At 31.4% G+C, this 144179-nt stretch overlaps 9 protein-coding genes, 2 long non-coding RNA genes and 1 other non-coding gene across 18 annotated transcripts; 7 read left to right on the top strand and 5 right to left on the bottom strand.

Annotated features, from left to right (window-relative positions):
• Nucleotides 1–7684: 7684 nt before the first annotated feature.
• LOC110635637 (transcription factor MYB82) lies at nucleotides 7685–9255 on the top strand. 2 transcript variants are annotated; one of them, XM_021785053.2, is made up of 3 exons: nucleotides 7685–8246; nucleotides 8380–8509; nucleotides 8602–9255. In XM_021785053.2, the coding sequence occupies exons 1-3, from the start codon at nucleotides 8120–8122 to the stop codon at nucleotides 9083–9085; spliced, it is 741 nt and encodes a 246-aa protein (XP_021640745.2). In that variant the 5' UTR covers nucleotides 7685–8119; the 3' UTR covers nucleotides 9086–9255. The 2 variants fall into 2 exon arrangements, with proteins under 2 accessions (XP_021640745.2, XP_021640746.2); XM_021785054.2 differs by having other exon boundaries at nucleotides 7697–8246; nucleotides 8638–9255.
• Nucleotides 9256–9736: 481 nt separating this feature from the next.
• Nucleotides 9737–28591, bottom strand: LOC110635636 (uncharacterized). Its single transcript, XM_021785052.2, has 15 exons — nucleotides 28424–28591; nucleotides 28063–28239; nucleotides 27729–27780; nucleotides 27533–27640; nucleotides 26450–26534; nucleotides 25069–25123; nucleotides 24169–24570; nucleotides 22241–22300; nucleotides 14352–14450; nucleotides 14149–14259; nucleotides 13359–13430; nucleotides 13127–13243; nucleotides 12322–12471; nucleotides 11429–11529; nucleotides 9737–10188 (listed from the first exon to the last, which is right to left on the bottom strand). The coding sequence occupies exons 1-15, from the start codon at nucleotides 28484–28486 to the stop codon at nucleotides 9858–9860; spliced, it is 1983 nt and encodes a 660-aa protein (XP_021640744.2). The 5' UTR covers nucleotides 28487–28591; the 3' UTR covers nucleotides 9737–9857.
• An 8513-nt stretch (nucleotides 28592–37104) lies between these two features.
• On the top strand, nucleotides 37105–44014 carry LOC110635634 (UDP-N-acetylglucosamine transporter UGNT1). Of its 3 annotated transcripts, none has more exons than XM_021785050.2 (11): nucleotides 37105–37340; nucleotides 38854–38930; nucleotides 39284–39445; nucleotides 39542–39675; nucleotides 41203–41333; nucleotides 41422–41466; nucleotides 41579–41676; nucleotides 42400–42507; nucleotides 43261–43317; nucleotides 43425–43534; nucleotides 43635–44014. In XM_021785050.2, exons 1-10 carry the CDS (start codon nucleotides 37214–37216, stop codon nucleotides 43497–43499), a joined length of 1014 nt encoding a protein of 337 aa, XP_021640742.2. In that variant the 5' UTR covers nucleotides 37105–37213; the 3' UTR covers nucleotides 43500–43534; nucleotides 43635–44014. The 3 variants fall into 3 exon arrangements, with proteins under 3 accessions (XP_021640742.2, XP_021640740.2, XP_057988127.1); XM_021785048.2 differs by having other exon boundaries at nucleotides 43603–44014; XM_058132144.1 differs by having other exon boundaries at nucleotides 43575–44014.
• A 10051-nt stretch (nucleotides 44015–54065) lies between these two features.
• LOC110635651 (uncharacterized) lies at nucleotides 54066–56460 on the top strand. The gene is made up of 5 exons (XM_021785073.2): nucleotides 54066–54445; nucleotides 54570–54675; nucleotides 54751–54850; nucleotides 55480–55591; nucleotides 55802–56460. Exons 1-4 carry the CDS (start codon nucleotides 54340–54342, stop codon nucleotides 55576–55578), a joined length of 411 nt encoding a protein of 136 aa, XP_021640765.2. The 5' UTR covers nucleotides 54066–54339; the 3' UTR covers nucleotides 55579–55591; nucleotides 55802–56460.
• An 878-nt stretch (nucleotides 56461–57338) lies between these two features.
• Nucleotides 57339–61582, bottom strand: LOC110635650 (serine/threonine-protein kinase PBL34). Of its 2 annotated transcripts, none has more exons than XM_058132143.1 (6): nucleotides 61133–61582; nucleotides 60160–60479; nucleotides 59912–60047; nucleotides 59171–59304; nucleotides 58963–59086; nucleotides 57339–58050 (listed from the first exon to the last, which is right to left on the bottom strand). In XM_058132143.1, the coding sequence occupies exons 1-6, from the start codon at nucleotides 61251–61253 to the stop codon at nucleotides 57659–57661; spliced, it is 1227 nt and encodes a 408-aa protein (XP_057988126.1). In that variant the 5' UTR covers nucleotides 61254–61582; the 3' UTR covers nucleotides 57339–57658. The 2 variants fall into 2 exon arrangements, with proteins under 2 accessions (XP_057988126.1, XP_021640763.1); XM_021785071.2 differs by having other exon boundaries at nucleotides 57339–58113; nucleotides 61133–61580.
• Nucleotides 61583–66415: 4833 nt separating this feature from the next.
• LOC131172184 (uncharacterized) lies at nucleotides 66416–68182 on the bottom strand. Its single transcript, XM_058133127.1, has 3 exons — nucleotides 68177–68182; nucleotides 66868–66942; nucleotides 66416–66733 (listed from the first exon to the last, which is right to left on the bottom strand). Exons 1-3 carry the CDS (start codon nucleotides 68180–68182, stop codon nucleotides 66416–66418), a joined length of 399 nt encoding a protein of 132 aa, XP_057989110.1.
• Nucleotides 68183–78858: 10676 nt separating this feature from the next.
• On the bottom strand, nucleotides 78859–81944 carry LOC110635652 (pentatricopeptide repeat-containing protein At4g14190, chloroplastic). 2 transcript variants are annotated; one of them, XM_058132142.1, is made up of 3 exons: nucleotides 81276–81944; nucleotides 80130–80790; nucleotides 78859–79988 (listed from the first exon to the last, which is right to left on the bottom strand). In XM_058132142.1, exons 1-3 carry the CDS (start codon nucleotides 81729–81731, stop codon nucleotides 79627–79629), a joined length of 1479 nt encoding a protein of 492 aa, XP_057988125.1. In that variant the 5' UTR covers nucleotides 81732–81944; the 3' UTR covers nucleotides 78859–79626. The 2 variants fall into 2 exon arrangements, with proteins under 2 accessions (XP_057988125.1, XP_021640766.2); XM_021785074.2 differs by having other exon boundaries at nucleotides 78859–80790.
• A 661-nt stretch (nucleotides 81945–82605) lies between these two features.
• Nucleotides 82606–84478, top strand: LOC131171904 (uncharacterized). Its single transcript, XR_009142564.1, has 2 exons — nucleotides 82606–82948; nucleotides 83887–84478. It is a non-coding gene; the product is annotated as an uncharacterized LOC131171904 (long non-coding RNA).
• Nucleotides 84479–88251: 3773 nt separating this feature from the next.
• On the top strand, nucleotides 88252–91460 carry LOC110635647 (uncharacterized). The gene is made up of 5 exons (XM_021785066.2): nucleotides 88252–88873; nucleotides 89353–89503; nucleotides 90329–90549; nucleotides 90706–90879; nucleotides 91051–91460. The coding sequence occupies exons 1-5, from the start codon at nucleotides 88655–88657 to the stop codon at nucleotides 91135–91137; spliced, it is 852 nt and encodes a 283-aa protein (XP_021640758.1). The 5' UTR covers nucleotides 88252–88654; the 3' UTR covers nucleotides 91138–91460.
• Nucleotides 91461–96960: 5500 nt separating this feature from the next.
• LOC110671729 (calmodulin-like protein 3) lies at nucleotides 96961–98818 on the bottom strand. Of its 2 annotated transcripts, none has more exons than XM_021834281.2 (2): nucleotides 97947–98818; nucleotides 96961–97110 (listed from the first exon to the last, which is right to left on the bottom strand). In XM_021834281.2, exon 1 carries the CDS (start codon nucleotides 98774–98776, stop codon nucleotides 97976–97978), a length of 801 nt encoding a protein of 266 aa, XP_021689973.2. In that variant the 5' UTR covers nucleotides 98777–98818; the 3' UTR covers nucleotides 96961–97110; nucleotides 97947–97975. The 2 variants fall into 2 exon arrangements, with proteins under 2 accessions (XP_021689973.2, XP_021689974.2); XM_021834282.2 differs by lacking the exon at nucleotides 96961–97110 and adding an exon at nucleotides 97134–97310.
• A 14045-nt stretch (nucleotides 98819–112863) lies between these two features.
• LOC131172250 (small nucleolar RNA R71) lies at nucleotides 112864–112970 on the top strand. Its single transcript, XR_009142733.1, has one exon. It is a non-coding gene; the product is annotated as a small nucleolar RNA R71 (small nucleolar RNA).
• A 24468-nt stretch (nucleotides 112971–137438) lies between these two features.
• Nucleotides 137439–139240, top strand: LOC110671720 (uncharacterized). Its single transcript, XR_002498150.2, has 2 exons — nucleotides 137439–138122; nucleotides 138206–139240. It is a non-coding gene; the product is annotated as an uncharacterized LOC110671720 (long non-coding RNA).
• Nucleotides 139241–144179: the final 4939 nt, after the last annotated feature.

Here is a 144179-nt window from a genome sequence, read left to right as displayed (position 1 = left end):
CTGCTTGCTATCAACAAACTTCATCCCAACTACAAATTCAAGCTGTGCATGATCACACTCTGGGTCATACAGAATATCCCCTCTCTTCTCCCTCATGTGCTCTTGTGACACCCCTTACCCGTGTACAATATACCCGAGTAAGTAATGCCACACGGTGTACCGGCACACTCTAATATTCCTCAATTTATCAAACTTCATCCCAACTACAAATTCAAGCTGTGCATGATCACACTCTGGGTCATACAGAATATCCCCTCTCTTCTCCCTCATGTGCTCTTGTGACACCCCTTACCCGTGTACAATATACCCGAGTAAGTAATGCCACACGGTGTACCGGCACACTCTAATATTCCTCAATTTATTTATATCATGCTTTTGCATATAATTTATGAAATACAATTTATTTAAGCCATTTATCAAAAGTATTATTCATTTAAGGTTCCGAAAATTTTAAAGAAAATCCGTCGGAGTACCGGCTAAAAATGGAGAAAACCGTTCTTCGGAACCTGTTAAAAACACTTCCAATATTTTTAATCCATCATCTCAAACTCCAATATCCAAAATCTCAACAATATTTCTCAATTTCAATTCTCAATAATCTTTTCATTTCTCAAACATCCATTCCTCATATGCAAGCGATAAACACATGCTCAAATTTTGCATTCATAGTCATAACTTTCATTATTTACATGAACATCAAAATATATTACATGAGTTCAAATACATATGAGAAAGTAAAAATCTGCTACAAAATATCAAAATGACAAAATGACACCTAGTGCCCTACCAATGCACTGCAGGTAGTGAGGTGACACGGACACTGTGCAGATCTACAGGATGAACTCACCCAGTCTGTGGTCTACTGGGCTCACGATCGGGATCTCCAGTACCTACGCGTGGCAAAAGCAACGCGCTAAGCAATAATGCTTAGTGGTGCAATACTATAATAAAAGAAAATAGCAAGAAAACGAATATATAGTGAATGTGTATGATTCATTTGTTTAGTATGGTTATATGTACATTAATTCAGTAACTTTGTTCACTTTCGTTCATTTGGTTGCTCAAGTAACCTACACTAGACGATTGGACTGGATAACGGGTAAACTGGCACTGGGTACCTAGTACCTCGGGCCGTCACACCATCGGTCACATATGCATCTCCCGGTGTGCAACAGAACAGCTAACAAGCTGTAAATAATATCAGGCACAAGGCCAAGTCTCAATACAAAGTCAGAATGGCTAAAAGCCATAAAATCACGGAATGGCATATTGCCATGTGCAGTACTGCTAACTGAACCCTATTGGCATGCCAAACTATCCAAACCAATCTTGTTAGGTATACTAGGGCATTTGAAACTTTTAAATTCTTCAATCTTTGAATTTCAAGTTTTGGTGTTACTATTCACCTCTATGGTCAACTAAAATGTTGACTTTTTGATAGCAAATATGTACATTGACTTTGGCATTCCCAATATACCACATTTAGTGTTTAAAACTTGTTGGCATTAAGTGTTAATACCATTTCAAAGTGTAACTCAACACAAGCAGAATTTTCAGTTTTGGTGAGTCAACTTCACTGTTCCATTGGACACTGTTACTGTGGGAATTTGAAGAAATGTAAAACATGAAAGTTGTTCCTTATTTTGTCTAGTTGAATTTCCTTTTTTGAATCACTCCATTTGGAGTTTTGTAGCTCCAGATATGGCCCAAAGACCCAAGCTGGCCGAATGTGCATTCTGTAGAAAATTACCATATCTACAGTGCATGAACAGTAACTAGAGTCACTTGGTTGGATGGGTTCTGGCCATAATTTGGGGTAGGTTTCTTCATGAAAGTTGTTTGTCTATGTCTTAACTTGTTGCTGTAAAAATTTCAGGTCAATTGACCAAATCTACAGTGAGTTATGGCCAAATGAACAGTTACTGTTCATTTGGCCAATTCTGCAGAATCAGTTTCAGGGTTCCGGATTGGGGCCAAGTTTTGGTCCTCTTGCTTTGGTCCTTTGGGCATGGTTTCTCCAGAAAAAATGTGCCATTATAAACCTAGTTTCATGTCCAATTGGCCAAACTTCAATTGGACTAACACAGCCCAAGTTATGGCAGTGCAAAGGGACTGAATTTTCAGTCCCTATGCTGCTGTCCTAGGGCAGTTTATACCTTGACTTTGCCATACCATTTTTCAGTCCAAATTGTATTCAACATACCTCAAATGGTCACTTATTGACCATTAAATTGTTCTTTAACAGTTTAGTAAGTCAAGTCAATTTTTCATGCCTCAAAACCCTAATATCCAATGCAATTTACCCATAAACCTCAACTAGCACCCTAGTTCAACATCTATATAGGTATATAGCTTAAACATAACCTCCAATTCATGCTAAGTCCATTAAAAACATCCAAAACCATTCCTCTATTAGGGCTGCCGAATTCTTTGGTGGAGATATACATTGAATTTGTTTCATTATTTCACAATTTCTAATTTATTACAAGCCTAAATCATGGAATTAATGAACTTTAATTACATATATGCACTAACCTTGTTTGGGCAGAATTTCCAAAGCCCTAAACTCCAATTTCTTTCTCCTTCTTGGCTGCCAAGAGCTTCTCCAAGTGATATGGTCAAGGTTTAATGAAAGGGGTTAGGGTTTAGTGGTGGAAACAAAGGAGAAATGGAGCTTTTGATGGCACATCAATGGAGGGAGAAGAAGAAGAATTTTCGGCTGGTGAAAGGGGAGAGGGATGGCTGCTGCATTTTGTGTTATTTTGGTCTTTATTTGCCTTTTTATTTGTTAGTCAATGGATGGTTAAATTTTGATTGGTCAAACTTTTCTTAATGACATCACCTTGATGTCATAATTAAGCTTTTTCTTCATTTTCTTTCCTTTCCTCCACTACTCATTTTCAATTTGATTTCTAGTAATGTTTATTCATATTTTATGTCATATTAATTATTTACTCAACTGGACAAGTCGGCCAAAAATCACCTCGGAAGGCGAAATGACCAAAATGCCCTCCGTTTGGCTTAACGGGTTAAAATCGTCTGTACCGATTGAAAAATTTTTCTAGGTATTTTCTTGGCATTCTAAGGCCATGGGAACCTCAATTACCCTTCTCTGGAGTCCCAAAAATTATTTTATAATTTTTCCCACGGGTCTAGGGCTCCTCGTTGCGAGAACCGCAACTTCCCTCCGGTTACCCATCGCTTGGGCACCGGCTCGTTTTGCTTGGTTGTATTTTATTTCTAAAATTTTTACTAAGTGTTTCTTATTAATATTTGAGTTAATTATGGTTCTTGACTTTAGTTTAAATATTTTTCCGGACGTTCTAGCTGTCCGGACCGACACCGGTCACCGGAACAGTAGGATGTACGGAGTGGTTACCGGGAGGGTGTTACAGCTCTTCAAAGTCATCTTTATCACTTAGGGCTGGGGTGTGGGACAAATCATCTGAGTCTAATTCAGATGGCAAAGTAAGGTTACTTGGAATATCTTCATTGACCATGTCATCAAAAACTAGTCTAGGGATTTCATGCATATCAGTGACACTAACTACATTATCACTAGCAGTTTTCTTCTTCCTACCCTTCCTAACAGACTGAAACTCACTATCATCAGTTACATAGCGATCAAAAGCTTCATTCTCCAATTCATCATTACCAGTTAACACACTATCTACATCAGGATCATAATTTGAATCCTCATTGTTTTCATCATCAGCCATAGGACATTTTTCAGCAGGGTCAACAAAAGTGCCTTTTTCAACATTATTTTCATTATCACCCAATACACTATCATCTGAATCAAGCATTTTATCATTAAGACTAATGCCATCATTTTCATTTAGCTTTGATTGTGGTGTACCCTGTATACCATCAATATCAATGCCAGACTGGTTTTCACCCTCTGAATCTTGCCTTTCCAAAGCCTTAACATACAAATAGATATCCCCGCTATCATCCCATTTATCCATCTCTAAAACATCACTATCACTATAATTCCTAACATAACCAACCCCTATTTTCTTATCTACCCTAAGCATAAAATATGCCATTTTTGTTACCTACCCATATCCCAGTTTTTTTAACTCCTCCTCTATATCAAGATAGCTAATCATATCTATGTCAATGTCCTCCCAATAATGCACCTCACCACTCTCGTATTCAAAGCTGCCATCCCCATCTCGCAAAGTTCCACCAAGGTGACACATACACCATCTTATGTCATGCACAAACAGAAACAAAACGAAACCATATTTAGTATACAAAGATCACTATTTCCATGCATGCATATGCAAAGATATTAGTGTTATAGGGAACAGTAAACATACCTCAAATAACCATACAAAACCCTCGAATCTGCTATGGTTACCACTCGAGTTTATCAATGGCGTCAGAATTTGGATTGAATATTTTATTCTCCTTTCGGCAATTGAAGGCAACAACCCAAGGGACAACTTTCTTTTCTCCGACATAATGTGATTCTCAGCTGGCTTAATTGGGGATTTTAAATATCAATGAGGATATAAACGAGAAAGAAAGTCTCACGTAGGTTGCTATTAAGGGACTATTTTAGTGCTTATTCAGAGATTCATTTTAGGGATATTTTAGAAATTTCTCATTTGGCTTAGCAGATGGGCTGACGTGGCGTGATATGGTAGCCATGTAGCATTTTTGTTACTCGGTGCCTAGTGGCAAGACATAAATTTCATAATTTTTAAAATATAAGATTTAACTAGTAATTTTAAAAGTATAATATACAATTGAAAAATTTTGAAAAGTAAAAGATTTTTTTAAAAATTTCTCCGTATATATATTAATTAGCAAAATAATTTATTCTCCTTCAGTTCAGTTGGCAGAAGTGATAAGATAACCATTGTAAAAATGCATTCAGAAGAGAAGGTGGGGTTTGATATGAGAGGGTGACTGAAGACGTGCAGTGGAGGGCTGCTTTCACTTTCAAGTGGGAAGATTCGCGTGTGATCTTCCTAGAAAAACAAAACAAAGATGAGAAAAGCGGGAACATCATCGTGGAAATAATACAGAAACGATGAATAATGCTCTCATTAAAAAATGAAACAACTATTAAAAGCAATAATGCGGGTGATAGGTCTTCGTGTTGTGTGCAAAGATTTTTAATTATATGATGGATGACATTATTTAATAATATATATATATATAAATACAAAATAAATTTAGATTAAGAAGATAATCCCAATGATGATTTAAAAAAAAAAATTAAACATTCTATGGATATCCCAACTCAAGATAATTTTATACATAATTAGTTAATTACATTTAATATCTTAAAATTTGGATGATTTTATGAATTTAACTCTATAATTTATTACGTTAATACTACTCTTTAATTGAGATTTTAATCTCCATTTTCATTAAATTTTTATTTCGAAATCTTTTTAATTATTGTATTATTCATTTGACAAAGTCAATATAATATTATATTATATTATATTATTTTGAAGAATGGGTTTAATTTTTGATATTATTTTTAGATTTATTGTTAAGAAAAATATTTTTAAAAATATATTAATTAAAAATTATTAAAAATAATTTAAAATTAAAATTAATAAATTTAGTAATTAAAATACTAAAATAACTACATTTTTTGAACTACCTTTTTCTAGGGACGAAATCAGGAAATTAAGATTAAAATAATTTTATTTTTGCTAAAAAAGTATTTTATATAATAATATATTATTTATTGAAAAAAATAATAAGTCTAAATTTATTAAAAAATAATAATATTTTAAAAGTTTTAGTAGACTAAAAATTATTTTAGTGAAGTAAGGTCACATAAAAAATTAACTATAATGTATATGTAATTTTTTTAAAAAGGAAAATGGAGTTAGGATAGATTCGATTTTTTTTTGCAACATTTAAAATGAAGTTTTTTTTTCTTTAAAAAGCAAATAAGTACATAATTTAGATTACATGGCATATATATATATATATATATATATATATATATATATATATATATATATATATATAGATGCAAGAAATTAATTAATAAAAACAAGGCCTCATTATATACAAATTCATTACATATATGAGGCATTATTTAAATATACAGCTTGTATGCATAGACAGAAAGAGGAAGGGGAAGAGATTTTTGTGCAGCTTTAATGCATGGTAGAATTTCCATAAAAGCAAAGAAAATCCCACTAAAAATGAGGAGGGATTAAGGGAAATGTATGGATTGTAGTCCACCAAAATTTGTCTTTTTCTTCCCAGAAACACAAGGACTTATACATAGAGATGTTGAACAACTTTACATAGTGATAATGGCTGCAAAAGCTAACCCAATTGTACAACATCTGACCTGCAACAGAATATGCACCAACTCTACAAATCTTTAGCTCTTATTAGTGCTCATCCTTTGCTTCTTGTTTATATGATTAGGTGTGCTTTTTTGAACTTTGAACCTCAAGATTATCCTTTTCTATAATTATATATGAGTTCTGGTTTATTGGATTAAAAAAAAAAAAATCATATCTTCATATTGATACAAAGGAAACATGCAAGAGAAACATTATTGGATTTGGATTGGATCATTTCTTCAATTGCATGTCAATTTGGATTTTTAATTTACTTGCCTAATTTGGATTTTAGTATGGAAAAGAAACATGTGGGACAGCAAAACGATCTCAATAGTTAGGCTATAGATTGCTAATTGAAGACAAACTATATATATGCATATGCTTCTAAACATTTGTTTTATGTATGTTTGCTGTTTTAGGTACTCAAATGAATGCAACTTACTAATGTGAGGCAACAGTAAGATGTTTTTGTTGAAACAATGATACTAACATGATTGGATTTGGCTTGGACAATTTGCTGAATAGAGAGGACAAGAAAAGAAGGGTAAAAATTAAAAGAGCAAATTCAATCATCTCTCTCTATATCTAACTCTGTTTTCAATGGGACACCAGTACATGTTTGATTATAGTGAAAGGATTAAGGCACTGAGTGCTAGATACTAGATTAGATCCATGTGGTAGGACTCAGCAAGAAAGCTGCATATTTTTGAGCTAGTGTTGTCGTTAGTCCTTTCAATATCTTTCACCATACTTGGTAAGTGCTCATAAGTTCATACTTCTATGTTTTGAAGCAACAATAAAATCTCTAATTTTTTTTTTTTATTAAAGGTTGGTACGCATGCACACATGGATTCAGGGATAAGTTTCTTAGTAAAATCATGACAATTTTAATAAGACGTGTTAATTCTTCTAAACCACATGTATATCTATCCATAATTGATATGAGATTCTGGATAATCAACTGATAAATGGACTCACTTTAAATTTTTTGCCATTGACACATGCACACCAACTCACCCCTAACATTTTGCCTTTTATTGAATATGATTTCTACTGAATTCACTAAAATTCAATATTTGAATTAAGATTTTTATTTTTTTTATAGAAAATACATAAAATAAAAATAACATACATTTCTTAACAAAATCATAGTAATTTTATCAAGACATATTAAATTATAATCTTATTCACTCTCTAAAAAGAGATTTATGGTTAATTGAATAGTTTTAGAGACTAATTCATGTATTACATATTTATGTAAGCTAATAAGGATAATGATCAGAACATCAAAAGTTACCAATCAAAACCATAGTTCAAAGTTCAAACTCCTAGAAATAGCAGAGCAAACGTTGAAACTGGTAAAAAAATTCATCTTTGAGCAATTTGTTGGTGGGGTAAGTGGTGAGGTTGAGGTTTAACTGGAAATGAACACGTCACATAGCTTGAATGGGTCCTCCTAATCCCTACTGGCCTATCCCCATCATGAATCTAATCAAGCTGAGAGTAATGGAAGTGGAACTGAGATATCATTTCCCCTTTTTTACAGCTTGGTAATGCCATGAAAAGCTAAAGTGAAGCAGAAGAGGGCCCTCGGTTGCAGCCCCCTTTGGATTATAATGGCATAACAGTGAATCCCATACAGAGTTATTGCTATTTACAGAGAGATGTGTAATACCCACACATGGAAACTCTCCTTTCTATAAAGTCTTTCAAATGAACAATTGTTCGTCACACCCATCTTTTTGAAAGTTCATACAGAGAACAAGAAAAAGTAAAGGAAAGAGATGGAAAATAAACAAGTGAAGCCACCGATCAAGAAAGGTTTATGGAAACCAGAGGAGGACTTGATCCTCAAGACTTACGTAGAGACTCATGGAGAAGGCAACTGGGCTACAGTGTCTGAAAAATCAGGTATTAGAAGTCTGTTTCTCATTAGAATCTTCATGCATATTCGTATGGTTCTCATTGCATGATTGCACCAAGGACTTTTTTCAACTCGTGGCTTGAAGAATGTCGATGTTTGTATTTCTAATGGTTATTGCAGGTTTGATGAGAGGTGGGAAGAGTTGCAGATTGCGATGGAAGAATTACTTGAGACCCAATATCAAACGCGGTGGGATGTCTCAAGAGGAAGAAGACCTTATCATTAGGATGCATAAACTTCTTGGCAACCGGTAAGTGCTTCCCTTACTCTCACTATTAACATAGATTTTGGAATATTTTCAACTAGTATCACACCTGCATATCCACTTTTTCTTACATGTAGATGGTCACTTGCATATCCACTTTTTCTTACATGTAGATGGTCACTTATTGCCGGTCGACTGCCCGGTCGGACGGACAATGAGGTGAAAAACTACTGGAATACCCATTTGAACAAGAGATGCCATACTGGCGAAAGAAAGACCACCGATCCCGGCAACCATAAGAATGGCAACGATGACAAGTACAAGAACAAGAGGCAACGAAATTCTCATCCTACTAGCAACACTAGTCCAAAAAGCAACCCAGAAGAATTGGATGGAAAGAAGAAAGAGAAAGAGGAGAGCACTGTTAGCGATACTTGGATACAGAATGCACAAAGCATGAACTATTACATGGAATCTCCAACAGTTCCGGCCAGCAGTGATGCATTTGTCTTCAACAACGATCCATTTATTGCTTGCTGGGATTCCTTTGTTTTGCTTGAATTATTCGGCTATAATGATAAGATGTATTCACAGGTGGACCTGGAAACATTCATGCCATAGTTTCTGATACTCATACATTACCTTCTTCAATGTCTTGTAGTCAGAATTGAGTTTTTCAAGGCTTTCCTACAAAATATGCTTGTCCTTCCTGCACTGTTGAGGATTGTACTATGATAAAACTTCTAGTGCTGTGTACTAAACAGGAATAGAATGTGCAATAGCTACCGTAATGCTTCTCTTCCTTTCTCTTTCACAGAAAGAATAAGAGTGCTTAATGAGTTAAAAAACAAAAAAATAAAAAGGAAAAAAAATGCATATTGAAACTGAAAGTGTCTCAGTTTGAAGCAGTTTTCATCACAAAGTAAAAAGAAAAAAAAATGTATACAGGTACTTTCCTAGTGAATAACACTGCAATAGAGTATATTTTCGCTTGTCAAGTCCCCTAGAAATGGATTAAAGTCTGAAATTAAATGGTAATCATGGCCAAAGAATTGGATACATGCATCAAAAATTAAATAAGGCTCCACTGACACAATCTTGCCACTCATCCCCACCCCCTTCTCTCTTTTTCTCAGTGAAATACAAAAGAATATTGAAAATAAATCAATGATTTGCAACAGAAACCATTGCATCGCTGCAACTAGGAGAAATCCCACATCCAATAAACATATACAGATTCCATTTAATGGCAAGACCGGGTAACATGAGCCATTTAATGAAGTATGATTACCAACATTTGTATTCAATGATCAACAATCATACAAAGCTTGAATGTACTTACGGAAAATTCAGAAAATAAGCATGATAAATCATGTCAATAGATGGCATTGCATTACAATACTTCATCCTGTTGAGGATATAATAAACCATTCTCGTTCCCAAGAGGCAATGAAGGTGGAGTTCCAGGTGGGATAGAAGCAGCACCATTCTCACCAGCACATATGCACAAAGCCTCTGCATCCCTGAGGATTGCATCAAGGTCAATATGGCCACTCAGCTCATTGATGAACTTCAAGAGCGTGTCAAAGTCCATCTGCTCTCCCATTATCTTGTTGCGATATCGCTTCAAGATTGCAACACATGCATACAGATGCAGGTGTTCAGACAAATAGTGTGTCCACAATACCTCCCACAGACGCATAGTTTTCTCATATTCAAATTCTCTGGAAAAAACAATAAAATTTATACTATCAAATATAACTACAGGAACATGGTCATTTTTGCTTTTCTGTTAACATTAAATGAAAAGGTGTAAGAAATTTGACAGAAAAGAAATAAAATGGAATTTAGATGATTATGATGGGCAGTATGGGTAACACTTGTCAGAATCTAGCCTATATTAAATGGCATTTTTGGCATCAAAATGACTTCTGAAATATTTTGCCTAAAATAACGATATAATAAAAGGTATTTGTCATAACTTTCTTCTCCATTTTATAAATGAAATGAAGAAAAACAGACAATTAGGATTTTATATTGTGCTTCAACCAAGAAATCCAAAATTCTCAAGAGCATGTTTGGTGAAGAGTAATGGAATAAATTTCTTATTTATCATTCTAGCGCATTTTAATTCCACTAGATTCCATTATGCATCATTACCATTGACCAAACATGTTCATTCTCTTTCTTTCTTACTTTGCATCTCACTGATCAATGAGAGCAGAAGAAAAACCATATTTCAATTCTGGGTGTAGCATAATAGAATTTCAAATATGGACATGTAGCGACACATATATTTAACAAAGTATAACTTAATCCTTGAAAAAGTTACTCCCTTTACAACCTTTCCCAGCATGTGCCTCTAAAAACTTGACTTCCTACTAGTGTAAAAAAAAAAAATTAAAATATATATATATAAGAAGAAAATCCAAAAGATGTCCAGTTATTCCATCCTATTAACAGCATGCATCATAAAGATGCAACAAAACCATATTAAAATTGTACCATCTTATAAGTAAATTCAAGGAGTTAAAGCCTTCTTGTCCAACTTTTTTCCAAGTATCAAGCCCATCAATAGATTAGACATTTGAGATGATGTGCTGGATTTTAATTAGTCCCTTCATTATTTGAAGAAAAATACATTGTTGCAAATGGGGAACTTATTTTACCATTCACCACCTAAGTTCTCAGGCCCTCATCCGCACCTTTTTAATTTTTCTAAGTCATCCAGTCAACAATAGGAAGAACATCTGTATCTGATTTATAATTGTCTAAGATTAAGCTAATTAAACTTATGGTACTTCCAGCCCCAATACTTCAAATATCAAATCTTGTGATTGCAAAATATTATAATTTCACATGCATCATAACATATTTTAAACTGGAAACAGAAAGCATAACAAAAGATACTTCAGCAACATCAACAAAGACTGTAAAGTGACATGAATAAACCAGCAATCTGACCTTTTAAATTGTATTAGAATCCAGCGGAAACAAAAGAAGTAATTCAAGCAATCATTCTGCTTGAAATAGTTATGCAATGGACTGTCTAGTAACTCTACCAGCTGCCAGAACAAAAAAGAAAATTTTAACTCAGACTTGCCTCTCAATTAAAAAAAAAATAATAAACAAATATCTGAGACCCCAACCTCTTACAGGCATAAATACTCGGATAAGACAATCAATTACCATCCATAACCACGGTACATAATTTTTTTTTTTTTTTTGTAGTGGTGGTGCAAAATCATAATCAGTTAAGCTAAATGGTAAAAAGAAAACCCTACCCTTTGGCACATTTCAATTTTACCCAATCCATTTATTCTTGTCAATTTTACCCTCAAAACTTTCACATTGAAAACAATTTTAGCAATATCACACAAATTGACCAACAGTGAACCTACCAATCCATTCCTTCATCTCTCTCCCTCTTTCCAAATTCTTTATTCAAAATAAATAAATAAATAAATAAAAGAGAGAGAGAAATACTTGTCAGCTAAACCCAGAAAAAGAAATCAGCTCTTAGTTTGATATTTGTAAAGTAGTTTGAAACTAATAATATCAACGTTTCAACAAGTGAAAAACATCAAAATCAGCAACCAGATAGGCAATGCAGGCAAGTAGATAAAATTAACAATTAAAACCAAATTAATTGATAAATACCAAACAGTTCACTGATACAACTAAAAAAAGGGGACATTGTAGTCTTATACATAATTCAATGGGTAAAACAACAAAAAAAATACCCTTAGAAATCAAACCTTAAATATCATTTGCCAATAGTATGCAATTCCCAGATTCAACAATGCCATGCATACCAAAATTGCAAATCACCCATAAGATTCTAAAAGTGACACTACCTTAGATAACGCAAAAAGTTGAGAGTGCATGCCACTTTGATCACGATTGAAGTTGGGTCCAAGACGTTCCATCAGTGCCACAAAACACCAAAATGATTCTGATTCATCCTCCATCACAAAGAAAATTGGAGACAGTAAATCACTCATACCCTGTGAGACAAGGCCAAAAACAAGTAAACAAACGAAGGAACAGAGCATCCAGACTATCTATCAAACAGGTAGGGAATAAAAAAAAAAAACCATATATGCATTCAGCATACAACATGACAATATTTAAACTGCTAAAAATTGTTTACTACCCTCAGAGATAATATGGGACAGCACTACGATCATCTACAACTAAGACCAAATTAACTTCAACCATGCTACCAAAAAAATATATATATATATATTGTTTCCAACATGAAATAAGGAAACAAACGGTGCTACTGTGAAAAGGAATCTATAAAGTATGGCAGACAGATTGAAGGTAAAGGACTGAAAAGCTCTAACAGTTACTATTGCACCAAAATTTTCTAAATTCCATTAAGATATGGACAATATGGCCTCCGTTGAATGTACCAATTGACATTGATCACACTTCATATGATACTTCTAAGTTTAAATTTGACATTGATCACACTTCATATGATACTTCTAAGTTTAAATTTGACATTGATCACACTTCATATGATACTTCTAAGTTTAAATTAACGAAAAATTCTAGAAAACAACTAAAGCCAAAAATGATGAGAATCTTGAAATTTTAAAAAGTAAAACCAACAATATCTCCAGTGAAAACACAGTAGATGTGAGAAGTAATTACCTGACAGTAGCCAAGATCAAAGTTATAGAATGAGTATGTCAATAGTATATCACCTAAAACATTCACATTTGGATTGTCATCTCCATCATAGAAAGAAAGTGATCTATCAGTCCTCACCTTGAGAGACAGATAAGAAAATTAACAAAATTAACTTAAAATTGTATTCACAAGTAAAATCAACTAGAATAAATATTTGGAAGTTTCATTTTAACTGTGCTAGCTTTATGCATACCACATCTTTGTCTATAAGGCCCTTCCTTTCCCTAAATTTTGTAAATCTCTTTGCCTGTTCAGGAGAGATACTCTGCAAAAGGGGAAAAAGAGAGAAATAAGCTCCTTCATTAGAGAAACAGTAATAACACAATGATCATATTTGCAGAAAAGTAAGAGGACAATAGTACATGCTGTCCTGACATACAATGTTATACCAAAACCCATTTGTCATGCCTAAACAGGATAATGCTACTCATACGCGCTCATATAAAGTGATTCTTTATCAGATTATATCAACATGTTAAATCAGCCTAACAAACAAAAGAAGGATATTATATTGTATATAAAATGTCAATTGGCCTTAATTTTTAGTCTTAATTTTCAGTACTGTAAGAAGTAATTTAGTTGAGAAGTACATCATGAAACAAAAAAAATTTAATCCAACTAGTAGTTTTCTGCTCTTACCTATCAAGTTTCCATTTTGGTTCGCAAACATTTGTATAGGGTTCCAATTATCCTGGATCAGTAATCTTTAACTAAATCTATGGCTCTGTGTATACAGTCCATTTAACATATTTACATTTGTAGAGGGATCATAGTGAAGACAAATAATGACTATCAACGCAAAGGAGAAAAGAAAATTCATAGCATAGGTGAATTCAAAAAACACATGAGATGGCGTCTGAAATCCCCCCCATCCCAGCAAGGAAAAGAAGAAAAAGAAACCCTTTAAACCTTCACAGACACATTACACAGTAATGTATGAATGCAGTGGTCTATGATTAAATAAACCAAAAATTCAACCAAACCTGCCATTGTCTTTTTATGGTTTCATACTCCAACTTTTTATTGTACCGAAGGCATTCCCTTTCTGCATATGTTGAATCATATGTATGATATCCCAACAGAAGCGCCCAGACCTACAATCATTATCAAGAGTTTTAAGAATGAGAATGATATTAAATCAAGAATAGGATATGTTCTTATGCCCCATACACTGCAAAGAACAAACCTCTCTCCTTAACGCGTGCTCAACTCCTCCATAGAATATTCTCTTTCTTAAAGCTTTAGAATCCATAACTCGTCCTTCAGAATCCAAGAAAGAAGCCCACTGCAGATAAGATTAGAAAGAATGAAGAGAACAACTTATAATACTCCTGACAAACCAGAGTTAAGATCCGTTACTTAGAAGAAAAAAATAATCCTCTTGTACTTTACACATACCATAGAATAAAATCTATTGTGGAATGGGATATATAAGCAGTTTCTCAGGGTGAGTTCTGTCTATGAACTCACAAAAGTTTGGCCTATTGATCTTAAAAAAGAAGACTCAATAATGGTAATAACAGATCATAACAGAGTTGAGAGCAACCACTTCAAATCATACACAACATCATAGTTACACGGTGCATATTCCTGATAAAGTTTTACAATTTTAATTGCCCATTATGTGAAAGCATATCTGATCAAAGAGTGTTTGTGGACGGAGGACTTTAGTTGCAAAGCAAAAAATTAAAGTCAGAGACCAAGAATAAAACATAAGTAAACCTCTTTGTTAATCACAACTTAGAAGAAACTTGTGACTGTAGTTAAGACATCTCAAAGAACAATGTTGAAAAGGACATGCTAAAAGCATAAGGATCAAGTGCATATAATAGATACATGCACACCTATTACACATACCATAGAATAAAATCTATTGTGGAATGGGATATATAAGCAGTTTCTCAGGGTGAGTTCTGTCTATGAACTCACAAAAGTTTGGCCTATTGATCTTAAAAAAGAAGACTCAATAATGGTAATAACAGATCATAACAGAGTTGAGAGCAACCACTTCAAATCATACACAACATCATAGTTACACGGTGCATATTCCTGATAAAGTTTTACAATTTTAATTGCCCATTATGTGAAAGCATATCTGATCAAAGAGTGTTTGTGGACGGAGGACTTTAGTTGCAAAGCAAAAAATTAAAGTCAGAGACCAAGAATAAAACATAAGTAAACCTCTTTGTTAATCACAACTTAGAAGAAACTTGTGACTGTAGTTAAGACATCTCAAAGAACAATGTTGAAAAGGACATGCTAAAAGCATAAGGATCAAGTGCATATAATAGATACATGCACACCTATGTAGGGCTGAGCAGATTACAGTCTTAACCCCAAAAAAAAAAATCTAATTCAGTTTTTGGGCCCATCAGTTCAGCTTCAGTTAATTTTTTAGTGGAATTTCAGTTTTTTGATTCAGTTATTAAGGTGAAAAAACTGTAATAACTAAAATGATGACTCATGCACTGTTGTTTTGGCTAGTTATATAAAACCTCCTTCCTTTGCCTCTATCTCTTAGCTTGCTGCCCTAACTCTAGTCTCTCCTCTCATTTTTCTTCTGAATTTTCCTCCCGGAGTCCAGATATATTGATTTCTTTATCTGCTTCATCTGTTGATTTCCTAACTCAGTCGTTCCTGATTTGTTAATCCTCGATGTTGTGCGAGATCTGTCCTTTTCTTGTCCTTTTCCTTCTCTCAAATATTTGTCATATTCGGCCTCCATAGATTTCTTCATCTGTTGATTTTTCAATGGAGATGAAAGGGGACCCTACCGAGTTATGTGGTGTTCCTTTTGGAAATACATGAATCAAGTTTACAATGGCTGCAGCATGCTGCGTTGAGCCTCTGGTTTCTCTCCTCTTTATTGAGTTCAGTCCTGCTCAGCATTTAGTTGTCTGTGCACTTGACCAACTAGTGTCCAAGCAAGGAAATGGACAGGAAAAGGACATGCAGTTGTGGAGAAGATGATTACATGGGCTTGTTTAAAGATGAGGTTACATGGGCTTCCAAAAATGAAAAAAACAACAATTACTTGTAAGTTTAAAAAAGTGATTTTGCTCGCATCCATCCCTTGATTGCTGGACTTGTTTGATTGTTGGATAAATTAATGGCGTTTGTTTCCAGAAGTTGATTTATAATTTTGTTTATTTCTTGAAATTGGAAGAACTACACCAAACTAAACCAATTTATTTCGGTATGGTTCGATTCGGTTAGCTCTTCAGTTCAGTTCAATCTCTCATAAAATACATTTCGGTTTTTCAAGTTTGATTTGATTTGAAACTAAATCGACTGTTTGCACACTATTGACTCTAAGGCTCAAACAAAATTAAAATCAATAGGGTCAATGGGAAACATGATCTCAATAACCTAAATTTTTTTTTACCTTATTGTTTAGTGTGTTGGATTAGGGCTGTGCACAACTCTTGAGGGTCCCGAACCGTACTTAACCGACAAGAACCGTACCGAACTAAAGTTATTTTGATTCTTTTGTTCAGTTCTAGTTCTCCACTAAGAAACAAACTGAAATCGAATTGAAACCAAACCGGAAACAAAACTGAATTGAGAATTGAATTTATACATATATTTTTTTATATTTTATTTAGATATATTATATACTTTCAATATAATTATATGTGTTTATATATGTATATATAATTATAAACTATATACAACCTAATATTATATTTTATTTCTCTATATTTTTTAATAATTTTAGTTATAAATACATTAAATTACCTTATAGTTCTGAATTATAAATGTACTACATATATATATATATATATATATATATATATATATATATAATCCTTAATTGTATTGTATTTTATAGTTAAATATTACATAATTAAAAAATTATTAGAATGTATATTATATGATATACTATTATATTATATAATGTATGTAATCCTAAATTATACATGCACCTTATGGTTAGAGATTACATTATTTAGAAATAGCTAAAAAATATATTATATGATATATTATGTATTAACAACTTAATTCAAAACTTAAATACCAATTCAAGTATGATTTTTTAAGAAAATAATTATATAAAATTGTTTCAAAAATCGAAAATTGAATCAAACCAAAACCGAAACAATGAAGAACCAATCCAGAATCGAAACAATGAAGAACTAAACCAGAACCGCATACCACTGTTGGTTTTTCAACTTTTTAATGGAATTTTTTGCACATTTATTTGTGATCTTTGAATTTTATTTTATTTTACATGTAAATTAATTCCAATCGACAATTTTATTTATTTATCAGGTCTTAAAATATCTTGGCTCAATCCTTCAAGTAGATAGGGGATGTAAGGAGGATGTTAGTCATTGAATTAAAGCAGGATGATTGAAGTGGAGATATACCACTAGAGTTTTACGTGATCGCAAAATTCCCAATAAATTGAAAGGAAAATTTTACCGTACAGCCATACGACCGGCCATACTAGACTAGATAAAGTCTAAGATAAAGAGTTGCGGAGATGAGAATGTTAAGGTGGATGAGTGGCCATACTAGACTAAATAAAATCTGTAATTAGAGCATTAAAGAAAAGGTAGGAATGGTGCCAATTGAGGATAAGTTAAAAGAAGGGAGATTGAGGTAGTTTGGTCATGTGAAGCGTAAACATACGGAGGCTACAGTTAGACAAATAGAACACATTAGGTTAGAGAATAGAAAGGAAAGAAGGGGTAGACCTAAACTGACTTGGAGGAGAGTAGTACAACATGACCTAGAAGTATTACACATTTCTGAGGATTTGACCCAAAATCGTTTAGAGTGGAGAAAGAGAATCCATATAGCCCACCCAAATTAAATTTTTGAGATAAAGGTTTAGTTAAGTTTAGTTGAAAAATATTTTATAGGTGTTCTATAATTTTTTTGGATTTTATTTAAAATATTTTATTGGGTAAAATTTAATTTCTCTTTGATGAGGGGAGGAGAGAGAAGCGTAGAGAGAGTAAATGGGAACGAGAGTGAAGGACCAGGAGTGAAAAAACCCCTCCACCCTTCCCTAGTGACTCCTATCGCTGATCGACCCCATCCAATAGCTCCAGTGTCAATAGGAGAAGCCATTTTGGCGAAAATGGCCAAACTGCGAATGAAAAGAAAATGGCATAGCAAGCTTTTGAAGCTGATTCCAACAAGCAAATTGAGCAAGACTAGTGGTGCTCAAACCATCGTCCCAAAAGCTTTCTTTCTAGACAAAAGACGTTGCCTAACTCTACCGAAAAAAGGATATTGTCGTTGGCCCCTCAACCGTCTTTGGAGGCATTTTCTGACCAAACCAACTATTGAATGAACTATTTGAGGCCACCATCATGATCCTCACATTAGGGCTGAGCAGAATTCGGTTCAAACCGAAAAACTGAATCGATCCGAATCAATTCGGTTCAATCGGTTCGGTTTTAAAATTTAATCGGTTCGGTTCGGTTCGGTTTTAATTTATAAAAATTTCGGTTATTTCGGTTCGGTTATTTCGGTTTTAAAGAGAAAAAATCGGTTAAACCAAACCGAACTGAATAATGATTTATATAGTCAAATCAAACCGAATCGATTTTTGAATTAATTTATTTTTATGAAAAATTTATGAATTATATTTAATTTTATATATATTAATTGTTTAATTTCATTGATTAATGGTCATTAGGTTCAAATCAAAGTTAAAATTAGACCAAATAACTTGAAAATCAAGTCTAAATTAAAAAATAATCAAAAATCAAACCGATCGGTTTAAACCGAACCGAACCGAACCGAAATAAAGCGATTCGGTTCGATTCGATTCGATTTTTAACCAATTTCAGTTAGGTTTGGTTTCTAAAATTGACGGTTCGATTTTTATAATTTAATTCGGTTCTGTACGGTTTGAACCGATTGCTCACCCCTACTTCACATCGTCAACTTCCATTTGGCACTGAACTTGAGCATGTCTGACATCAAACATTCGAGATACCCCATCAACTACTGAAATTTAATTGTTTCTAACAAATTGCAAAGAAATTAGAGAAATGGACTTAAGAATCTTCATCAGTGACTCCTAGGCATTCAGGAGGTACCTTCGGACTAGTAAAACTCCATTGGCAACTGAACAGTAAATTAATCAGAAGTGTAGGTACCAAGAAATCAAAAGGGCCGTTACGAAAGGAGTGTCATTTCCTACATTTTTGGATGTGTCAATCCAATGAAGTTGGAATTCACATTGGTAAACCCTAACTCATTTCTTTCTGTTGGCATGATAGGGTTAGTTAGAATTGGTGTTTTAAAATGTTGTGTCTGGATTGTGTAATTGCGTGAATATTAATTGTATATGTTGATGGTTATTGATTGTTTAGGATAATTTTGTGTTGAATTCACCATTGTTTGTAGATAATTGAACATTAAAGACAATTAGATTGTAAAGGTATTGTGCTTCCTTATTTAGGAGGGCTGTGCACGATTCCTGGGAGATCCGAACCGAACTGAAGGACTGAACTAAACCGAACCGAAACCGAAAAAGAACCATTACTGAATGAACCAAACCCAATTGAAATTATTTTACTGTTTTGGATCAGTTTTGATTCTTCATCAAGAACCGAACCAAAACCGGACGAAACCAAACCGAACTGAAAAATGGATTTTATACATATGTATTTTTTATATATTTTAGATATATTACATAATTTCAATAAAATTATATATATTATATGCAATTAAGATGGTTATATTTATAACTTAATTTATTATTAATTATAAGTATATTAACTTTTATTATTCTTAATTATAAATATATTAAATCACTTTATAGTCATTAATTATCTTATTAAATCCCTTTCTCATCATGTAGTATGCTTTCTTGTTAAGAATTATATAATTGAAAAATACGTATAAGAGACTTAATTTATGTATGTAGTGTTCCATTGGATTGAATTATGACCCACTCAAAATATCAGTGGTGTAATCCGAATAAAATATTTTGTAAGTTATGCAGTCATAGTAGAAAGTATGAGCTAAAACAATATTTAAGAGTCAGTATTAATAATTGAATTCACTAAGTTAAGATTACATTAGTTATTTTATTCTTAATTTGAAAAAGTTCTAATTATAATTTACAAAAAAAAAAATAAATAACATTTAATATATTAAAATAAAATTTATTTTTAATACTTATTATTCTGAATTAAAATTTAAATTAGTAAAAATTGTATATCATCCAACAAAATTTTAACTTTATATAGTTAAATGAAAATATAATAAAGAATTTCTTAAAGCCAAAATAATGTAGTTTTGTGCTATTGGTGTAGGTTACGTTAATTCTAACTCATATTATACTCGTTGATTTACTGTTATTTTATAATTAGGATGAAAATATTATGACTTATTATGTGTAGGATCAAACGCTTACCACCATACCAAAAGTTTAAACTTTTGACAAAGGTGCAACTCTAACCCCTTATATTGTAGCAAACCAAGCACCATGGGTTGAAGACATCATGGCAGAATGCTAGCTCAATGAGCTATCTCCATTCAATGCCAACAATCCACCCAATACCTACTAGGGATTCAAATCCATTACTTTGGCTGTGATACCAATTTTAGGATCGAGTGCTTACTATCGTGTCAAAAGTTTAAACTTTCAGCAGAGGTACAATTCTAACATCTTATAACGTAACAGCCTAAGCACCATGGGTCAAAGGGCATAACAGTCTAAGCGCCATGCGTCGAAGGGCGTAACAACCTAAGTGCCATGGGTTGAAGGGCGTAGCAGCCTAAGCACCATGGGTCAAAGGGACCTGAGTAGGGTGCTGACCCGCTCAGCTGCCAACATTATGGATATTTAGTATTATTTTGTATTTTTATATGAGAACTGTTAGTTTAATTTAAGTATTTCTCTTGAGTAAATTATTATGTTTATATTACTTTATTAATATTTTATTTTGATATTAGTATTGTTATTTTAATATTACTGCTATTATTTTTATTGATATTTTGATGTTAGAAATATATAATTGTTTTTATTCTTTTAAAAGGAATACAATAAGACTACAATTTTAAGTGTAGGAACTGATAACTGAATCGAATCATAACCAAAACTGGAATCGAAAATAGAACCAAAAGCACTTAAAAATAAACCAGAACCGAAATTTGGTTCCTCTTTTGGTTCCAAAAAATAAAAGAACCGAAATTCGATTCTGATTCTGGTTCTTACAAAGAACCGAACGAGAACCGAAACCGCACAACCCTATTGTTTAGTGACATAGAATTCGATTATATCATATGAGCAAGATAAGACCAAATTGAGTTAAGCTCGTTGGCACTTGATGAGTTATATATGGATAAGACTAGCTCGAATTAAGTTCATTGGCAACTGACAAGTTGGAATTACAAGAAAAGTTCATATTAAGTTGAACTAACTGGCAGTGTTCAATTCCAGTGGTTGATATTATTATGGATTGTATTGACTATGTAAGCATTTCTATTTCATGCCCATCTGCAATGCATGCTTATTTAACGTGTTGTGATGTTTGTGCATTTCCATTAATAGGAGATTCAAGCTAGCTATAGATGTTGTGTGGGATATTTAATATCATACTCTCTAGCTTGAACACTCACCCTGTATGAACACTATTGGATATTAAGTTTGGATAAATGGTTGATTTGAGTTTCCCTTCATAAATGTTTTATATGCGAGACAAGTTGGGGTTGAATTTAACTCCCCATTACAAATGAGTGTGCTGTAATTATTGATTTATGTGAAATGTGGATTGGTTATTTATGTGATATATCAGGTATAGGCTTACATGAGCTTTGGAGGCCTTATGTCAATCTAAATCCTAGCTCTGATCATGGGTCTCAAGTTTAGGTTGTGACATAGAACAAAATGAATGAGCATAAAGACCCGTACTAAAGCTTGGGTTAGTTCTAGGATATGATTGATAAGTAAATTAAAGATTACAATAGATTGACAATGAAGTACAAGAAATAATATTCTTTCAAGAGAACTGACACTAAATGGCCTGATTAACCATTCATAAATGTGAGACCTATCATTGACTAGTCGATAAAGAATTTGTAGTTAGGAAAGAGAGCCCTTACCTCTTTAGAACCCAAGGGTGGTTGTCGTGGTTTTCCCCATACAAGTGTCAGCTTGTCAAACTGCCAAAGGATCATGGGAAGAATTAAATTCCATACCCAAAAAGAAGGAATAATTTATTTATCAACAAAGAAAAGGGGGAAATTACAAAACATATGCAATTATTCAAGAAACATGATTTAAATTAGATCTTTATGGCTGTTATATCAAAAATTTTCCAACTAGAAAATATTTAGACTAGGTCAACTCACATGCTCGCGCTCATACAAGCCCCCTTGCTGTATTTCAACTTGATGTCAGAAAGGTCAAGAATACATAATACGTTACTGTTAAATGAAAAACTTAGTTGATGATGCAAATTTAATAAACAAGTCCAAATCGAGTTACACGAAATCACATGCCACCAATGAGCAACAAAACACATACCACCAAATATTAGTTGCTAACTGATTACTAATAATCACAATGGCAAAAGAATAGAACAAGAATTGAACCTGGAACTAAACTACAGGACTCCTTATACCATCTTAAAATTGATTAGCTTAAAAGGTCCCACAATAGTGGAAGCTTCTTCATCATGATTGTGCCCTGGCATAAAAGGTTTTTTTCCTCAACTAAAATAATTCAAGTAGCCCACATTGGACTAAATAAATTTTTTGACTATACCTCTACTAGTAACAAAACATTGATATCCTTAAGTTATGTGAAAAGAAATTGAAGCAATTTCAACCATCCCCATCAACGTTCTGAAAATAGATCGTGTTTTCTAATAATCCAAAAACTTGTTTGTTACACTTCATGTCATTACAAGACATAAAAATGACCACCAGCCCCATAAGGGTGGCATGACAAAATGTATGGTCACTCATCAAACAAAATGTAAGCTAAAAATGAATATCTTGATTCTAAGATGCTAAAGATTTCCACCAGTACCAACTCGATCCTAATTGCTTCAAAAGTCAAAAGTAACAAGGTAAAATACTAATACCCTTATTTTTGTGCTTTCAAATTTTACACAAAAACAAATTAGTCTCCCTATATCACCCCTGCTAACTTAATAATGAAATCACCATTGCCCTTAAAGAAATTTTATAAACCCTAAAAGAATCTAAATGAGGTGAAAATATCAATATCGAAAATTCTTGAAAGATGGAGGTAAGTATTGTGCGTGTGTGTGTGTGTGTGTGTGTGTGTGTGTGATTTTAACAGTTTTTTCAGCCTCGTAATTTTTTTTGGCATTCATATTATTGCAAGTTCACGGTTGGATTTACTATTCTAGTCATGCATGCCGAATTTCAAGTCAATTGAATGATTAAATCTCTGTCATCTAAAATAGCTCTTAAAATTGAACATTTTAGTAAATACAATTCAAAGCTAAATTGCCGTATAATTAACACTTATTTCAATTCTTGGAAAAAATTGACATCCATGATAGAATAGTAAATCCAACAATCAATCTATGAAATGAATCACAGAAAAAATTATCGGACTATGTAACAAACTGCTAAAGTTACACACATATACATAGTGTGGGTCAATGGCTTGTGAAATACAAAAGTAGCAACAGCAATTGTTGAAAACCCTATACATAATTGCCTTATGACATGCAATGCAAATAGACTACAATTTGCAAAATATCATACCAAATATCTAGATAAGTGCCAAAGCTTCATGTAAATAGTTGGACAAATGCATAAACATTCATGTTGTCCTAGATATGCAAATGTGTATGTACATTATAGTCATATGCATTCTGTGGGATACGCATTAGTTGAAAAGTAATTGCACCTACATGACAAAACCCATATACTCTAAATAAGAATACATTCACTTTCAGGGAAAATGCACCAAAAAAGATAATTTAACTAAATACCAAGATAATTTCCCTGAAATACTAGAATGAAAAATTTCAGAAGGATGCAAAGGTTACCTCTAGAGGATCTGAGGGTACAGGACTTTGATTAGGCACTTCCTCTGGGTCCTTCGGTACCCTTTGAGGGATATCGAGGGAAGAATGGCTATAGTTTTTCCTTTCAACTGCACCAAATCCATTGTTTTGATTTTCACGGAACAGTTGTGAAGTTGTTTCTCGAGCAAATCTGGTTACAAGAGAGAATTTTTCCAATACTTGGATTGAGAGATCTCGAGCAGGATCATTGCTCTTTTGCCTCTGCCTCCTGACATTTTGAGAAATGCTAGAACTTTCATTGTTGGCATCCCAATCAGCGCTCTCCTGGTTTTCATAAGGTGGAGATCCACCAACTGAAGCAAATGCAGATGCCCCACTTGCCATAGGAATGGCCCTGGGAAGCTCCAAAGATGACAAAGTTCTCTATAGAAAGCAATTAAAGCATGAACCATGTAAGAACCAAAGCAAGCAAGGCTTTTAAAAAAAAAAAAAAAAAAAAAAAATCTTGACTGAAAATGATAAATTGGATTATATCTAGGCCAATTGTAAGCATCAGCCCGCCACCACCCCCTCTCCTCCTCCTTCACCCCCCCCCCCCCAACCAAACAAAAAACCCTCCCCACCAAAACACACACACACACACTACAAGCCAGTAGAAACCATTATCTAGAGCAAAACACACTAGGCCAATTGCAAGCATCAGCCGGCCACCACACAGCCTCACCCAAAACCCTCCCCACCAAAACACACACACACATACACTGCAAGACAGTAGAAACCAATATCTAGAGCAAAACTAGTTTTAAAAGCAATATTTTGCAATTAAAGAGTGCCTCAGAGAAATATAATAGAACAATTGTCATGTAATCGTGTTTATTAGTTATCCAAAGAAAACAAATAAAATCAATCAGTTCCACACACCTGCAGAGGATTTTGGAAATCATTGACCAGAAATACATTTGCATCTTCCAATGACCTGTAAATTGATAAACAATTATAAGAAAAGGCGTCCATAATAATAAATAAGCACAAGCTGGATGTAAAAATTAGCAAATTTATGAACCTCACCTATAATTAATGTAAGAAAAATATTTCAAAAAATACAAAATTGACAAATGAATGAAGCAAAGAAAATAAAAGAAGGGGCATCACAAACGATTTAGCATCATAGTTGATAGATAAATTATGATATCATGCCACAACCTTGTGAAACACAATTCTTCCTTTTCTAATTAATTAATAAAATTAATATGAAACACTGTGAAAATACGCAACAAGCTTACAAGAGATGTCAATAGGACATGTGACAAAGGAACAACCACAAACAGAAATTAAAATGAATTTGACTTCTAAGATTCGGAGTATCTAAACGCCCAAGGAGAAAGAGAGAAAAGGAAATTTAACCAACCATTCAGGAGAAAAGTGAGTGCAAAAACAGTAGTTTCATCAATCAGAAAGATCTACAGTACACCGTTAAATATGTGAATATTTTTGTTTGACCAAATACTCCACACAAGACAAAGTTCAACCATACTTCATATTGCCCCTTCGTGCTTCCAACTAAAATCTCACTTTCCAATAAGCATGCATTTGAGCCACAATTGTGCCAAATACCATAGATGAAAACTTCTGTAGTTTGGCATAGGGAAACGTCTATACCCTTGTGCTAATCCCAGTTCTAGTTGGGTAATTTTTCATAAGAGAATGTCATAACAAAGCCCCCATCCCCACCAAAAAAAGGAAAAAGAAGGCCATCAAGCAAATGCAATGTTAAATCACACACCCAAGCATGAAAAAACCGCCAGCCTCAACTCTGATCCATACCGATGGGGGGAGTATATGTAACTAGGTTAAAGGCCATAGGCCAAATGAGAAGAGGCTTTCCATAGCCTAAGCAAGACCATGGTTTGTTCCTTGACTCCTCATATTCCACAAAAAATGCCCTATTTTTAGTTCCCATAAAATTTCACATACAACCTCAAAGCATTTAGTCCCCACTCCCTAAAAACAAAACAAAGCCAAAAAACCAAATAACAATCAGTGGATAAACCAAGGCGCCCAAAAAAGATAACAACAATCAATGTGAAAATCAAGATTCTCTTCAACGCATACAAAATTCTCCATACATAGCATATGTCAGGTGGAAGCTCAATGTACTAGAGATGCTCTTACAATATATAAATATCAGCCCATTTGTCATCTATCTTTTGAGAGAGAGAGAGAGAGAGAGAGAGAGAGAGAGTTAACATAAGGAAAAAAAAAAAAAAAAAAAAAAAAGCATGCTATTATAACAGTAACCAACCTGACAATAAAAACATGTTGCTTTATTGTAGCAAGGAACTCTTTGACTCCTCCATTGTAGAAGTAAAGAGGAGGAAATGCAAGTCCTGCAAAATTCCTCCTTTTTTTAAAATGTCGAGAAGTATTCAAGAATTAATAGATTAGTTATCAAAACCTAAAACATCTAACTAGAAATAAAAGCACAGATAACCAATGATAAAATTAAGATGAAACTGGAGATAAAAATTATATTGCATCATTAATTCAAAAGTTGCAGTATTTTTAACTACTTAAAAATGCGTGAAAGAAATACACAATTGGCTTTAGAAAAAAGTATGAGGGCATTAATCCTTAAGTGGTCATTTCTACCCAAAATCATTTTGCATGAACAAACAAGATAGTCCTTCTAAAAAGAAGGCATGGTGATGCACACATCAGATCTCTAAAATTGATTTCCCTAGCAGCATTTTTAGTATCCAGCTACACATGGCATAAACTATGTGTTATTATAAATTCCTAGAAGATTTTGTATTTGGCCAGAAAAAGTAATTACACGTAAGAGCTGAAAGCTGGGTGTTAATTCCTGGATCATACAACTGATTGCCTGAACAAAAACAAGAAATCTCATTTCTTTCACGTCAAAGATTTAGTTACGAGAGGTCCACAATTTTCAGTAATTTCAGTCTTCAGATCAAATATCAATAAGTGAGAAAATCAGCAAAAACATAAATTTCAGAATGATTTTCCCTTATCAGACACAGTTAAGTTAGCATATAACTGCTGTTGTCTTTTTTTTTTTTTTTGGTCATATCAACCAAACAACGGGACAGAAATTGATCAACTAACTGAGAATCATTCAAAACCTAAATAAGTGGGCTAAAGAATTGGTGTTACAGCTTCTGATATTATTAAAACAATTGCTAAACTAATATTGCCTTAGCTAAAAAGAACTAATGCTAAATTTGGAAGATTATAATACAATGTAATGCAATCAAATTTTCTATTGAATTTCTATAGAAAATATGATTGCATTACATTATAATACACCATACCAATGTAGCATAAGAGTATGTGCTGCCACCCAGGTTATAAAAGCATGTTATACCTGATGACAAAACGACAATTATGTACTGCCACCCAAGAGTTGGAGTGTGTCGACGAATGGAACGGACGTCTGTAAAAGGCACAGCCCTTATGGTGTAAAGATTCCTATCTACATAACAAAACCACAAGAGAATAAATTCAGCTACCATGTAAGTGACATAAATTCGTTGACAAAGCAGAAGTTCAGGGCTACCAACCTTTCTCAGACAATCTCGCGTTCGAGGTTTGTCCTTTGTATGGAATCCATGTCTAGAATCGCCATTAAAAAAATAATACCAATAATAAGAGTTCGAAAATCAAACATGCATAAGCAAAAAATAATATATATACCCCTGTTTCAAAACTAGAATTTCACAAGAATTCAATTCAATTGATTTGGTTAATTCACATACTGGGAATGAAAGAATTCAATTCTTTTTTACTTTAAAAATACTCATTTTAAAAGAAACAGATTATGTTAGAAATCAATTGAATTCTTTTCTTGATTTATTTCAAAGAAAGCCATAAACCTAAAATTCGAGGAGGGATTACCATAAAGAGAGAGGAACCTTGCTTTATAAGTTTCAATCTTCCACTAATTCTCTCAGATGCGAACTGAGTTGGATGAATCGCCACGTTATCCTTCAAATACACAACTTCGGCGCCTTCTGGTTCGCTGGACGAGCTTCGCTTACTGCTATTGCTCCTCATCATGACACTCGCCGATCCCTACCAAAAGGAGCCAGAGTCAAAAAAATCTAAACTCAAATACACGAGATCAGTATAGGAAATTTCGAGTTGCACAGTTGCGCAAAAAAAAATGTAATTCGAATTTCAAGATTGAAGAAGATTAGGTAGTTGTGTGTGATCGATCAATGGATTTGATTGAATGAATGAATGATTGATTACTTACTTGCTGTATAGAAGCAGCGTAATCTGCGTCGTCAGATAAATCGTGGAGCTCTGTTTCTTGCATGGCTAGGGAAATTGTTTGCAGAGCAGAGCGAGACGAGTGATTTTGCTTAGCGAAGAAGGAAGGAAATGGGGTTGCGGTACTTTTTGGGGGAAAAGAAGGGCCTACGGAGGGAACTTTACCGGCCACGGTTGGGTTTGTAACCGAAATCAGACGGCTTCGATTTAAACTTTAAACCATATTAACACCATTAAAATTATTTCAAAAAAAAAACTGATAAAAATTAAATTAATTAACTCATTCATTCATTACAAAAAAAATTAAAATAAATTAAAATAAGGTCAGTTTAATCTCTATACTCGTTGAAGAGATTCAATCTATTTTTAATTTTTTATTTAATTTAATTCATAAATTTTAATTTATGTTTAAATTAATTTAATTAATTAATATGTATTATTTTTAATATTTAATTATTTTTTAATATTAAAATATTAATAAAAAAATTATTTTTATTATTCAATATTATTAATTAAACTGAAAATATAAAAAAATTATATTTTCATACAATTAATTAAAATAAAAATTATTGCTATAATTAATTTTAATTATTTAAAAAAATATAAATTTTTGTATTTTATGCTTTTAATTTAAAATTAAAAAATTATAATTAAATAAAATTAAATATATGAAAATATTATTTTCTTCATATTATTAAATTATTTATTTTTTACATATTATTAAAATTAAATTAATTATAGCAATAATTTTTAATTTTAATTAATTGTATGAAAATATAAAAATATTTTTTTATATTTTCAGTTTAATTAATAATATTGGATAATAAAACAATATTTTTATTTTTTATTTAAATAATTATATAATACAAAAATAATATTTTAATATTAAAAATATTTAAATATTAAAAAATAGCATATATTAATCAATTGAGTTAATTTGAACATAAATTTAAATTTATGAATTAAATTAGATTAAAAAAAACTAAATTGAATCTCTCAATAAATATAAGACAAATTAACCTTTATTCTAAATAAAATTAGCCGATTCAATTTGACCTTATTTTAAATTTAAATTTTCTTTAAAAAATTTAAAAAAATTACTAAATTTAATTAAAATAAATCAAAACTAAATTAAAGTTAAGATTAAAATCAAAATAATAGGTCTTTACCAGTGACCAACGCCTAGAGAGAAGGAAACCGGAGCCCCGCGTAAATGGAGTGGGGTTATGCTATGGGCAATTTCAAGGTCCTGCCAGCTAATGGTCTCCTCCGGGTATCGGCTGTTTAGTACCCCATTATAATTTTTGGGAGTTTTATAGGAATTTTTTTTTCCATATAAAGTAAAATTTGGTTTATCACTAACTATTCTTACGTGAATTGATAAAGTCTAATTTAATAATTAAAAAAATAAAATATTTATTATAAAAGTAATTTAATTGATTCATAGTTTGAGATTTATAAACGTGTCAGATATTGAGTATATCAACTAAAATGTGCTTTGTGCTTTTAACTTTTTGGATCGAATGATTATAAGAGTCTACTATATTAAATGTAGTTTTGTTTTAATTGCAAAATAAATTGAAGAATAAGAGATTATTTCACTGAATTTGAAATTAGAAAAAGAAAATTATATTGCTCGATTAAAAAGTAAATATAATGACTCAAAATTGAAATTATAATAGAAATTAAAATGGATAATGTTTGAAAATTAAAAATAAGTGTTGGACTCTTTGATTGGATAAATTTTAATAACTATTCCTAAATTTATATAGTTGTAATACTACAGTCCTTTAATTTTAAAATGAAACATAAAATCCCTTAAATTTTTAAATTTTACACGGTAAAATTCTTCTGACTTTCAATTACTGATTTTTCAATTAAAAACTGATGTGAATAACTCCCGCATGACGCTTAATCAATATTTCTTTCTCATCTCTTATGTAAAGTGTAAAATTATTCTCTTTACGCATGAAAAATTATTGTGTCTATAGAAAGAAAAATGATTCAATTTACACATGACTTAAGAGAGAAAAGAGAAATACTGACTAAGCTCCATGTTGGAACTATTTAGGTCAACGTCTAAATGAAAAATTGGTACTTGGAGGTTAGAGGGATTTTATTGTATAAAATTTAAAAATTAATAGAATTTTATATTATATTTTTAAGTTGAGGGACCATAATATTATAATTAGATAAATTCAAAAATAATTATCAAAATTTATCGCCTTTGATTGATTAAATTGTTAAGAGTCATTGAATTATTATTGATTGCTTAATTAAGTTGATTGATTGAATTGTTAGAGTCATTAAATTGTTATCGATTGTTTTATTGAGTTGATTGATTGAATTTTTAGAGTCATTAAATTGTTATTGATTGCTTAATTGAATTGATTGATTTGTTGGTTTAGTTAGCTGAGGTGTTCCCTATAGCATAGCACCAACTATTTATATATGCACCTGGAAGATTCCGGAACCCGCACATTTTCACTTGCTCATGTCTTGACAATTCACACAATTACTATCCGCCACCTACACTTTCTCCTAACTTCTTCCACAACTAATAATTTCCCAACTGGTAGCTTGATAACTTTCCCACTGATTAATAACTTCCACATATAATCACCCAAAAATAACTAATTAATCAGGCTTCATAATTAAATTAGTGAAATAAAATTAATTATATTAATTCTAAAAAAGATTCACTTAATTAATCATAGGTCTACAAATAATTAACGAGTTAGAATAATTATTTTTTGTGGAAACACAAAGCATAAGTAGCAATCAATTAAAAATAAAGTAAACATAAAAAATACCAAAATTTATATTAAATTTAAGTTAGACGAAATTTAAATTTTTATGACTAAATAAAATATTAAAAATTTTAAAATTATTAAAAAGGAGATTCAAAAGATTTGAATTAAATTAAATTAATAAAAATATCTAAAATTCTCATTAATACCGACTAAAATATGCACCTCACAAAATGATGATAGGTGACACCACTACTTTCCACATAAGATACTGATATTTAACTTAGAGAGTTTTACAACAAAATTATGGGAAGGACTCTGACCTGATTTAATATCGCCTCTCTAATTCCTAAATTTGAATTACCATTATTGACTCCAACTCCTGGATTCTCAAAGGGTAATAGCCTAATTCGAATAGATTAAACATCAAGTTCATAAAAACCTACTTCAAGTTTGTATCTAAAATGTGATCGACCACAAAAATCGACTCAAACCAAGGTAAGACATTGGTAAACTGCTGAAATGATGTATGTACCAAATGTCTAGATACAGGCAAAATTGATTGAAACTTTAGCATGGGCTCATGAGCATACACCTTTGGCTAATTTGATTCGACGGAGATATAAACTAGTAGCTCTTTCCATTGTGCAAGTAAGATTGGATGGACTAACCCCTTGTGAAAGGACAACTCAACTCAACTCAACTCAACTAAGCCTTTATTCAAAAAATTTAGAGTCGGCTATATGGATTCTCTTTCTTTATTCTAAACGATTTTGGGTTAAATCCTTGGAAATGTGTAATGCTTATAGGTCATATTGTACTACTCTCAAAGTCAGTTTAGGTCTACTCCTTTTCTTTCTATCCTCTAGCCTAATGTGTTTTTCTTGTCTAATTGGAACCTCCATATGTTTATGCTTCACATGATCAAGCCACCTTAATCTCCCTTCTCTCAATTTATCCTCAATTGGCACCACTCTTACCTTTTCTCTAATACTCTCATTACGGACTTTATCTAGTCTAGTATGGCCACTCATCCACCTTAACATTCTCATCTCTGCAACTTTTAGCTTAAACACATACAAACTCCTTCAGTACCCAACACTCACTACCATATAACATGGCCAGTCGTATGGCTGTACGATAAAATTTTCCTTTCAACTTATTGAGAATCTTGCGATCACATAAAACTCTCATAGCACGTCTCTACTTCAGCCATCTGACTTTAATATTTGTGAAATGACAAAAGTGTTAATAATGATGAAATTCATAAATAAAATAATAGTTTAATTAAAATTTTATCTCTAATATGCATTGCGAAATATGTTATAGTAAACATGGAAAAGTAGTAGAATGACTCAAACTCAAATATTTGATTGAATCAAACTTTAGCGATGCTTTAATTAGTTTTTCAAAGCAGATGGACGAAAGTGTTAACAATAGTAAAATCTAAAAATTGAAATAATAATTTATCCTAAGAAGAAGAATAAGTTATTTTAAGGAGGCGAAGAAGTTATAGAAGAAATAAAAAGTTCTAGAAGAAATAAGAAGTTCAAAAAGAAAAAAGAAGAAAATTGAAGAGATAGGAGATTTTGAAAAAACTACGAAGAAAATAATGTTGTTTAGATATGAGAATGAGTTAGAGAGAAGATATTGTTGAAGTCGTAAAGATATGAGTTTTATACGTTTATAATGCTAGAATTCAAAATGCAGAATTCATTTGTTAGTGAATTCCAAGTAGAATTCATTTGCAAATAATTTTTTCATATTTGGTATATTGAAATTAAAACATGTAATTGAATTAAATTTCACAAAATTATGTTTGAAATAAATGCTAAATAGAAAATTCATTTACATTTATCTCCAAAAATGTCATTGACATACTAATCTTATAAAATAAACAATAATTCACAATTATATTTATTTTACTTAACATAATAATAATGTATTTTTTTATTAAGATACATAATGTATTTATATTTTGTATATTATTATCCTTAGAATAATATCTATCACTTTATAAATTAAATGTGAAAATGATAGAGAGTTTTGAAACAAAGATATGAAAATGATAGATGAGGGTGAAAAATGGATTTTATGAGAGGAGAAGATGAAAGTGAGAAAAAAAAAAAGAGTTTTGTGGGGAATAGAAATAAAAGGAGAAAGTATGGGTAATTTTGTTTGAAAATTTTTTGTGGTAAATTTTATGAAATTCATTCAGAAGTTCCACTTATTTTGATGGAATTTTCTACTAGTTGTGTTTAATCATGCAGAAATCAAATCATAGATTTGAATTTTTTTTTTTGGTGAAATACCTATTTTGACCCTTAAAATATGGGCTCATAGTTATACAAATCTTTAAAGTGTTTGTCCAAATAAGCCCTTCAATATTTTTTTTTGAAAAAATAAATAAGTTCTTCAAATTTTAAAAATATATTAAATAAGATCTTTTACTATTTTTAGATAAATATACCTTTTAACTTTTAAAAATATATAAAAAAGACTGAACTATAATTTGCCTCCAATATAAATTCGACCAAAGCCATACACAAAGTCCTAATTAGCAATTATACTTATCTGATTTGCAACATCCCTATCTATTGCATCCTGAAATAAATTAATAAATTATTCTTTGCCGAATGATTCAATAAATTTTTCTACGAGTTCATCATATTTATCATAGCCTATGTAGAGAAACTTTTTGTACCATTTGGTAAATAAAAACTTATTAACTCCATAATACAACAGATATCTACTAGGAAATTGCAAATCGATATGTAGAATTGCTAATGAGAACCTCGTATACAAGAAAATCTCTATGCATGGCCTTGACTGAATTTATATTAGAGCCAAATTATATTTTTTTCTATCTATTTTTAAAGTCAAAGGATTTATTTGTTTTAAAGACTTATTTGATATATTTTAAAAATTTAAAAGAATTATTTGATTTTTTTTAAAAGTTTAATGATTTAATTGAATCCCAAAAACATGAAGGACTTACGTGGCTATTTGACATACTTCCAAACACAAATTTTTTGATTTGAAAATGATTTCCACAAAATTTCGTGGAATTCAATCATTCCAAATGGCTATACGAAGAAGAAGAAGTTGTTTTAGGAGAAGAAGTTTTAGAAGAAGAAAATTGAAAAGAGAGAAGAGAGTTTGAAAAGATTGTGAAGAAAATAATGTCATTTGAATATTTTTAATTTTTCTGATATTTAAATATAATTTTCCATGACTTTAGAAGTAAAACACAATAAAATAATATTTTTAATATCCAATTTATTTCTATATTAAAAATAAAAATTTTTACCTTAGAAAAATTAAGAATACTATAAAGAGTTTAAAGGAAAAAAAATTTTATTTAAATCGAGTCTACATAAAATTTAACTATGTAAAATTTATATATTTAATAAATAAAATTTTAAATTTCAATAAGAAAAATCCTTCGGGAAATATAAAAGTCATGATCATTATTATCCACTTTTAGTTGCATCTAATAGCCTGATTTGAAAAATTATAGTGGCGAGCTATCCTATCATTCACCTATTGTCCGTCACTGTAACAAGTGGTGTAACGAAATTCATGAAATTTTTTTATTACGGTGAACAATAAGTTTCAAATGATTTCAAATTACATTAAGTTTGTAAAATTTTGTTTTCAATTCCCTGATTTGAAAAATTGTAGTGGGAACTATATCTGAATAATAAATTGAAAACCTGATTTTGAAATTACTTTTCTCGTCACTTGATTTTATAAAATTGTTTTTTCAATACCTGATTTGAAAATTTCTCCAAAATTTTTGGGTGGAATTCAATCCGGTTGTGGGTTTTAGGATACGAGAGCAGGATTTGATGGATGAGTCAGGGCATCACTGGAATCTGGATTTGGTGAACGGTTTATTTCAGTCAAGGGATGTTAAAAGAATTCCTGTTAGTGGGTTGAGGCAGCAAGATATTTGGGTTCGGCATCATGCCAAGACAGGTGTGTATTCTGTCAAGTCAGCCTATTATGTGGCAAGAGGTATCTCAGAGTATCAGTTGCCTGGAAATTGGAGGAAACTGTGAAAGTTGTCAATGCTCCAGAAGATGAAAAAGTTTTTATGGTGTGCATGTAGGGAGCTATTGCCAGTGAAAATTCGATTACTGCAAAGGAGTATCAGGCGGACAATGTATGTGATTTCGGTGGATTGGAAGAAGATGTTATTCATGCCCTGATGTTATGTTCTTCTCTGCATCTTGTTGGGACTTGGCAGGAATTGATTGGGGTCCTGGCGTCCATGATGGTTTTGGAGATTGTTTTTCCCGTTTATTGGATGTTAAGGATTCTGAGCGTGTTTCAGTGGTTGGTGCTGTTGCGTGGAGTGTTTGGAGCTGTAGAAACCAGCGAAGGTGGAAAGGAGGTCCTTCTCTCCAGCTGAGGTAGTGGAGTATGGGCATGTATCTTTGGAGAGTTGTTGTGCAGCTCGCAGTGGGGGTCCATATATGGGAATCAAGCGGCAGTCCAGTCATGTCTAACGGTGCTTAAAGCCTGTATCAGGCTGTGTTAAATGTTACCTGGACGCAGCTATTTTTCCAGAACAATTAAGTTCTGGTCTTGGGTTTGCAGTGGTGCGTTTGTTGTTGCTGGCTTAGGTTGGTTTTCGGGGTTTTCCAATCCTACTATGGCTGAGTTATGGGGTTTGCGACAGGTTCTCAATTGGTTGGTTAACCAGCAATTTTGTAATGTTCAGTTGGAGATGGATTGTTTAGAGGCTGTTAATGGCGTTGCGCAGGGATAGGATATCGATCAAAATTGGGTGTTATTGCAGCAGATTGTCGAGCTCTTCTTCGACAAGGGAGGAACAGTTCATTGAGTGGGGTGCCTAGGCAAGCCAACATATTGGCTCATGCTATTGCGAGAGCCTCTCCGGTTTATGCTTTTTTTGGGTCTGGACAGAGCCTCTTAGCTATAAGAGTGCCCTGCGAAGACTTAGCTGATCGTTATTGAAGGTTTTCTTTAAAGAAAAAGGGGCTGAATTGTTCAAAGTTGAACGTTGGAAGCCATGTCAACTATTCACCCAAAATTAAACTTAGATTTATTTTTTATTTTTATTTTTTTTTACCTTTGTCCTATTTTTAATTAAAGAAAATCTAGTGTGAAAGTGCAATATAAGATATTTGGAAAGTTTATTTATATAAATATAATTTCTTTAATTTGTTAATGAAATTAATTGAAAATATTTTTTTATTTTTTATATGAACTATGAACAGTATATATGAGATATAAAACTTAGCACATTTTGATAAAATTATTATAATTTTGTGTATCACGAGTGACCGAATAAAATTACATGAAAAATAAGTCATCTAAATATAATTTATTTTTAAAAATTAACTTACAAGAAAAAGATATCTAAAATTTATTAATCTCCCACTAAAATTATTTATGTGAACTGTAAGAATGTTTTTAATTAATTAAAAAAATTGAAATATTTTTTTAACTTTATATTTAATTACAAATATTAATTTATAATTAATATTATTTAAATTACCAGTAAAGAATATTTAAAATATTATTATAATTATATAAAATGTGTGTGTTAATTTTGTCAATTGGCAATAGTGGAAATGTGGAATTATGACTTTCCTTTCCTTCCCATCAACTATATCATCACTCCTCATAATGATTCCATGGAGAAATCAATTCCATTTCAGGCACAAAATCTGCTTCGAAAATCCAAATCCAAATCCAAAACAAAACGAAGAAAACAAATCCACGCAATAAAAGGAAAATAAAAAAAAAATTCATGCGGTCATTAATATCTAAGCTGGGGCCTAACCGTACAAGTGGACCCCATCACACTAACAGTACCGACACGTGTCCATTACCAACTAAATCTCGCTTGTCTCTTCACTCAAATATTCCCTTCCCTCTCTCCTTTCCTTGTATGACAAAAGCAAACACTCCTTACATAAAACTGCTCTCCCCTTCATAGTCTCTGTCCTTTCTCTCCCATTCTCAAATTAACGGAAGCACTCTCAGCAATGGATTTAGAGAAGAACAAGACTCTACCTGTCACTGATCCCTCCAGCAAGCCAGAGAAGCTGCAAAATGACTCTGTCATGACCAGGAAAGGAGCTTATGCTGCCATTTCTTACATGGCTAGTGCAGGTTCTTTCATATTTGTCTATTCGCTTTTTCTTTCCTTATCTATTATTGGGTATGTGCTGTTTGGTTAATTTATGAAGATAAGATTGGTGGAAGATTAGTTTTGAGTTTCTTTTTTGATCAGTTTTGCATTCTGTAATTGTTGGGTTTGGACTGTGTGTGTCTATGCCTCTATGGTGGAGTGAGACATGAAATGATAGCGTTAAAAGGTTATTTTGATTTTATTTTCCATGCTTAGTGTTTCATGGTTTAAAACATGACAAAAAGTAGAAAAAGGAAAAGAATTGTAGCCTAATTATATTATTGGCTTAGAAAAAGTATGTGAAAATTGTTTCTAAGTGATAATGTGGTATGTGTTGGGTATGTGCTGTTTGGTTAATTTACGAAGATAAGATTGATGGAAGATTAGTTTTGAGTTTCTTTTTTGATCAGTTTTGCATTCTGTAATTGTTGGGTTTGGACTGTGTGTGTCTATGCCTCTATGGTGGAGTGAGACATGAAATGATGGCGTTAAAAGGTTATTTTGATTTTATTTTCCATGCTTAGTGTTTCATGGTTTAAAACATGACAAAAAGTAGAAAAAGGAAAAGAATTGTAGCCTAATTATATTATTGGCTTAGAAAAAGTATGTGAAAATTGTTTCTAAGTGATAATGTGGTGGGCCTAAGATGTAGCAATATCTACTGTATTATTGATGCCAGGAAGGGACACAAATAATGGAGCAGTACAAGCTTTGAGAAGGAATCAGGGGAGACAAACTGAATTTTCAATCACAATAGGCTTACATCTGTAATAGTACCCTGTGAACAAAGTTCCTTTTTGTGTTAGTTAAAGCGAAGAAGATCTTATTGTTGATGATACCTGTTGAAAAATCTATTAATATAGATTTGCGTGTTAATTTACTAATGGGGTTATAAGGATAATTAAGAATTCAAAGGCCTAAGAAAAAAATTTAAAGGAGCTAGAAATTTATGGAATTTAACTTAGAAGAAAGACTAGAGTTTGGGAAATGAAGGAGTTACTGGGTTTGGATGTGCAGTCGAGTGATTTTTTTGGTTATATATTAATCAATCTCCTTAGGGAGGGTGGTAAATTTAGGATTTTGTACTTTTGTTATACATTAATGTTGAGATGGATGAAAGCAGAGGAATTTGATTGCTCTAGGGTGTAATCATGAATGCTTATGAAAGTTATGGGGGAAAAATTCCTTTTTGTGCAGATGAAATTTTTTCTTGTCTTCCCAGTTGAAAACGAACAACTGAAACTATGATTTTTCCCGAGTTTCCCCCAAACAAACGGCCTTAGTCTTGTAAATAAGCTCATGAGAGACATAAAAAACATACAATTGCGATACCAGCTACATGTTTGAGTTTTTTTTTTTTTTTTAATTAATATAATAGCCTAGACTGTCTTTTCTCACAACATAAGATGAGAGACCTTTTGACCCAATGCTAGTGAAGTGTATAATTCATGGTAATTTTTACTAGTCTGACACTGTTTTCCCTCCATTCTGTAGTTCTCTTGGTGATGTTCAACAAAGCAGCGCTTTCTTCTTACAATTTCCCGCATGCAAATGTTATAACACTTTTTCAGGTATTTCTTTTTTCAATTTCAGTTTCCTGGACGGGTCAATATATTTGATTTGTATGTCTTTGGCATCGTGTTTGAGCAATTATATTTACTGAAAGTAGTTGCCGCTCTTATCTTCTAACTTTGAATGACAATTTGTTGTTAGTTGTGATGTAAGCTTGCACTTATTGGGCGTGATTATTGAATATTATTTAAAGGATTCATGTTCTATGTGTGGCATGCTTTTATCTAGATTTTTCTTTTGGAATCCACCATGGCCTGAAAAATTTTGGTGCTAAATTGAATAAAATGTTTATCTAGACTTCTGATTCTTCTCATTAGTTAAGTAGGTCTTCTAATTTTTTTTTTTTTTGTAGAGTCTTTGTTCATGTTCATTTCTCTATGCGATGAGACGGTGGAAGATCATATCGTTTAGAACTGCTGAATCCAATAGAATTAATAATAACCCAGCAAGCTTTGTACCTTTTAAGACATTGTTTCACACCCTTCCTCTGGCACTTTCATACTTGCTTTACATGGTATGTATCATCAGACAGAAATATTTTTCTTTTCCTTATACATATTTCTTGAGTTTAGTTTTTACTGTTCCCTGTTTTTATTTCTTGTGGATAAAGCTGGTCACAATGGAATCTGTACGTGGCATAAATGTTCCCATGTACACCACTCTTAGGAGAACTACTGTGGCCTTCACAATGATTGTGGAGTATCTTCTTACTGGCAAGAGACATTCCTTGCTTGTTATTGGCAGGTTAGTAGGCAGCCCTTCGATAATCCCGTAAGTCAGATTTAAAAATAAACAGGTTAATGATTCTGCATTGTTTTATGTTCATTTATGTCATTATGTCCGTGCATTCACCTACATGTAATGCGATGTTTATAAACAAGAATGCCCTGCCAATTCAGTAATTGTTTGACCAACTTGTTTGCATCTACAAAAGAAACTTATTTGGTGGACTTAATCATGTTATTTTGAGTTTGCGTTCTGTTTCACAAGCACAGAGTCCACATGTTAGTAAGTGTGGAATAAAGTTGACGAGTACGGTAGACTATCATGTGAAATTATCTGAAATGGCATGTTGTTGTCATGGTTAGAGCTATAAATCATATTTTCAAGATAAAATTTAGATATGAAACTACAATATCAAATGAATTAGTCATTGGAGATATCTAGCATTTATTATGTTTATTCACTAGAAGATGGTACTTGAATTTGTTTTCATGAGAGATATTCTGCCGGATCAGGACAGTACTTGAATGCACATACCATCTAATTCCTAACAGATTGCTTTGCTGGATGGATCTAATACCTTGGTGCTTATAGTGTTAGACAAAGATGATACACAAGAGAATGCAAATTGTCCCAATACTAAACACTGGGTTGCTACTATTAGATTGAGAAGGGAAAACAGAGTAACAAATTAAGCATGGCGCACAAGGAAATTACTTTGCTATATGCTTGTAAGAGGCGCTATTGAAGCTGCTGAACAAAAAAGGAAGTTATAGATGGATGAATACTGATAAAAGAAATGTGGAACAAATGCACTGCTGTAAAGAAAAGGATTTCTTAATGATGAAATGATGGAAGACTGCATAAACCAAAATAAAAAACATAAATTCTATAGCAAGTAGAGTGATTTGATTTCAAATGGTGGTAGGATTTTTTTTTAATATAAAAGAGTAAATGCACAATAAATACTTGAAACTTAAAAAAAAAAAATCCCATGGTCAAAGAGCTACTTTCTGCATTTCCTATCATGTTCTTTGAAAAACCATTGTTTGTAGAAACCATAAGGCATGGCAGAGAATACTTGTTTAAATACGCAGGTAATTGACACTAAATTCAACTGAGCTTGAACTAGGCCTCAACCCCAAACCAGTGAGGTTAGCTATACAGATCCTCTTTCAGCATAATTGATGCTGAATATTACTTATTATACCTTCTTTATCATATGTTGTCATTATTGCCATTGCAGGTTTGTTTAGTGTGATTCTGAGATATTTCTAAGGTTCTAGTAAAAAATGATAATAAAAATTCTCAAAGCTCAATATACATATGAAGAAACATGGTTTCATTTTCTACACATACTCAAATCCAGAAACCAAATACTTGAAGTTGAAGCCATAGAGTATGACTTTTTTTTTTTTTTTTTTAAGCATAACGGCATGTGATTTTCAGTATTACACCATTGCATCCAATAAAAGCAGCATGATCTTGGTTTTTTTTTTTAATGTTTCTAACATTTCTTATAATGGAAAAAACTAAGGATATCATCAGTGTGGGGATAATTATGCTTGGTGCATTTATTGCTGGAGCTCGAGACTTGTCATTTGATGCCTATAGCTATGGTATTGTGTTCATAGCGAATATCTGCACAGCAATATATCTCGCTTCCATATCTCGAATTGGTAATATCTTAATCCAACACCTTTTTTATATTAATTTACTAAAATAAGGTTTAAAGCTTTTTTTTATTTATCTTCTCAACATTTACAGGTAAATCTAGTGGCCTTAATAGCTATGGTCTTATGTGGTGCAATGGTGAGATAAGAGGACCAACATAAGATTATGTTACTTTTTGAGTTCATTTTTCTCAATTTGATCAGCTAAACTCGAAATCAGTGCATAGTTTTTACTTAATTAATATTTGTAGGAATAATATGTACGCCAATCTTGCTTGTCTCAACATCAATAAGAGGAGACCTGAAAGCAATGATGAATTTCCCCTTTCTATTATTCCCAGGATTTCAGGTTCTTTATTTCTCAAATTAACTGTACTGTTACAAGCTTATTGCATCCTCAGACAATTATAATTTTACAAAGCTTTAGTTGTTTGGTTGAAAGCCAAACTTGTGGTTGCTAATATTTAAGTTATCTCAATCTTGGGGAACTTGTGGGCAATCAATATAATGAAAATTTGTCCCAGAGGGGACATCATAGTGGTAAAGGTTTGAGATCTCCTTGAAGAAAGCTTAAGGTCCATCAAATCCTGCTTATATGCAGTGGGGAGGGCTATGGGAAGGGCAAGAGCAGCCCCTGTTAATTGGTTCACCCAGTGTGCCAAAAAATAAAAAATTTAAACCCCCTCTTGAAAAGATTTGAGATTCTTCATCTTGGTTCATCAGCACTTTAGAATAAAAGTTTTCACTCTTATGTTGTGAAATTATCTGCTTGTGCTTGAAGTCTTTCTTCTTGAATATCAATCAAAACTAGTCAAATGCTTGTTTTAGTTCCTCCGAATAACCTAAATGCTAAACTTCCTGTAGTTCAAGTTAAAATAATTTAACGTAATGAACAAAAATAGAAAATGCAGTTCTTAATTAATATTCTCTCTACCTGTGGCCCGTACAGAATAATCGTTGCTAAAATATTGGCATCCTAGTACTACCATCTATCAAATTCAAAGCAATGAATATGAACATGAATGCTACAATAATCTGTGATAAATTTGATTGGTTCTGATATGATCTGCAGGTTGTGATGCTTCTATCCTGTATCATGGCTTTCTTAATAAATTATTTTGTATTTTTGAATACAACACTGAATTCAGCCCTCACACAGACAATCTGTGGTAATATGAAGGTGAGCAATGCCTGCTTTTACCCTTGTAATATAACAAAAACATGCTGATGAAGCCCAAGTCAAGCCTGATGTTGGTTGGTTGGCATAACATTTTTGCCTTTCTTTAGGTGCAGTTGAATTTATTTAACCAATAAAGTCAACAGATTATGTGCAGTGTTTTCCTCATCATAGGCTTGGAATCATCTCAAGTTCAAGAGGCCCTGACATCTTATCGTTCTGTGTTGTTTACCTGAAATATTTTTAAGTTGTAATAGTTGTTTGTTTTCTGCAGAATTGTTGTCCTGAATGTCTAAGTTTTGCTAAATTGCTAATCAACTGTCTGCTATTCTAGTAAAAGGTCATGCCACATGACCAATCGAATTACCCTAAACAAGGGCAACTATTATAAAAAAATTTAGAGCACAAATTACTTGGGATTTTTTTAGCAGTATTGCAATACCAGAGTTATCATTTGCCATGTTTGAGTTAAGCAAGGAACATTTCCAATTAACATATAATTTGACTGTTTGATCAATATGTTTGTCAAAATGCCAACCAGAAAACTATATTTGTATTGAATTTATTTCCCTTGAATGGGCCAGAAGGATGTAGCCACAAACCCATTTTGATTTTGCTTACAACCTTCTATGGTCACTAGCAGTTTATGTTGATTGGCCTACAAAAATCTGCCAATGCAAATGTTTACCTTGTTTCATGCCCTAAATGTGGCGTTTGTCCAATGCATTATTTATTAATCCTAATGAGATGTTATAGGATCTTTTTACTATTGGACTTGGCTGGATACTTTTTGGTGGGCTTCCATTTGATGTGGTGAGCATAATATCCTGTTGTGAATTAAATTTTAATTATTTTGTGCTGTTTATATGTCAATCTTAATGCAGCACAAAATCTAAACTTGATCATTTCTATGTTTGCAGTTGAATGTTATTGGCCAGACTCTTGGTTTCTTCGGATCCTGTTTGTATGCTTACTGTAAACTCAAAGGGAAATAAATGGAAGAGCTGCTGCTAATATCTGCATGCTGGAGGTAAATTGCTTAAATGGCTTATCATTGATTCCTTCATCAGCTGACAAATTTTAATTTTAATATAACAGACTTGAGAAATCAGGCTGAACGTCTGGGGCAGATAATTTTCCTTTGTAGGACGCAGGCTGCTTTTGAAATTTATGAGAAGAACAAGTTGTGTAAGGCCCTTCAATATACTCATGACAGGAGAGTGGTGGATTTGAGTTATACATTATTTATTTTGTTTAAGCTGATCTTAGAAAAATAAAGATTCAACGATAGAAGAAGAATAATTGATGCTTTCAGGAGTGGCATAATTTTGATTTCAGTTGAGCTCTTTCTTGGGTCCTTTGTCTTTTGTCCTCAACTTTTGGTAGACAATAGCCTTGATGGTTTTCTTTTGGTCTGTAAATAGAATTAAACCCATGATTGATCCCTACCCTCCCCGTCAATGGATGCTAGCACCAGTGTGCAACAAGGTCTTAATTAGTTGATTCTGCACTGTGATTTTCTTTTTCTTAAATTTACAAATATTACAAAAGATGAGATCAACAAGCAGTTTTGAACTTTAGATTGCTCTGCTAAGCAACTTCCAAGCAAGTAATTATGAGCTTAAAGGAATTCATTTTCCTCTTCTGCGGAGACGTAAGCATTTCGTCTTTGCAAACAAAGACAACTTTCTTGAGTTTCAAATATAAGGGCTATTAGAACTTCTAGGCCCATAAACCTGGTCACAGTGATAGTCAAGTATGCTAAAAACTCTGACTGAGATATGAGACATGTTCATTTTTTATCTTGATCCTACACACAATTATGTAAAAATTCTCTGTTGGGTAGGTTATGCCCTTGAAGTGGGATGGTTCAGATTAGATCATGTCACCCCTTAAGGCGAAAAAGGAAGTATGAGCTTATGATTCATTTCTGGCTCAATCTTTTGAAAAGTAAACTCCTTTCCATCCACTCACTGCCTTGAAAATATTTTGGGAAGTTCTAGGAGAACTTGCCTGCATGTGTGGACAGAGAAGTCGCATACACGTAGTATAATAATAGTAGAGAGAGAGAGAGGGGTGTAGCAACTCGAGTTTGTATAGAGGAAGGTGTCCTTGTCTCCACAAGCTGACAAGGCTAGTTTGGCCTAATTGCCATGCATGATTGAAACATACCCATCAACCATATCGTAAAAAGCTTAAAGTTTACTTCAATATTCTTGCACACTTGACCCGTATTTAATGCTAAAATTGTGTGTTTGTGTGTGTCGCGTGGGAGAGAAAGATGATTCACTAGCCAACCCACTCAAAGCCAGAAATGGTACTTTTTCCAGGTGGTAGTCATAAGGAGTCTTTTGGATGCCCAAATAGTATATCTCTTAACCATGTAGTAAAATATATACAGTAAAAAAATTGAGCTACGAGGAATAATTCTATACATATCAATGAAATCAAGAATACAAATCATAAATCAATCAAAGGATAGTTTGATTAGTTTTCATTCACCTTTAAGATTCAAGGAGTGAAGAGATTTTGAGTTAGTTTCTCTGTTTACTTATTCTACGATTATTTATTTTTATGATAAAAAAGAAAGATGAGTATTTTTTGTTATATAATCTACTACTTGTTATACGGTTATTGTATTTTCATTGAATTAAAAAAAAAAAAAAAGTAGATCAACGACACGAATTTGAAGTAGATGGAAAGAAGGAAAGTGACCACAAAAATATTCTCTAGAATAATAGAGATGGATCATTAGGTTTTAGAAAGCATGAATGCTTTTTCCTGATTAAAAAAAAGGGCCAACATGGCCCAATAAATCTCAAGAAATCTGAGGAGCAGAACATGGATGTTGTCCACCCTTTAATCAAGAGTCTAAAGACTATCAATTTGACCTAGGAATTGATCAACTTTCATATGTTGCTAGAACTGTGCATCAAGCAAAGAATATATAATAAATATGTTAACGGGTATTTTCATAATACACTTTTTATCTCCTTTTATGTGCAATGACACATGTTTCTTCCCACATGGGGCTTTCAACTTGTATGCTCGAAGACATCATTTTCATCACACATTATCAAAGCCAAAGCCAAAGTTGTGGTGGTAGCTTTTGACCTCATGACTCCTCGTCTAAAGAAAGAGAAGCAAATTAGAATGAGAGAGCAAGTCCTAGGATCTGGTGATCAGAGGAAAGAAAAAAAAAATTAAAAGAAAATGAGAAATATGAATGGTTTAATGCGTCGAGGAATCTGTTTTGGGTTACTGGCACGCGAACTTATCGCCCCAGATCATGATTATTAAGGCATGGCAACAGAGAAATAGGACTTAAAGAGCCTTTTAATCCAAAAAAAAGGGTCTTTTACACTTCCCAAAAATCTTCAAAGAAAAAGAAGAGAAGAAGAAGAAGAAAAAAAAAAAAGAGACTGACTCCTCCCACCCCTTAAACTAAAAGAAAGGGCAAAACCCAAGAAGAGTGTTTCCTAGTGCAGGCCCAAGGCAGGGCTCCTTTAGCGCCGGTGTCTCCGCTTTGTGGTGTTTCCCATTTTTGCCTATTTGTTTGCCAATTGCTATGTGTTTGTAATATGTGCGTGTGTATGAGACTCTGTGTTATGTATGTGTGTGTGTTTGTGAATTGTGACTTTGTGCGTTGAAAGAAGATCGATGAATCAACTTTTGTGAGTACCCTTTCAAAAAAAACGAACCTTCTTTCTAGACAATCCTTTCGCTGACATTCTGCACTCCTGTTTTCAAGATTCCTCTCTCTCTCTCTCTCTCTCTTCCTATACCATGCCTCTTACAAAGACACAGATCTGACTTTGGCTTTGGGTTTGACCGTCTTTAATTTCTACATACGAATTCTTGATGGGTAGCTTCTTATTTTGTACCCAACCAAGTACCACTTACAGACTTATCGGATTCTACTCTTTTATGGCAAGTGTTAACAAAAAAAAAATTATTCTTGACCTCTTTATTTCACACTTATAGATCTTGGAACTTCTTTATAAGCTATTAGTCTTCTAATCTTAGCACCTAAATTTTAAAGTTGGGCTTGAGTTTCTAATGGCAAGGAAGAAAAACTATAGCTAGCCCTCTTATTAATGATCTACCTAAAGCCTGCAAAGAGTACCCTAACGTTAACATCTCTATGATCAGAACACATTTAAATATGCATATAATTCATCTCAAAATACTATTTTCAATAAGGTATATAGTAAAGGACAGTTACATGTAAGCCAACTATCTTATTCTCCTTTAGCATCGCTAGCTCTATAAGGTTAATTAATTTAATCAAATGGAAGCATGCATGATACATAAAGAAAAGTGGGTGTTAAAATAATTATTATAGAAAGAGGTACGATCAAAAGAAGTTGTTTGGGTTTTTGCTGGAGGAATATTTTCAGTTGCATGCGCTTTGATTTTTATTGAGTACAAACTAAGCATGACAAACCCTAAAAGTAATTGCTCCCTTTGACATCATTCCTCTCACCCTTCACCTTCTCATCCCGAGGCAGAACCTACCAGTATACATTCTCTGCCTCTCCCCCCATTCTCCTGCCTCCTCAGTTCTCACCATACATTCTCATCCTCTCTCCCTTTCCTTCTCTCAACACAGAGAGTTCCTTATTATGATTCTGTGTCTGTCATCTTCTCTTTTGGTGTTTGGGAAATTTTTGAAGGGAAAGAGGATATAGGCTACAAGTTTATCATCCTCTTTAGTATATATCAATATCTCTGAAACCCTAGTTCAGTTTGTCATTTAGATCACCATCTATACCTTTTGTTCATCTATCTAGATACTATTTGCTTTCTTGATTGTTTTATTTTCGCTTTTCCTCCTCCTTGGATTTGTGATAATATATAATTGATCTATACAGATAGTACTCTTTGACATGTATCTGATGTTGATCGATTTTCTTTTCAATATTCTGAATCAGATTGGATAGATGCAAGTAGGTCATATAATTGCCTGTAAAAGTGTTTGATATCCTAATGGATTGAGTTCATGGAATAGAAATAATGATTTGGAGATCCCCCACTTCAGTGTAACCACCAACAAGACAACCACCTCCACCTCCAACTCCACTAAGCAACCATCGCTAGCTTTTCCCTACCAAAGAGATACCAAAACCAAAAAAGATCATATTTATTGTCTTTTGATAATATCCAACATGGGTCCGTATCTAGTATTTTTTTATTCAAGTACCCTTTTATCCTTTTGTTTGGTAACTAATGAGTAAATGCTTCTGGTACCACCAACACTAGCTTAGCTCAACTCAGCTCCCAGGACCCAGATCCTTTTAAAAGATAAAACCCAGTTCAAAACCCTTTGAAGTTCAGTCCAAACACATGGTTCCTCTGGCATATGTGTTTCTGCTAGTTCCATTCATGGTGGTGTCTATATATCTTTCTAATTATTGGATTAATTAATGTTTCAGTTTCTTTCTTAAAGAAGAGAATCTTGCTACTGGGTGATAGGGAAGTAAAGAAAGCGATATTGGTGAGGTTCAATCCGAAGACGGATTTACACGTTGAGAATTGTAAAAGACGATCTCAGATTGAGCCGCGCCAATATCACTTTTTCCATTACTAATAATATATTGCTTTCCCTTTCATCTCATCAGCTTCTCTTCTCTCTGCATGATCTTATATGTATTAAGTTTAATTATACTCATCAGCTTCTCAAGGGGAGAAACTGCTGCTCTCTGGGTTTTTCTCGTTCCAATTCTATTAGGACACAAGGTATGCAACTCTTCTGCCCTTTCTTCAGACTATTGATCAGTTTAGGTTCCTTTTTTTTTTTAATTTTGTTCTAATTATTTAATTAATTAATATTGTTAATCTTGAAAATGCAATCATTTTCAGTATGTTCTGTTATATATACCTATTGCAAGGCCAGAAGGGAATAAAAGGAAAAGCTTGTACTGTAATTGGCAGAAATTGATTCATCATGTACCTTACCTATATATATATATATATATATAAGAAATCTAAATTTGTCTCTTTTTCACATGACATCCAACCACACCTTAAGCAGCATGTACAAGTTCTTATTTTATATTGTTTAGCGAAAAAAGAATGGGGAAATTAAAGAATTATACTATATATAATTAAATATTAGATTAAGTATATGTACTCCTTGATTCATTTGAAGCATAGTATATATATATATATGTAAGATACTGAAGCCATTCTCTCCAATGAAAAGTAGTTTTGCAACTTGAAAACTAAATAAATCAATCACAAGCACACAAGATCGATTCTAAGCTATGTAGAGATGAGTTATGGAAGGAAGAAAAAGGAAAAATGGATGATTTGAAATAAGGTGAAGATAAAAAAATGCGCTTTGCTGGATGCCAATTAGTGAAGCTTCTAAAGTGATCAGTTGCATTATAATCAATAGTGCCAAAGTAACTCTGTCGGCACACTATTGTTTATATATATATATATATATGTATGTATCTTGCATGGTTGTTTCTTTTCAGAGCTTCTTTCTACATTTCTTTTCTCATTTTCTTTCTTCTTGATTGTATACATATGGGTTAGTTTTATCCCAATCACTAATGCATATTTATTTGGAGAATTTTGCAACAGCCAAACATTTTTATAGTCTCCTATGATATATATATTTATTGGAATCTAAAACAAAGAAGGGACAACTTTTAATTCCACCTCTAGTAGGCTAGGGTTTTGGTAACTATGAAAACTGATGAGCCTTTTGATGAACTCCACGTAGTTTGAAAGATCACATAGTGACTTGAACTACCACTTAAAAGAGTTGGGGCGATCACTGAATGGTAGATAACGGTCACTTTAGTGGGCTAGGATGGTTACTTGGTGAAATTGGGCAAAATCTGCGAAACAAGAGGGCAAAGGGCTAAGTGGGGTCTTTTCAAATTGGCACTACCATGTCTAAGTTAGTGGGCAGAAAATAAGGCGAGTAATAAATGTAGGTGAATGTAAGTAAGGAAATTTGAAATTCACTAATAACCCGATATCATAAGGTGTTATATAGCTTTGTCCATCCAATTGGCAGGACATGGTGAATGCACTTAGCACTAACTGATTAGCTCGTATGTTGAATGAACTAGTAGCTGGTAACTGCTCACTATTGAGGGAGTCAATTGTAGTTACTCATTATTTTGAGATTAATATGTTACTCTAGACATTGTAGCCACGCCAGAATAGATCAAAGCAAGAGCTTCTCGAGCTCATCTCCACTTGGTATGACCAGACGACCTAAGATGGTTTTGAGTACACCACACCTTATAGAGCTCTCACAAAAGGGATCAAGTCATTCAGAAGTGCTCGTTGAGTTTATACAGGAATTGTTTAGACCCATGCAATATCCCCCATTATCCTATAAATAGTCCTCTACATATCCTGAAATAGGACATGTATCATGAGAGATGGATATATTTTCTCTTTATATCAAGTCTCCTAGTAGCAAGCACTATACTGGAGAGTTAATGTTGTACTAATTAACTTTTGATAACTTTGATAAACCAATCTAATTATCATGTGCATACACATTGACGAATACAAGAGATTGAAAAGCAATATAAAATTGTGTCATATCTTACTATTTGCTTAATTTCTCGCACCATCTCATGAGTGTCATGATTTTTTACTTGTAATAATAACATCTGCTCCCACCATATGATGCAGGCGATTTGAATTTCATTACTTGTTTTTGCTTTTGATGCATGGAGATTTGATTTTTAGAATCTGTACTGAAGTCTCTTCTTCCCACAAATCCCTTTAATTCCATGCATGCTCTAATCAATATAAGGGAATTCCAAATTGAAATTTTGAATCTTATTATTTTTGTTTCTAAATTACAAAGAAAATAAAACTTGCAGTTTAGATCACGTATATAATTTGATGTTTAATGATCTCTAAGAACCAAAAACTTAATAATCTCTTGTAATTGATCATAAGTTTCAGGAATTATTTTCTTAATTATATAACTGACAACAATTCTTAGAGGTGAGCAATTTTTTATGTTAATAAAAAATCTGAATCAAATCAATTTAATTTGATTTTTTAATTTCAATTATCATTTTTAAAAAATTGACTTCGTTAATTCAATTAAAAAAAAAAACAAATTAACCAAAGTGAAACCAAATCTTTATGCAATAGTACCCAAAGTTTGGTGTTAACCATAAAAAAGTCAAAATTTGGTCAAATCTGGCCAAACCTTGGTATAGGGCCACACTTTAGGATGCTAGACTGCATATATATATATATATATATATAATTGCACCGGCTAAAAAAATTTATGTGATTATTTTATTTTAATCATTTAATTTTAATTTATTAAAATAAAATTCTTTAACTTTAGTTTTATTTAAGAAAAATTTCCTATGAAATGTAATATCAGATTTCGAAATTAAAAAAATAAAATTACTTTTTTACTCTTTTTCTTTCTTTTTCTCTTTCTTATTTTATTATTAATAAAATTATTTTATTTTAACTAAATCTATTAATAAAATTAATAATTATATATATTATTTATTATTTTAATTTGTAACAACCTGGAAAATAATAATAATAATAATAAATTTTAAAATAATATTTTATTAATATATGATATTTTATCAATATTTTAATTTTTATAAAAAATAAAAAATAATAATCTATAGATTTATTTTGATTAAATATTAATTTGGTGTACTTTAAAAAAAAATTAGAAACCTGCTATGATATATGTTAAAGAGACTTTATTTTAACGAATTAAAGTTGAGTGATTAAAATGAAATAACCACCTAATTCATTGTTTGAAAAGTTTTTTTTTTTTTTTAAAAAGAAATAGAAGGTTTTTCGAGATTTAAAAACATTGAACTTATGTTTGGAAAGGTAGAAAGTTTTTTTAAAGTATGACTTTCGGAAGTTTTTAAAAACCTCTATTTTTTAACCCTCCAAATTAATTTTTTTATTTTTATTAATTAGTTATTTATTTTCTTTAAATTATAAATTAAATTATGATTATGTTATAAATTCCTCAATTATATATATGTAAGTTAAAAATTATTTAATAATTATCCTCCTAATCCTATAATAAGTAGTAAGTTATAATATGTTAGCATATATTTATTCTATATACTTATAATTTTATACAACATACACACACACTAGCACTACTTTCAAATAATTAATATTATTTTTTTAGAATATTATTAATATAACTAAAATAAAAATAATGTTAATATATTATGTCACGACCTAATTTTTGGGCTGGACCGGCACTAGACCTGGGTTAGAATAAGGCCCTTGAAGCCTATAGTAAGCCTAATTATTTTTAATCCATTCATAAAGCCCACTAAGGTAACCTAATTTTAAGAAAACAAATAGACAGAGTCCTGCAATAAATTGAACTATCCAATAGGAAATATTAACTCACCCGACTATCCTCAAATCACATATATCAGCATTTGGGAGTTCAGTTTCCTCCATTATAAAAAATAAACCTCTCATACATCCATGCAATCTCATATAATTTATTTTACAACTTTAGAATTAAGTTATTATAATCCAAATAAAAATATAACTATTGGTCAATACGAAGTTCTAGATTTAAATAAAAGGCAATGAGAGCAAATTAAAATATTCTCTGTTTAAACCTGCGGGGAAAGAAAGTACGTTAATTTCAACTAAAGTCATCTGTCATTTGAGGAAAAATAATTGAACAGGGTTGAGCGTTAAACTCAGAGAGTAAGATATTGATTTTAAATATAATTTATATAACTATCTAAATTTAATACATTCCTATGTATGAAATGCAATACGTTCACAAAGTTCAAACAATTCAATCAATATTTGCACATAAGATACTTTGGAGCACGCACGTATCCATGTGTCACATCAATACATATATGGGAGCTGATCCCCTATATAGCCTTCTTAATCCAATACCTGCCAGCGATGTAAACTCAAGTTGGACTTTTACTTAATAATTCAAGTTCCAGCGAGGTCAACTCAAGCTGGACTTTCACTTAATAATCCAAATGCAGGGGGCCAACGAGATCAACTTAAAGCCGTGCTCACCCTAACTTATCCATATATAAGGATGGATCCTAGTGAGTTAAGCTCCAGCCGCGACTACCTATCCTACTCATACCCATATTCATATCCACACCATACTCACGCCAACACACACGCACAACTCTAAGTTATCTTAAGGTGACATACTCAAACAAATTCAATAACATATGCAGCAAAGTAATGTGCCTAGCATTTAACTAATTATATACATACATATAAGTGAATGCATGAGCATGCCTTGAACATAAATTAATAATAATGAAATTACAAATAAAATCAATATCAAACTCACAGATTATCTAAGTTTTACTAGGGCGGCTAAAAAGAAGAAGAATATTGACTCAGATCACCTAAACAATTATATTCAAGAAATTTATCAATAATAAATCAAAATAAGGAATTAAAAAGTTAAAGACATCCTAAGTTTTTCTTGTACCAAAGACCTACCCAACCTGCAAAACAACTCTACTAACACTTCTCAATCCAAAAGGTCTCAGGCTTACAATATAACAACAACACAGTGTCTTTCTTTAACTTGTCAAACCATTTAATTCTCAAATAAAATAAGTACTTAAAAATTTAGGACGTTACATATTATGAGAATATAAAAAAAAGTTGAAATTTTAAAGTGGTGAAAATGATCGTACTATTTAACTACCTCAGATTATTCTATATCTTTAGTCAATTTTTTTTATTATATTACTATATTTTTATTATAAAACCTCCATTAAAATTTGAGAGATAAAAAGTGTAAGTATATATAAAAATAATAAACATGTTTACATATAATTAATGTATAATTCATGTAATATTATCTAAAAAATCTCATATTATTACATTCGGAAATATTATTCATTGATTTTAATTTTTTAAATAAAAGTATATTTTTTATTTTATTTTACTTTTTATTTATTATTTTTTTATAATTATTTTAGATATATACGTAAGTTTTTGCTAATAATAATTTATTTTAACATTTTATATATTCCTAATTATTTTGTACATGCCTTTAAATAATTTGTTCTATATTAAACTTATAATTTTTATTATAATCAGTTAATATTAATTTTAAATATAAAAATATTAATAATTTAAATATTAAAATTAAAAATTAATAAATCCATGTACTCTTGCATAGGCATTTAACTAGTATTAAGAAAAATCGACCTAATTTAATTTGATCAAATAACTAAAAAGTATATTATTCAGCTGAAAGTGTATCATTCATTAGACCAAATATTAGTGAAACATAATCAATCAAAAATAAAATTTTCCAAAATTGTATGGCCAAAGTCCGGGCAGGCAGCCAGGCACCTTAAAGCTGTTACTTATGCCATTAGAAGTTGAAACAGTGAGAAGTTCTATATTCATCTAACTAAACGATGTAGTTTTTGTTTATTTAAAGTCTTCACGTTGACCATGAATATTTCTCCGCCTTGAAAGCCAAGCCATCCACTGAAAACAGAAAGTCTCTTATCATTGAAATCCCTCATACAGCATTCTGATCTGCGTACATTCAAACTGAAAATCTAACCCTAACCCTAACCCTAACTTATTACAGGAAGAGTTTGTTTCTTATATTACAAGTTAACAAACTCTTTAACTTCATATACAAAATAAGAACGAACTCATCAGATTGGCATTTTTTTGGATTATTAGCTACAATATCAAGGGTTAATTCTGCTATTTGTTATATGTTTTAATTTTCAAGGTAATAAGTAATACACAGGGCTAGGGTTTTTTGATATATATATATATATATACACACAAAGAGAGACTAGCTTGCTCATAAGAATGTCTATTCTTTGCCGTTCCCTTACCCTTACATCCTCTGGATATGAAAGGCTACCTCAAGATCACTTCAGGCTTTCTGTTCTCAAATTGAATGGTTCTCATTTTGGTAATCTTATTCTTTCTTTTGAAATTTTAATTTCTGGGTTCATGTGTTTATACATATTTGTAACTGTTTTAGATGAAATTATTGAAATGGGATTTTTTCCCCTTTGTTTTTATGCTCTTGATAGAGGTGGAAGTTTCAATGATGGCCAGCGTTGGGGAACTTAAGCAGTCAGTGGAGGATGTTTTTAGTTATTCACCAGAGGATGATAATATTGATCTCAATATCTCATGGTACATATATATGGTGAATGATTCAGATGAATTTCTTGCTTTTGATTTATGTGATATTGATATTCATCTATTCAGGTCGCATGTATGGAGCCAATTTTGCTTATGTTATGGAGGTAAAAAGCTAGACGATGACAAGACAAATCTTCGATCTTTCGGCATCAAGGATGGTGATCAGGTGAGTTCTAGACATTTTGCAATCTAATTAATTAAGCATTCATCTATTATTGGTAGCCTCAAATCATGTCATTGTTGGTTGGAGACAAAATCCTGAAAACAAAGTACAAGGTGGTCCTTGTACCCCTTTATTGGCATATATAATTAATTTCTACGTGGAAAATGCCAAAAACGTACTGTCTATGTTAATTTCCTGAGCTTTGCCGATGCCTCCAATCTGGTTGAGAACATTTGGGTTCACCTTAATCTCAAATTATTAGAAGGATCTGTTATATTAATCATTTTTCACTACTCAATTTTGTTAAACACTAAATCCGCCTTAATATCAGGAACTTGTAAAAATTGCGATACTATTTCCCTCCAAGTCATCAAATTATTTTATGCACATCTTTTCTCTTTTCACTTTTTTTCCTATTAACTTATTAAAGCTTCATACTTGGCTTTTGATTTTCTGTACATGACCAAACCATTTTAAAATTATATATATATATATATATATAGTGCATCATTTACATGTAATATTAGAGTTGGAATTTAATAGTGAAGTGCCTCTTGGATGCTTACTATATCTGTGTCATCTGCCACTTATTTCTAGCCATACACTAATCATTTAATTTCTGGTGCACACAGCTTTATTTCATCAGGGATGTAGCAATCAAAAACAGTACTCCGGCCAACCGACAAGAAGAGGAACGATATGATGGTTGTGAAAGTTACAGTACTCCATGATTCCAAATGAATGGTAAAAGGCTTAAGTGATTATAAATTAAAATAATATAATATAATATAATATAATAGAATATACCCTCGCTGAATCACTTGCTGTTATAATGGTCCAAGAGAAGACGTTTCTCTGGTTGGTGCTTGATACTCCATCAACCGGCTCATTCTACAGCTCGTGCTTAGAACAAGCTGCCTCCCTAAAATTTTCCTTGATGGTTTGTACATGTAGATAATGGAAGTTAGAAATTTGGATCATCATCTTCATGATCTGCTGAGGTTAAAGATGATACATGTTTTCGGAGACAAGAGAGTGAAGTGCCTGAATTAGTGCCAATGCTACAAAAATACAAGGAAGCAATCCATTTAGAGCAGCAGGAATGAACCTTTTGGAAAATTCCTGAAAGGGTGACTACGGTAAGCTCAGAATCCATGTTGTTGTCAGCTATATATCTTGTGGGGATTTGATCCAATTATATATTAAGAAAAAACGAAAGATTCTGTTTTTTCGTGAATCAAATTTGCCTGAACGTGAAATTTGATTTATCAATGTGAAGTTAAATTTATGCTACTCCATTTTTAGTTGGAGTAGGAGCAGAACATGACAGGACAATACAGGACACAACACATGATTAATTAATGAAAATAATAGATGATCTGCAATGATTTAATAGTGACTGTTACATTGAATGCTGTAAGACAGTTAACAAAATCAAAGTAATCTTCCAACTATCTCAAGCCATAATCATATAATACCGTGATAGTGCTTCTAGATATAAAATATGCTCTGTGCAGTGGAATTCTACACAAGTTTGGGGCCCGGACCTTATCACAGCACCAACACAAGTTGCAACAAACCAAGGGTCCGATCCTTATCACAGATCCTTATCACAGCACTAGCATAGGTTGCGACAAGTATGTCATAAAATTTGGGAAAGTTGAACTTGGGTGTTACAAACACAACTGATGTTGAATATGATTCAGTACCGAAATTTGGTGCCTTGAGAAGCGTCAGAGTGCTGTGTTATCAAGGGGGAAAAATAGACAAGTTGATGGCAAAGCCATAGTTTTCTTTGCTCAAGGCAAGCATATTCTTTAAAATAGCTCTGCATAGGCATCCAGAAATCTCACACGCAAGAAGAGAATTTCACCACTTCATTTTTAGAAATGATTTGTGTTTTAAGCTAAAGCAAGATCAGATTCTAATATGATTGTGATAGAAATGCAATCGATGATGAAATAAATGTGCCATGACAAAGCTTTACTGTACCTTTAGTGGAAGTGATTTGCAGAATAAGTTAAAGCTAGATGAGATTCTAGTTTGAACGAGATGTAAATAAATACAGCTGATGGTAAAGTGCATATTGTCAAAGATTTCTATGCACTATAAAGATGCTTTGCATCTTTGTCGATAGCATATGTGCTAATTTTGCTGGAAGTGGCTTGTATGGTACATGACTTGTGCAGATACTGAGGATTTTATAGCCAACCAAGACAGTTCCTGGGCTGAACTTGGTATCCTTTCAGTTCAAGTAAACATTTTACTTAAAAGAAGAAAGATAAATTTATATTGAAGTTCAGGTTAAACAATAGTTGAGTAACACGCAAAATATCCATAAATGTTTTCAATTACAAGGGCTGTTGAGGTTCCCCAGAAATCAAGCCTACACATATAAAAACTAGAATTTTTGCTTCCAGAAGATGAATCAATCCTGGAAAATATACTGTAGTGATGAAACTACATAAAAAAAAAATAAAAAAAACTGCAATTCCAAAAACTCAAGCAATTGACTTTCAGGTAGATGCATAGAGCAATCTTAGAAATGGAAGGTTTTTATCTAATTACAAGATATATCTCAATTACAATGCAGGCAAATCTTAAGAAAGTACACATTGATGGTTAGCTTTCTAGTGTAAGGTTTCATAGAAACTGATTTACCTTTCCTCTTCTGAGATCTTTCTGGCTCAAGCAAATCTTAAATCAACCAAAAGTTCTACCACAAGCTTGAAATAATCTCCACATAACAAATACACAAAGGTGGACATACCGTGTACCAACCTTTGGTTTTGTTTCAAAGTTGATCGTCCATCATCTACAACGTTGCTTGCTAGTATTCAAGGGAGAATCTCTAATGCTTTTGGATGCAGCATTTGTGTGCTGCTGAGTTCCCTCAGATTTCTTCTTGCGTCTTGCTTGTTGAGACAAACGAGAATGGTAAGATAAGATGGCAAGATCATTTAGATCTTGCAATGGAATGAGAGCCTTCACAACTTCGTCCATTGTAGGGCGGGATTTAGGGTCCCTACTGAGGCAGTTGTAAGCTAATTGAGAAACTTTCTGGACCCCTTTTAGGGAGTAATGCAGCTCCAACCGGGGATCCACTAGCTGGTACAGCTTTCGCTTGTCAGCTAAATAAGGCCGAGCCCATGCTACAAGATTCTGCTCACCACTAGGGCGCTTCTTGTCCATTGATCTTCTGCCTGTCAAAATCTCAAGCAGCACAACACCGAAACTGTAAACATCACTCTTAGATGTCAAGTGTCCTGGGAAAGAGGCCAAAAGTGTACAATTTGTTAGATCCACAACCAGTCTATCACAATATGCTCTGAGCCCTAGGCTTCAAGATTATGTTCCAAAAGAGCTAAACTGAATGAAGAAAGAATTCTTATTAGTGCAGGACTGATCAAAAGTTCTTAAGAAGAAGATCATCAATGGCCCAAGATCAATATTAACCATCTGGTTTGATAAATTTAAAATGATTTATGACATTGGTTTACGACTAAAAGATCATATAAGATTAGACCATTCAATATCATTTGGTCATCCCACACATCCTGTTATTACTAAATCAATAGACAGATATCTTCATATGGAAAGTTCATATCTAAAACATTGGACATAAATGGAGGCCAGCTATTATATTGAAAAGATTTTATGGCAGGAGTTATGGGTGCAGACTCAATAAATTTTTCTCTCATCATCATGAAAAAATTCATTTGGTTTTCCCCTACACTTGAGAGGATACGTTAGGATTTTGGTAAATGAACTATCTCCATGGTTGATGAATATCCTGGTGATTTGATTAAAACACAAATATCATACAAGAAGCATCCCCAATTTGTTCAGAATGCCACAGAAAATGTCATTGAAGATATATCTGTTGCCTGATGCACTATTATCATTTTTTGTTCTGATGATTTGATTCATCTACGGTCTATGGTACAATTATGATGCTTAGAGAAAAGTTTTACAAGTTAGTCAATCATATTGCTATCATCTACAGATAAACAAACTTGTTCTCTAGTTGACTTATATTATTCATTGAAGCAAGACTATATGCAAGTGTTAAAGAGGTTTCAAGGAGTCCAAACCATATATTACAACTTCTATACCTGTCATCACATATTCTGGGGCAGCATAGCCATAAGTTCCGACCACCCTGGTAGAAACATGAGTTTTGTCACCTTGAGGCCCAGCTTTTGCTAGACCAAAGTCTGAAAGCTTTGCATTATATTCCTGTTAAATAAATCTTTGATTTTAGGATTCAATTAAAGAAAATGATTAAAACACTATCAACCATTGATATCAATGATCACGTACCGAATCAAGTAAGATGTTTGATGTCTTAAAATCTCTGTAAATTACTGGTTCTGGACCGCCGTGGAGGAAGGCCAATCCTTTTGCTGCCCCAAGTGCAATCATAATTCTGTTGGACCATGGAAGAGGTATTGTCCCTTCAAAAGTTAAGACAACATCAGTATTTCGTCAATACATTATACATCTTAAAATTGTACAAACAGGAAAATTAAAAATCTGATGAAAGGAAAGTTAATGGAAGTGTTCCAAAGGGTTGATTATTCAGCTTGAAGAAAAAATATAAAAAAATGTAAAAAGGAAAAAGGGACAGCTTTTTCCACATTTTGAACTTCATCCATTCTGATTAGGTATGTCAAAAAATCTCCTCAATAAAAAATTACAGTCCACCTGAGCAAAAATTTGCAGAAATAGCATTCCTTCATCAATAAAGTACATAAATGATGTATAATCTTGGAACAAACCAATAGGGTGCTTAGTCTAAATTTATGGAAATGGAAATTTTTGTGGGATAAGCAACAAGATCTGTTCACACCGTGGCATTGTTTGGCCAGAATAATTGGGAAAGAAAGTGGAAAAAAGAGGGAAAAGTGAACTTCAGAGAAAGATCAAATGGTAAAAAAATGAGAATGTCTACTGACTACTACTGACCATATTGATGAAGGATCCTGAAATAGAGAACACATTTTAAGTGATATAGACTAGTAAAAATAACACAGCAAAGGCAACTAAATCTCTACAACTCACTTCTAAAAAGATGATTTTCGAGACTTCCCCGTGTCATAAATTCATAAACAAGCAGCCGCTGATCATCCTCAATGCAGTATCCAATAAGCTTAACAAGATTAGGATGGTGAAGCTGTCCAAGAAAATCTACTTCAGCCTGCAACATAGCAAAAGTGCCATGATGTTAAATCACTAGCTTATATCATCTCACACTACAGTCTCCTTCAACCTCAACCTACTGGCCCAAGAAAAACAGATATTTTACTAACCACCCATTCTCTATGGCCTTGAAGACCATCTGGCTTTAAACTCTTCACCGCAACAGTGATTCCTGACCCTGGTTTTGCTGGTGCGGTCCCATTCTCCTCTATCCATCCTTTGAAGACATATCCAAATCCACCCTCTCCAAGAATGCTATCAGGCCTAAAATTACCGGTTGCTGATTTTAGTTCTTGAAAGGTGAACTGGAGTAACTGGCATGGAGATTTGTTATCTGTTGGTGGTGGATCAGGATTATCAGAAGATAACTTTGCTTCATTAGGAGGGCATAACTCTCGATTGCTAGCGTTTAGGTATCGTGTTTCAGTAGCTGCACCAATAGAATTGTGTGTGAGACCTCTTTCTATACTTCACACAACTCTTTTACACATAATTTACATGCTTTATTGCCCCCTTTTCTTAGTTTTGAGCCTTGACAAAGAGCATTGAAACAAAGGTTCAAATTGAGCTAAATATAAAGGAAAAAAAAAATGAGAACTCAAATTTTACACAAGTTCGGAATTTGAGCCTGCTATCAAGTCTGTCTAGCGAATTAAAAAGGTAAAAAAAAAATGCTAAGATTTCAACTGTGATGATCTTATGAGTTAAACAAAGAAATTGCATTTCCCAGTGCCTGCAACTCAGGAAGCTGATCTCTGTGGAAACATCAGCAAAACCCCAGTTTGAGATCTGTTCCCACATGCCAACTTTACCATAATTTCACGCTACCCAAAAGCTGTTGAGATTATTAGAAGCTCAGAGTCTAGTAATACATGATAAAGGAGCTGGATTTGAACACTTCCAAATCAAATCACATAGTCCTTACGGAAACTATTCAATAGGTTGGAGAGACAGTGGAGAAAAACAATGTCACAGAACAAAAACAGAGGAGACCTTACGTCGGTACACATAGAGCATTTTGGCAGAAAAGGGTCAAATTATAATCAGAAATTGAAACAAGCAACAAAAAGAGGAGATATATACCTGCATCATAAACAAGACTAGTACGAGGGATAGTGTTAGCAGAGTCTCTAGAGGCAGAAGGTTTGCAGGCACCTCTAACTCCCCGTTTTAGAAGAGCCCAACACCCACACTTGTTCTCCATAGGAACTTTCTTTTTGGGTTGTGGCTCTATCCGTCTAACATGGGTTGTCACTATAATTGCACGGGATGTGATAGGGCGGTGAGCAGAGATTGGTCATGGTTATGAGTAAAGAAGGAAAAAAAGAAAAGAAAACAGAAAGAGAGAGAGAGAGAGAAGTATGAAGAGAAGAGGAGAGGAAGAGAGAGAGAGGAATTGAAAAAAATGTTGTTTTAGTGTTGGTTTTGCTGTTGGAGATCGCAGGCATCATCATCACCATTATCGCAGTGTGCACAAAAAGAACTTTTTCTCCACCACCTTTTTTTGTGGGGGAATGGAGAATGAATCTCTTTCTGTGTTTAACTTGGCAAAATTACCATACTCTACTTTATTTTGTTGGTAGCTTGAGCAAACCCACCAATGACCAAGATTTTTGAGAAAATACCTTTCTGTCTTCTGCTTCGTGAGAGCTTTTCTTTCTTTCTTTTTTAATTGGGTAAAATGGTAAAATTCAAACTTTGTTTATACCCTCCAGGGATTTATTTAGATGAGGTGAGGGAAGGACAAAGAATGAAAAGATAAAAAAAGATAAAGAAGGGAAATGATAATGAGAGTTATAATAAAAAAAATTTCATATTTAGAAGGGGTAAATTAATAGTTTCATAAGAGGAGGTAAAGTATGTTATTTATATTTGAAAAGAAGTGAAGAAATAATAAATTTAAGGGGTGTATAAATAGAAATATTCATAACTTTCATCTCTCTCTCCTTATCCCTTCTTACATACTAAATTGAAGTGTAAAAAAATTGAGATTTGAAGGATAAGGGAGGGTAAGATTTATCTTTATTTGTCCTTATTCTCAATTAACTCACCTCTTCCCACTCAGAGGATAAAATAATTACTTACCTCTTCTTACCTTTATTTATCCTTCCCTGACATTCATCCAAACAGACCCCAAGTCATGTTATACCAAATAATAGAGATAAGCTTTTAGAGTATTTCGATATCTAATTAAACCTTTTAATTTTTTAAAAAAATAAAAAAAAATTAAGCTTTTAAAAATAAATTAAATAAGACATTGAAGACTAAGGGTGTATAAAGAGACTGCCAAATTGATAACCCAATCAAATCTAAACCAAAATCAATGGTATTATACATTTAACTATTGATTATAATTTAAAAATAATTACAACCCAAATTTTCAGTTTGGGTTTCAGGTTAATGTAATAAAAGTTCAAAATATATATATATAATTTTATTTTTATTTATTTTTACTGAATAATACATTTTAAATTAATATTTATTTTTAATTGGTGTATGATAATATGTGTAGGAGGAAGGTTTAATAAGAGTTAAATTATAAAAGCCTAAAAAGTATTAAAACAAGTAAAAATAGCCCAAACTGAACCCAACCTGCTTAATATGAAAATTGAACATATGTGGTTTTGTAATTTAATTTATTGGTTTTAGTTTGAATACTATCAAAACCAACTTTGTCAGTTTGGTTTGACAAAATATAGCGAATACACTCGAACCGACTCATTTACAGCCCTATCAATGACAAAAATCTCTTTAATTTTTAAAAATCGATAAAAAAAGGACAGAACTATGATTTATCATTAGTAAAATTCTAACTAAGATCATACAGGAAAATCTTCTAGTGCACGAGATCCTTTGTGTATTTGATTTGCAACATCTTGATAGATACAGGTTGCATCCTGGAGCAGAGTTATAAGTTGTTATTTGCCGAATAATTCAAGAAACTTCTTTATAAGTTTAACGAAGAACCATTCGACAAAAAACAACTTATCAAGCTATTCTAGGATATAACAAATACATATCTAGATATTGCAAATCAGATATACAAAATTACTGATGAGAATTCCATGCATTAGAAGTCTTTGTGCACAGCTTTGGCTGGATTTATATTAGAGTCTAATTATTGTTTAATCGTTTTTTTGCTTATTTTTAAAAGTTGATGAGTTTATTTTTTCCAAAAATAATAAAAGGTTTATTTAATCTATTTTTAAAATTCGAAAGACTTATCTAATTTTTTGTAAATTTGTAGGGCTTGTTTAAACCCAAAATACTTTAAAAACTTATATAATTATTGGCTCATAATTTAAGGATAAAAATAAATCTTTTACCTAATTTTAAAAATCAAAACTAAAGAAAAGGTTTAATTTATCAGTTATATATATCCCAATTCATTGGCTTTTCAGTAAAATTGAATAGAAATTTCTAAACACATGGTATTCTAAGTAGTTTAAACTTTGTGATTGAATAAATCCTCCTTTATCTATTGCACCTCGAGGATTTCTTATCCTTTGCCTTCTTCAAAATCCAATTTGCATTTTTCATAAAAAAATCTCTAATCAAGAATAGAATAAGATCCATTACCTACTATAATAAGAATATTTTAAAAAATCACATAGCATCTTTTTTATTATTTTTATATTTTTTTATATAAATTAACTTATCATATTAAATACCAACTTTATCATCTAAACATTTTCAAATTTCTAACTACTAAAATCTTATCCCATATAAAAAATTTATTATTATTATTAAATTTTTCATACATTTACTAAAAATTTTAAAATTCTTAAATTTACAAATTTAAACATTGTAAAACTCTATTCATTATATCATACATTTCTAAAAATCAATATTTTTTTAAGTAAATTTTCAGTTGAAGAAATATAATAACATATATAAATATATAATTCATACATTACTGATTTTGTACATAAGTATATATGTGTGCATTGTTGCATGCTACATTTAAATTTACAAATAAAACTCTCAGTAGCAGCAAATTCCACTAATAACCCAAAAATGTTGGGAAAATAAAGGGAGTACACCCTACTTGAAAACTGTTGTTTTACACTTTGAATTAAAAAAAATTGATAAAATGTCTATAAAAAAATATAAATTAATTAAGAAACAATACATATATAGAATAGGGAAATTGTTGCTTAGACTTAGTTCATTATGAATCCAAAACATAAGTATGTGAAACTCATGTGTTTGATATGTGAGTCTCATCATATATCTTATGTCTTGAGTTCATAATAGATCAAATTTAGGTAAGAAAAATTCATATAGAATAATTAATGTTTCTGTTGAAACATGAACCTAATGGCAATAAATATATGTATATATATTGTCACGACCCAACCTATGGGCCGGACCGGCACTAGGACTTGTGCCAGCGTAAAGCTCCCGAGGCCCGTAGTAAGCCTAAATATTCCTTAACCTAATCCTAAGGCTCATATTGAGCCCAATTTTAAGAAATCAACCGGACAGAGTCTAGCCATAACATGGATCATCTAACGGGGAGTTTTTGACTCACCTGACCTATAAACACAACATATAACAATTTGAGGAGCTCAGCTCACCCTCCACATACTCATTATGTCATAAAATCAAATGGGAGCTCAGTTCCCTCATCCAACCCAATCATACATGCATTTAATAGATTTACAGATCCAACATAATATTATATTACAGATCCAAATCAAATAAAATACTTCTAACACATGCGGAGTTCTATAATTTAGTAAAGTTTTACAAAATATAATAGATATTACTAAATGACCTGCGAAGGAGAGAGGCAGGTTATAACTCAATAAGAAATCTCCTGTATACTGAAAAAATAAGGTGAACAGGAGTGAGCGTTCGACTCAGAGAGTAAAATACTGATTTTAAGTACAATTTCTATAGCTATCTAAAGCTAATGCATCCTAAAGAGTGGAATGCAACACCTTCATAGTTTTCATACAATTCACATATTAAACAACAAAAAGGTAATTTGAAACACTTACACACTCATATAATATTCAAATAGTACATATATGGGAGCTGATCCCCTATACAACTCTCTTAATCCAACCTCTGCCAGCGAGTACATCTCAAGCCGGACTTTCTCTTAATAGACCAAATGCGAAGGCCAACGAGATCATCTCGAGCCGTGCCTACCCCGACTTATCTATAAAAGGATCGGGTCCTAGCGAGTCAAGCTCCAGCTGTGTCTACCCGTCCTGTTTATATCCAATATCACATACCACACGCACGCCAATACACGTACATTGCTCCAAATTATCATATAACAACATCCATAACATTTCATCAAATAAAGATGTAATATAAAATGTGTCTAGTATTTAATTACATAAATATATATTTATAAGTGATGCATGGGCATGCCTGAACATATAATAATATTGAAATTATAGTTAAAATCAATATTTTACTCACAGATATAAAATGAGGTCAATGTGGTGGCTGGGCGGAGGAGAAAGGTTATCCCGACTCACCTGACAATTACATTACATTTATTTAATATAATTGACTCAATATAAGCTTAAAAAGACCAAAGACGCCCTAAGTTATGCCGAAAATCTGGCAGAATTCCTCAAATACCTAGGACCTACCCAACCTACAAAAGGGCTCAAAAATACACTTCTGTATCCACAAGTCACACAACCATAATTTTGAAAAATTATAATTTAGTCCCTACAATTAACCCTTTTTGCAAAAATTACCAAAATGAGCTCTAAAAATTCTAAAATTTTGTTCCGTGGTCCTTAGCAATATTACTAAGCTAATACAAAATGAATTATAATTTTCTAACTACCCACGAATATTTTATGAAATTTTATTCTAAACGCAGCACTATAAAATTGAGAAAAACTCGAAGATTGGGTTTACCTATGCCAATTTTGACGCTTGAAACTCATCCAGAGCATTTGAAAATGGTGGGGTAGTGTATAACTAACCCTATTCCGAAGTGATTCCGGCAGCTTATCTACTCAGCCCGAAATTATAGATCTGGGCGGTGGTCGAATTGCCACGAAACAAAAGTAACTATGTAAAGCCCACAACACCAAGGGTTAGACTAAAATATTTATATTTACATATAAAATAATTATTTGAAAATTAGGGGTGTTACATTCTCCCCCCCTTACAGAAAATTCATTCTCGAATTTTATACAAGACAGAATAAAGAATTACAATATTACACAATGGATAAGTACAGGTACTTATTGTGCATGTCCTGCTCTGACTCCCAGGTACACTTTTCTACCGATTGGCTCCTCCACAAAACCTTAACCATAGGGATCTCTTTTGACCATAGCTGCCTCATATGAAAGTCCACTATGACTATTGGCTGCTCTTCGAAGGTTAGGTTTTCTTCAACTTCACTGTATCGGGTTGTAATACATGGGAAGGATCAGGTATGTACTTCCTAAGCATGGAAATGTGGAACACTGGGTGGAAGTGAGAAAGGCTTGGTGGTAACTCCAATTGGTCAGCAACTGTTCCAACTCTATCAATAACCTCAAAAGGTCTTATGTATCTAGGTGGCAGCTTGCCTTCCTTCCCAAACCTCATGACACCTTTCATTGGGGAGATCTTTAGGAATACATAATCACCCACTGCAAACTCTACATCCTTTTGCTTAGGATCTGCATAGCTCTTTTGCCTGCTGTAGTATCCTAGCTATCATCGTCATTTCACAGCGAAACTCATACCTTAAACCACTCCTTAATCTTTTTCTGACATTTTCAGTACTCACTATACCTCCACTATGTTTGACTTGATATCTCATAACTTTCATCAACTTTGGTGCTTACCTCTCCTTTATTGTGCCTTAACATATCTCTTAGTGACTTCAGTCCCCATACCTCTGTTTCAACAATCTCTGCTTCCTACAGACATGACTTATATTCCTTATCATATAGTATTCTACGAGATGCTTTCCCGTAGCACCTATCATAGGTATCTTGTTCGATATCTTTACTTGTCCTATGGCCCCATTAGTTAACACCTATACATCTTCTCATTCTGATGATACTTCGAATTCCCAATTTACTTGTGTAATTACTAAGGTCCTCAAATCAACCCCTATTCATCTTATGTAACTAGTTATGTAGAGCTCTATCCAAGTGTTGAGCTTTCATATTCTATCTATTAATAGTAGAAAGTGGGTTGGGCCTCTTCTCTAACCTAACACAAGTCTATGTATTCCTAAGCCATCCAGTCAAAACAACTTATCATATCCTAATCCTTTTCTAAAAAGAGAGTTACTTGCCTTTTGCTTGAAATTTCTTACTATCTGACGTGCTTCCTGACATATTGGTACTTAAATCGAGACTCCATTATTCATTTATCTTACCATTTCACCATAATTTGTTTTAAACATCCCTTAGTGTGTCCCTAGCGTACTTATTCCTTCTTATCCTCATCATTGTAACTAACTCCACTGAGCTTTTCACCTATCCTTTGGATCTTATCTTTTTTTTTTTTTCTGCTAGTGTTGATATCTTTCCAACTTATTGTACTTATTCTTTAACCTTTGTCCTCTCTCACCCTTATGCCTTTCCTTCAAGGATATCCATCCCAACATCTACTTTGACTTTCTTTTTATCTCTTAGTCCTATCTTGATTACTAGTTCCATTACTTATGGGATTCTAACCTTATGATTGACTCCTATCAGCACATCTTTCATATTATGTAGCACTTGTAATTGACCTTAGAAAATTCTTTTTGTGTCTCCTTTCCTAACTTAACCATTAGAACATTATCATTCCCAACTACCCTTTGTAGGAAATTGCTCATCATAGTTAGATAGGAGCCCTTGAAACTATAAGTTGCAGCTGAACTAATAAGGCTATGGGAAATGTGTGCTAGGCTATAATTTCGATCAAGATACTTCACGTGTTCATTCTCCTTAATACAACCACACATACTACCCACGGCTCTCCAGACTTCAACCTTAAAGTTACCCATCAGCAACAATTTCATCCACTAAAACTTATTCACAACTAGCTCTTCCTCTAGCTTATAGTTCAGAAGAGTTGTGTGCCCTAGTGACTAACTCGACTTAATTTTGGTCACTACTCTTATCGTCCTTTCATACATAACATCAGGTACACACTTACCGTCATTTTCTTTTTAAGAAGAATGTGTACAGACTGGTGCCTATCAGGTTCTTAAATACTAGGTCATCACAACATTATTTCCCTTGCTTATGTAGACTTCTAGAGCCAAAGGTACGATCTAAACTTGAAGAGAAGGAGAAATCTCCTCCTACTGACATCAACACACCATTCATGTCTCTTGGTCTTCTCCCTGAAATTTCATCATCTCTATATAAGATATCAACTATAGCAATCCTTCTATTGTACCACCGATTTGCCTAATATATCATCTTAAGATTTTCTATCTCCACTTGTACTCCATTTCTACCTTTTTATGCCTACCTTAACTCTTTTGCATCCCTATATTTTGCTGTATTCAAGAAGATACCTCTCACCAATAAACTCTTCCAAAATGGATTCCAATCATGCTTACTGTCATAACTCTTATCCTTGTACTTCTCAGTGACTTGTGACTGTCACTCATACATATCTCTTTTTGCTCTATCTCCTCCTGTCGTTCTGTCACTCATTTTCATTAATGTTTCCTTATAAAGTGACCCTATTGGTCATACTAAAAATGCTCACCTAATCCTTGATCATAGACCCCATAATTGTTATCTCACTACCACTACTCAGGTCCTGAGCCTATGTGCCATTTTCCACCATCCTTTTTGTTCGTCATGCCTATTTGAACTATTAGGTTTACTTTTATTTAACTTACTACTTATTAATTCACTCCTTTGCCTGATAGGATAGTTCAAGACACCATTGCACATCCTATAACTTTTACTTGCTTTGGTTGCATTCCTCAACTAACTTTTCTCATACTGTTAGAAGTCTAAATGGACTTATCCTATTGCTATCTACTCCATCTTGGAAATAGGAATAGACAGAGTTTGATCCATATCTTGCAACTCTGAACCCCATGTTTTGGCTCCTGATACTGCCCGAACCATGACCTGCTCTAAGTCCCACACTTTTGGATTCTATATCTTGACAACTATCTTCACTCATGTACCCTCATTCTAGGTTTTCTAATATTGCCTTTCAGTTCATCCTGTTTACCTTGCTCAGGATGGCACTTTATATACCTTATATCACACTTTGATATTCCTGACCTTGTCCTATTTTTGGCTATTCGGTTTGCTCTTTAATTCATCTCTTTTATCTTACCCAAAGTAGAACTTGACTATTTTATTCTTTAGTGCTACTCTCTTTCTTGATCTGACTATCATATCAGGAACTTATATCCCTTCACTGTCTCTATCAAGTTATCAACACCTTGATGTTACTCAAAATTGGTGCTCTAACCACTCTGGCTGGTACTTCCACTGTCATTCGAATTTCTCTCTTATTGCATCTAAAACCAACTATCTAAATTTTCATTTCTATATTTCCTTTTATCTACTGATATTTTATGACTTATTTTCACTGACTTGTAGTCATTGTCCTTTCCTCTTGTAACTCTAAACTATCCTCTAATACCTCAAGGAGGGAATCTACAGGATCCTTTTTTTCCCCTTACTACTCTAAAGCTCTGCATCCATCATGATCCGATCTCTTATGATCCTTACAGAAAATTGTGCTCTCTCTAAGGGGATACCTGAGCCAACATTTCCTATCACACTACAGTCTCATTTAGGACATCATTCCACAGAACATTATATTAGTGGTACTCTTCTGTCTCTCCTCAGAAAACATTACCATACTTGACAGTATAACTAACTGCAAGAGAGGTACTACCTCAACCCCATTACCACAACTATATAAAGCTGTCTGCTCTCTTTTTATATTGTCAACCTTCCTAGAATGTCATTTCGCAGGCTACAAATATTATTCATAACCTCCAATCTCCTTTAGGGAGTAGAGTCGTACTTACTCTCCAATGTCACACGAAGGAGGTGCTATCTTCATTAAACTTTAGGCAATACATCCATTGCAATGCCAACACTGCCAACGATCTCATACCGTAGACCAGATGATCCCATTAAGTAGGTGTCACTATTTCACTACAATCATAGTAAAAACCTCTAGTCTTGTGCCACTTATGCTCTAACTCTACGCTCAAAGTAGGATAACTGAGTCACTGACTCTAGTTATCACCCAACTGTGACATTTGGTGTTCAATCTCTAGGGTCTTCAACCCTCACTAGGAGTTTTACTAACTCCTCTGTAGAAATAAAACTCTGTCTTGACATAACTGTACCAAAATAGAGGTTGTTTACAAACACCCTAATCATGGTGCACCACGGAGAAGCACGTAGCTCTACACAATAATCTCATGTCAGTATTGTAATCTGTAGCTTATAGCATAAATATTGAGAATATTGTATAGTTACTACGGTACGTCCCGACATACTATATCTCTTGATCTCTTATCTCTTTTGAATCCACTGATAGCATGAACTTACTATGACTAGGCTATCCACCGATGACTGCCAACAGTGGTACCCTCACTCTCACTTACGACAGCTATATTGCTAAAAATCACATTTATGTCCTCATGCCTTGCACCAAATAGGCACGCCACTTAAACCCATACTGAAAGAAACATAGCATTTATTAGAGTACGTATCCTCATGGCAGACCTCAACATGTCTGCTAACTCTATTTTACATCTCTACATAATTCATGAAAACTAAGACACTAATTGGATTACAATTAGCCTATCCCGAGGTATAACGCAGAAGTTAGAAACAATGAGTTACAGAAGAAGAAGAAATAGGATTTTATACTCCCCATGTGAACCCCTAACCAGACTCTTCTTAAGCCTTAGACATGTATTTTCCATGAATCTAGAGCCTAAGCTCTAATACCATAATTGTCATGACCCAACCTATGGGCCGGACCGGCACTAGGACCTGGGCCAGTTTAAAGCCCCCGAGGCCTGTGGTAAGCCTAACTATTCCTTAACCTAATCCTAAGGCCCATATTGAGCCCAATTTCAAGAAATTAACTGGACAGAGTCCGGCCATAACATGGACCATCCAACGGGGAGTTTTTGACTCACTCGACCTGTAAGCACAATATATAACAATTTGGGGAGCTCAACTCACCCTTCACATACTCATCATGTCATAAAATCAAATGGGAGCTCAGCTCCCTCATCCAACTCAATCATACATGCATTTAATAAATTTACAGATCCAACATGGCATTATATTATAGATTCAAATCAAATAAAATATTTCTAACACATGCGGAGTTCTAGAATTTAGTAAAGTTTTACAAAATATAATAGATGTTATTAAATGACCTACGAATGAGAGAGGCAGGTTAAAACTCAACAAGAAATCTTCTGTATCCTAGAAAAACAAGGTAAACAGGAGTGAGCATTCAACTCAGAGAGTAAAATACCGATTTTAAGTACAATTTCTATAACTATCTAAAGCTAATACATCCTAAAGAGTGGAATGCAACACCTTCATATTTTTCATATAATTCACATTGTAAACAACAAAAAGGTAATTTGGAGCACTCACACACTCATATAATATTCAAATAGTACATATATGGGAGCTGATCCCCTATACAACTCTCTTAATCCAACCTCTGCCAGCGAGTACATCTCAACCCGGACTTTCTCTTAATAGACCAAATGCGGGGGCCAGTGAGATCATCTCGAGCCGTGCCTACCCCGACTTATCCATAAAAGGATCGGGTCCCAGCGAGTCAAGCTCCAGCCGTGTCTACCCGTCCTGTCCATATCCAATATCACACACCACACGCACGCCAACACACGCACACTGCTCCAAATTACCATAAAATAACATCCATAACATTTCATCAAATAAAGATGCAATATAAAATGTGTCTAGTATTTAATTACATAAATATATATTTATAAGTGATACATGGGCATACCTGAACATATAATAATATTGAAATTATAGTTAAAATCAATATTTTACTCACAGACGTAAACCGATGTCAATGTGGTGGCTGGGCAGAGGAGGAAGGTTGTCCCGGCTCACCTGACAATTACATTACATTACATTTATTTAATATAATTGACTCAATATAAGCTTAAAAAGAACCAAAGACACGCTAAGTTGTACTGAAAATCTGACAGAGTTCTCCCTATACTTAGAACCTACCCAACCTATAAAAGGGCTCAAAAATACACTTCTATATCCACAAGTCACACAACCATAATTTTAAAAAATTATAATTTAGTCCCTACAACTAACCCTTTTTGCAAAAACTACCAAAATGAGCTCTAAAAATTCTAAAATTTTGCCCCACAGTCCTTAGCAATATTATTAAGCTAATACAAAAGGAATTATAATTTTCTAACTACCCACGAATATTTTATGAAATTTTATTCTAAACGCAGCACTATAAAATTGAAAAAAACTCAGAGATCGGGTTTACCTATGCCAATTCTGACGCTTGGAATGCGTTCGGAGTGTCTGAAAATGATGGGGTAGCCTATAACTTTGACCCGATTCCGAAGTGTTTCCGGCAGCTTATCTGCTCAGCCCGAAATTGTAGATTCGGGCGACAGTCGAATTGTCATTTGTCACGACCCAACCTATGACCCAACCTAAAGCCCCCGAGGCTCATTATAAGCCTAATTATTCCTTAACTCAATCCTAAGATCCATTTTAAGCATAATTTCAAGAATTTAACCGGACAGTGTCCAGCCATAATATTGACCATACAACGGAGAGTTTTTGACTCGCTCGATCTGTAAGCATAATATATAATTATTTGGGGAGCTCAGCTCACCCTTCACATACATATAATATCATAAAATCCAATGGGAGCTCAGCTCTCTCATCCAATCCAGTCATGCATGCATTTAATAGGTTTACAAACCAACGTGGCAATTATAACATAGACCCAAATCAAATAAAGTACTTATAATACATGCGGAGTTCTAGAATTTGGCTAAATTGTATAAAATACATTAGATATTACTAATTGACCTGCGAAGAAGAGGAGCAGGTTAGTCACAATAAGTAATCTTCCTGTAGCCTAAAAAAATAAGATGAACATGAGTGAGCGTTCGACTCAGAGAGTAAAATATCAATTTTAACTACAATTTCTATAGCTACCTAGAGCTAATGCATCCTAAGGAGTGGAATGCAATACCATCAAAATTTTCATACACATCACATCATAACAGCAAAAAGGCAATTTGGAGCACTCACACACCCAATAATGTTCAAACAGTACATATATGAGAGCTGATCTCCTATACAGCTCTCTTAATCCAACCACTGCCAGCGAGTGTCTCTCAAGCTGGACTTTCGCTTGATAAACCAAATGCGGGGGCCAGCGAGATCATCTCGAGCCGTGCACACCCCGACTTATCCATAAAGGAACAGGTCTCAGTGAGTGTCTCTCAAGTCACGTCTACCCGTCCTATCCATATCCAATACCACACACCACACGTACGCCAACGCACGCACGCTGCTCCAAATTACCATAAACAACATCCATGGCACTTTATCAATTAAGAATGCAATATAAAACATGCCTAGTATTTAACTACATAGATACATATTTATAAGTGATGCATGGGCATGCCTGAACATATAATAATATTGAAATTATAATTAAAATTAATATTTTACTTACAGACTTGAACCGAGGTCACTGTGGCGGCTGGGCGAAGGAGGAAGGCTGTCCCGGCTCACCTGACAATTTCATTACAATTATTTAATATATTTAACTCAATACAAATTTAGAAAGGACCAAAGACACCCTAAGTCGTATAAAAAATCAGGCAAAGTCTCCCCTATACCTAGGACCTACCCAACCTGCAAAAGGGCTCAAAATGCACTTCTATATCCACAAGTCACACATCCACAACTCAATCACATCACATGGCCCCTCCTGGGCCCATCCAAATAGTCAACAACCATAATTTGAAAAATTACAATTTAGTCCCTACAATTAACCCTTTTGCAAAAACTGCCCAAATGAGCTCTAAAAATTCTAAAATTTTTTCCTGCAGTTCTTAGCAATATTATTAAGCTAATGCGAAAGGAATTATAATTTTTTAACCTACCACGAATATTTATAGATTTTTAATCGTAATTAAGCACTAGATAATTAAGAAAAAGTAAGGTTCTGACCTTAGGGACGCGTCTGGAACGTCTGAAAACGGTGGGATAGACTATAATTTCGACCCCATTCTGAAACTTTTTTGTTAGCTTGCCTGCTCGGCCCGAAATTGCAGACCCGAGCAACTATTAAATTTTCTCGAATTGAAGGTACCTACGCGAAGCCTACAATACTAGGGGTTAGACTAAAATATTTATATTTACATATAGAATAATTATTTAAAAATTAGGTGTGTTACAGCCACGAAACGAAAGTACATATGCAAAGCTCACAACACCAGGGGTTAGACTAAAATATTTATATTTACATATAGAATAATTATTTGAAAATTAGAGGTGTTACAGCCACGAAACGAAAGTACCTATGCAAAGCTCACAATACCAGGAGTTAGACTAAAATATTTATATTTACATATAGAATAATTTTTTAAAAATTAGGGGTGTTATATATATATATATCTACACACACACGCACACTTGCCCTTTGATTTCCATAGCATGCATGGTTTTGATATGCCTTCCAATATTGCACATAAAAATGGATTATTATAGAAATGAAGTTAGAGGTCCCAAGTATTTAATTTAATTTCAAAAGAAACATAATAATATAGTATGTAAAGATTGTGGAGACTATTAATTAATTAAATTAGATTTAATTTATTATAAATTCAAGACATAATGAATCTCACTATTTTATCTGATAACTTAAATAAGCACCATCATTGATTAATTTAAGTGGGTTACTATGGGACCTTGGCAGCTGAGCTTTAAGAAAAAAAAATCCCATAAAAGGAGTTAACCATTTGTAAGATTTTTCCTAATTGAGGGCCAAAAAATTAGTTTAGCAATATTCTTGGTCTGTATTATTGTTTGGTCAAAGTTAATAGGAAAGATATAGTCAAAGAGCATATTTGAGTGCAATCCCATCACATTCACACACTCTCTCTCTCTCTCTCTCTCTATATATATATATATAGCTAGTTAAATAAGGTTGTAGATAATTAGATAGATTCTTACATCTACATGAATGGAAAATGGGATATTATCATTTTTTTTTAATTTTAAACATCCTTAAAAATTATGAGATTGTAAATTTTAAAAGGGATGGGATTGGGAAGGCAGGAGAGGAGGGGCTTGCTTGGTGAGAGGTCATTTCATCAACAACCATTAAACAAAAAATGGTATTCTATGATGCTTTGGGTGAAGAAAAGCAAATGAGAGAGAGAGAGAGATCCTATTCTTTTCCTTCTGCACTGTGCTTGCAACTTGACAAGGGTCCTTGGGTGGAAAGGAGAGAGATGCCCATTGCCCCCACTATGAGTGGGTCCATTTCAAGAACCCCACCAAGCACACAAGAGAGGAAGAGAAAGAGGATAGATTTTAAAACACAAACTAGTGTTAGCCCACTCAAGGTCATCATATAGCCAAAATCACATGATGGCCTATTTGTGGAGGTATAAAGGTGCAAAACCCTATAATTGGAATTGGACAAAGCTCCATATATATGAAATAGCTTCAGAGAGATAGAGATAGAGAGAAAGAAATATTGCAGTGCATCACAATATGTCACATACTTTTTGAGGTGGAGCATTTCCTAAATACAAATGCTCAAGAAAAGAAAATTTTCTTTTTCTTTGATGTACACTACGCATTGAACCATTAGTGCAACATGGCTACCTATTGGCATCACCATGATGATGGGGGTGGAACTATTTCACATCTTTGGTGTGAGTGATTGATGTAAAGATGTTATGCCTTTTGTTTTGACCGGCTTGGTTGTTAGCTACTTTGGAAGCCAATAATAAAATATTAGCATTAATAAGCTCTGAAACTGTGAAATCTCGAATTTGAATCCAATTAGAGCGGATGAAAATGGGTCCAATTTTTGTAATTCTAGTGATGCAGGTAACTTTCGGTGATCAATGTGTGTGTCTCCTGATCCCTTGGTTTTGGTTACCAAAGTTGGTGGGTTATAGTCAGACAATATGATGTGAAACAATTTCTTCAACTGAATTTTGGTTACTAACTATCATGGATGGACTCTTTTGTCCCCTCACTTTTGTTTTTTGTCCTCTTTATATCCTCTTGTATTAAGGGAATCAATCAAAGGAGGATTGCATTTCAATTCTTTTATATTTGTTTACATCTCCATATGAGTTAAATTCTGCTATTGAATTAGTGATTTGGATTTTTATGTCATTAACTTTAAATTATGATAAATAAGACTCCAACTTTAAACTTATTTTCATATTTGATATGAAAGAAATTTAAATTTTTTATAATTATGAATACTATCATTACATTTTTTTTTAATTATCTACAAAATAACATAAAGTTGAAATTTTAAAAAAATATATAATCATTTTTATTTTTAGGCTTTATCTGTATCTTAAAAAATAATTTATATACAGAAAATATTTTTAATTATTTGATTACAATATTAAACTAATATGTGTTTATGTCATTATGTATAAGTATTTTAATATCTTAAACTCCGTTTGTTTTACGAAAGATATTTTCTTGAAAAATATTTTTCATATTTTCTAATGTTTAGAATATTCAAAAAAAATAAATTAATAAATTTTTTTTAATTAAAAGAAAAACTAAGTTATTTTTAGTAAAACTGACATCTCTTTTTAAAAGAAAAAGAAAAAGTCATTTTTCATACTTATACATGAATAAATCTAAATATATATCATTAGTTTAATATTACAATCAAATAACAGAAAGTATTTTCATAAAAAATATTTTTTTAGAAATTATTTTCATAAAAAATATTTTTCATGTATAAATTATTTTTTACGAAACAAATAAAATTTTAATAAAATAATTAAAATTTAAAAAATAAAAAATAATTTTATATTTTCAGTGATTTTTTTTGAAAATGGCTTATTTTTCCTTTTAATCATAAGAATATTTTCCATTGATATTTTTTTAGTGCCCAAATATTAAAAAATATTTTTTTAAAAGAAAGGAAGCCTTAATTTTCATTTTCATTCTTATCTTATTTTGAGAGAAAAAGAAAATATATAGTTTAAGGGGTACAGATGTTGAGTTGTGAACGTATTCACAAATCACACCGACATTATTCATTGCAGGCCGAAGATTAGATTAGAAAAATTTGGGCTGCCTCAATCTCCTCTATAAATACAGCCTGGGCCGACTTCAATCCCTAATTGTTAGTTTCATTTTTCATCTTATTTCGATTTTTTGTTTTTTCCTTTAACCATAATTTTAAACTTAATGTCAATTTTTAGGAAAAAAAAATAATTCCAATAATATTTAAAAATTATTGAATTTTAGTATTTAAAAGGTATTAAAAGTCTGAGCTATTTGTAACTCTAATAATTTTTAATACAAAAATTTAGTATTTAAAATATATTAAGAATTTAAATTTTAATAATATTAAAATTATAAAATGAGTAGAGAATTGAGAGAATAAATACTCAAAATAGAGTTTATCAAATGAGTTATATACCTTTAATCACTATTGAACTAAATTAGACTACACAGTAAAAGAGCAATCTTGAAAAAATTAAGAAACAGTTACTATTCCAGATATTGCTATAGTTCTCATACAAACATCGACGATGCTCAAAATGATTAGGGGTGAGCAGATTTCGATTTAAACTGAAAAATTGAATCGAATCGAGTTAATTCAGTTCAATAAGTTCGATTTTAAAATTTAATCGGTTTAGTTCGATTTTATATTATAAAAATTTCGATTATTTCGGTTTGGTTCGATTTTAATGAGAAAAAAATCGATTAAACTGAACTTAATAGTAATTTTATATATTCAAATCAAACCAAATTGATTTTTGAATTGATTTATTTTTATGAGGAATTTATGAATTATATTTAATTATATATATATAAAAATTGTTTAATTTTATTGATTATTAGGTTCAAACCAAAGTCAAAATTAGACCAAATAATTTAAAAATCAAATCTAAATTAAAAAATCAATCAAAAATCAAAATCGATCAGTTTGAATCTAATCGAACCAAAATAAAGCAATTCAATTCGATTCGATTTTTCATCCATTTCTGTTCGATTCGATTTCTAAAATATATAATTCAATTTTTATAATTTAATTCGGTTCGATTCGGTTTAAACCGAATACTCACCCCTAAAAATGACCACAGATGAAAATAGGACTGTGTGATTTTCGGTGTGAACCAAAAAACCGAACCAAACAGAGCCATTTCGGTTCAATCGATTTTATTTTTTAGTTTTATCTGTTCGGTTCGATTTGAAAATTTGAACATATTCGATTTTTGATTTGGTTCGATTTTTTATCGGTTAAAACGGATAAAACCGATTAAACCGAATAGTAAAATGATCCAAATAATTTTTCAACCCAAGATGCATAAGCCTCAAGGCCCAAGATGTATAACCTGACCCAAGATGCACAACCCAGCCCAAAAAAATAAAAATTCTAATATTTTCGGTTTAATATAATGGAACCAAACCGAACTGATATTTTTTTATTTGATTCGATTTGATTCTCCTTAGGTGATTGGTTCAGTTCGATTTATATTTTTTAAGTGATTCGGTTTTTCAATTTTTGGTATTCGGTTCGGTTCGGAACTGAATCGACCAAAAGCTCTCCCCCAGATGAAAAACAAATTGCTGGAAGAAATAGAAATGTTCTTCAGGACTTTGACAGTACAGGATGACAACTAAGGAAATTCATGCATCAATAATGCTTGAATCAAAATTTCTAGCTCTCTAACCTGTGTTATCAATATCAACAAGCTTCCCCTCAAAAAAAAAAAATCAATCTACAAGTGAAGTAAACAGAGGCCTTATGATACTTGTATAATGTACAGTCACTGTTCAATTTGGGTTCTACACAAATAACCTATGTTTACTTCCATGCTCTACACAAAACTAAGGAGAACAGACAGCATAACTCGCTTAAACAGACGTTTCTTCTTCTTCTTTTTGTTCTGAAAATTGCTAGCAGTTCTGTAAACATTAGAGTAACACAATTGTGCAGCTTTGGCATGTGAACAATTCCATGCTTCAAACCCTTGAAAAATTGAAATCAAGATTTATATATATATATATATATATATATATATATATATATATATATATATATTTTAGTTTTAAGAAGAGAATCATTTCTGTCATTCTGTGTGTTTCATTCTTTTTTGAGGTTCTAGTTCACTCTTCCAAGGAAATTAAATCTACAATTCTCTCCAAGGAAGGAATGAAAAATTGTCAAGGAAGGATGTAGGAAAGTAAAAAATAATACAAAGTATTAGCGGGGAAAAATTATCACGCTCTACCATGCATGAAGTGACTCTGAAGTTAGTCACACGAACAGAGACTGGTGATTTTAGTATCATAAGCTTATTGAGTTTAGTAGATCTTGATTCTCGGTTTCGTTCATCTTGCATTCAACTGATGCTGCTTTCCATTGTTCTTTGCCACCAAATCAATGAGATTGCAATAAGTCCACTTTTTCTTTTCTCTAGCATTAGGGTCAAGAGAGGAGTATGCTTCTTCACATCTTCTGAGAAACTGGCCCTTTCCAAATGCAGTGAGAACCAGAGGATCCGTTTGCATTTCCACACATCTGTAAAGAAGGCCCATCCTTCTCCATGTCTCTAAGATTCCTGTCCCGTGAAAGCCTAAGTCACATGCATCAAATAGAATTCCCACAGTGACTATGTCAGGTTCCACATGAAGGTTCGTTAACTTGGAGAGTAACATCCTTAAGTGCGTGAAGTCTTTCATCTTCAAGTATGCTAGCAAAATAATGTTTGCAAATGTTACATTCCAAGAAACCTTTGCTTGTTCCATATCTCTAACAATGGAATCCATGCCTTTTTGACTCAATGAACACGAATTAGAAAGGAGGTGCAGACACCAAACAATATCAGTCTTACCATTTCTAGAAGAAAGATCATCTCCCAAGTCATCTAATCTTGAATACATGAAATTTTCAATATAAACCACAGCCATTTTTCTGATTAAATCTTCCTTTAAAGTAGCTTTGGAGTTCCACACCCTTCTTAAAATCTTATCCATCTTTTCTACAATCCCAAAGTTCACATAAGCCTCAAGCATGGCAATCAAAGTAGAAGACCGCAAATCCATCCTTTTTGTTCGCATAGATTGATACACCCTTTCCATTTTATTAAGCAAACCAGCTTTTGCAAATTCTTGGATAAGTAAATTATAAGTAAAGCAGTCAGGCGAACACCCATCCAGCTCCATCTTCTTCAAGCACATACCCATCTCATCATACATTTTGTACTTTCCATAAGCTTGAATCAAGCCATCATAGGTGTCACTTTCCAATGGCAAATTAGTTTCTTTCATCTGATTAAGGTAAAACAAGGCATCATCGAACTTCCCATTTCTAGCATAACTATGAACTAAGGAATTGTATATTTGTAGGGAAGGGCTCAAACCAAAACTCTTCATTTCCATGAATGCCAAAGATGCATCTTCCATTAGATCTTCTTCGCTTAATAAACCTATAATCTTCTCATAATTGAATTCATTAATTCGTGATTTCTCTATGTTCTTCCAAGTATCAAACACCTGTTCCAAAATCTTTAAGTTTCAAACTTTTCGTAACACCAAGAATTTCAACCAAAAAAGAAGAATTAATTTCCACAGTTTTCCTTGCTTTCCAAAAAATAAATTAATAAGCATATTGGAATTCTTTCTAACAGCCTCACATCTCTCAGTTGAACCACTCAAAATATTAAGAGCTAGAAGGATTTTTCAATTCCATTGTTTCTTTCCTTCCAATTCTGCACCCACCACCCACCGCGCCTCACCCCCACCACAACCGCCCCTGCCCCCCAACCCCCACCCCCCCAACAACACACACCACCCCCCAACCCCCAACCCCCACCCACCCCCCCACAACCACAAAAAAAAAAAAAGATACAGACCCAATATAATTTTCTTTTTCCAACTTTCCATTTCTTGCTGATTTCTCATAAACCATACTAAAATTTTTCCACCATATAGAAGGCTGAATTTTAAAGTATTGATCGATAATAAGCGAGAGAGAGTACCTGAAGAACTTCCTTCGATCTGGAGGAAAGTTTAAGGAATCTGATGACAGCCCAGAAGTGTTCTTTGGACCAATCTCCATCATCCTGAAGCATTTCCAAAGGGCAAGAGCCCTTCTTGTTCAGCTTAGCAAGCAAGACCTTTAGCCTTCGGTGTTCATGGTAGCTCTCAACAAGCAGGGTTTTGTGCTTTGTGGAATTATCCTGGGGAATTGTATGAGGCGGGGCTAATGGGTGGAGACAGGATATGGGTTTTAGGAGTTGGGAGATGGGTTTTTGGATTAGGGTTTTGGAGAAGCGGATTTTGTTATTGTTGCTCTTACATTTCCATGTACATAGTATTTTGAGACTATTCTGCAAAGTACATATGTCATCCATTACCTCTCCAAAACCTATTCCAAGTCTGATTATAATTAAATTTAGTTTCCAACTTGAAGCTGCACTGTTAGAAATATACATACACTCGTTGGTCACAATAAGATTTGCAAGTATTTGTGGTAGAGGAACTCCAAATGGGATGGATTTGGGAGGCGAAGGCTATGTTGAATTGCAGAGAAGAGCAAGAGATGTGAGGAAGCGTGCAGCAACCTGCGCCCTTTTCCCACTTCTTTTTGGGGGTTGTTCATTCCGCAACCCAACTGCAAGAGTAATTATATGAAGGCCTGCTGCCAAACCAATGAATATCATAAATTTTAATTTTATCCATATATTAGAAATAGTTTTTTTTTTAATTTATAATTAATTTTTTTATTTAATTGAGTCAAAAAATTCGGTAAAACTAAGCTAGGGAGAGGGGCTTTCGGTTTAAATTAAAAATTTGAATAGAATTGATTTAATTTGGTTTAATTAATTTAATTTTAAAATTTAATCGGTTTGATTTGATTTATGATTTTAATAATTTTAATTAATCGGTTAAGTTTAGTTATTTTATAAAAATAAAAAAATCTAACCAAATCGAAATTATTAATATATATATAGGAAATTAAAAAAATAGAACCTAATTGAATCGAACCGAAATAAAAAAATCAAATCGAATCTTAAGATTTTTTAGTTTGATTTCTAATTTTTTTTTTGTTTTTATGTTTATTATTTAGATTTAATGTTAAAAATATGAAATTTTATAAATTTCGATTTGATCAATTTAAAATGGAATCAAACTAATATTATTCGGTTCGATTTTCTCTTATTAATTGATTTAATTCGATTTTTAAAATTTTTAATTTTTGATTTTATCGATTCGGTTCGGTTCGAAACCGAACCGACCGTCTGCACACCCCTAAACCAAGCCAAACCATCTCCAAAACACGGCGTTTTGCAATTTAGCATAGTCTCTCATTCCCTCTCACCCTTTCGTTGCGTCCTTCTCATTCTCTTGAAACTTGCAGAGACTACTCAGTCTCTCTTGCTACTCCTAAACCTTCCCCAATTCACTCCCTAATTCAAATTTCAAATCCCAACTCATTCCCTCCAATCTAACATTTCGAAAATCAAAAACCACTTTCTCTGCGACAAGGCTGCCTCAAAGCCTTGTTATTTGCTCTGCTGAGAGAGCTTCTCTAGCCAAGGCTTTGCTTTGATTCTTGGCTTGCCTGGTATCCACCTTGGCCCTGCTTGTTTTGATGCTCTTAGTGCAAAGCTCATGGAGAGAACAGGCTTTGATTATTGCTTCACTACTGGTACATGTTTTCTTTTTGTTTATTTTATTTGTGAATTTTTTTTTTTTGTTGATAGAAGGGTTCCTCTTTTGGACTGTAATAAGGGTTTTCCTTGTATTGGGATTAGACAGCATTGCTCAAATGATTTTGCTACTTTGGCTTAATTTCAATTTGTATTTTTTTTTTTTTATTCATGGATCGAATGATTTTGGGTTTTCCTTTGATTAAGATTAATTTATGTTTCATTTGTTTAATTCATCTAGCTTTGCCTTTGATGAGTTGTTAAGTGTGTTTGTTTGGTGATGGAAAGTTACAAATTTGGTTTAGCGAGGGCAACTGGGGAGTGAACTCCATTAATAATTTCGGTTTTTATTAAATTAAATTAAATGGAACTGAATCAGTGTGATTCAGTTTAATTATTTTTATAGTAATTTGATTCGATTTATAAATTAAGAATTTTGATTAATTTAATTTTAATGATTTAATTTGATTTGATTTAAATAGAATGTTCACCCATATTGTTTGGATTATAGAGTTTTCCTTTTCTACATTCTTTTTCTTACTCTCAAGGTCTCCTCTGCTCTTTCTCTCGCTCTTTTCGGTATTATTAATGTTATGATATATTTAGGTTTCTCTTGTTTATAAGGGTTCAAAGAGGGAGAGAGAAGAGGATGTGAAAGGAAGAGAGGAAAAGGGAAAAGGAAAGAAGTGGGAAAGGTTATAGAGTATAGAAGAAGTTGGGTTGTAGAAAATATTTAAAGTTCTCTCTTTATGTCCTTCTGTCTACTTACATTCAGCAATGGAAGTTAAAATATTTGATAGCCAAATGCATTTTTCCACAGAATACTCTAGAACTTCTATTTAGTTGGTTAATTATTGTTTTAATTAACATTTTAGTTACTCTTTTACTCTGTTATAAGTTAAATTAGGTTCCTAATCACCCAGTCCTTTCCCCAGAGGCATATTTTGACATATTACGCTGAGGGTATTATAGAGTTAAAGATTCAAAGTTCCCCTCCTTATGGCTTCGACAACTTATGATCCAGAACAAAGACTTTTAAGGCTTCTTGGTTAAATCTAACGATATATTCCCTCAATGACTTATTCCTCTCCTGCTTAATGGTCTTTAAATAGGAGGTTTCTCTCTTTGGCAGGATGATAGTTATGAACTTGCCAATGAACATTTAGGTTAGCTGTGTGAAGGAGCTCAGCCTCTAAGCTATTATACCAAGATTGTGCCAAAAGGAAGACCTTGCAAAGCATTATGTCAGAAGTGTTATGGAGACTCATCATTATCCTGTAATTTTAAAGATGATCTTAAGAGATCTCGTTCCATCATAACCTTCCAAGACTGGAACTATAAATTTTGGAAGGAGTGGTTCCTTTATTTGCCAACGTATTGTCCTGCATTGCCTCTTTAATTGTTAGGGTCGTTTGCTTGTGACTTTGGTTGAAAATGCCTCAGTTGAAGAGACGAGGTATGCATCTTACCTTGTAAGTTGTTCGTCTTGGCTTCCAAGGTTCTAAGTTGTTGTTGCATTTAATCTTGAATCCTTTGTTGATGATAAGTAAGTTCACAAGGATCGGCATCACCATGCAGTGACTCGATTCGGATACCAAGGGCACTATGATATACAGAGTAAGGAATGAATAATGCAGGGTTTATTTGATATTATTATTGAGAAAAATAAATTTTTTAATATATTAATTAAAGAGTATTAAAAAATAATTTAAAATTAAATTTGATAAATTTTAATTATTATAATAGTAAAATAATAAAACAATTTTTTTAAACAATATTTTTAATAACATTTAAAATAATGCATTTTCCCTTAAAAATGATTTTGACCTTGAAAACAAGAAAAAAAAATGTAAAGAAATTACTAAAATAAAGAGTTGTACTAAATGGAAATGGCTAAATGCACGTTATAGTGAATATTTCTTTGTTACATACCATGGATTAGGGTATTCGCGAAAATCATTCTAATTGAACTCGATCCCGAATTTGAATAATATTCTTAAAACTCAAACTCGTCTCAAACCCGATTAAAATTTATTATCAACTACTCGAATCCGTCCCAAACTTGATTGATTTTATCTGAAAATTAATTTTATATATTTAATTAATAATCTATATAAAAAATTATTTTTATTAATAATTTATATTTAAAAATTTAATAATTTCATAAAATATTTCAATTTTATTTTATATAAAATAAAAATATAAAAATTTATAAATATTATTAAAAATATATATATTTTATATTTAATTAAATATTTATATAAACGGGTTTAGGTAACGGATACCCAATATATAAAATTTAAACCTGATCCAAACTTATCACAGATATTAAATTTTAAATCTGAACCCGTCCTAAATTCGATTATATACTACCAAAATTCATCTTATTAGGATTCGGTCTAATCGGATATTCTAAAAAACCCGATCCGTTGCCATCCCTATATATATCTCTCTCTGTTAGCTAACTTCTCAATACAAGATAACTTTAGAAAAAAAAAATATATATATATATGTATGTTTTGTCTGTGTAGCTCCGAGTTGGGTCAGATTTGGAATAAGCTTTTGATAGGTATGAATGACATGTGCTCTACAAAATAATTTCAAAATACCATGTAAATGAATTGGAGACGTGCCACGGGAGTTTTATGTGATCGTAAGATTCCCAATAAATTGAAAGGAAAATTTTACCGTACAGCCATACGACCGACTATGTTATATGGTAGTGAGTGTTGGGCACTGAAAGAGTCGTATGCATCTAAGATAAGAGTTGCAGAGATGAGAATGTTAAGGTGGATGAGTGGCCATACTAGATTAGATAAAATCCGTAATGAGAGTATTAGAGAAAAGGTAAGAGTTGTGCCAATTGAAGATAAGTTGAGAGAAGGGAGATTGAGGTGTTTGGTCATGTGAAGCGTAGACATACGGAGGCTCCAGTTAGACAAGTAGAGCACATTAGGTTAGAGGATAGAAAGAAAAAAAGGGGTAGACCTAAATTGACTTGGAGGAGAGTAGTACAACATGACCTAGAAGCATTACACATTTTTGAGGATTTAACCCAAAATCGTTCAAAGTGGAGAAAGCGAATCCATATAGCCGACCCCAAATTTTTGGGATAAAGGTTTAGTTGAGTTGAGTTGAGTTGTACCATGTAAATGAACATGTGAGAACAGCAATAGCAAAAATTTTTTTTTTCCAAAACCTCAATTCAAAAGCCTTTGTATGGCAACAGTCAAGTTTTTGTGTATATCTAATCTGATTGAATTTTAATAAAATAGAATTAAATGATATATAATCAATTTGAAAACGAGTTTAAATTTGAAAAATAATATCCGTTACGGATTTGAGTCAAGTTTAAATTTTACATGTTGAACATCGGTCATGTGAATCGATTTATATAAATATATATTTTTTAATAATAACATTTATAATTTTTTATATATTTTATTTTATATAAAATGAAATTTAAATATTTTATAAAATTGTTAAATTTGAAAATATAAATTATTAATTAAAATAATTTTTATATAAATTATTAATTAAATATATAAAATTAAATGAATTTAAAATTTTATGCAATAATAAATTATTGTGTTTGAAATGATTTTGAATAATTAAAAATAAATTTTAATTAAATTTAAAATATATTCAAATTTTAAAAAAAGTTATTTTCATAAATATTTTATCGGGTATTAATCTTGTCTCCACCCATCAACTCCATCTCATACAATCCCCTAAGATAATACGAAATTATTATAATACAATATTATTATATATTTAAATTTTTATAAATTTATTTTTATAATATCTTATATTTAGAATATATTAAAGTATAAATTTTTAAATTTGAAACACTAAATACCTTTCATATTTATTTTATATTTTTTACTATATTAATCTAATATTTAGCATTTTATATTTTAAAATTTTAAAAAGTACATAATTTACAATATATGTATAAAATAAAAAAATTTAAAAATCATGATTTTCTTTATTAGTTGTAAAAAATTAAAAGTAATTAATTATTTAATCAAAGTATTTCCAAAAATAATTCTATTATTATTATTATAAATATTTTTTTTTTCAAAACGCATATGATTAACCTTAAAAAAAAAAAATCCTTGTCATTCTAATTCTATTAGAATGTACATGGACTGCATACATAATGACCATTAAGCCCTAAAAATATTTTATTTATCATTTTTTATAAGGTTTGTATTTTTTTTTTTAATTTAAAGTAGGGTATTAAACCCGAAAGGTCTTAAAGTTATAGAAAATTAAAAAACAATTTAAATGAAAAATCTAAAAAAAAAAAACTAATCTAAGAGGAATTAAACAAATTAAATTTATCAATTTTCAATTAATAGTAAAATTGAATTTTAGTCAATCAATTCCATACCTCTTATTGCACTTACCTTCTATTACAATAGCAATATAATTTTTTTTAATAAAATCGTTTTTCACATAATATTTTACATTAAAATATAGTATTTTATATTTACAAAAAAAATAATATTTTATATTACTTATAAAGTTATAATAGGATTGATGGCAAAATTCTTATGTTTTTGCCATTATAATATATTATTATGAGCTTTTTAGATAATTTTAATATTTTTCCTTTATACATTTATATATATTATAAATAAATTATAATTTTTATTTTTTATATATTAATTTTTTATTCTAATTAATTATTTTTTATAAAATTATGCTTTTAATTGAAATTAAATGTAAATAGAATTAAAAATTTTAAATTTATATAAATTTTAAAATAAAAAGTTTTAAATTTATATAAAAATTAAAATTAATTTAAATAATAAATATATCATTATAATTCATTTTAAAAATAAAAGATAGCTTTAGCAAACCTAATGTTCTTTTTCCTCCCACATTTGTATATCGTATAAATTAATAAAATATATTTTATAATTACTTAATTTTATATAAAATATAATTATTTTATTATAAAAAATAAAATAATTTAATATAAATTTATAACTTATGAGATTTTATTAAATTAATTACAAAAATTTAATTAATCTAACGATGTAAAAAAAAAATATGTAATATTTTTAAAAAAATTAGTAAATGATATTTAATAAATTCTACATATAATCCCTTCAATAAAATATAATAATAATATGTAAGGTTTCAAAACCACAGATGACATTACCGTTTCGTAAATTTGAAGAAAATCCAATAACCCGCATCCACGTTTCACGGTGGAAGATAAATGAAAAGCATCCCCCTCCGCAAACTCCTTTCAATGTGGTGCCTTTCATTGACCACACGTCACCTTAGCATCGATCGCATAGAGTGTGACTACAAAGGCAGAGGAGAGGAAAGGAGAGGAAATGGAAAACCCTCTCTTGTCTTCATCTCTAATCCAGAAAGCAATTAATAAATGAGTTAGGTACAGAAAAACCCTAATTTTCTCATTTCTAATCCTCAATTTTTCTCAAATTTCTTAAAATTTTAGGTTCAGAGAAAGCGTTTGAATCAGGACAAGCTCTTTTCTTTAGGGGATTTTGTTGAATTCGGGTTGGTTGGTTGATCGATCGATCCGATTGGTGCTGCATGAACAGGAAACGGTTGTTGAAAGAGGATATTAGGGTCGAGGATAGATAGATTGATAGGAAAGCGAGCGAGCGAGAGAGAGAGAAGGGAAGAAGAAGAAGAAGAAGAGAAGAGGAGAAAAAGAAACTATGTCTGCCATAGTGTGCGGGAAGAGATCCTTTTTCGAAGAATTGACAGTGACAAGCCCTCCCGTTTCCAAGAGAATCCGCTGTTCCTCTTCCTCTCCTGTTCGTTTCTCTCCTCCAAGGTCATACAACGGTGTTTCTGTCTCCTCCCCCTCTTCCAATCTATCTTCTTCGCTTTTGATCGAGAAACTCGTTGCTCTTTTCCCTGATATGGACAAACAGGTTCTCCTCGTAATCTCCATATATGTTTGTTTTATATTTCTTGATTGATTGATGTGTTCGTTGTTTGAAAATTTTGATTGATTGCTGTCTTGAGCGATTGGATATTTTTATTGAATGAATGCTGTTATGGAAAACCCAATATTGGAATTCTTTACAGGAATATTCTTATTACCCCGTTTCTAATTTACTATTTGTTTAATTGAATTCTCGTTTATAATACATGTCTTTGTTAAATTGGTTTACGTCTACATTATGATGTTTATGTTTAACCACATATTCCAAAATTTTTTTGGCGTAATAGTATGTGTTTGTTTCATTTCCATTTGTTAATTCAGAAGTGTCTGATTTATTTTGTTTTTACTTTTGGCTGTTTGATTTTTTTTGCAAGCAAGTAAAGCGTATCTTTGGGATTTTGGAGTTTATATAGTATATAGCATTCTATGATTAATAAGGGAAGTTGTTAATTGTTTGTGTTGTAGATTCTTGAGAGAGCACTCGAAGAATGTGGCGATGATTTAGATTCAGCTATCAGAAGTTTGACTGAGCTCCGTTTAGGTTCTGCTGATAACAACTTGGGCTCTAATGTAGTTAGATCTGATGTTGTCCTTGAGTCTAATGTTCAACAACAAGGTATGCATGAGAAATTTTTTGAATCAGCCATATGTCTTGAATGTTTCAAGCTTGTTTTTGGATGGGCTGAGATCATTTCTGTCTAATTGCAAGTTTGTGGATGAGTGTGTGTGCTGCATTAAGAAAAATATTGTAAATTAATAGGTAGGTTTGTGTAGTTTTTCCTGTGACCTTAGGTGTTTATCTCCTTGGTGGTTAGGAGAAATCAAGATCACAAAGGTGAAATTTTCTTTCTTGCTTAAAAAAACTTATCCACATTGCCTAATAACTCTGATGAGTTGTTCCAGTATGGTTCACTATTTGCAGCAGGTGTAATACTGCTTGTGGTCTACATACTCTACTTCTTATTTATTACTAATTCTGATGCATTTCTTGTGGTGTTTAAACTCATAGGAAACTTATTATTATTATTGTTGTTGTTATTTCTTTTTTATTGTCTATATGATGTTGGCAACTAAAAAAGTTTGTCTCCTGTCAAAGTTATGTAGGAAGCTCTTATGTCCTGTTGTATTGCTTTAATGGTTTTGCATGTCTTTTGATCATCCGATCCTTAAACACCCCTTCTATTATACTATAGAGGTATCTTCACAGTGTTTCAATATTGTCCTCCTTTGTACTTGCTTTTTGTCTATGCTTTTTCTGAATCCAGATACAATTGCCTTGCAGTCTCTTTTCTTCTTTGTCTGTCATTCACTTCATTTGCATGTTCAATCTGATGAAATATGTGACCATGAGAATTGCAGTTCCAAAAGAAAAAATCAGGAAAATTATACTGTGTATTTTATGTCCATATGTTTTTTAATGGGCAGAACCATTTTGTTTCAGGCGTATCAACAACTAATACAAAAGCTTCACCAGCTGATGACCCATCAGCTCCTACAGAACTTCCAATGGATGGGGCAGAGTGGGTAGAGCTATTTGTTAGGGAAATGATGAGTGCCTCCAACATGGATGATGCTAGAGCTCGTGCTTCAAGAGCACTGGAAGTTCTGGAGAAGTCTATCTGTGCTCGTGCTGGAGCAGAGGCAGCCAAAAGTTTTCAGCAGGTTGTTCAGTCATTGCTGTTGTTATTCTCCCTTTTATTCGATTTTTATTTTTAATATTTTAATTAATTTTTTGAGGGTGGAGAATAGGGGGTGTCGAAGCTGAAATATTGTTTGTTTTGAGAGGTAGTGATATGCTAGTTGTTTGCATCTTCTTAGGAAAATCTGATGTTGAAGGAACAAGTACAAGCACTGATTCAGGAAAATGCAATTCTCAAACGAGCTGTATCTATTCAGCATGAGCGTCAAAAAGAGTTTGAAGATAGGAGCCAGGAGTTGCAGCATCTGAAGCAGTTGGTGTCCCAATACCAGGAACAGTTGAGAGCCTTGGAGGTTGAGATCACTAACTACTGAAATTTTCATATAATCTAAACTTTTGGTGGAGTTTCTGGTTTTTCTTTCCCATTATGATAGTAAAGTTGTTTTTATTTTGCTATGACTTATTACGCTCCAATTTTCTCGACTCTAATGCAAAGATTCTTTCTTGATGCAATGATATACCAGGTGAACAACTATGCATTGACGATGCACCTGGAGCAAGCTCAGCAAAGCAGCTCAATCCCGGGTCGTTTCCACCCAGACGTCTTCTAGCAAAATCCCTCATCTCTCATTTAATAGGATAAGAATCTATTGCATTGCTAGTATTTGCATTCATATGGTGCTCGACTGCAAACATAGATTTTTATTTTCTCTTGTGCTGTGAACTAATGGCAGACTGTATTTGAAAGACCAATTTAGGCTCTTTCAAATACACTGTCAAGTTATTGTCTGAATTTAGTTTGAAATGTGCTTTATGTTCTCAAAAATTGTAGGTTTCATATATATGCAAAGGTTATGACAATAATTTTTATGCATTGATTTATATCAAATATAAAAGGAAGAGGCACCTCATGGTGTCTAGCTATTCAAATTCATCAATCTTCTTCTAGCTATTCAAATTCATCAATCTTCTTCCCTTGATTGATTGTGTTCTAATATTTGGGTCTTTTTAATCACCAAATCTCTTTTCAATGTGGTTAGATACTTAACCGTGTCTTTAAATCGAAGTGTACATCTTGAATGGGAGTCACATCCCAGCACTGATAGCTTTGATTTGATGTTATCAGATAGGTAGCTGTGGATGACGTTTGTAATTATAAATCAGTCTCTTTCTTGGTACAGAGAACATGTTTTCGTTGTTACATGTGATATAGTTCTTTGTAATGTAAGTGTGGCCAATTCATATTCTGGTTTCGAGTTTTTATTCATTACTAGTTTAATCTTTCGAAAAGCTGAAAATGAGTTCATATCTAAGCTTTATTGATTGCAAATCGTTCTGCATCATTGAGGGGGTGAATAGTCTCTAGTTGCAAATTTTATAGAATGATGTTTTTTTCCGAGAACGTGTTTCTCATTTATCTTTACATAGTTAGCCCTTTTTTGTTTGTGCTTAGCCTAAGTAGTTTGTGTTTAATTAGTCCCAAGTCCGAATAAAGGAGGAGAGTTACGGTAGATGACAACCAGCGTAAAAATTTGGTGACACTTCATTATATAGATTCTTAAGAAATAAACGTTGGGGTGTCCTTTATTTATGATGCACTACATCGGAGCTCGGGTGTAGTGAGAAATATGCAAGGGTGTAGGGTGTTCATTGAAAGCGACACTCCATGCCAGCGCCCGGGTGTGGTGTTAAATGAGTAAGGGTTTTCACATTATGGACGAGTGTAGGTAAATAAGTTAGTCCGTATAACAGATAATAAAACGGATAGTGAAACAGAACACAAAATAAGCATAGAGAACAATAGAAGATATCATAGACGGAGATCAATTAGGAAGGAACATGATAGGAGGAGAATCAGAGTTGGTACTTGGAATATTGAATCACTTGTAATAAAATTAATGGAGCTTATAGATACCTTGGAAGGAAAGGAGAAGGGTGAATATTGTTTGCATTCAGGAGACTAAATGGGTAGGAGAGAAAAGTAAGAAAGTGGGTAATTCATGATACAAACTGTAGTTTATCGGAAGGAGAGGAACAAGACATTGAAAGATTCCGTAATAGCTGTGAAAAGAGTAGGAAATAAAATTATACTAGTAAAGCTAGTACTAGAAGGAGAAACAATAAATGTAGTTAGTGCTTATGCCCTATAAATAGGACTAGATAGTGAGAGTAAATAAAAGTTTTGGGAAGATATGGATGATCTAATGCAAAGCATACCGAATGAAGAGAATGTTTTAATTGGTGGAGATTTGAATGGACATTTAGGAAGTGATGGGTAAGGTTATAAGAATGTTCATGGAGGGTTTGGTTTTGGTAGTTGAAATGAGGAGGGGATAAGCATCCTGGATTTTGTTATGGCATACGATCTCATGCTAACAAATACCTACTTTATAAAAAGGGAGTTGCATTTAGTAACTTTCAAAAGTGGACAACATAGAAGTCAAATTAACTTCATCTTAACTAGGAAGACAAATAGAGTTCTATGCAAGGATTACAAGGTTATTCCAGGGGAGGTTTTAACAAGTCAACATCGGTTAGTGGTATTGGATGTCAAGTTTAGGAACAATTCAAGTAAGGTTAGAAGAAATATGATAGCTCGAACAAAGTGATAGGAGTTCAAAAGGTATAAAGCAAGTGAAGTACAAAAATGAGCTCCTTGAGTCTGAAGCATGGAAGTTAGATGTGGAGGCTAATGATACGTGAATACAGATGGCATCAAAGATTAGAGAAGTACTTGGAGAGTCTAGAGGACGTGGACTACCTTCAAAAGAGAGATGGTGGTGGAATGAGGAAGTACAAAAGGCAGTGAAGAGAAAGAGAGAATGGTACAAGAAATTACCTAAGTGCGATAATAATGAGGCTTATGAACAGTACAAGATAGCAAAGAAAGAGGCAAAAAAGGCGGTTGGTCAAGCAAGAGCGCAAGCCTTTGAAAAGTTATATGAGAAACTTGGTACTAAGGAAGGGGAGAAAGATATTTATAAATTAGCAAAGAGGAGAGAAAAGAAATGTCAAGATCTCAATCAAGTTAGGTGAATTAAGAATAAAGAAGGAAAAGTGTTGGTGAAAAATGAGTACATTAAAGAAAAATGAAGAAATTATTTTGATGATCTCTTTAATAATAATAATCAAAGTGGTAATAGTGTGAATATAGACTACAGAGCAATAAAAAAAAATGTGAATTACACTAGAATGATTAGATCTTTAGAACTAAAGGAAGCACTTAAAAGAATGAAAGTGGATAAAGCCTGTGGACCCGATGGAATACCAATTGAAGTGTGGAAGTGTTTGGAAGATATGGGAGTGGCATGGTTAACTAAATTGTTTAATAAGATTCCAAACTCAAAGAAAATGCCTAATGAATGGAAAAGTATTTCAGTACCTATTTTTAAAAATAAGGGAGAGATACAGAGTTGCTCAAACTAGAGGTTAATTAAACTCATGAGCCATACTATGAAGTTATGGGAGAATTTTAGAACATCAACTACGTCATGACACCTCTATCTTTCCCAATCAATTTGGCTTAAAGCCTAGTTGTTTAAAAATGGAAGCGATCTTTCTCATTAGAAGCTTGATAGAGAAATATAGAGATGGGAAGAAAGACTTATATATGATTTTTATCGATTTGGAGAAGGCTTATGATAGTGTTCCAAGAGATGTCTTATGAAGAGTGTTAGAACAAAAAAGGATATCTATTAGGTACATACAAATGTTGAAATATATGTATGAAAGAGCAACTACTATTGTGCGTACAGTGGGAGGGAACACAAGAGATTTTCCTATTTCAGTTGAATTACACCAAGGTTCAGCTGTGAGCCCTTACCTTTTTACATTAGTTCTAGATGAATTGACGAAACATATACGAGAGAGTATCCCTTGGTGCATAATGTTTGCGGATGATATAATTTTGATAGATGAAATGCGAGGAGTCAATAGAAAGCTAGAGCTTTGGAGAAGTACTCTAGAGTCAAAGGGCTTTCAGTTAAGTAGAACGAAGACAGAATACATGCATTGCAAGTTCAGTTAAGGCAGAACTGGTAATAGAGAAGGAGTTAGTTTGGATGGAGTGATATTGAATCAAAGTAATTACTTTAAATATCTCGGCTCAATCCTGCAAGTAGATAGGGGATTTGAGGATGATGTTAGTCATAGGATTAAAGCCGAATGGTTGAAGTGGAGACGTGCCACAAGAGTTTTTTACGATCGCAAGATTCCCAATAAGTTAAAAGGAAAATTTTATCGTACAGCCATACAACATGCAATGTTATATAATAGTAAGTGTTGGGCAATGAAGGAGCCATATGTGTCTAAGATGAGAGTTCTGGAGATGAGAATGTTCAAGTGGATAAGTGGTCATACTAGACTAGATAAAGTCCATAATGAGAGTATTAGAGAAAAAGTAGGAGTGGTGTCAATTGAGGTTAAGTTGAGAGAAAGGAGATTGAGGTGGTTTGATCATGTGAAGCGTAGACATATGGAGACTCCAATTAGACAAGTAGAGCGTATTGAATTAGAGGATAGAAAGAAAAGAAGGGGTAGACCTAAACTGACTTGGAGTAGAGTAGTACAACATGACCTGAAAGCATTACATATTTTTGAGGATTTAACCCAAAATCGTTTAGAGCGGAGAAAGAGAATTCATATTGTCACCCCAATAAATTTTTGAGATAAAAGTTGAGTTGAGTTAGCTTTTTTTTTTTCATATGAAATAAAATTTATGAATTTATTAATTAAACCTTTTCTAATGCATGTGTTGCGTCTTTATTATTATATAATGTAATAATTTTGTATTTAATATAATTCCCAAATCTTTTTATTTATATTTATTTTCTTATTCTTTATTGTTTCTCTTTAAGACATATAATATTATAAATAAAAAAATATAAATTTTTATTAAAAAATGAAACAAAAGTAAATTTGAGCTCAATAAACTCATTTACTTTTTATTAAGTTATTTTATTTATTTTTTTTAAATATTTTACAGGTATCAGTTTGACAAATTAAGATTAATCCTATTTGCATTAAATTGATTCACTAAGTGATAAAACACTCTCAATGAGTATGTTTTTTATTTATGAGAATTGAACATTAAGAATAAATATAATTAGTCAATTTTTTTTCAAATTAAATTTATATATAACATTGACTTCTAAAAAGTCAAATTAAAATTTCTGATTCTGCCCTGTTGATTTATAATACAAGGAAAACCTTTTCTATTCATTCGATAATCTATTTGATAAGAAAATAATACTCCATCAACAATTACTAATGAGAACATCAACTTAACAGGCGTCATATATTCTTGCTTCTTTTTAAAGCAGTAAAGAATCATAATGCATTTTTTTTTTTAATTATTAGTAGAAAGTCATTTATTCTATCTAGCGAGCCTCATATCCTTCCTTAACAAGGCAGAGGCCGCTTTCTTCATAATCAATGCCTCTTTTAACGCTTATCTACGAAGCTCTCGCTCAATTCATTTCATGAAAAATTCTTACTTAAAGTAGGTTTAAACACAATATATAATATAATTCATATATAAAATAAGTGAAATTATATATTTATATTAAATATGTGATAAATTAGGTGTTTGTAAGTTTTTACATTGCCTATGTAGCATGGGCATAGAGAAACGTGAAAATGGACATAAAAAATTATATTTTTTAAAAATATAAAAAACGAAAACGAGGGAGAATATGAAAATATAAAAAAAAATATAATTATATTTATAAATATTAAATAAAATAATACATAAATAAAATAAATATATGAAATTAATTTAGAACTAAAAAAGTGATTATTTTAATAATTTAATTATGTTTAACTTATTATTGTTAGTATTTTTATTTATTTTTATTGTTAATATTAATAATATTATTTAATTTAATTTGTTTAATTACTGAGAAGAAATTTAAAGTGAGTATAGTACAAGTATATAGGACAATTGTTTACAAGTTGTTTTTTTGTTATAATATGTTATTTTTTTATTAAGTTTTGAAGAAAAAAGAAATTAAAAAGCAAACAAACTAGGGCCAGTCAAAAATCAAGAAAGCACATGGCACCACTTTTCTCTCTCTCTCACGTATTCCTCTTCTCATCATCTCTTCTACTCACTATGAACATCACCGACGAGACTTAGACCATTCTCAACCACCAGCAAAGCAGCAAATCGATTCAACAATCTCATGCACGAGAGAAGATAGGATTAATGGTAGCTATGGGTAACTTAATGATGAGTTTTGCGAGAAGAATTAACAAAGTTAGGAGCCATCTTCGATCGTCGAAAACGCGTTTCCGACGCAAAAACGAGTTTCCATCTTTTGATTTTTTCGAACACAGCCTCGAAATGTATCATGAGCGTGTCCTACTGTCTTCGTCTTATAAACATTTTCAAAACAGAAAAACGCCAATGATTGAAGTTTTCGTACTTCACAGGATTCCACATAATATTTCCATTCAATACTCATATATGTTCACATGAAAGAAAGAATTCACTCATGTAATTAGTCAGAGTACAGATAAGATAAAACCCATAAAATAAAGAACATTAACGTGCTCATAGATCTATGTATACTCATCAACAAAACCTGAAAAAGAAAAAAGATATTCCTTAAGGTATAAAAAAGTAAATTTTTTTTTCATCTACCTTTTGCATACACAAATACTGTAGACAGGTGAGAATCGAATTAAATTATTTTTTTTATCCACCTATTGCATACACAAATACTGTAGACAGGTGAGAATCAGATTGATTTTCGAGTAGATCGGTTCAAAAGTTCTATATTATCTGCAAATTGGGACATCACAAAAACTCACTTGATATTATTGCTAATATCTCCAAGAATTGTAAAGATTTTTCTTCCAACCTAAAAAATCCTTTTAAGAGAACAGAATTAAAAGCAATGTGAGGGGAAAATTTTACCAAGTAATTAAATCCATGAAAAAAATCAATGGATTGGAAAGAACTATTCTTATTAACTAAGTAAAAAACCAAAACAACAGAAAAAATAAAGAAAAATGGCTATTGTCGGCCAAAGAAGGTTAGCTCTTCTTTTTTTATTCCTCTTAAAATTGAGATTTTATACATTTAAATGTGATTTAGAATTTAAAGAAGACGCCAACAAATGAGTATGTTAAGATTGAGCATTTGAAGGTATGCACAAAAATGAAATTAAAAGCCGATAATATATATAATTTCCAATATTTAGAAGTATATCAAGACTAATAAAAACCCTAATAATATTAATCCTAATTACGAAAAAGCTTTCATAGCTTACTGTTTCTGCTACAGATGTTTGATAGAAATTTTCTTGGTTAATTAAGGTTAGATTCATGTATATATATGCCTTCCATTGAGCTCTCTGTAGCTCCTGTTTCCTTCTCAAGTATACGCATAAGCAGAGAAATTAATTACGCTACTTACCATATAATATCAGATTAAGAGTAGTTTAATTAGCAGACAGGTATAAGCTTGATGCTTCCACTCTGCATCATTCTCTTGAACTCATCAAAATTAACCATTCCATCTCCATCCATATCAACTTTTCTAATCATTTCTTTGCAATCCTCAACTCTTTTTCCTTCCTTTAATCCCAAAGAACACAACACCAATCCCAGTTCTTCAACCGTTATCAACCCATTTTTATCCTTATCAAACACATCAAATGCTTCCTTCAAATCTCCTTCTTCTTCTGCTCTTCCTTTCCCACCACCACTGTCATCATCCCCCAACTCCTGATCACCACCTGCCTTGGAGTAGTCGCACAAGAGACAAAACTCTTCATAATCTATCAATCCATCTCCATTAGAATCAAACTTCACTACCATTTCTTCAACTTCCTTCGCTGTTATGAAGATTCCTATATTCTTAAGCGACTCTCTCAGTTCTTGCTTAGTTATGAAGCCATCTCCATTCTTGTCAAAGGTAGCAAACACACTCTTAAGCTCTCCCTTGGCACTGTTATTACAAGAAGTAGCTGTCCTTGTCCCCTCTTTCTGGGGAGAGACTTTGGCAGAAGCTGAAGGATTCTTTAAGAGAAAAGAATGGAGCCAAGAACACAGCTTCTTGGAAGGCACATCGAAGTAAATATTGAGGAAACCAGCGATGAAGAGAAGAAGTAGTAAGAGGATAGCCGCTGATGATGCGATTGCGACCATGTTTGGAAGACGCAAAAGAAAAGAGAGAAGCAGGAAAGGACAAAGAGAGGCGGTTGAGCTTTTAGGTTTAGGGCGTTGAAAATATTTTGTGAGCATTGAAGAAGGAACACGGCATTTGCAGTGCCTTTTGATCCCCACAAACCGCGTGGAGTTAAGAGTCCATCGTCACTAGTTTTTATAATAATATTTATTTTTTAAGATCGATTTATTATAAACTCAAATATATGATATATAATAAAATTTATATTATATAAAATTTATATATTTAATAAGCGAGTCTCACTCATTAAATATTTGAGTTTAAATAAAAATTTTTTAATTAATAATTTTAAATTTAAATTTTCCTTCTCCTAATTAAAAAATAATAAAGTCACTATCAATAAATTATAACTAAATAAGATTAGAGTTACTTTAAATTCTGACATCTTAAACTCAAATTTTAATAAAAAATAAATATAAGAAAAAGAAAAATATGCTTTTAAAATTATAATTTTTCAAAATTAAATTTTAATCGAAATTAATTATGAAAAAAATAAAAATAAAAAGAGCTTACATCTTTGGTTACTTTAAAATTTCATGTTTTTGGATTTTAATGAGACGCTCGTCCAACTTCCATAAAGTCTAGTCTTATTGAAGTTGGGTTTTTTTTTTTTTTTTTTTTTTTTTCAAATTTAAAAAAGAAAGATTCCTCCAGCAAGAATCATGCATATTTATTCTATTCTTTTTATTTTTTTTATGTACACATCAGAAAGAAATTCTTATTCTTATTATATTCTTGATGACTAATTAAATTATATATTTTATTTATTTATTTTTTAAATTGAGATGAGTCAAATTTAGTCTCTACCTCTCCAATCTTTTATTCAGAAAAAAGAAATTAAATCCTTCATTATCCATTACTAAGTGGGGATAATGTGTTGTAATTTGTGTTGTTAGTTATGTTAATTTATATTAGTTTTATCAAATCCTTCCATAATAAGCATTCATTAAATGGAATTGGTTGGTTGGGCTTTCAATTTTCAGGTTGAGCATATATGTTGGGTGGGCGGCCTACCTTTTATTTTACTAATTGTGTTTTTACGCAAAGGGGTGACAACGGATTGTCCGCGGCTGTTGTTGCATATATCGGCAGAGGTGAATGAATGAATGAATGGGTTGAGTCTAAGAGTCCATAAAATCTGAGACAGATATATTTGAACTTGAACCAATTATTTTAATTAAAATTAATCAATTATTTAGTTAACTTTTATATATCCCCTTTGAATTTACTTTTCTTTTTAATATGAAACTCTCTTGACACTTCCTTTGTGACAATCTAATATTCAGTTGACACTTAAATTTTGAAATTCTTTTCTTGAAATTTTGAATTTAAATACAGCGGCAATACGGAGAAATCAAACTTAAAACGAAACTAAAATTGAAATTAATTGGACTTGACCTGCTCTGATATTATATTATTGAATTGAATTGAACAGGCAAAGTTAAATAAATTGGTCAAAGCAAGAGTTCATGAAGTATGAAACGAGCGTACTTGAATTTGGGCCAACCATTATATTAATTAAAAAGTTAAAAATAACTAATTATTTAATTTGCCTTTAACAATATCTTTCTCAATTATTATAATGTTGTAAATTTTTAAGTTACATTTACATTTCTTATCATTATTAGTGGAATCTCACATTTGCTAATTTAATGTTCCTTTTGTGATATGTGTGCAATTGTTGTTCGCCAAATGTACATTTGCAATCCTGAATTATTCTCCAATCACATAAAACTAACTATACTCACATCAGTTATAAGTAAAATTATATATTTATATTTGTGTGATTAAATTGATATGAATTCATTAATATATTTATGTAAGATAAACAGCCAACTTGTAATTTTGATGTGTGGTATCCGCAAGTATACGGGCTGTATAAGTAATAAAGTGTAATGTCTTGTATTGTTTCCTCGAAAATTTGCATTTGAGTACCAAACTATGAATGAAGATATTATTTGGCCTAATGATAAATGAATAAAAGTGTAATGTAAATAAACTTGATGAATTTGATAAATCTAAACAAAATAAGTAAATAACAAAGTAAATAAATCCTTAAACTAAATTAATAACATATAATTAAAATCAAAGATTAATTAATGGTAAAACTAATTTCAAAGTTAGGGTTTATGCATAAATTAATTGGGATTTATCTTGATTCATCTAATTTTAAGATAAAAGAGTTTGAAAGTAATTTATTCTAAATTTTTTTTGATATCTTTTTCAAGCAAACCAAAAAGTATTTATGAAAATCAAACTTACTTTTATACAATATTCGATTCATTTAAAATCTATTAAGTTTTATAACTAATTAATGAATCCTCTTAAATCCCTAGTTTATTTCTAAATCTAGGTAATTTTAAGTTCTCATCCTTAATTATCTATAAATGATTTTCATCATTCGATCCTTCGATCAAAGATTAAAATAATACAAAATTGGTACCAACATTAGGCAAGTAAAATAGGCATACAAGGAAAAAAAATCAAAACTCCTATTTATATAAAATCTGGAATAAACCAATCTAAATCCATAAATTAATCTAAAATATATTTTCCAACTCTGAAATTTAAAGATTCTACTCACTCATAGTAATATTTATAAGAGAAATTGATGAAAAAGTATATATAAAAAAAAAACCATGATAATAGACTAAAAGTAGAAAAACCCAGGTAGAAGAATTCAAAATCTCTAAACTCTGAAGCTTCCAAATGTCCCAACTGCTCCTGTATCCAGAGTTAATGGCGTTTTCCTCTCCCTTTTTTTTTATTCTTTATTCTTAGGGCAAAAACTAGGAAAAATATGTTTTTATATGGCCCCAAAAGTTGCACTAAAGTAGGTATAAAAATGGATAAGGACAAATGAATGAATAGGAGATGAGGTGTAGAAATTTTCAGGTCAGCATATATTATTACAGTTCTTGAGTGTCTATTGATAGAGTTACTTAACGCTAAGCAATATCTTAAGCAAGGTTCCAGGCACTGCACTGCCTAGCAACAAAGGGTTAAGCAAGTTCTTCAACAAATCTCGGTAAGTTTTATTTTTCAGTGAATTTCAACTGCGCTTGACTTTCAGCTTAATCCAAGCTACATCTTAAGCAATGCAACATGCCATAAACAGGATCTTCAGCAACTTCTCATGCAAATCTCTATGAGTTTTATTTCCAAAATTCTGAAGATGCTTGAATTAAGCTGCACTTGACTTACGACTTGCCCTATGCCATGGGATAAGTAATGTGATATGCCATAAGCAACATCTCAAGCAAATCTCGGTAAGCTTAAATTTTAAAACTTAACTTTCTTCAATTTTTTCCATTCTTCAAGCTTCCAAACTTACTCAAATCATCTCGTAATGCATCATTGACTTTCAATTCACCACAAAACCTATTAAAAATACCAAAATTATAAAAATCAAACATCAAATAACTAAAATTAACAAATAAGCTAAAATAAATAAAAATTACTTAATTATAAGGGTAAAATGGATATAAAATTGTCCTAAAATACCTATATGAAATGAGTGTAACAAAATGCCTATATGCAAACTGTCCTAATAAGCAGGATCTTCAGCAACTTCTCATGCAAATCTCAACGAGTTTTATTTCCAAAATTCTAAATATGTTCGAATTTAGCTACGCTTGACTTGCGACTTGCCCTATGTCATAGGCTAAGTAATGTGACATGCCATAAACAACATCTCAAGCAATGTCTCAAGTAAATCTCGGCAAGCTTGGATTTCAAAACTTAATTCTCCAACTTTTTCCATTCTTCAAGTTTCCAAACTTCCTCAAATCATCTCCTAATACATTATTAACCTTTAATACACCACAAAACCTATTAAAAATGCCAAAATTACAAAAATAAAATATCAAGCAATGAAAATTAACAAATAAGCTAAAATAAATCTAAAAACATAAAAAGTACTTTATTATAAGGGCAAAATGGATGCAAATTATCCTAAAATGTCTATATAAAATAAGCGTAACAAATTTCCTCAAACTCAAATTTTTGCTTATCCTTAAGCAAATTAAAAATAATTATTGCAAGATACCTTCCTTAGATTTATGAAAATTACCTATCCAAGCTCTCAAGCTTACCTCTAGCAACTAACAAACCATATGCCCACTTTCAAAGTACAAAGAATTCAATCATTACGAAAGCTATCACCACTTAACCTTGGGTCAATTATCCATCTCATAAAACCCAAACCAATCAATTGCAAAAAGAAATCATGCTTAAATAAACTCTAGAGCAATTCATAAACTAAAATTTCTCAAATGATGATGATAAAAATAAATGAATGGATGAACATATCCCAATCCCATAGGCAATCCTCTTATTCTAATCTCCACTAATATAGCAAAACACTATGAAAAGATCAAAAAGACTTTCAAAGGTTGTAATGGGGTTAAGGGAGGTAGTGATGTGGCTAATAAGAAATGGATAAAGGAAACAAAGCATGAGAATAAACAAATTATTGAAAGATCAATATACATAAGTTTTTATTTAGTTATATATTGAAATGGGATAAAAAATTTTACAATAAATCACCAATGCTAGCATATAACTTTGAAGCTTTTGGAGAAACAACATAACTAACATTGACTTTGAATTACAATTATCCCTTTTAACTCACCCCCAAACTCATTTCTTTGTATACTTGGGTGAATAATTACCTTACACACCATGATTGAATTTGCTAGCCTTTTTACTTTAGTTATTTCTCTCATCTAATTATTATATATATGCTTTTTTCTTCTTTTTTCTTATATATTTTTCTTTTTTTTTTGTTTTTTTTTATTTTATTATTATTTTTATTTTTTTATAATGTATCTATCACTTAAAGAATTATTCTCATGAACATAGGTAAGTGTTTAGATATAAGGCTAGGTAGTAATATGGGTACCAAAGAAAGAAAAGAGAATAAATGTAGGCTCAAATTGATTCCAAAGGGATATTTTTAAGTGAGGTTGGCCAAGGCTAAAATAAGAATTTAAAATGTAAAGAATGCCTAGATCATTTCTTTCCTAAGTGTATGCTAGGATTTAGCCTCGAAAGGTCTAGAAGGATTGTTCTAGGATTGGTGAGACAAAATTAGCTACTTCTTATCCTAGAGTTTTCTCTAAGTACTCAAACTCAATGTAATTGATTGGGTGGCCCTTGGCTAAGAACGTATAAGCTAAGGCAAGAATCTAATAACCTTGAACTTATTCAGAATGTTCAATCCATCAAACCCTTTTAAAAGTAAGCTCTGTTGCTCTTTAAAGCTACTCTCACTTCTCTAAGGACAAGGTAAAAATTTCTTTTTATGATATGCATGTTCTTAAAATGAATGCATAAATTAAATAAAAATTATATGCAATCTATATGAAAACTATATGCAAGTGTAAATGAGTATGAATGGTATAAGTGTATAGGCTAACTATGTATGAATGAATGAAATGCAATAAATGAATGAAAATGCTCAAAAATGTTAAAAATTTTGTAAAAATTTTGCCTTCACCCCCAAACTCAAATGAGATTTTATCCTTATTGTCTAAAATGAATGCAAAGATGGGCAAGAATGAATAAATCAATCAATTCATGAAATATATACAATTGGGAATTAAGTTTAAGTAAGCACAAGAAATTCAAAATTAAGCTAAAAAAGATATTAACAATGTATTTCAAAGAGAAAAGTGTGTAAAAGTATCCCAAATGCATGAATTGATAATGCTTACCCAATGTTAGCAGTGACATAGGGTTAGTAATATCATAAACAATGGCAACATGCCATAAGCATAAATAACAGTAAAGTCAGTTATTACCGCATGATAATTTCCAATATATATATTCAAATGAAACTATACGACTTATCAACATCAATAAATACTTAGACTAAGTAGAGTATAAAGCGTAAAAATTAGTTGCAATAGAATTGAAAATGCAATAAAGTAGGACTCAAGCAATTAAAATTGAGAGCTAATATATATATATATATATATATATATATATATATATATATATATATATATATATATATATATATATATATATTCCCAATTATATAAACAGACCAAAATATAAATCAAACCAGTATATATATGTAAAAGTATGATAAAAAGCATAAATGATAACTAAGGAGTTTTGAAGCTATCACCAAAAGATGTAAAAGAAACAAGCAAACTACAAGGAAAAATGAAAAATAATCATAAAGCTAAAACTAAGCTAAATGATCTATTGCTGTTGCTGCTACTGTTGTTGTCATTTGCTGCTTAGTCTGTTGATGCAGGATCTACTGGAGCTGCTGGAGGGTCTGCTTCAAGTTCAGCTGCTGCTTCAGCTGATGAGTCTTGGTCTTCGGAATCTCAAAAGTTGTTTCTAAGTTCTCAGTTAAGTCCTTCATTTGCTGGAACATATCCTGGCCCTAATGATAAAGATTATTATATGATTAGGCCAGCTTATTGTAAAGTTTCAGCATTTTCACTTCATGCTTTTGCTGCTTCTTTTGAAAGGACTGGAGCTCTGCTTAAGCTTCTTATTTTGCTTCTTTTGCTGCTTGAGCTGTTGCTTACCCAAAGCATCTAGTTTGCTCTCTAAAATTTTTAATGCAGTAAGAATATCATTAGTAGCTGCTGTGGGAGTTTGCTTGGGCAATTAAGCCAGTTACTTTGGCTTCCAATGATTTCACTATTGTTAAAATCTCAAAAGTAGGATGTTGTGCTATAGAAGAAGTGGCTTGGGTTCATGCATAGGATCTGTAGTAGGGTAAGCATCAGGAACTGTAGAACCACTAATGTCACTAGGCTGACCTAGCAAGACATATACATTACCCCTTTTTTCTCACAAATCCATATGGAGCAGCATAGTGCCATCAATAAAAGACTCACCAGAAACTTGAAGTGAGTTATACACACTAGCTAAAAACCCAAATGATTTGGCTATGGCTATAATGTAGCCCCCAAAACAATACTGCTAGTAGAATCTTGCTAACAGTCTGCTCCTAGTGCTTAGCCAAGAAATAAGCAATGTTCAATGGTTTCCTTTCTCTCATACACCATAGTAAGAATAGATCACCAACACTTGCTACACTGTTACTATGACCTTTCCCCAAGATAGTGTAAGAAATAAATCTATGTAGGCACTTTAAAACAGGGTCTTTAATCTTAGAGGCTTTGGCAGACCTTAGTCTATAACAGTCTCCATATGTAGCTATTTCCTTCCAAAATTTAGCAGGCTCGTAAATAGGACCTTGCCATTCAATCTGCTTATATCCCTCATCGTTAAAACCAAATATAACACTCATAGATCCCATATTAAGCTCCTTGTCTATGCCAGCACACCTAAACTATATCAGTCTCTATGCCCTTTTACATTAGGTTTAAAGACCAATTTCAAAGAACTCAGAAATTCCAAAGTTATATTTGTATAGGCAGGTTCCTTAATTCTAGCAAACTCTCTCTAATTAACCATATCCAAGTACTCAAACACAGAATTAAAAATCCCTAATTCTTTCAAAATTTCCTCATCCATATACTTGGTGGCTAAAACAGACTTAGAAACTAAGGTCTCGTATTTTTATTTCATTTCCATATTTTTAAAAGCCCATAACAAAGGTGAGTTTACCTCTTTAACGTCATTTATAGAGGCTGAGGGTATTGTTAAACCTTCAGCAAGTCTTGATGTTATTGTTTGAGGTACTGCAGATGACTAGGGAGCAGAATATGTGGTAGAACTAGAAATGAAGGACCTTGTTTACTTACTGACAGGCTCAAAAGGGGAAATCTGGGGTTGTACACTAGACCCAGTAGGAGTGGATGGAGTTTGTTTCCTTTTATACGCTAATTTAGCTTTGGAACTCTTCCTTCCTACAATTTTGACTCTAGGCTGAGGGTTTGGTAGAGCAGTTACAGGTGGGGATTGCAAATTAGGGTTTTCAATAGGGGTGGTTTGTGGTGAAATTTGGGTAGGTGGTACCAAAGTCAGGGTTTAGTTTATGGTGGGTTTTACAAGTGGTGGCATAAAGGGTGGAGGAGAAGATGGTGGAGGATTTTCAAATGGAGATTGAGGTAGAGATTTGCATCTGCCATGGTTGATTTAGAGTAACCTTTGGATTTGCGGGGTTTATTGGTGGACCACCTTTTTGTACCAACCATGAAATGGGTATAGAAAAACTATCCTAAACTGCTCTTGGTAACTATCGAGGGAAAAAGGTAGGAGAGGGCACGACGAAACTAGATAAGCAAGTCAAAAAGATAGGAGAGAGAGATAGGAGAGAGAGAGAGAGGGTGTGTTGGGTTTTAAAGAAAAATAACCCAAGTATTGACATGTGGTACTGTCACTGGGGAAAGTGTATGAAAAGGTGCAAGAGTTTAGGGTTACTAAACTAGTGATATTGGGTAGCGACATAGGGTATGAACAGAATGTCATAGGGTAAAATAAGACGACATTGGGTAGCGACATCGGGTTAAGCAATATCATCAGTAAATTTTGGCAGGTCTGTTTAAAAGATGAGATTTCACTCACTAAAAAAGCCCCAAAAGCTACTTTAAGGTTATCGTAACCTCTAGCATACACCAATGCCCACTAACACCAGAAAACTAAAAAATTTTATAAAAAAAACTCTCAAAAACAAGTAAGACACAATATGAACATATAAAAAATTAAAAATTGAGCAGCTTAAGACAAACGAATACTGCAAATAACATTATGCAATCCATAAATCTAGAATAAACCTAAGCTAAAAATCAAGCAACTATACCAGCAGCACTTAAAGCACATGTTAAGCATTCAAAATCTGCATAAGCAACATGAAAAACATTTTAAGCAACATGAACAGTAATATGAACAATAACACAAAAAAAGTCTACTAATAAATAATTAAAACCATATATTCACTAAAAAGGTAAAATTTAACAAACATAATTTTTGCATTCTAATGAAGCTCAAACCAATCTAAAATACCAAAATTGATCCTCTTTCAAGTTGCATTCAACAAAAATACACAAAACACACAATTGAACATGTGTTATTTATCAAATTTACAAAATCAGTAATTTGGCACAAATTTAAGAAAGTTACTGCTCACAGGAAAATAAAAGTGCAAAATTTCTTTCCTTAAACAGCTACATTACATTTTTGCCTCTTTCAACAATTTTTAATTTGCCCAATCTTCATAACTAACCAACTAAAGATAAACAATTATCACTTTTGAGTTGAATGGGTTAAAAACTTGAGTAAAACTCAAAAAGAAAAAAAAAAAAAGCTATATAAAGATAAAACTTGGGTTGCCTCTCAAGAAATGCTAAGTTAAGGTTTTTAGCTGGACCTTCCACTTGAAGTCACTTAAACACCCCCATTTGGGGAACCAAGTCGTGAAACCTCTACAACTCTCTTTATGGGCTCTCCAGCAATATAGTGCTTAGGTCTCTACCCATTAACCTTGAAAGCACCTGAAGTTTCATTTTCTAGTTCAACAGCCCCATATGGATATACTTTTGTAACTGTATAAGACCCTGACAATCTTGACTTCAATTTTTCAGGAAACAACCTTAACCTGGAATTAAACAAAAGAACTGCATCTCCTTCCTTAAATTCTCTCCTCTAAATGTGCTTATCATGTCATCTCTTAGTTCTTTCCTTGTAAAGCTTGGCAATGTCATAGGCATCAAGTCTTAGCTCTTCAAGTTCATTCAATTACAACATTTTCTTTTCTCCAGCAGCCTTCAAATAAAAAATTCAGTGTCTTTATGGCCCAATATGCTTTATGTTCCAACTCTAAAAGTAAGCGACAAGCTTTCCCCTAAACTTATCTAAAAGGGATTGTACCAATGGGAGTTTTAAAAGCTGTCCTATAGGCTCAAAGAGTATCATCGAATTTTATTAACCAATCTTTTCTTGAACTATTTGCTGTCTTTTCAAGAATCCTTTTTAACTATTTATTTGAAATCTCTACTTGGCCACTAGTTTGTGGATGGTATGGTGTTGCAATTTTATACCTAACTTTATATTTTTGCAATAATCTCTCAAATTGATGGTTGTAAAAGTGAACACCTCCATCACTTATAATGGCACGTGGAGCTCCAAATCTTGAAAAAATGAATTTCTTGAAAAATTTAACTACAACCCTAACACAATTGGTTGGAGATGGTATAACTTCAACCCATTTGCTCACATAATCTATTCCAACCAAGATATATTTGTTCCTAAAGGATGATGAAAAAGGTCCCATAAAGTCAATACCCCGCACATCAAATAGTTTCATTTCTAATATGTTTTGGAGGGACATTTCATCTCTTTTAGAGATATTTCCTATCCTTTGATATCTATCACAAGAACTCATAAAATTCCTCACATTTCTGAAATTATGTAGCAAAAAGAACCCTACTTGAAGTACTTTTGTTGTAGTTTTTGAAACATTCATATGACCTCTATATGGTGAAGAATGGCAATTTTTAATCACATCCTCTACCTCTTCGTTAGCTAAACATCTCCTAATCAGGCCATATCCACATCTTTTAAACAAAAATGGTTCCTCTCAATCATAATCTCTAACATCAAAAAGAAATTTCTTCTTTTGTTGTCATGTCAAATTGGGTGGAAGGATTCCACATACTAAATAATTCACAAAATCAGCATACCAAGGGATTTTTACACTAATAATTGCCAAAAGCTGCTCATTAGGAAAGTAATCATCAATTAGAATTTCGTAGCCCAGATTTTCTCCTTATTCTTGCCTCAATCTAGACAAATAATCAGTTATCACCTTTTCTACCCTATTCTTGTCCTTAATCTCTAAATCAAACTCTTGAAGGAATAGTATCCATCTTATCAACCTAGGCTTTGCCTATTTCTTTTGTAAAAGGTAGTTGATAGCTACATGGTCTATGTACACTATTACCTTTGACCCCATAAGATAAGACCTAAATTTATCTACTGCAAATACCACTACCAAAAGTTCTTTTTCTGTGGTAGCATAATTCACTTGAGCATCATCCAGGGTTTTACTTGTATAATATGCAGCATATACCTTTTTATCATTCCCTTTTCCTAAAATAGCCCTATGGCATAATCACTTGCATCACATGTCAGCTTAAAAGGTAATGACCAATCAGGTGGCTGCATAATAGGAGCAGATATCAAAGCCTCTTTTATCCTACAAAAAGCATTTACACAATCAGTATCAAAATTAAATTCCACATCTTTACTCGATAAATTAGTGAGAGGTTTAGAAATCTTAGAAAAATCTTTAATGAATCTTTTGTAAAATCCAGCATATTCCAAGAAACTCCTCGTTGCTTTCACCAAATGTTAGGGGTGGCATTTTCTCAATCATTTCTACCTTTGCCTTATCTATCTCAATACCCCTATTTGATACAAGATGTCCCAAATCAATTCCTTCTTATACTATAAAATGACATTTTTCCCAATCCAAAACTAAATTAAACTCTTCACATCTCTGCAAAACCTTAAACAAGTTAGATAAGCATTCATTAAAAGATTTACCATACACAAAAAAATTATTCATGAACAATTTCATAATATCCTTAATAAAGTAAAAAAAAAAATGAACATTATATATCTCTGAAATGTGGATGCAGCATTACATAATCCAAATGGCATCCTTTGATATGCAAAGGTACCATAAGAACATGTGAAAGTAGTTTTATCTTGATCATCTGGGTGAATAGGGATATGAAAGAACCCTAAATACCCATCTAAATAGCAAAAATAAGAATGATAAGCTAATCTCTCAAGCATCTAATCTATAAATGACAATGGAAAATGGTCCTTTGTAATTGCACTATTCAACTTCCTATAATCCATGCACATTCTCCATTTAGTCTTTCCTGGTAGGTATCAGTTCATCATTTTTATTTTTCACTACTGTGATGCCACTTTTTTTAGGTACAACATAAACTGGACTTACCTAAGTGCTATTAGAGATGGGGTAAACAATACCCGTATCTAGCAACTTTAAGATCTCTTTTTTTACAACCTCTTTTATATTTGGATTCAATCTTCTTTGTGACTCTCTAAAGGCTTTGTGATCATTTTCCAACAAAATTCTATGCATGCACACAAAAGGATGTATTCCTTTAATATCATCAATGGTATAACCAATTATCCTCCTATGTTCTCTAAAAACTCTTAAAAATTTCTCAACTTCACAATTATTCAAATTAGCATTGATAATCACAAGATATGTATAATTTTGACCAAGAAAAGCATACTTGAGATTTGTCGAAAGAGGTTTTAACTCTACCTTTAATGCTTTACTTTCTTCAAGAATTGGCAGTGAAGTAGCATCTTGCTTTAAATCTTTAATTTTCTCAATATTAGCCATAAGTCAAGGTGAATTTCCTTCCAAAATTTGAGTGTATTCTGTAGCTTCTACAATTTCATTGCCTTTAGTGATGTTGTGGATCAAACAAGCTTCCAAAGGATCTTTGGGATGTTGCTTTCTGAATACTTCTTCAACCAATTCATCTATCACATTAACTCTCAAACATGAATCTGAGTCATCTTTCTTTTTCGTTGCTTGAAACAAATTGAACTAAAATTTTTCTTCCCCAACTTCCAATGTAAGCCTTTAATTCTTTACATCAATCATAGCTCCAGCAGTAGCAAGAAAAGGTCGACCAAGAATAATAGGAATGTGTACATTCTCTTCCATCTCTAATACTATAAAATCCACTAGTATGAAAAACTTTCCAACTTTCAGAGGCACATTCTCAATCACTCCAATTGAAAATTTAATAGACTTATCTGCTAAATGTAATTATGGTAGGCTTCATTTTTCCAATCTTTATCTTCTCATAAATGGACAAAGGCATGAGACTAACACTGGCTCCAAGGCCATACAAAGTTTTATCTATACCGACATTTCCAATGTAACATGGCATTGAAAAACTGCCAAGATCTTTCAACTTGGGTGAAAGTTTATTTTGCAAGATAACATTGCTTTCTTCTGTATGAGCTACTGTCTCAAATTCTTCCAACTTCCTCTTGTTAGACAGAATTTCTTTCAAAAACTTGGCATATAAGGGCATTTGTATTAAAGCATCAATGAAAGGAATAGTTACAGGCAAGGACTTCAACACCTCTAAAAACTTTCCAAATTATTTATCTAACCTTACTTTCTGAAATCTCTATGGGAATGGTAAAGGTGGAATGTAAGTCTTAGGTGCCACATATCTAGGTTCTTTCTTTTCATTCTCCTTCTCTTTACTTCCTTTCTCTTCTACTGAAATCTCTTCTTTAACTTCAACTCTAACTTCAACTTTAGCTTTTTTATCTCCCTCTCTAGTTTTCTCTTCCTCAACTTTTTCTTCAACTTGCCACTTCTCAATGTGATAGCCTTATAATGCTCCCTTGAATTTTCTGGTTGGCTAGGAAGGTTCCAAATCCTTTACTATTTGAAGCACTTGCTTGTTGAGCTATTTGATTCTCTAACATCTTGTTGTGTGTTACTTTGATGGCTTGCTAGTAAGATCTCAAGCATGACTTATAATCTAGTTGTCTTGTCTAGTTGTGTTTATTGTGGTGGAGGTTGTTGTGGTTGTGGTTGAGCAAGTTCATTTTGAGATTTAGGAATTCTAGGAGGAGCCCCTCTATTTTGCTGAAAATTCTGATGTTGTTGATATACAGGAGGTTGTTTAAAATTCTAATTTTGTCCTTGTCTAGCTCCCCAAGAAAAATTAGGGTGATTTCTCCATGCTAGGTCATAAGTAGCAGAAAATGCGTTACCAACCAAGCTTTGATTATCGTTCCCCACATAATCCACTTGTTCACTTAAAAAGTTTTGACCAAATGAAGGAAAATCAACAGCACAGTTCACATTTGTAGCTCTGGCACCCATTAAATTAGTTAAACCTCCAACTTCTGCTTCTACTTTCAGGCTTAGTTTTTCCATATTCCTTGTCAAATCATCAAACTTAGCGTTAATCATATTCATGGCATCAAGCTCAAACATACGAGCTGATTTTTTTTTATCTCATTCCTCTCACAACTCCAATGGTAGTTGTTATAAGCAATTTTATCCAAAGTAGAAAAAGCTTCATCTTTAGATTTTTCTATAAGATCACCTCTAAAAGATGCATCAATTGCAGTCCTAATAGCTGAAGAAACACCATTGTAAAAATGTTGGATAAGCATCCATTTAGGAATCCCATCCTGTGGACATCTCCTTTGTAAATCTTTATATCTCTCCCATGCTTCATACAAGCTTTCATCATCTCTAGGTTTGAAAGAAGTTAGCTCATTTCTTAACTTAGCAGTCTTGCTTAGTAGGAAATATTGAGCTAAAAATGGTTGAGAAAGTTTGGTCCTTCAGAGAGAAAAGAAATAATCTAAGTCGATTTGCATCATTAGAAAGTTCATTTATCTTCAACATATCACTGATCTCAAGAAAGCATGCTAGATGCACATGTGGACTTTCACTTGGACTTTCCCCAAATTGTGATTATTGTACCATCTGAGAAAGTGCAGGCTTTAATTTAAAGTTATTTGTTTTTACTCTTAGTCTTGTGATACTTAGCATGAAATCCTCAATGTTAGGATAGGCATGATCCTTCACATAATGATTGTTAGCATTGTTGTTATTATTGTTGTTGGCTATTGCTTCTTGTTGCTGCTCTTGCTTTTGTTCTCTTTGTTGTTGTTGTTGACCTCTAAATTCTGCTTTTGTCCTCTTAGCATACGCTCTTAAGACTTTAGCTGCCTTCTCTATTTCTAGATTAAAAAATAAACTGATTTCTTTACTTTTTATTCTTCTCATAAAATAAAAGTACCTGAAAAACAAAATAAGCAAATTCTCAAAGTAAAATGGTAAAATAAAATTTAAAAATAAAATGTCTAAACTAACCAAACAAACAATCATTCAATATCAAACAAAAATCAAATCCCCGGCAATAGCGCCAAAAACTTGATGTGTGCTATCCACAAGTATACGGGCCATATCAAGTAATAAAGTAATAAATCAAGTATCGTTCTCACGAGGATTTGTATTTGAGTATCAAACTATGAATGAAGAGATTATTTGGACTAATGATAACTGAAGAAAAGTGCAATGTAAATAAAATTGGTGAATTTGATAAATCTAAACAAAATAAGTAAATAGCAAAGTGAATAAATCCTTAAACTAAATGCAATTAAACTAAATTAATAACAAGTAATTAAAATTAAAGACTAATTAATGGTAAAAATAATTACAGAGTTGGGGTTTATATGTAAATTAATTGGAATTTATCTTAGTTCATCCAATTTTAAGAGAAAATAGAGCTTGAAGGTGATTAATTCTAAATTCCTTTGATATCTTCTTCAAGCAAACTAAAGAGTATTTTAAGAAAACCAAACCTATTTTCGTATGATATTTGATTCACTTAAAGCCTATTAATTTTTGTAACCAATCAATGAATCTTCTTAAATCCCTAGTTTATTTCTAAATTTAGGTGATTTTAAGTTCTCATCCTTAATTATCTATTAATGATTTTCACCTTTTGATCCTTCGATCAAAGATTAAAATAATACCCAATGGGTACCAACATTAGGCAAGTAAAATAGGCAGATAAGGAAAAGAATCAAAACTCATTTTTATATAAAATCTGGAATAAACCAATCCAATCCACAAATTAATCTAAAACACTATTCACAACTCTGAAATTTAAAGATTCTACTCACTCATGGTAATATTGACAAGAGAAATTGATGAAAAAGTAAAGAAAAATATGATAATATACTAAAAATAGAAAAACCCAGATAAAAGAATCCAAAATCTTTGAACTCTGAAGCTTCCAAAACATCCTAGCGGCTCTTTTGTCTAGAGTTCATGGCATTTTCGTCTCCCTTTCTTTTTAATTTTTTTATTCTTTCTTCTTAGGGCAAAAACTAGAAAAAAGATGCTTTTATATAGTCTCAAAAATTACCCTAAAGTAGGTCTAAAAATGGGTAAGAACAAATGAATGGATAGGAGATGAGGTGTAAAAATTTCCCAGTCAACATGTGTTTTTATGTTTCTAAAATATCTGCTGATAAAGTTGCTTAACCTTAAGCAACATCTTAAGCAAGGTTCTAGGCACTGCACTACCTAGTGACACAGGGTTAAGCAAGTTCGTCAACAAATCTTGACAAGTTTTTTTTTTTAATGAATTTTCGTTATGCTTGACTTTTAACTTAACCCAAGCTACATCTTAAGCACCGCGACATGCCATATGCAAGATATTCAACAACTTCTCATGCAAATCTCGACTAGTTTTGTTTCCAAAATTTTGAAGATGCTTGAATTCAGCTACGCTTGACTTGTGACTTGCCCTATGTCATAGGCTAAGTAATGTGACATGCCATAAGCGACATCTCAAGCAATATATCAAGCAAATCTCGACAAGCTTGGATTTGAAAACTTAATTTATTTAACTTTTTCCATTCTTCAAGCTTTGAAACTTCCTCAAATCATCTCCTAATATATCATTGAGCTTCAATTCACTACAAAACCTATTAAAAATACCAAAATTATAAAAATCTAATATTAAGTAACTAAAAATTAACAAATAAGCTAAAATAAAGCTAAAAACATAAAAATTACTTAATTATAAGGGCAAAATAAATGCAAGATTATCCTAAAATACCTATATGAAATGAGCATAACAAATTTCATGTTATTAAGATTTGAATGAGAACCTAATATCTACCTATATATGAAGTAATATAACCCACCCAAAATGAGTTAAAAAGTCAAAACTCTGTCAAAAAGTCAGCACTCGATCAAGGGTCAAACTCTCAATCATAAAGTCAATACAGCCAAGAAGTTAAAAAAGTCTAAGGATGATCATTCCAAGCATCAGATGGCTTGGCCTAGTCCAAACCGAGCACACATATAGATGAAGCAATTTGAGTGATAGTTGGATCAGACGCTGCCCAACAGGCCTGAAAAACAATCGATTAAGCATTAGCAGATTGAGTAAAAAAGAGAAGCAAATTTGCAAGCAAGAATTTTGGGATAACAACCAAGCATGCTGAGATTCTAGAAACTGACTCCAACGACTCTTTAGCCTTCAGTTTATAAATATCAAAACAATGCATAAATTAGGTATGACTACTAAACTTATCATTATTCTCTCAAACATATTCGCAATCAAATCCTAACTTGAGAGTCAAAGTGGCTAGCTAATAGGCCACCAATCTCATCTACATTTACTATGTTACATGCTGACAAGTTAACCAGACTAGTCAAATGAGACTCATAGCAGCATCATATATAGATAGGTAATCAACGATATGTTATATTGTCTCTATTATAGATTTATTTATTTAGTAAATTAATTGCTTGAATAAAATTTATTTTACTTAGTTATAGCCTTGTTCTTTTTGGTCCTCACTAAAAGAATATACATAAGGTAAATATCAGCGTATTCATGTATGAGCAAATAATATATATAGTGTACTGATCACTCACCAAAAAATAGTTGTTCCTTAAATTTATGTGCGGGACTCATAGCTTTGCGAATGAGAGTGCATATATATTAAGAGCATATAATAATTTGCTCATATGTATGTGGCTTATGAGAGTATATATAGTTAGATTCATGCAAGTCCGGTTATAGACAATATTGATAATGATAGATAATTCTAGTTAAATATAGTTTGCTTTGTTACTATCATTAAGCAGGTTTATCTTTTTGATTAGTTAATTTTTAGGGAAAACTCTATAAATTTGTATCTAGTTAATTGTACTTGTACTAGTTAGGGAGGTTGGATATGTTATGTATGAGATTGTGTTGGTGTGGGTTAAGCAAAGCTTCCCATTTACGATACTATAATTGAATATTGTAATTTTACATAAAGGGTGAGCAAAGCTTTCCTCCATATGTGTAGTATGTGTTTTTAGATTTTGATAGATTTATATTATAGGTTAGGCTTGCTATGAATTTCGGGAATCATATATCGACTCAAGTCAAATCCAATCATAGTTCGATCATGAAAACAATGGGTCAATCCAAATAATTTAGAAGTGTACAGATATGCATTTAACCAATGTTGTTCAAAGATTTATGAGTCAATAATAATAATCCGAGTGACTTAAAATATGACAACTAGCAGAGAAATGCTAGTATAAAAGAATGGTCATGGATTGGGTATTTTTGGATATCAAATTCGATCAAATCCTATCAAGACCAATTCGGGTATCATATAAGGTTTGTTTTTCTAGAATTTTTTTTTTTTCAATTTTAATGACTGAAGTTTTTAGTTAAAATTGTGTTTATAATAGATACATATGAAATTAATTTTTTTATAAATTAATTCTTATGTTTTAAATGCTTTTCTTTTTTATTTTTACAAATGAATTTCATTTTTGCATTCTTTTTATATTTATTTTGTATTTTTCTTAATAATCTCTAAACCTATATCCTTTTGAAATAGACATGATTTGTCCTCAATCTATTCTTGTTGATAAATTTGGTTTTTGTATTCTCTTTGGATGGATTTGTTGTCTTCGCTTTTGTGAGAATTTGGTATTTCCTCATTTGCGAGGATCTTTTTTTTAACCATAGAGTTATTAGGTGTTTTACTTTATTATTTGGATAAGAATATAATGATAGAAAGTATAAATTTTTCCTTCACAATAATATCAAATTTTGATGATTTGCAAATTGGACTCCTAGAAAGACTGTAAAGTAAAACAATGGTATATTAATATCGATTGGAGCTTGTTTCTCACCGAATGGCCAACTCAGATACTCTATAGGCATGATTAAGTTCTTTAAATCAAAATAATTACTTCTATATTTTACATAAATGATTTATCTTAAATTTTCTTACACGAAATTATCTTGAAATTTTGTACTTCATATTTGTATTCTGTCTTCATTTAATAAAAATTTTATCTTTTATTTTCTCAAAAATTTAAAATGAAAGAGTATTTAAATTTCAAATTATATAATCAATGAAGATGGATTGATCATGTCCAACATAAAAAATCAAATGCCCAAATATGAAAGTGTGATAAGTTAGATGGAAAAAAAAGTGAGAAGGGGGAGGGAGAGACAAAAGATGACACTGAGAAAAGTAATATCAAAAAAATTACAAGTATTGTATATTGATACGAACTTGGTGTCTCATGGAGCTGAATAGTAAAAAAAAGATCCATATAATTGACTCTAATTAATTAAGAATTAAAATTTAGTTGTTATTGTATAGTCGATATTTTATATGAATTTTCACATGGGCTGCAAAGTGAAGATCTCAAATTAAATATGGATGACAAATATGTCTAATTGGGTTCCATCTTACATCTCAACTTTTAAAAAATAGAACTAAGCATACATTATGATAATTGAGGAAGAAATTGACTAATTAAGGGTTCCCCTAAATTCTTTTAATAAAGGTTAGGAGTTGATTTATATATTCAACATTCTTAAATTTTTTAAATTGTGAAAGTTCAAGGGTGAGACAGAACGTTTTTCAAGTTGCGGATGCCATTAAACTTTTTTAATAAAAACCAACAATTAATTTATGCATCCACCCATTAAGAAAATGAGAGAAAAGGAAATACAGGAAAACAAAACTTGGAAAACCATCATTTTTCAATTGTCTTTTAATGAGGAAATTTCCGAGTTGATGAAGACTGAAAGAAGCATTATTAAAGAGAAAGTTACAAATAATTTCTACATTATTTATTTTTGTTAAAAGTAACAATCAATATATTAAAGTTGAAAGCATACACACAAGCTTACAAATAAATACTACTTCAAGTAAACTTTAAAATATATTATTTATCAATTAATTGTCATTATCTTCTGTTATTTGTATAAATCAGCTGACAAAAAATACTACTTAAAAAAAATTGATTAATTGATATATCATATGACAAAAGATATTAATTAATTGATATACAAATAAGGATATAGAGATAATAATTATTTAAAACTCACTTGAGTCGGTTATCCTTTCAATTTTTAAAATTAAGACTAAAAAAGGAAATTAAGACTAAAAAAATATATTAAATATTGATTCTGATTTTTTATCCGATAATATATATATATATATATAAACTAATCAAAATGTACCAATAATCTATTATTTATTAAATTTTAAATTTTACAATTTAATAAAATTTATTAATACTAGAAAATAAATTCATTTTTCATTTTTTGTGGATATTAAATATAATGCTTATTAAAATCTCCCTCTTTTTAATATCTAATTTTGGTAATTTAATTATTCTTTGTATAATTATATTTTTCATTATTTATATTTTTTCTCAAAATCAACTGTTTATCAAATCTCTCATTTATGTGCAAAGTATATATTATGCATCAAAAAATAGATATTCCTAGAAAAGATTTAGAGTTTGAAATCATTAAATATCTAGAAAGTGTAAAGATTATAGCTACCTCCCATTCACAATTTAAAAATAATATATTAATCAACTTATTTACTTATTAACACTTAAAATAAAATTACAGTAATAAAATTTTATAATATAATTATAAAAATATAAAATATGAAAAATATATAAATTTATATTATTAAAATAATAAATAATGTAATAAAAAGAAAGACTCAATTCTATTTCAAAGTACCAATTGCCGTAAACGATGGGGCTCGCACAGCCTCACAAATGTTTTTTCCAGCATCAGATGCTTAGCTTTACACCCTTAAATTACTTCCACATGTTCAAAGAAATGCTTTTCGATTCCCTTTCCCTACCACCTCTCTCCAACAATTGGGAGTTCTTTCTTCTTTCTTTATTATTACAAAAGAAAAGAAATCCTCTCCTACAAAAGAAGAGAAAAATCTTCTCCCGTATATCATGCTTCATACAATGACATGAGAATAATTAGCCCTATTTACCCATGCATGGAGCCAATTTATTACTCAAATAATTAAGACCACTTGGGTAACCATTTTTAAAATAACTTTTAGTGTTTTGATCATCTCTTTTTTATATTATTTAGTGACATAATATTTATATTAGTATTTAGAAGTTAAGAAAGTGATTCATGAAAATTATCCTTCTAACTGTTAGAGATTAAGAGAGCGTTTTGATTAAAATCAACAAAATAATACTACTATTTTTATATTTATAAATTAATTTAATAATTATTTTTACTTTAAATTACTATTTAAACAGTTAACCACTAACGATTAATATCTAACAGCTAATAGCTGCTAAAACAGCTAATATTATAAAAAAGGACTTACATTTTAGTATTCTTTTTCAAATGATTTTTAGAATAAAAAAAATCTAAGATTCGGTTTAGGATTACAGCATATTACACATTACTGATACAATCATTTTTAAGAAAAGTACTTTATTAAATATATCAATCAAAGAGTTTTTCAATTAATTAAAAAATAAATTTAATATATTTTAATTATAATAATATTAAAATAATAAATTTTTTTTCAAATTATTTTTAGAATAATAATTTTTTAAAAGATATTTTTAGTTCTGAAATTCAATGTGGGACCTCAATTGGATTGCTGTTGGGCTTCCTCAGTGCATTAGTTGGGCTTTCCAATTCTATATTTGAAGTCCAATTAACTCACCAAGTTACATTTTATATTGCAGACTAACTCTTTTCTAATTAAAAGGCCCACCAACTTCTACAAAAATGTCCATTTGTTCTTTTTATGGAATAAATATATAAATTTATGTTTAATATAAAAAAATATAATAAAATTTTAAAATTAAATTATTTTTTTTAATTAGAATTTATAAATTTTGGTTATTGAGATAAACATGATGTCTAATAGAGGGTAAAAAAGAATTTATATAACCAATCTTAATTAAATTAATTTTATGGTCAATATTAATTTATATGAAAAATTTAATGTATGATTTGAAATATATAATAAATTTTGTATAAAAATTATTGTGAAATTAGGGCTTGTTGGACCTAGAAAGAAAAAAAAGAAGAAGAAGCATGTGATGGGATAGGATGATAATTGAGATGGTACTGTAGTACAGGGCCCAGCCCTACAATCCAACGGCCCATAATTGGGTCTACAAAATAGGTTTGTTTGTTAGCTGTAGAGTAGGAGTAGGGTTGGGTTTTGGTAGAGTGACAGGCTGTTAAAATGACCCACAACGGATAAGGACAAGGTTGGCTTTCTTTTTCAACCCCGTCCCGTTGCCACGTGCCATTATTCTCATCTCATCGCATCACATGCTCCTATCCCTTTTCCTAATTTCTTCATTAGGATGGTCCCATCCTTTTCTTTTGCATTAATACATTTCATTTAACCCTTTGCTTCTGTCCTTCTTTCACTTATCGGAATTATTAATTAATTTTTTTCCAAAATTATACTTATATTTATATATCTTAAAATAAAACATTTTTAAATTAATAAAAATAATTAAATTCTTTCACTCTAAATATAAAAAATAAAAAAAAATATTAATTAAATTAAATTTTTATAAAATTTCACATTTTAAATAAGGAGGTTGCAATTTTTAAGAATTGTATTATTTTCAATAATTAAGGGTTAAGGTTTTTTTATAAAAAAAATTAATTATTATAGCATAAAAATATAATTTCATTATAATAAAAAGTATTTTTTTTTGCTTAATTTATAAGAATATTTTTTTAATATATAAAAAGTTGACAATGTTAATCTCTGCAAAAACTTGCTTTGAATAGGAATTTTCTTTTATTTTAAGCAAATAGAAAAAAAAAAAAAAGGCCACGTGGCAGCCATCCAAAATTAGGAAGAAACAAAATTGGCTGTCAATTTCCACATTCGCATGGCAATAGGGCTAAGCCTGGCATCAACAAAGTTTTATTTATTTATTTTATTTGGGGAGGGATTAAAATAAAATAGTACAGTTGAGGCGTACGCGCGATGGCTGATGGGAGAGATGGTCAGAGGATAGGCAGAAGTGGCTCGTGCAACTTGACTTGTCACCAATCACCAAAATGGCATAAATGAAATTTTCAGTCACTCAAGTGTGGGTCCCTTCTTCTTTTTTTTTTTTTTTTTCTCACTCTAATTATCACATAACATCTTCTCTCTTTTCTTTTGTTCCTTTTCCCTTCGCACGCTCGCCCGCATCTTCTCTCCCTTTTTCTTTTAACACGCATTCTTGTATTAAAACGCTCACAAAGAGTAAAAGATGCATATAATCTAGTAGAGCTTAGCAGAACTCAGTTTAAATTAAAAAATTGAATTAAATTAAATTAATTTAATTTAATCGATTCAATTTTAAAATTTAATCAGTTTGATTTGATTTTAACTTATAAAAATTTCAGTTATTTTAATTCGGTTTAGTTTTAAAGAGAAAAAATTAGTTAAATCGAATCAAATTAAATAATAATTTATATAGTCAAATCGAATCGAATTGATTTTTGAATTAATTTATTTTTATGAAAAATTTATGAATTATATTTAATTTTATATATATTAATTGTTTAATTTCATTGATTAATGGTTATTAGGTTCAAACCAAAGTTAAAATTAGACCAAACAACTTAAAAATCAAATCTAAATTAAAAAAATCAATAAAAAATCAAACTGATCAGTTTAAACCGAACTGAACCGAAATAAAGTGGTTCGGTTCGATTTGATTTTTCACCAATTTTGGTTCTATTCGATTTCTAAAATTGACGGTTTGATTTTTATAATTTAATTCTGTTCGGTTCGGTTTGAATCGATTGCTCACCCCTACAATCACGATCTAGTTAATGAGGAGCAAAAAGAAGTCCACATTGGGAGGCAAGTAACAAGCCTAATAAACCATCGGAATGACCGTAGAAGTAAATCCCGGAAATATGAACCATCCAAAGCAAAAAGAATTCTTTTATCATGCAGAGTAGACCTTTAAACCTATATGCCAAAAAAAGAACTTAGGAGAGCAAACTAGGGCTAAATTCGATCTACCGTTCCCGCCTATGAAAATCTTCTCCAACACCTCCCTCACCAAGCTCAAATCAAGGTTTCTTGCCCAAACAACCAAAAGCTAAAACTATATAAATCATATCTGGAAAGGGGAGGGGACCCAAATCCAAAATTGGAAGTGAACACCTTCCCCTGCCCTCATGCAGGGGAGGGCCATTAGACAGCAAACGAGCTCGGCGAGACATGAAAGAAAGGTGAAACAACAAACTCCTTACAAAAAAAATCAAGAGAAATCAGACAACAAAAGTCTTTTCAATCAAAGATGCCTAATTTCTCTCCCCTCTTATATATTCTATTTTTTTTTCAATAATTTTTTTTTTTATATTTTATTTTCTTTATATAAGATTTGATAGTCCAAATCAATATTTATACATTGCTATTGGTCCAATCATGAAATTTTCAAATCTTAATCTCTACTCTACAAAATAAATATTAAGAAGATATATATATATATATATATATATATATATATATATATATATATATATATATATATATATATATATCATTGTGTAATCTGTTTTTTTCTTTAAGTTAGTAGAAGGAATCATTGAAAATTTACCATAGGAGTTACATATCACCTACCTATAAAAAACTTCAACAACAGTCACTAAAATTTGAATTCATGATGGGTTTCATGGCTATAGTTTGTTAATTGTTATTCAACCTATTACATTATTCAATAGTAATTTATATGTTAATTTTACTAAATTATTATTTAGAATAAATTCTTTCTATGTATAAAAAGTACATATGTCAATATTATGTAATAATTTCTCTCAAATTTTATATATAAAATAAGTTTGAATATTTTAGTCTTAGTGATTCAATGATTAAAATTACTGGATTTCTGTGTCTTTAAATTTAATTTCACCCTTAAATTTATTGATTTAAACTCAAAATCAACTTTTGAGCTAAATTGGGACAAATTTCATACTTTTTGGATCAATTAATCTCAATTGCTATTGTCATTAATAAAATATCATTTTTTGTATTTTTAATTATTAAAATATTTTTAATAATTAAATTTTTATATTTAAAATATAATTAAAAGAAACTTTTTCTTCAGTTCTATTTGACATTGTGGACACCAACACCTATTTAGAGTGTATTTAATATTATTATTTGATTTTACTGTTGAAAAAGCTTTGAAGGCAAAAGAAATTTACAGTAATTCTAATTCACTGCTTAGTTAGCACAAGGTGTACTTTTTTTTTTTTTAGAAATAAAGGGTTAATGGGTGAATTATATATCAAAAATAATTATTTTTTTTAATAATTTTTACTGTAAAAATAATATATTTTAAATAAATAAATAAATAACTTAAAATTTTTCTACTTGTTATATATTTAAATGTAAAAAAAATCAATTAAATTATCCATACCAGCAGATTTGAGAGGAGTTTCACATTTTGACGTCCGTCTATTTTGTAAAAAATATTTTTTATATAGAAAATATTTTTTTTAAAAAAATTTGATAAAAATATTTTTTATTATTTAATTGTAATGTTAAATTAATAGTTTATATTTATATTATGCATGTATAAGTGTTTTTATATTTTAGGCTTCGTTTGTTTCACAAAAAATAATTTATATGTAGAAAATATTTTCATGAAAAATATTTTTTAAAAAATATTTTTCATAAAAATATTTTCTATTGTTTGATTGTAATATTAAATTAATGATATATATTTATTTCATGTATATATATAAAAGTGTTCACATTTTAATAAAACTATCAAAATTTAGAAAATGGAAAATGACTCGCTCTTTTGAAAATAGAAGTCATTTTCCTAAAAAATGACTTAGTTTTCCCTTTGATCAAAAAAATATTTTTTGTTAATCAATTTTTCTGAGTATCTCAAATATTAGAAAATGTGAAAAATATTTTTCAAAAAAATATTTGTTGAAAAATATTTTTCGTGAAACAAACAGGTCTTAATAAGATTATTAAAATTTAAAAAATAGAAAATGACATTATCTATTAAAAAAGAAAGTCATTTTTCTTAAAAATAATTTAATTTTTTATTAACCCACATTTATGAGTACCCAAATACTAAAAAAATTAAAAATTATTTTTTAAAAAAATATTTTTCATAAAACAAACATTGTCTTAATTTCGGAAAATTACGTGATTACTTTGTTTTTAACAAAGTATACCTTATTTGGTAGATAATCACCGTTAAATAAATTAAAAAAAATTCACAAAAGTAATAAAATATAAACAAAATGAATAGAAAATAAAGTAATGAGAGAAGGCATCTAGCTACTACATTTTGCGTTTTTATAATTAAGTGTAGGGCTGCTAAATTACAATATTAACCAGATTTTTAGATTAATGAATTTTAACTTGGAATTAGAAACTGAAGTCTTGAATTTAAGTTTTAATAGGAGACGATTATAAACAAAAATTAAAAAAAAAAATATTTAGTACTCAACTCATTTTTTTTTTTTTTAGTAAATAGTAGGTATTTCATAGCACACTGAGTTAGACCTAATTCTGCTCACGTTGGGAAGGCCACTTATAATGGTAAAGTGCTCCCAGTGAGAATTTTCTCCATTTATAAGAATTATGTCATGACCCAATTTCTGGATTAGAGTGGCATTATAACTTAGGTCAGCAAAAGGACACTGAAGCCTGTAGTAAGTCTAACTATTTCTCATACATTCATAAAACCCAATACAGTAGCCTAATATCAAGAAAATAAACAAATAGAGTTTAGTCATAAATTAGACTATCAAACGGAGAGTATTAACTCACCCGACCTGTAACACATAATATCAAAAATCTGGGGAGCTCAGCTCACTCTCACATTCCTCAAAATAGATAAATCAACATTTGGGAGCTCAATTCCTTCCATCAATAATAATAGATATCACATACATCCATATAATCTTACATAATTAATTTTATAATTCCAGAAACTTAAGTTATTACAATCCCATATAGAAAAATACAACTACTAATACATGCGGAGATTTAGAATTTAGCAAAAAAGTAAAAAAAGGTAAATCTAAGTAGTACTGGATATACCTGCAGGAAAAGAAAGCAGGTTAATCTCGATAAATCTACCTCTCACATGAGGAAAAATAGTTGAATAGGGGTGGACATTCGACTCAGAGAGTAAGATGTTGATTTTAATTTCTAGAACTATCTAAATCTAATACATTTCTATATATGAAATGCAGCATATTCACATAGTTTCAAACAATATTCGCACAAAAGATAATTTGGAGTATGCAGAAGCCGTATGTCACATCAATATATATGTAGGTGCAGATCCCCTATATAGCTCTTTTAATCCAATACTGCCAGCGAGGTCAAATCAAGTCGGACTTTCGCTTAATAATCCAAGTATAGGAACCAACGAGATCAACTCAAAGCCATGCTCAACCTACGCAAAGCCTACAACACCAGAAGTTAGAATATAATTTTTATTTAATTAAAAAGACTCATTAAAGACCAGAAAAATCACTGATAATTTTATGAGACCTACTAAATTTTTAGTGTCAAAAAAATTCTAAATTGGTGTCATTATAAAGCTCTCGACGAGTAAGACGCGCTGGTGGTCTCGAAATTTCAATGGTATTTATGGTTTGGGAGAAATCTAGCATAGAAGTTAAAAATGACTAAAATTTTTCAGACTCACTTCGCACAAATTGCTATATGAAAATTAGTAAAATTGATGTTTATGAAAAACTTTCGAGGAGTAGAACAAAATAGGGATAAGACCCTATCTAATTGGTGGGCAGAATCGCTAGAAACAGAAAGAGAAAGTGAAAAATCGCGCGTGGAAGAGGGGGGTGATTTGGGCCGCGTTTCTGGCCAAAAAAAGTGACGGCGGCGATAGGGAAGGCGTGCCGGTGGTGCGCCGATGAAGGATCTAGGAGGGGGAGGTGGTGGCTGGCGGTGGGGAAGAGGGAGGAGAGAGAAAATGAAGAGAGAAGGGGGAAGAAATAAGGTGGGCAGGAGAAGAAGAGGAAAAAAGAAAAGGGCCAGTCCTATTTGATCAATCCGATCTGGTCCAGTTTGATTCAGTTAGTTTGATTCATGATTCTCGAAATTCGATTTTTGCTCTGTCCTGGGACCCAAAATAAGACTCATAAATTCTGAAAAAATTTATAGAAAATTGAAAAAAAAAATTTATGGAGTTCAAAAATATTTTTAAACTTGCCACGTGTTTTTTAAATTAATTTTTAAAAATCAATAAAAATTAATTATTTGGAAAATTAAAAGCCTGGTTTTAAAAACCTAGAAAATTCAAATTAAATAGCATAATATTTAATACATTAAAATATCAAAATTTACATATAAAATAATTATTTAAAAATTAGAAATATTATAAGTTAAACACTCTACTTTACTTGATAGATACAAAATTTTTCACCACTCATATTTGGGTTGATAACACAAATCTATTTCTATGGAAAGTATTTTACTAATAAATAAATGACTGCTATATGTCATATGTTTTTTACATTAACACAGCAAATAATTTTTCTTATAGAAAAGCAAAAGGTTACAGCTTTAATTAATAAAAAATATATACAAAGCTTGAAATTTTAAATCTTTTATTCATATATTAGATTTTAAGATAAAAATCTAACACGCTACAAAGGCAAGGATCTCGAGAATAAATAGGGTGTGTTATATTCAAATGTTATATTGAATTAATTTAATTTAATAAAAAATTCTATTCAAATTTAAATTAAAAAAAAATCCTATTTTTTCAATTCAATTTTGTTTTAGAAAATTTTGAAAAACAGAAACGAAATTAGCAAAAGCCTATTCCTCTAAATTGAGTAATTTTTATAGTTTGTTCTTGAACTTTAATCAATATTTCATTTTTATCCTTTAATTTTAATTTATTATTAAAAAATCTATGAATTTTAATTTTATTTCACAAAAACATTTCTCTAACCTGTAATAACAGATTTTTAAATTAAAAGATAATTTTATTATTTTTTTACCTAGAAACATACTATAACAGATTAGAGAAATTTTTAAAAAATAAAATTAAAATTTAGAATTTTTTTAGTAATAAATTAAAATTAAAAAATAAAAATAAAATATAAGATAAAATTTAAGGGTGGATTACAAAAGTTACCCTTCTCAGTTTCTCCTCTCGTTTTTTCAATTTCTTTTTCTTTTCTATTTACATTTTTTTCATGATCTATTTACATCTTTCACTCACTTATCAACCATAGACTTGAATGATGTATATTAAGAGGGATAGGACCTCATTCCTAAATATCAAAACTAGAACTAGCTATTGGTATTAAACAATGAGTGACGATGTTCACTGATCTGCGTACAAAAGATACTGAGTAATCATTAATACTTTTAGTAGTTGGAGTAGGGCAAACATCTCATCACAATTGATAAACAATTTTGTTTGAAAATAAATTGACTTGAAAACCAACACACTTGTGGATTGAATTGTTGATGTGTTCCCAATGGAAAGTATACTTACGTGTTTATAATGGCCCTGTTTTTTGTGTACCAAAGAAGGAATGCTACAACTCAATGAGCAAGTGCCAGTCTGAACAGTAAAATAAAAGAGACTTAGCATGGCAACGACAATTTCTTTTTATCATTTATCACAGCTCCGTCGTGATTTCTTCCTCATGCTTGTACTTTAAGTGCAAATTTAAGTAACTAGACATTTCTTTATTTCTCTCTCTTTCTTTTTCCTTTTAAATGCTCCCCTTTCATGCTGTTACTTATATTTTTTTTTAGTGGAAATTCAATGACCGGTAACAATTGACAGGCTACATAATGAGCAGTAATTATCTCTTTTTCTTATTATAAAAATAAATTATTTTAAAATAGATAGAAATAATAAGGAGAAAACCTTCAATTTACAATAAAAAAATTTATGTACTTAAAGTTGTGCCGCAAATTAATTTTTGAATGTTATGACCTCACATGAGAGTGAATTTAATAATTAATTAGATCAAATATTTGTTTCAAGATTTGTAATAAATCAATTAAAGAGTATATGATAAATGTAACACCCCAAATTTTAAATGTATTATTTTGAGAGTAATATTAATATTTTTATTTTATTTAAATTTTAGGAAATTATTTGAAATTTTTTGAATTTTCGAAATAGGGTTTGTTTTCCTAAAAATATAAAACTTTGATGATTTTTAAAAATTAATTTAAAGACCATGTGGTAAAACTAAAAATATATTTGAAGTCTACGAATTTTTTTGAGTTTTCTATAATTTTTTCGAAATTTTTGGGCCTTGTTTTCTATCCCAAGGCAGAGTAAAAATTTAAAATTTTGTATCTTGAATCGGACCGGTCGAATCAAACCGGACCAGATCGGACCGGCCCTTTTCTTTTTCTTCTTCCTTCTCCCTCGCGCGCCCGACCTCTCCTCCTTCCCCTCCCGTTTTCTCTCTCCTCCCTCACCCCCAGGCAGCGCCGCTGCCTCCCCAGCCTCCCAACCTCGCTGGCACGCTGCTCCGGTGCCTCTTCGTGGCCGGCCGTGGTCCCAGGTGGCCGGAAAACGCGCGCGAACGCCTCCTCTACGCACGCGCAATGCTTCACCTTCCCGGGTTTTGTGTCAAACACTATCTACACCTCGAGAGCTTTCCATAGACACCAAGAACACCAAAATCCATCGAGCGGTTTGTCCAATTTTTGTCCGGGAAGTTTTAGCCCATTTTGACTTTTGGGCTAGATTTCTCGCAAACCGTGAACCCCACGAGGAAACCGAGAGTACCAGAGCGCTCCACTCGTCGAGAGCTTCGCGGCAATATAAATTTCAAAATTTTCTGACATTGTTTTTTAGTGGGTCCCACAGAACTTCATAGTATTTTTCCGAATATTAAATGAGCTTAGAAAATTCCGTAAAAATTATATACTAACTCCCGTATTGTGGGCTTCGTGTAGGTACCTTCAATTTGTGGAAATTCGACAGTTTTCCGGGTTTGTGAATTTCCAGCTAGACAGACCGGCTACCGAAAAAGTCTTAGAATTGAATCGAGATTTTGGCTACCCCACCATTGTCAGATCCCTGAGCGCGTTCCCGAGATCAAAATTGGCATAGGTAAACCCGAACCTTGCTTTTTCGTAATTTTCTAGTGCTTAAATGGGATTAAAAATCCATAGGTAGCTCAGAAAATTATGATTCTTTTTGCATTAGCCTAGTAATATTGCTAAGGACCGCGGGGAAAAGTTTTAGAATTTTTAGAGTTTATTTGAGTAGTTTTTATAAAAAAGGTCAATTATAAGGACTAAACTGTAATTTTACATACTGTGATTGGTAACTGTTTGGATGGGCCCAGGAGGGACTGTGTGATATGATTGCGTTGTGGGTATATGGTTGGTGGATATAAAATTGTGTTTTAAACTCATTTACAGGTTGGGTAGGTCCTAGGTATAAGGGAGACTCTGCCGGATTTTCGGCACGACTTAGGACATCTTTGGTCTTTTTCTTAGTTTGTATTGAGTCAAATTTATTAAATGATTGTAATAAAATTGTCAGGTGAGCCGGGACAGCCTTCTTCCTTCGCCTAGCCATCACAGTGACTGCTGTCAAGTCTGTGAATAAAATATTAATTTTAATTGTAATTTCGATATTATTATATGTTCAAGTATGCCCATGCATCACTTATATGTATATATCTATGTAGTTAAACTCTAGGCACGTTTTATGTTGCATTCACAATTGTTAAAGTGCCATGGATGTTGTTGTCGTAATTTGGAGTAGTGTGTGTGCGTTGGCGTGCGTGTGATGTGGTGTTGGCTATGGATAGGATGAGTAGACACGGCTTGAGATCTTCGCTGGGACCCGGTCTTTCGGGATAGACATGGCTTGAGTTCTTCGCTGGGACCCCAATTTGGTTTATAAAGCGAAAGTCCGGCTTGAGTTCTTCGCTGGCACAGATTGGATTAAGAAGGCTAGGGGATCAGCTCCCATGTATGTATTATTTGACCTTATCTGGTGTGTGAGTGCTCCAAATTACCTTTTTGCTGTTATGATATGAAAATATTGCTGATGTTGCATTTCACTCTATAGGGTGCATTAGCTTTAGATAGTTATAGAAATTATGATTAAAATTGATATTTTACTCTCTGAGTCAAACTCTCACTCCTGTTTATTATTTTTCAGGCTACAGGAGGATTTTAGTTGTGGTTAACCTGCTTTTCTCCTTCGCAGGTTGTTTATTACTGTTTGTGTAATTCTATTAACTCCTGGAATTTCCGCATGTGTTAGAAATATTTATTTGATTTGGGTCTGTAATATAATTATCATGTTGGACCTGTAAACTTATTATTATATGCATATTTGATGGACTGGATGAGGGAGCTGAGCTCCCATTTATTTTTATGACATTTGAGTATGTGGAAGGTGAGCTGAGCTCCCCAGTTGATTATATATTGTGTTTACAGGTCGGGTGAGTCAAAAACTCTCCGTTGAAAGGTCCACTTTATGACCGGACTCTGTCCGGTTGAATTCTTGAAATTGGGCCCAAATGGGCCTTAGAGTTGGGTTAAGGAATAGTTAGGCTTACTATGGGCCCTCGGGGGCTTTAGGCTGGCTTAGGTCCTAGTGCCGGTCCGGCCCATAGGTTGGGTCATGACAATAAATACACTAATTTTAATATAAAATTTAATCTAATGTTATTAGACTATAATAACAATACTCATAATTTTTATTTAATATATTAAATTCTTCTTTTCAATTCAATCAAAAAACATATAATGTAACTTAGCCTGATTTGATCAAGTGGCTGAAAGCATATTACCTACTTAGTATGTACTAAATTTAACTATTCACTCCATCAATTTTCTTATTAAAAAAATATCATGCAGTAAAAAATTTAAAAAGAAATTATAAAAAGGAAATTAGATAAGTAGTCCTAAAATTAACAAAGAAATTAAAAGAAATATTTGCTATGCAAACTAATCCTTGGATTATAGGTATGAATAGCAACAAGTCGGGTTTTATGGATACCTTATTCAATTAAATCTTAATAGGAGGGATTTTAGTAGTATATAATTGGGTTTAGGATGGGTTCAGGTTTGAAATTTAATATCCGTGACGGGTTAAGATAGAGTTTAGATTTTACATATTAGGTATCCGTTATCCGAACCTATTTATATAAATATTTAATTAAATATAAGATATATTTTTTACAATAATATTTATAATTTTTTATATATTCCATTTAATATAAAAATAAAATTGAAATATTTTATAAAATTATTAAATTTTAAAATATAATTATTAATAAAAATTTTTTACTTAAATTTTTAATTAAAATATATAAAATTAAATGATTTTAGGTATTTTTCAAGTAATAATAATCGAGTTTGGGACATGATCAGATTTTGAGAATATTAATCGAGTTTAAATTCGGATAGAGTGATTTTTGCGAGCATCTTATCTATTGCCATCCCTAATTATAGGCAGTACTATGATTTGAGAAAATAATTAACTATTAGGAAAATTTACAATTTGATCTTTAAATTTTGTCTAATATTACACTTTAATTTTTAAATTTTGAAAAATTAATTATTTTATCCTTAAATTTTACATTTTATTATACTTTAATTTCTAGATTTTTTAAAATTAATTATTTAATCCATAAATTTTACACTTATTATACTTTAATCCTCATAATTCTAATATATAGAATAATTTAATCTTTCTATTAATGAATAAAATTATTATAAATATTAAAATTATATGGATTAAATTATTCGATATACAAAATTAAAGGGATCAAATATTTAATTATTAAAAATTAGAGACTAAAATATAAGATAATGTAAAATTTAAAAATTAAATAATTAAAATTTTAAAATTAAAATATAATATAAAATAAAATTTAAGAATTAAATTGTAAATTTTCCTATTCAAAAGAGGAAGAGGAAGCAGGAGATGGCATGAAACGCTCCGACGGTAAGGAGTAAAAGAGAAGTGAGATGAGCAAATACGACACCGTGACACAGACTGTCCTATAGACAGTTGCTCTGTTATGGCAACATATCGGACAGTGACAAGTGACTGATACCTTCCCTGTCCAATCTCTCCAACTCTATTTATATCACCGAGGTACTGATTCCAATGATCGTCGCGCCAAATTAATTTTTTTAATTTTATTTTATTAATGAAATTTAATGCTTACAATTAAATTTTAGAATTTACAAATATAATGTTAGGGTGTGCAATTAAATTTTCAGAAATTCTTGTAACGAAATTTATCATTAAAATTTTTTATTAAATAGAACTATTAAATTTTAATTTAGAAAGACAGATAATACTTTGATACATAATTTTTTTTTTGTTTTATTTAATTCTTTTATAAATTTTATTATAAATTTTATATAATATAAAAGAATATTAAAAAATTTATATAATTATTTTGATGAATTTTTTTATTAATTAAGAGGTTAATTTTATTAATTCTATAATTAATTCATTGTACAATCCTCTTCTGAGGAAAAATAAAAAGAAAAAAAAATCTAATAAGATAAGTCAGGCCCAAATTCAAAAAGATCGTTCTCATTACATAATTTTTAAATTAAAAATTTTTAATCAATGAATTTTAGTTTATTAATATTAATAATGTAAATTATTATTAAAATCTTAATTCTCTATATAAATTGAGTGAATTAAATAGATCTTATCTTAATGATTGCATATTTGCACTTATTACATGACGTATTAATATTAGATTAAGTTCTTAAAACTAAAAAGTTTTAATTTTGAATTTCAACTAAAATCAATTATAATAAAAACATTAATAATTCCTAATAAAAAAATTTAATGACATATAGGTTTCATTTATTTTATAAAAAATTATTTATATATATTAAAATACTTTTAATGAAAATTATTTTATAAGAAATATTTTTATTATTTAATTATAATTAAAATTAATAATATATATTTATCTAATACATATATAAAATATTTTTATATTAATTTTTTTTAAAATATTTTTAAAAAATATTAAATTTTTTTAATTAAAAATTATTTTTTATTAATTTTTTTAATATTTAAATTATAAAAATATATTTAAAAAATATTTTTTATGAAATAAATAAAGCAAAATTATCCTTGTAAAGACAGTGGGGTTGGGAAGAGTTAGGCCAGTGGGGTCAGAGTTGGGCTAGACGTTAAAAAGATGGCCCATGGTTATGGATGCAAAATGGGTACAAGATGTGACCTTGAGAAGAAAATTTCTGTCTACAAGTGAAAGCATTTAATATTATGTTTTTGCTTGACACCTTGTGGCCCCACGTGTGTCTTTCACTTCCAATGCATCCTTTTTTTTTTTTTTTTTTGGGTTTATTTTAACCTGACCTTTGATCGATTTAGATCGATTTCACACTGAAATCCACGGTTTAAGATTGAGGAGAGAACCGATTTGAAATCCAAGTGAGTGTAGGCAACTCTAAATTCTAATTGATCTAATTTTTAGCTAAATTTGATTTAAAAATATTTTCAATTCAAAATGAATAACTCATTAATCGGTAGAGATAATAATTTATTTTTGAATTCCATTCAATTTAATTGCATTTGATTAATTTTTTTGAACTCCGAACAGCAATGAATTTGAATTTTAATAATTTTTCCATGCAATTATATATTATTATTTTTATTAAAAAAATAATTTATTTTTATGTCTTTATGTATTTCAATATTATAATTTTTTTTAAAAAATATAGATATATTATTAAAATTATGTTTAAAATATATAATTCTAACTTATAATTTATTATTTAATAAATAAATTTATATTATATAATAATAAATTAAAATTAAAAAATAAAAAAATAATAAAAAAAAGTCCTCACAGAGGAACTTGCCAGTTCTGATTCTGATCCGAAATTCTTGTGGGTGACCGTGAGAGGAGCAATCCTAATCCCATTCTGAATCACCCCATTTTTCATTCCAATTAATTGAAATCGATTTAATTTCAAATTGAATTGATCATATTTCTTTTTAAAGGAAATTTTTATTTTCTTTTAAAATTGAAAAAACAAAGAATACATTTTATTAAATGAAAATATTATATAATATTTAATTACATTGAATTTAATAAAAATATTGTACATTATTTAATTTGACATACAGATAAAATTTTAAAAATAAAAATTAAGTTTAAATTTAATTTTATGATAGTTAAGCTGCCTATGTATCCATTTAGAGTTGTGAGTCTCAAAACTCATGTAATTCTTTTTAATATATAAAAACTTAGATATCTAATTTTTTTAATAAAAATAGAAAAAACTTAATATATTAAATTTAAATTAAACTCAGATAAGCAAACCTCCTCAATATACCTAATTTAAAACATAAAATATTAAGTTAAAAAATTTGAAAAAACATCAGACAAAAATTTAGATATTTAATTATTTCATTTATTTTCAAAACACTAGACTTGTGAAATTGTCATTGGTGGTCTTGATTTTATTGTTTTGTTGTCTATTTTGGCTTTGGTCCAAACATAGTAATGTGCGGATCAGATTGGTATTTGCCATTTTTTAATTTTATGTCCAAAAACTCAATATTAGATTGAGTTATGTAGCTTTTTTTCTCTGAAAGTATTATATCATAATGATGGATTAAGGGCTGAAATTAGGTCAAAAATTTCTTATAGGCCTGAACATCCTTTGATGAGTGTGCTGTGTAGGATAGCTATCATAGAGGAAGTAACTTGCTCAGCTCTAGTGATTTGGACTTGGAAACAAATTTGATTCATACGGTTATTTTCATCAATAAAAAAAATAGAATCACCGGTGTCATTAAATTAAAAAATAATAGAAAGTATAAATTAATTTAAAAAAATTTATTTGATTTTCAAAATATCTTTGTTTTAATTCCTATGTTTTTTTTCACATCAATCTCTATTAATAAACCTTGATAATATTCCAATTAAAAATCATATACATAATCTAATTTAATCCCAAAGTAAATAATAATAATAATAATAATAATAATAATAATAATAATAATAATAATAATAATAATAATAATAATAAAAGTATGGAATTTACTTAAAATAACTGAGCTATTTTGCTTTAGTAGCATCAGTAGTTTCCTTGAAGTCACTATCATTTTTATTTTCTTTTGAAGCATAGCAATATTTAAACAGAACTTTTATTATAAAAAAATAATAAAAAATAATTTAAAATTATTTTTATAATTTATTTAAATTTAAAAAAATTTAAAAATTAAATTTTAAGTTTTTCTTTTAAAAAAATTAATAAATATACATATAAAACTCTAGTTTTTATTTATATCAAGAATTATTCCAATTTTTCAGAAGTGAAATATTCGAGGTATTTTTGCCCAGTAGAAATAGTCACTCTCATATCATTTATAAAACATCGTGGATGTTTTTTTTTTTTTATTATTTTTTATTTTTTTGTCTGTTTTGGGACATTTAACATGAAAATAAAATAAAAAAAAAATCTTCCATGTAATCTTTTGATTGTTAAAAAAACAGCACTGAAATATTTATTTTCTTTAAAAGATACCATATTTTTTTTTTTCATCAGGAATAATATTTATAAAATCCTTCCAATAAAGATAACTTCAAAATTTAATCCCTCAGATTACAGATGGGTTCACTTGGAATTAGTTCCAAGTCACTAGTCCAATCAATTGTTGGTCATAATATCTTTATTATAAAATATATTTCTCTTTCAACTCCTATTTATTTTAAATAAGAAAAAAATAATTTTTTATACTTATTTTTTTATTTTTTTATTTGTAAAAATATTTAATTTTTTTTAATATCCTTCCAAATTGATAGATTTCCACACTTAATATATGTTTGACTTATAAAACAAAAAATTCATTTGAATTTTTACATCATTAATTTTATGAAATTAGTGATACTTAGCAAAATTCTACCACATTAGAATTTATATAATGAATTACAAATTAGTAGCATGCTACAAATTCCACTTGACTTTAATTTTAGTACAATTAATAAAAAAATTTAAAAATCAAATTTATATTTAATGCTTAGAATACCAAACATGATCATTTATTTATTTATAAATAAATTTTATTGAAATTTTCATATTCTTTTATTCAAATATTATTTTAAGAAATTTAAGTGAAAGTAGTTAGGAGTGAGGACTTAATATGGTTGTTTCCAGGAAGAGATATTACTTCATGGAAAATTTGAAGTAAATGTGAAGCAAATTGATAAAATTGTTATAATATAATAAATTTTAAAATTTTTGTATAGTATATATGGGACAAATTATCAGCTTTTGTTTTTTTAAGGGTTTTTCTATCAGCTTAGCAGATTAATTTGATAGATGGGTGTATTTGGAATGAATCTATTGATTCTGAGTTTTGTTATCACTGGTTTTTCCCCACTACTCCTCTCTGTTTTAATTTCTAATAAAATTTCATTTCATATTTTCATATATATATATATATATATATATATATATATATATCCCATTATCTAAAAAGAAAATTAGGTCAAAAAGAACTTAATTGTTTACATATAATTGGCAAACAATCTAGTCTTCCCATATAGTAAAATTCTAACAAATGATTTAATTCATATTATATATACAAGAAAGATTTGATCTTTATTAAAAAGAAAAAAAATACAAGAATAGAAAAAGAGCAAGCTAGCTACAGTAAAAAAAGAGCTAATATTATCCTTGTACAATGTAGTAACCAGTCTAAAAAGATCTCCAACATACATATATTGATATAAAGATTAAGATGTAGAACAAAGGAAGAACATTAGGATTGGGGGACCATAAGCAACCCATACCTTTACTTACCAATAAAATAAAAAGAAGATCTTCATCACATGCCACCATGTGATGGGGATGGGGTGATCTTGTAAATTTCTCACTCATTTTCTTTTAAATTAAAATAATTTTTTGTTACGTAATATATTTTTTTTCTCAAATTATTATTATTATTATTATTTTAATCCCTTTACCAATCTGAACTGTTTCTGTACTGCCTACTCACTGGTAAAGTATTCCTTTTGTGAGTAAAATGCGCTCTTGTGATTGAAGTGAACCCTACTCACCCCTTCTCTATAAAGCTGGTTGCAAGATTATATATTGTAGAGTGGTCCATGAGATTTTGTATGGGCATGCTCCTTCTCTATCTTTCCTCTCACTATATTTTCATTGCAGGAATAAAGAAGAAAGGAGGGGGAAAAAAGAGGAAGGGTTGTGAGTGAGATCTGAGAAGAATTTGAAGGTGGTGTCGTTGATTCTTGCAAGTCCTGGTCATGCTATTCCACAGCTTTCTTGAACTTTCTTGTACTGATTCTTTTGATCTCTATAGATTGAATAGGTAGCACCTTGGAAGCTCAAGAAAGCTGTGGGAAAACATGGCATTTCAGGATTTTTTTTTTCTTGTTTTATTATTATTATTGTTTTTTTTTTTTTTTTTGCTTTGGGCGCTATTTCTTGACCCTTTCCTGGAAAAGATTAAAGATCTCTCTTCATTACTTGATGAGAAGAACTGAAACTGCTTCAACCATCTGTCTTTCTGCATGAGTCAAGGTAATTCTCTAATTTCTTTTATAATTCAGACCCATTTTTGGATATACACTGTTTTTTTTTTCCCTCTCTTAACGCGCACATAGTTTTCACATATTTTGTGAGGTAATTATTGAGAATTCTATGAAGAAAAGCTGAATTATGATGTGGTTTCTCATCCTCCTCCTAGATTTTCTTTCCCATAAAATTTTGCATTTTCGGTTCTTGGGAGGGAAGAATTAAGGCTGATAAGCACATGTTTGTGTTGAAATATACGTTTGAGCCATGCATGGTAAAAGGAGAAACATTTCAGAAGTGAAATTGCAGTAAAAAAAAATTGAAGCAAATGATGAAGAAATGGTTCGATGATTGAATGAAAAATGTGAAGAAGAAGAAGAGCGAGCGAATGTGCAGAGAGAAGATTCCTAACCTTTCCTTTTTATCGTCAATGATGATAGTTCTTCCTGTTGGCCTTTTGGTTTAGCTTCTAATTTGATCTCCTACATTTCCGTGAAAAAGGTTAAACTTTGTCACTTTGTGACATCATTTTTTAACCACTCTCCTTCAACCTGACATCAGTTTTATTTTTATTTTTCTTTTTCTTTACCCCTTCTTTCTCTTTCTCTTTCTCTCTCTGTGATTCTGTGGTATAGTCCTTTTTTTTTTGGTGGGATCTCCACAGTTGTAGTTGAGGACACATACAATTCACAATAAGGCTGAGACATTATATCATAATTGACATTTCCTAGCTGTCTAACTGATTAACTGTCCAACCAGCATAATCATTCTTCTTTCTTTACCATCCCCTCTCCCCCACAACCACCAACCCACCCCCCACGCAACACAAACCCACCCCCCACCCCCCCCCCCCCCCCCCCTCTTTTCTCCTTTTGATCTTGCTCAAAATTAACTCTGCATGATTGCACTCTAATGAAAGATAATCTCTAATAATAATAGTGGAGCTAGGAGTAATGGTTGTCGAGGTTCAAAATTGCCTATAATTTCTTTCATAAATATTTCAAAAGTTTATCTATGACATCCATGGATTTAAAGTTTGTTTCAATTATATATAATGTGCGTGTGTAATGGCAATAACTTTCATGATTTCTTTAATTTCAAGATTTTATGAATAATTAACCGTACATCTCTTTCCTCTTAATTATTAGAGTAATTATGTTATTATCACTGTTTCCGAACTGTTTCAGAGCACATAATTTCATATTCATGATTTAAGTCTAAGCTATTTCATTAATTTTCAGTAGAGCTAATAATATACAGCTCCAACTTTTTTATTGCTATGATGCTTTTTTTTTTGGCAGACTATGATGAAATGGTTGTAAGCAATTAATGACATTAGGTAATTGCAGCCAAAGAAAATAAAACTTAGTTGCCTCACAAGCATTCCCATTGTGACAATATATATATATATATAGCAACTTTTGCAAATCTCATCGTTGGAGATCAATATGTGCTCTTTAAGCTTTGCCAGTTTAAAACTCCATGAAAATAATTGAATTACAATGTCCAAATGCTCCTTTCTTTTTTTTTTTTATATTTTTTTTGGTGCTGTTTGATAAAATTTGAAGTATAGAGAGGTGTTCTTTTGAAAGAAGATGAGTAAGCAGACCAGGCTAGTGTTTAAATGGATGATGATGATTAAAGTTGGATGAAGAAAAGTACCATATATTACAGAAAAAATAATGTAGCTTTGTTTAGTGAATATTTCCCTAACACAAGAGATGAAGTGAAAGCTCATGGGGTAACGTTTAGCCAAGGATATGTAACAATATATGCTGATGAAGGGCAGGTCCACAACAATTTAAAATTTAAAATTAAAAAAAAAAATGAAACCTAGTTTATAAAATAGGTCAGACAAAAGAGCATGGCAGATCTGTACACAGTAATAGAGAAAGAGAGAATTCAGCGAGTGCAATTTGCTAATATTAGACCCTTAATGGTCATCTCCCTTCCAGGATTGCCTAGTCTATTAGTATCCAATGACGCAACAAATAGCAAAGAAAAAAAAAAAAAAACACACAAAGAAAAGATCAAAATTATTATATGTGTGTTTGCAATTCGCAAGTATTGTTCTTGCTTTTGAGGCTAAAAGTTAAAGCAAGCTTTTGTTTCCGAAAACAAGAAAAGAATCTCTGAAATTCTGAGTGGCTGACCCAACTATTGGAGAATCCGCCAAATTTCTATGGTGGGATGGCTTTGGCATGCATGCAGGCTCTTTCAGCTGCTATACGCCATTCAATATAGTCCATTTCCTGTTTCCTTTACCCCTCATTTTTCGTACATACACATAACCTCATTTTTCTTCATTTAATCCAAATCAAATTACCTTAGCCTATTTTAGTCCAGTGATTAAAGTCATAACACTCGACCTAACAAAGGTTTCATTTCCTGATCTCCCAATCTCCCTGCCTAGTGAAAACAAAACGAGAAAAAGAAAAAAAAAAAAAAACCCAAATCAGATTGATGAATGATGAGAACTTCTGATATTTATGTACGTACGAAAACCACAGGCAAACTCTAGTAATTAACTTGTAGTAAAACCATGCAGTGGAATTTTATGACATTCTTAACTATTATTCAACAAGGCTTTAATTGGGTGGGAATTATTATTGATGAATATTTATAACGAATTTGATATATATATATATATAGACAAAGGATTTGAGCTAATATATGTAAATATGCTACTGCTGTGGCGGATCTAATGTATGAAAAGAGGGGTCAATTGACCCTTTTTTTCTTTGTTAAATGCTTTTTATATTTATATATATTTGTATATTTTGACTTCTCATAAATTTAATTATTTAATTTTTATTTAAATAAAATTTAAAATTATTTGAGACAAATAAATATGTTATGCATTCAAAAGTTTATTTACTTTTAAAATTTTATTATAATCTTTTCAGTAATGAATTTCATCAAGACAAAATGATATGTTTATGCATATGATAAGTTGATGAATGACTTTTAATTAAATTTTTAATAATATTTTATTATTTAAATTTCATATATTGATCCTAGAGGAAAAACTGGATTGCCAAAGTTGTACATGTATGCTAGTATAATATCCAAACAACTTCATCATATATATGCATGAAAACTGTCTTTGATGAATATGATTATGTGTTGATTTGGATAAATGAGAATTTGATAAGATGTTAATATTTTATTTTATTTTATTTTCTCTTTAAACACAAATCCGAATCTATCTTTATTTTTAGATGAACACCTATGCCAATGGAGTTCAAAATATTTTCTCATGTATGGTGATTAGTAGAATTCTGCTCAAGAACAAACAATTTCATAGCATCAAAATGCAAAGTTCCAAACAAATTATTGTACATATACATGAAACATATAGCAAGAGTGGATTTAAAAATGATTCCATAAAATTTTATAGAGTTCTATATATTAAACAAGCTTCAAGCCTGGTGTGCTTGATGCTTTGCATTGTATTTGAGCCAAAATAAGGATATCTTATTATTTCTTCGAGGAAACTGGCCTTTTAATCTGAACCTATCGTTCATCAATACTAAAAGGCAGTAAAAGTGGCTAAAAAACTATGGACAACTGAAAGAGAAATGGCAGAAGGAAGCAATAATATTGCCGGTTCCATGTGTGGTGGGGAAATGTTTCAGTCACGTCGCTTTTGAGATGAATATATATATATATATATATACATTGCTTCTCATATCTGAATTCTCAACCATTAGAATGAAGAATAGGACACAAACCGAAAAGCTTGGTCTTTTATTTGATGTGAGAGTGCACAACAATGATAAATGGCAACTTAGTTGACCCACAAAGGAATGTAATATTTGTACAAACAGAAACAACAATATCAACACTCATCCTATGTGTTTTACAGCTTTTTACGTCCATTAGGATTCAGAAAGATGGAATCTTGCAACACAGAGCTGCATTAGCCAATATTGCCAACTATAGCTTCCAGGTTTCTTTTGTTTATATATATAGATAATAATTCAAACTGGGTATAATAATTGATTTTCATATGATTCCATCTTGAAAGCTAACATAAGTTTGAATTATTATCTGGGTATAGATAATAATATAAGTTCTACTTATTTTATATGTGATTCTCATCATACATTATTGTGTTTTGAGTTCATATGAAGCATGGAATTTAGGCAAAAATTTTCATTAATTTAATGGTAGATTGTCTATCAATGTTAGCATTTATGAGTTTGTAACTCCCTCTATTAACCAACAAAGCAAAAAGCAATAGAGGCATTAAAATACTTATCTAGCTTTGTTCCAATTTGCAAAAAGCTACCTTTACTCATAATGCGAGTGCATCATGCATAGAATATTAGTTGGATCTAAGCTGTTAGGCATGTGTTAGCATGAGCTTAAGATGAAAATAATAATAAAAAAAATAATTAAGAGAATTTAGTAAATGCAGTGCATGAGATGCAAAGAGACTCTTCAAGCTCAACTGGGCTTTTGCCTCACAGTTATTTAAAACAACAAAAATTTGTTTTTGATAGGGATAAATCCTTGTAACTGTTAGCTGTTATTCTTTATCTTATCCATGTACCAGCTGTAGATAGCTACTGTACAGATTGATCTTATCGTTGTAACAAACTTATCTTGTATCTCTATTTATACCTAATTTCAATACAATGAATATCTCACTGGTGCATATCATTCTACATGGTAACAAAGCAGTATTAGCTTAACAGCATCATGTCTGACATTGTAGTGCAAAATTCATCTTCTTCCTCTGATCAAAATTCTTTATCTCTACCCAATGCATCTCACTTTCTCACCATCAAACTTTCTTCCAATAACTACCTTCTCTGGCATGCTCAACTCATGCCATTATTATATAGTTATAATCTTGCCGATGGGACACCAAATCCTGAGTATATTAGCTGGTTCTGCAAAGATCAACTAGTTTTATCATGGCTTTTTTGTTACAGTTCTGAAAATTTGCTCCTACAAATTGTTGGTTTGAAAACTGCTAAAGAAGCATGGATTAAATTAAAGACCATTTTTTCCTCTAGCACAAGGATACAAATTAAGCAGCTTCGCAAACAACTTAAGCGTCTATCAAAAGGCAATGACTCCATCGAAGTGTATATGAAATGTGCAAAATCCATTTTTGACTAGCTCTCTGCTTTACAATCAACTATCAATGAAGATGCTCTTGTGAATCATATCTTGGAAGGTCTTGGTGCTGATTATCGACCTTTTGTTCAAGCTTTGGAAGCTCATAATTCACCTTTAAGCTATGATGATTTATTTGCTTTATTTTTGAGTGAAGAAGCTCAGCTGTAGATGGACAAGCTCTTTATTGATGCCTCTGTTCCTCCAACTGCACAGGTGGTTATGAAATTCAGCAATCCAAAATCTTCAAACTCCTATTCTCATTCTACTCGAGGTAGACGTGGTAGGGGTCGTGGCGATTCTTCTACACATAATTATCATTGTTCCCAATTCTCTTCGCAACCTCTTATTTGTCACAAGTGTAATGGGCAAGGGCACGAGGCTCGTCAATGTCCATCTCCAAGACACACTATAATACTTCTCATCCTATCACTCTTTTCCATCCAACAAGTAATTTTACCATAATAGGAAATAATACTTCTTAATCCTGGACAATTGATTCTGGTGCAAATTATCATGTTACTGCCGATCGAGAGAACATCATTCATTCCACTCCTTATCATGACAATGCCCTTCCAATTACTCATACAGGTTCTTCCTATCATTCTTTTGATCATGCTCAGTTTTTTGTTAAAGATATTCTTTGTTCTCCTTTTATTAACCGTAACTTATTATCTGTTCATTCTTTCACTGCTCAGAATAATGTTTCACTTGAATTTTTCCCTCATATGTTTGTTGTTAAGGATATCCCCACGAGGCAGATTCTTTATCAAGGCCAGAGTAAAGACGATCTCTATCAAATCTCTCTCAAGCCAACCGTGTCTCCTGTTGTCAATGTTGCGTCCTTCAGTACTTGGCATGCAAGACTTGGGCATGCCAACACTCAAACTGTCCAACGAGTGCTTAGGTAAAATAAATTGTTAGTTAATAAAA

This window comes from Hevea brasiliensis, chromosome 13, assembly GCF_030052815.1.
Source record: "Hevea brasiliensis isolate MT/VB/25A 57/8 chromosome 13, ASM3005281v1, whole genome shotgun sequence".
In the NCBI taxonomy this organism is placed as follows: Eukaryota; Viridiplantae; Streptophyta; class Magnoliopsida; order Malpighiales; family Euphorbiaceae; genus Hevea; species Hevea brasiliensis.
Note: the sequence above shows the minus strand (reverse complement) of the source record. Positions and strands in the feature narration are given on the sequence as shown.

What these genes read in the sequence shown, in the direction of transcription:
- LOC110635637 (XM_021785053.2), top strand. Translation starts at nt 8,120, where the DNA reads ATGGAAAATAAACAAGTGAAGCCACCGATCAAGAAAGGTTTATGGAAA. An exon ending in TACAGTGTCTGAAAAATCAG is followed by an intron (nt 8,247 to 8,379) that starts GTATTAGAAGTC and finishes TGGTTATTGCAG; the next exon opens with GTTTGATGAGAGGTGGGAAG. An exon ending in CATAAACTTCTTGGCAACCG is followed by an intron (nt 8,510 to 8,601) that starts GTAAGTGCTTCC and finishes TCTTACATGTAG; the next exon opens with ATGGTCACTTGCATATCCAC.
- LOC110635636 (XM_021785052.2), bottom strand. Translation starts at nt 28,486, where the DNA reads ATGCAAGAAACAGAGCTCCACGATTTATCTGACGACGCAGATTACGCT. An exon ending in CACCCTTGGGTTCTAAAGAG is followed by an intron (nt 14,451 to 22,240) that starts GTAAGGGCTCTC and finishes TCTTATCTGCAG; the next exon opens with TGGGCTTCTTTCTTGGATTC. An exon ending in CCATAAAAAGACAATGGCAG is followed by an intron (nt 13,431 to 14,148) that starts GTTTGGTTGAAT and finishes CCCCTTTTGCAG; the next exon opens with AGTATCTCTCCTGAACAGGC.
- LOC110635634 (XM_021785050.2), top strand. Translation starts at nt 37,214, where the DNA reads ATGGATTTAGAGAAGAACAAGACTCTACCTGTCACTGATCCCTCCAGC. An exon ending in TTCTTACATGGCTAGTGCAG is followed by an intron (nt 37,341 to 38,853) that starts GTTCTTTCATAT and finishes TCCATTCTGTAG; the next exon opens with TTCTCTTGGTGATGTTCAAC. An exon ending in CAATCTGTGGTAATATGAAG is followed by an intron (nt 42,508 to 43,260) that starts GTGAGCAATGCC and finishes GAGATGTTATAG; the next exon opens with GATCTTTTTACTATTGGACT.
- LOC110635651 (XM_021785073.2), top strand. Translation starts at nt 54,340, where the DNA reads ATGTCTATTCTTTGCCGTTCCCTTACCCTTACATCCTCTGGATATGAA. An exon ending in ATTGAATGGTTCTCATTTTG is followed by an intron (nt 54,446 to 54,569) that starts GTAATCTTATTC and finishes TGCTCTTGATAG; the next exon opens with AGGTGGAAGTTTCAATGATG. An exon ending in GCATCAAGGATGGTGATCAG is followed by an intron (nt 54,851 to 55,479) that starts GTGAGTTCTAGA and finishes TGGTGCACACAG; the next exon opens with CTTTATTTCATCAGGGATGT.
- LOC110635650 (XM_021785071.2), bottom strand. Translation starts at nt 61,253, where the DNA reads ATGGAGAACAAGTGTGGGTGTTGGGCTCTTCTAAAACGGGGAGTTAGA. An exon ending in CGAAAATCATCTTTTTAGAA is followed by an intron (nt 59,305 to 59,911) that starts GTGAGTTGTAGA and finishes TAACTTTTGAAG; the next exon opens with GGACAATACCTCTTCCATGG. An exon ending in CCCAGAATATGTGATGACAG is followed by an intron (nt 58,114 to 58,962) that starts GTATAGAAGTTG and finishes CCTCTTTCCCAG; the next exon opens with GACACTTGACATCTAAGAGT.
- LOC131172184 (XM_058133127.1), bottom strand. An exon ending in TAAGGCACAATAAAGGAGAG is followed by an intron (nt 66,734 to 66,867) that starts GTAAGCACCAAA and finishes TGACGATGATAG; the next exon opens with CTAGGATACTACAGCAGGCA.
- LOC110635652 (XM_021785074.2), bottom strand. Translation starts at nt 81,731, where the DNA reads ATGTATATTTCTAACAGTGCAGCTTCAAGTTGGAAACTAAATTTAATT. An exon ending in GATCGAAGGAAGTTCTTCAG is followed by an intron (nt 80,791 to 81,275) that starts GTACTCTCTCTC and finishes ATTTTGGAACAG; the next exon opens with GTGTTTGATACTTGGAAGAA.
- LOC110635647 (XM_021785066.2), top strand. Translation starts at nt 88,655, where the DNA reads ATGTCTGCCATAGTGTGCGGGAAGAGATCCTTTTTCGAAGAATTGACA. An exon ending in TCCCTGATATGGACAAACAG is followed by an intron (nt 88,874 to 89,352) that starts GTTCTCCTCGTA and finishes TTTGTGTTGTAG; the next exon opens with ATTCTTGAGAGAGCACTCGA. An exon ending in CAGCCAAAAGTTTTCAGCAG is followed by an intron (nt 90,550 to 90,705) that starts GTTGTTCAGTCA and finishes GCATCTTCTTAG; the next exon opens with GAAAATCTGATGTTGAAGGA.
- LOC110671729 (XM_021834281.2), bottom strand. Translation starts at nt 98,776, where the DNA reads ATGCTCACAAAATATTTTCAACGCCCTAAACCTAAAAGCTCAACCGCC.